The sequence below is a fragment of the Papio anubis genome, chromosome X (genome assembly GCF_008728515.1).
Source record: "Papio anubis isolate 15944 chromosome X, Panubis1.0, whole genome shotgun sequence".
In the NCBI taxonomy this organism is placed as follows: domain Eukaryota; kingdom Metazoa; phylum Chordata; class Mammalia; order Primates; family Cercopithecidae; genus Papio; species Papio anubis.
Window position 1 is genome coordinate 95848098 of NC_044996.1, and position 107703 is coordinate 95955800.

The 107703-nt window shown below is 40.5% G+C and overlaps 1 protein-coding gene across 4 annotated transcripts; it reads right to left on the bottom strand.

Moving 5' to 3' along the window:
* Positions 1–650: 650 nt before the first annotated feature.
* Positions 651–79463, bottom strand: PAGE4 (PAGE family member 4). Of its 4 annotated transcripts, none has more exons than XM_003917711.4 (5): positions 77027–79463; positions 4407–4514; positions 3826–3913; positions 2265–2390; positions 651–775 (listed from the first exon to the last, which is right to left on the bottom strand). In XM_003917711.4, exons 1-5 carry the CDS (start codon positions 77105–77107, stop codon positions 759–761), a joined length of 420 nt encoding a protein of 139 aa, XP_003917760.1. In that variant the 5' UTR covers positions 77108–79463; the 3' UTR covers positions 651–758. The 4 variants fall into 4 exon arrangements, with proteins under 4 accessions (XP_003917760.1, XP_003917759.1, XP_009195863.2 ...); XM_003917710.5 differs by lacking the exon at positions 77027–79463 and adding an exon at positions 5609–6118; XM_009197599.3 differs by lacking the exon at positions 77027–79463 and adding an exon at positions 5101–5375.
* Positions 79464–107703: the final 28240 nt, after the last annotated feature.

Here is a 107703-nt window from a genome sequence, read left to right on the forward strand (position 1 = left end):
GTAAGCATAGTAAGTACTCTTAGAAAACTAAGAATTTTTTTTGAAAAGTCCTTAATCTAATACAGGTTAAGTATACCATCCCTGAAGTGCTGTTTCAGATTTTGGAATACTTGCATCATACTTACTGGTTAAACATCCATAATCTGAAAATCTGAAATCTGAAATGAGCACTTCCTTTAAGCATCACAGAGGCACTCAAAAAGTTTCAGATTTTGGAGGACTTCGTATTAGGTATACTCAACCTGTAGAAGGACTCTACATATATTTTTAAAACCTATCATAGTGAAACGTTGAAAGTTTTCCTCTTGACATCAGGAATATAACCAGAATTCACATCATCATCACTTCTAATCAACATTGTACTGGAGGGGTCTGGCCAGTGTCATAAGGACAAGAAATGAAAGTATAAAGCCTCAAAAGGAAAAAACAGAATTATCATTATTTACATGTGGTATGATTGTGTATGGAGAAAATCCAAAAGGATGTAGGGATAAACCAACAGAATAAGCAAGTTTAGCAACGTTGCCCAACACAAAATCAGTATACAAAAATATATACCAGCTCTAAACAGAACACAAGGATTTTTTAAAGATACCATTTACAATAGTTATCAATTTTCTAGGAATAAATTTTACAAAAGACACGCATGACTTCTTCAGAGAAAATTCAAACTTTATTGAGAGAATTTTCAAATTGTCAGTCACATTTTCAATGTGACATCAGCCATGTGTGTAGCTTCAGCTTGTCTTCTTTTTAACTTATGGTTGCCCATCTCCTAAAATACAAACATAACATTTGAGTTCATTACTTAGCAGAACTTTACTGAGATGATATTAAAAGCACACAAACAACACTAGTTTTGGTTTTTTAAGATGAAATGAAAACCAGAACCCTAACCACTGCATAGACTTCTATGCTAATGTACATTTTCAGGCATATGTGTACTAATTCTTGAAATTCATCACTCTAGTGGTATGAGGAAACAAAGACTTCTCAAGCCAGAACAGATTAAATGCTATGAGCCCATTTAAAGATAATTTTAAGTGGAGGGCAAAAACAGCCACTGATTTCAGTTTTGTTTTGTTTTGATTTTTTAATCAAACAAAAACTCCAGGAAGCAAAAAACAAGCAAGCAAACACAGTGTCACTCAAATGTATTGACTAAAAACACTCTACTAATTATATATTAGCTAAGGAATTGTTTAGCTGACTAAAGAGAGGTCAAAGAATGCCATTCCATTTGGTTTGTCTCTTTTGTGCAAAAGTGCAAAAATAATTCATTGATCTAGTTAAATCTTTATGTGGACTCTTTATACCAGAGTGGCCATTTGTCTACCTGTTAACCTGATGTATTCCTTTCCCTCTCAAAAGTGTCCTGATTTAGATGATAAAAATTATATGGTTGGAGGCCAGATATGCCTGTTAAAAAAAAAAATATGCTTGCTGGAGAACAGATGGATTACACACTGAGTATATATGTTTGTTTAGATGGTAAATCAGTATTGAGATATGCTGGACTTAATGATGAATTGTATGTACAAATATTCAGTGGATGAAAATATTCATTGGTCTGAAAAAGAAGTTGATTCTTTCAGGAAAATTTAATATCATTTATAGTACCAGAGAAAGCAATTTACAATCTATTTCTTCGTAAGTGAAAGTTAGTGTGTCTTTGAGGTGCCATTATTATTTATTACCTGTAAATTTAACTTGTGAAAATAAAGGTCATGTTTTCAATGAAAAAAAAAAAAAATATGTAGTCTTACTGGTTTATTTAAGCTACTACCATATAGATGACATTAAAATGTGAGGGAAAATGCTACTGTTTCTCAGTCTAGCTCGCAATTTGTAAAAAAACAACAAACCAACTTGGAAAATTCAAAACATACAGATCTATCTTACTTGTTAGTGCCTAAAAGTGATTTGTGATAAACAATTCTGGCAAAATTTTTTTTAAAGCAACAGTGTCATTTAGATACCCAATTGCCCCTGGGGTATGTTAAGTAATATATATGCTTTTTAAAGTGTTTGATCACTTGCCTTGAGTTTTGGAAGATTTCTACTCCAAAGTAATAATACTTTCATATTTTATAATTCAACAACATGGCTTTGACCTAATTCATTTTTTCCCTGACACTGTCTTTGAATCAAGTATTTGGTGTCTGAACTACCTTTCAAATAATATTTGTATGTGAGACTTGTTATTAAAGTATATTATAGAAAAAGAGTAACCCCATGACTTCCATTCTGAATGAATAACGTACCTGCTTCTTTAGTCTTAGCACGCTCCGGATTAGGTGGAGTCTTCTCTTTTACATCAGAGCCATCTCCACGCTCATTCCCAGTGTTTTCCAGATCCATTTCCTGGCAATCACCTTCCACTTTACGTTCTCATATAAATAAAAAAATTATTGATATAAGTAAGCAGTAAACTATAAATTAATGTTATTAAATAAAGCTCTGTAGGCTTGTATTCTAACAAATGTGAGGCATGAGTGCAATGGGCGTTGGAATTTTCTGCTAGAAAATGGGGAAGAACATTATCTCTACTAGGAAGTTTTTTTTTCCTACGACTGTTTAAGACAACTTAGTTGTCACTTTCACGATCTGCATATACTTCTGTTACTGTAAATCACTCATTAGAGCAGTATTTATTTACATGAATTTCCCTGATTAGATTGCAAGCTCAAGGAAGAAATCATTCTCTCATTTATATCCTCAGTACTTAGTACATTTCCCGGCACCTAGTAAGCCCCAGTAAATGAATGAAAAAACATTAACATAAGACAAACCCAAATTAAAGAACATTTTACAAAACAACTGGTTTGGATTCTAGTTGTCAATGTCATGATAAGCAAAGAAAGACTGAGGAACACTTCCAGATTAAAGAAGACCAGAGAGATATGACAACTAAATACAATGAGTAGTCTTGGATTAGATCCTGGATCAGGAAAAAAATCCTATAAAGGACATTCCTAGGCCAACTGACAAAACTGCAATAGACTATATGTTAGATGTTTTCTCAAGGCCAATTTTCCTGAATTTGATAATTGTTCTGAGGTTATTTAAGTGATTATTCATATTTTTAGCAGATACATACTGAATTACTTACAGAGTAAATAGTTGTGGTATTTGAAACTTACTCTCAAGTGGTTCAGCAATAAAATATTAATATGGCAAAAACGGGGAGATAAGTGGCAAAATGTTACAGCAATTGGTGAATCAAGGTGAAGAATAAACAGAAGTTCACTGTACTTAGATAACTTTTCCTTACATTTTAAATCCTTTCTAAGTAAAAAGTTAAAAAATGAATATATGACAAATAGATAATGGTTCAGAAAGACAAAAGTATTGAAGACTTTTAACGGTAACTAAAAGGATTTCACATTTTTATTTCTCTGAATTATGACATTTTCTAAAAATTGCTGTGTAAGAGCTAACCATAACATATCTAGGTTTGCTCAAACTTTTAATGCAATGACGTATGCCCAGAAAAATAATATCCCAATAAAACCAAGTTTAACTCATGAAACAGTTTACAATTTTTTCTAAATTTAATGTAGTTTCCTTTTGTTTGCTAATATAGAGTTTGGCAAGGATTGTATTTTCCAAGTATGCCAAAGAACTCTTAAGATATAAGATAAGTAAAATGCCGAAGAGAAAATTTATCACAAGAAGGACTACGGCAGCTGAAAACTACATTATTCCCTTACGAAGGATTACCTTACAGGTTTCCAGCCAATTTTTAGGGGATGGTTTATTTATTCCTGTTACTAGTATAACATCATACATGAAATACAAAATGCTCCTCCATGCCCTTCTCACCTTCAATCGGAGGTGTTCTTTCTCTCTCTCGTCCAGGTTCAATATCCTGATTGTCAGTTGGTGGTTCCTCTTGCTGAGATTCACCGGGCTTTTGAGACATGGGGGGAGAGTAGATGCAAATCGAATATTGTTATTAACACTATGGCAATAGGAGTCACAAATATACATACTATGTGAAGATAGCTAGTCACAAATAAATCTGAAGAGGTTTTTCCTAGCCTCTCTATAAGCATTCTTAAGAAAAGTTATTCTTCATATATAGAAAATACTTTAAGGAGTTACCTGCAAGGACCGATAATTCTGGAACCCATCTTCATCTTCTTTGGGCTGTATTATTTATTAATAAGCATGATAGGAAAGTCATAAGGACTATTTCCAGACTCCTAACAACATACATATGCAGACAATATCAGAAAATAGGTCTCCTTGCTCAATATCTCATTAATGTGCTTTAGTTTGCAACTATTTTCAGCAGGGAAGTCCTTTATATAACAGATCTATATTGGTTCAACAATGTTTTCGATTTTCTTTCAGAAAAATACATTTCTGCCAATGGAAATAAGATACTGAAAGGTACTCACAGCCACGAATGCAAACACATCGGGAGCCTCCTGACCATCTCCTCTTCCTCTGGATCTTGATCTCACTCGTGCACTCATCGCTCCAACTAGAAGATCGTGAACTGAAGACTGCAATAAAAAGGAGTAATTATACCCGACTCTTTCCATGGCCATCTGCTGATTGTAATTTTTTTTTTAATTTTGTGAGATTTCCATAATAGGTCCTGAGTTAATAATAACTACGCCTGGTTTCCAATCACATCAAATAAATCTATCTGCAAACTGCTTTGTTTCTTCCACAGCCAACTTGGCAGAGAAGTGATCTTCAAGTCCTAGATCAAAACATGGGGTCTTTCCTAAAGAGACTTAATTTCATAACTGAATTCCATTACGAAGAGATTTTTTAATATTCAGCCACCCCAGGTCCCCTCCTCCCCAGGTCCCCACTGTCCTCTGTCGGCAGTTTCAAGCTCCTCTGGGACTCAAAGATACCTCAAAAAGTACCCCCAAGTTTCACTCCATCTGATCCCTCTCCCCTCCGTGGCCCAACTTCCTCCCTCGCCGCAGCCCTGCCACAACCACAAGGTCATGGCGGTGCCACCGCCTGTGGGGCCCTTCCTTCACTGAGGCCACGGACTGTGCTGCCCGACCCGCCTGAAGCCCACCAGCTCCTCCTCACACTTAAACTCCCAGGAGGAACGATCGGTGGACCCACCCATTGAGTCTCAATCTCAGGTGAAAGAGTCCCGACAACTGGAATGCAAACAACACCCTCACAGCTCCGCGGCAGTTCACCTCGTGGGTGAAGGGGCTGATGGGAAGACCCCCAGTGAATATGCACACTGAGGCGGGCGCTGTCAAGCGCGGGCCGTCCCACCCTTTCCCTGGTCCCCACTGAGGACTCCGGCATCCGTCCTCTATGGGCAGTTTCATATGCCTCCAGGACTCAGATAGTGTCCCGCTCCAAAACTCACACCATCTTGGCTGACCCTCCTCCCCTTCATGGCCCTCCTTCCTCCCCTGTCCCTGCCCCGCCGCATAGCTGCCTGCTAGGAGAAGGATGAAGACCTCAAGGCCCTTCCTTCTCTGAGGTCAGGGACCACAGTGCCCGACCCACCAGAAGCCCACCGGCTCACTCATTCACACCTGTTCGCACTTACACTTGACTGGAGTCAGCAGAGAGCCTGGCGAAGAATGAAGAAGGGAAGAGAAGTGGCACCTACCTGCTTCTGCCTCCTTGTTTAGACCTCAGCACTGTCAATCCCACCAGCCAATCCCAAACATGGGGGGTGTCACGTGGGTTGTCTTTCCAGCCTTCTCCCGCCTCCTAGAGGCTCTGTGCCACCTGGAGGAAGGGCCTGCTCGGTGCTGGGAAGGGCTTGTCTCTGGCTTCTGGCCCCTCTTGCAAAATGTTCTGTCCTGGATCTAGGAATGTTCCCAGCTCTGCATTTCACCTGCAAATTTCCCCTTTAATTTTTTCTCAGTGCTGCTGCCTCAGTGGCCCTCAAGAGGGTATTCAGTCTTCCCAGAGATGTGTGAAAGCTTAGGTTCTCAGAGAGTACAAAGCCATTTTAAGCATGATAGGAATCCAGAAAAAAATGTAAAGAAGAAGGATGATAAACCCACATACATAAATAAGCCTAAACATTTGCACAAAAATCCGGGCCAGGTGCAGCAGCTCATGCCTGTAATCCTAGCACTTTGGGATGCTGAGGCGGGTGGATTGCTTGAGCCCAGGAGTTCGAGACCATCCTGGGCAACATGGCAAGACCCTGCCTCTACAAAAAATACAAAAATTAGCTGGGCATGGTGGTGCCCACCTGCAGTCCCAGCGACTTGAGAGGCTGAGGTGGGAGGATAGCTTGAGCCCAGGAGGTTGGGGTTGCAGTGAGCCAAGATCACACCACTACACTCCAGCTTGGGCTACAGAGCAAGATCCTGTCTCAAAAAATAAAAAATCCTGTGACCCAGCATTTCCACTTCTAGGACTTTAATGTTAAGGAAACTGTCTTGAATGTTGACAAATATTCTTTGCTTGGCCAAACTTTTAAGTCAGGCTTCTGAAACTTCTCCTAGAACCATCTGTGCATTTCCTTGTAAAACCCAGTTTTAGCAAAGAGCCCTGCTAAGTTAATGTGGCATGAACCCTCCATCCTCAATATCTAATCATACTTGCTATCTCATGGGGTTCTTCATCTTCCACCATCCCCCAGGTGATGTCTGATTTCCCTTGGCCTGTCTTCAGCAAGAATCCTGCTAGGTGGGTTTAGCCAGAATCCCCCTTACCCCTGATGTTTCCTCTTAGTAATTTTCCACCCACAGACCATCATACTGCTCCTTTGCTATACATTCCCACTGGCCTGTGCTGTATTCAGTATTGAGCCCAATCTCTCTCCCCTACTGCAAGATCCCATTGCAATGGTCCCTATACCCATCACCACGGTCCTAAATAAGGTTTTCCTTACTGTGCTTTAACAACTACCACTGAATTTTTTTTTTCTTTAATCATGTGAACAAAAATTTGGATACATGGGACTTCCAAAACAGCTTAATTTATAATAGCATGGTCGTGGACTTGCTATATAAGTAAACTATGGCACACTTGAAAATGAAATATGAGTGACTACCAAAACCCATGCTGAATAATATTTCCTGTAATAGTGGTGTGGTGCCGTTCACTTTAAGTCATTAACTTGAAACATCTGGTTATGTAGCACTGTGTATGTACAACATGATCTCAAAAGAAAAGAGAGGTTCAATAGAGCTACCACAACACCAGCCTTCCTCTCAGACAGTAAGTGTGCTTTGTTCTTGTGCAACCAGCATGTTCTGGGACTCCAAAGATATATGGTTCTCCGAGGGGAACCCAGCAGATAAAATGCAGTGCTAGAGGACATAGGTCTCCTGCACCTGGTGCACGTCAAAGAGCTTCACCATTGCCTAGGTGGTCTGATCCTCTGCTGTCAGAGAAGGTGTGGGGGGTTGGGGGTAGGAGGACAGAAGCCCACTGTTACTGCTTTGGGCAAAAGTTAGATGGGTGCCTGCAGGACAGAAAGGAGCTTGCCCTGCACATCCCTGTCCACCCCCTCCCGCCCCCGCTAAGCCCCCGGGGGAAAAATATCCTTTCTGTCCTTGCATGCCTGGACCTGGACAATTCTCGGACTCTGCAGGTTACCCTTAAAGAAGTGCACATTCTTTGAGAGTTAGAAAGATCCCCCATGGCAGAAGTAGAATTGCCAGATCTCCCTCTCCTTTTCTCCCTCTCTCCTACAGATAAGATGTAGAGTCAATACAGAGCCAAGTGTGAAGAATATATAATTCTTCCTTGATCTCGCCAATCAGAGACAATCACTTTTTATATCTAAGCAGGAGCTGCTCCTACTACTCAGATCTTTATGTGGATTAAACAAAGATTTATTGAGAGACTGAGATCTCACACTCTGCAATCAGCATAAACTGTGGGCTCTAGTCTCAGCCTCCTGTTTCTCCTCAGGTAAAGTGCTTTCACTAGCTCTTAGGTGTTTCCTGTTATCACCTGGAAAGGCTATCTGCAGTCTGCTGCCTCCCTGACCTTGGTGCCTGACAGTTGGCAGCTGCTGTGTTCTCTGCATAGGATCAAGTTTCTCTAGGATGCTGTGAAGGAGTGAGAGGACAGGTAAGGCCTTTTCTGTGTGAGAGCTTAGATCTGAACTGAAAAGGAAATCCTTGAGCACCATGAGCCTTCCCAGAGAACCTCATCCTCAGGCAACATTAGTGCGAAGCAAGCACTCTGATCAAGGATATGTAGGTGATCCCAAGCCCCTGTTTGTATCATTGTGGTGATTATAGATGTCACTTTCATTGTATTCATTTTCTGTCACAGGTGATATCTGCTCCTTACAAATAATCCAATCACTAAAAATTGACTAATCCTACTGTTTTCTGCTATTTGATGGAAGAAAACACCACACTACTATTTGAATTTGCACTTTTGATAAATAATATGTTTGAACATTGTTATTCAAGTAATTCATGCTCATAAACAATCCACAAAATCAGAAAGAGGAGAATTAAGAAACAACTCTGGAGTTCCAGCATTCATTAAAAACCTCTCTTCTATTTGTCATTTTAGCGCATGTGTTTTCATATATTTATCATTTTAGATGATCATTCATGCTGCAGCAAACATCCTCATGGATCATTTTCTGTCCACTTCCTTAAACATTTCCTCATGAAAAAAAAATCCTACATGAAGAAATAAGGGCTCAAGAGTATGTACAACTTGTCTAATGTAACACCCTCTGGCAAGGTATGCCTGGAATTAAATCTGTATCTTTCCGATTCTGGTTTAAGCCTGAATCATAAACATAAACATGTATGTTTCTTCACCTTGTGCTACCCCATGGATCCAGTAGTTCCTTTGAATCCCTCAGCTCAAGGAGAAGCTTAGCAACCCCATGAGCACCATCCATGAGAGGTGATGTGGTATAGGTGCCCACATGTGCAGAATGCAGGACTGGCAGAAGAAACATCATGTGCTAAGTCTTGGAAGCATGCTTGCAGACTGCAGAGGCCACTGGAGCTGAAGACTGAGGCTGTGGGTCAGAGGAGGATCTTTCCTCTGGTGTCCTTTTACCTACTGTATGCCACAATAAGTGCATGAATATAAATATTATGAATATAAATATTTTGTGAGATGATTTTTCTAAACACTGACTGGTAAACATGAAGGCAATTTTCATGATTGCAAAGGAGAGTTCCCGGAAATCTTGACATGGGTTGACAAAGTATGTTATTTTAAACTGTTACTCCAACTACCTGTGAACTCCTTCAAATACTACTCATGCCCATTCAGTTGCTGCACACATTCTCACATCTATTCAGATAGCTATAACTTAGCGTCAGCATTTCCGAGTAGTTCACCTGAAGCAAGTGGAGAGGAAGGAAGATTCTGTCCTTGAGAGTTCCACCATCAGAAGGAGAAGCCCTTGTTTCCCATTCTCCTTATATAGAAACCTCCAGGTTCACCTTTCTGTGCCAACTGAGCCCCATTTTATAGTTGTGCTTGTCACTTCAGTCTTCACTGATGGTGTGCAGGCCTCTCACTTGTGCTAGAAAGCTCATCTGGCTTTGGACTTCTTTCTCTTGGGCAAGCCTTCTCTTACGCACGTATCCCCTCATAGGTAATTAGTGAGGGTTCGTTGGTCACGCTGGCCTTCGCTGGTTGTTATGTCTCTACCCGGATACCTTTCCCAAAAATCAGTTGTTTGTATAGGTGTGAGTTTGTTTCTGTACTCTCTGTGCTGTGCTAACCTACTTGTTTATCTTTAGGCCAATGTCACACTACTGTGATACAGTTTTGTAGCAACTCTTGAAATCCTACTTTGACTAATCTTGGTCCTTTGCATTTCCATATGAATTATAGAATCAGCTTGTCAATTTCTACCCCCTAAAAAAACCTTCAGTAATTTTGATTGAGAATGCACCAAATTTATAGATCAATTTGGGGAGAATTGACATCTTAACAATATCGAGTCTTCAGACCCGTGAACAAGATATATCTCTTCATTTATGTAGGTCTTTTTTTCTTTTTTTTTTTTTTGTGTGTGTGTTTTTCAATTATGCAGGTCTTAATTTCTCTCAGAAATATTTTGTAGTTTTCAATGTACAGATTTTTCATATCTTTTTTCAAGTTTATCCCTTGTTTTTCATGTTTTATGATATTGTAAATGGTATTGTTTTTATGTCAATTTTATTGTTTGTTGCTAGTGGACATAAACACAACTTATTCTTTATATCGAGCTTGTATCATGCAATTTTGCTAAACTCACTTGTTGGTTTTAGTAGCTTTTCATTGTTGTAATTAGATTCTATCATGTTTCCTATGTAAACAATTGTGTTATTTGTGAATAGACGATTTTACTTCATTCCTAATCTGCACGCATTTTACTTACGTTTGTTCCCTGACTACACTACCTAGAACCTCCATTACAAGGTTGAATACAAGTGGGAAAAGTGGAAATCTCTGTCTTGTTCCTGATCATAGGGCAAAAGTTTTCAACATTCTGCATCTATTAAAATAATTATATTTTTTTCTTTTTTAGCTATTAATATGGTGAATTTTATTGATTCATTTTCAAGTATTAAAACAGCCTGCATTCCTGAAATAAATTCCATTCAGTCATGATGTATTATTCTTTTAATGTATTGGTGGATTTAATTTGTTCAAATATTGTTTAGAATTTTTGCATGTATATTTATCATGGATATTGATTTATACTTTCCTTTTCTATTAATATATTTGTCCAATTTTGGAGTCAAGAAATTCTGGCCTCATAGAATAAGCAGGAAAGTATTCTTTCCTCCTCAATATTTTGGAAGATTTTGCATAGAATAGGTATTATTTCTTCCTTAATTATTTGGTAGAATTCTTCAGTGGTGCCATCTAGGCTTCGAGTTTTCTTCATGGGAACATTTTTAGCTATGATTTTAATTTCTTTAAAGGGTTATTCAGATAAAGGGTATTCAGGTTATCTATTTCCTCCTGAGTGAGCCTTGGTGGTTTATGTCTTTCAGATTATTGTCTATTGTATCCTTGCTGATTTTCTGCCAACATGTTCTATCAATTATTGAGAAAGAAATACTGTAATCTCAGACTGTAATTGTAGATTTGTGTATTTCTCGTCATGTATTTTGTGACTCTGTTATTAGATGCATAAATATTTGGGGTTCTTAGGATTGTCACTAACATAAATGTAAGAATCCTTAACAAAATATTAGCAAATTGAATCTAACAATAAGAATAATACAGCACAACCATAGGAAGTTTATTCCAGGAATGCAATATGAATTCAATATTCAATAATCAATCAATTTAATCTTTGATATTAACAGTCTAAAGAAGAAAATCATATGATAATATCAATTGATGCAGAAGCATTTGACAAAATACAGCATCCATTCATGATAAAAACTCTCAGTGAAGTAGAACTAGAAGGAAATTTTCTCAATTTGTAAAGAGATCTGCAAAAAACCGACAGCTAACATTGTATTTGATGGTGAAAGACTGAATGCTTTCCTCCAAAGATCAGAAACAAGACAAAGATTTCTATTCTAACCACATCTGTTCAACATCATGCTGGGAGTCTTAGCCAGCATAATCAGGCAAGAAAAAAGAAATATAAGGCATTCAGATTGGAAAGGAAGAAGTAAAAATTACCCTATTTGCAGACAACATAATTGACCACATAGAAAATTCCAAGAAATCTACCAAAAAAAAAAAAAAACCCTTCTTAGAACCAACAAGTAACTTTACCAAGGCAGCAATATACAAGGTCATCACACAAAAATCAATTGGATTTCTATACATTAACAACATACAGTTGGGGCCAGGCATGGTGGCTCAAGTCTGTAATCCCAGCACTTTAGGCGGCTGAGGCAGGCAAATCACTTGAGGCCAGGAGTCCAAGACCAGCCTGGCCAACATGGTGAAACGCCCATCTCCACTAAAAATACAAAAATTAGCCAGGTATGGTGGTGCGCACCTGTAGTTCTAGCTTCTTCGAAGGCTGAGGCAGGAGAATTGCTTGAACCCAGGAAGCGGAGGTTGCAATGAGCCGAGATAGTGCCACACTGCACCCCAGTCTGGGTGACAAAGTGAGCCTCTGTCTCAAAAAAGCAAACAAATAAAAACAACATACAGTTTGAAACTGAAATTAAGAAAACATTTACAGTCAAAACATTGATGTGCCTAGATATAAATCTCACAAAATATGTACAGGATCTGTGTGCTGAAAACTATAAGACACTGATCAAAAAAGTCAAAGAGGACCTAAGTAAGTGGAAATACATGCTATGTTCATGATTTGAAAACCCAACATAGTAAAGACAAATTGATATATAGATTTAACACAATACTAATCAAAATCCTAGGAGGACTTCTTGTACATATAAGACAGGCTGATTCAAAAATTTATAAGGAAAAGCAAATGAATTAGAATGGCTAATGCAATTTTGAAGAAGAGGAAGAAAGTTGGAGGAATCTTACTAACTGGTTTTGAAGCATGCTTGCCCGTAATTTTTAGACTGCCCCTCAATTTGAGTTTAATAGAGTCTCATGATTGGACTAAGATAATGGATTTTGGGGAAGAATACTGTTGGGGTAAAGTACCCTTCTCATCACATCATATCAGAGGGTATATGATATAAACATGAATTCTTACTGGTGACATTAACCTTCATCACTTGATTTAGATGATGTATGTCAAGTTTCTCCACTATAAAATTACTATTTTCCCCCTTTCATATTCTATTCATTAGAAGTGTATCACTAAGTCTAGCTCACACCCAAAGGGAAGAGAGTTAAGCTCCACCTCCTGGGGGGAAGAATATAAAAAAATTTGTGGATATATGTTAAAATCTCTACAGTAACTAATGCATATTTGAGGGGGAATACTTTGAGGCAATACAAGTAACCTTTTTCTTCTTAAAGTATAGGCGTCTAATTTTAGTATTAATCCATGGACCTTACCTAGAGCAATTATCACTGTGCTGTTCTAATAATGATTTTCTATTTCATTCATTCCTTCTACATTTATTGTTTGGAATTATTCCATAAGAAAGATCTGTCCCTTTTCCATTTATTTACTTATTAAATTGCTCATTTATATCAGTATGGACTCATGGATTCCTTTTTATTTTTTAAGTTCTATTCCAATACACTTGCCATGTGTTTTGTGACTCAAATTGTTCTAGCTCAGATATTGGGACCTCTTTCAGATTGGTTGTTACACACTTTTGATATCACATTCATCTTTTTTGTTTTTGTTTTTTAGCTTTTGTTTACTTCCTGGCACTGCATGATAAGCCAAGTTCACCTGCTCTAGAATCAACCTTTTCTCCAAGTTTCTGGCTTCCTTGTATTAAGAAATGGTATTTAGAAACTAAGATCTGTACACTGAACAATATGATTTTTTAAATTATTATAAAGTAACAGTAATCAAGGCACATCGATCAATCAAAAAGAAAAGGATCCAGAGATTGGCCTACACAGGTATGGCCAGTTGGTTTTTGACAAAGGTGCCAAAGCAGTTCTACAGATAAAGGATAGTATCTTCAGTAAATGGTATGAGGAAAATTGGATGGTCATATGCAATGAAAATTAACCACTATTAAACCTCACACCATATATAAAAGTTAACACAAAATGGGTCATATATCTAAATATAAAATGTAAAACTATAAAACTTTTCAAGAAAGTTTTATAAAAAGAGACTTTGAGTTTATCAATGAATTCTTAGACATGACACCAAAAGCACAATTCATGAAAGAAAAAAATTGATAAATCAGACTTCATAAAAATTTGATACTTTTGCTTTGTGCTCTTAAAACTGTTAATAGAATTAAAAGAAAAGCTTCTCTAAATGCAATGTGATATCCTGGAACATTAAAAGGGTATTAGTGGAAAAATTAATGAAATCCAAATAAAGTTTATCATTTAGTTAGTAGTATATTGCCAATGTTAACCTCTCAGTTTTGACAAATGTACTGTGGTTATATTAGATGTTAACATTAGGTGAATCTGAGTGAAAAGTATATGAGAAGTTTCTGTATTAGCTTTGCAACTGTTCTATAAATCATTTCAAAATAAAAATGGGTATTAAACAAAAAAAAATGTAGCCAAACCTAATAATAAAACAATTAGAGCTACTGCACTTGAAGCCAGAGAGGAGCAGTCAGAGGCTCATCATCTCTATCCCCGCACTCCCAATTTCTTAGGTAGCCTCTGGGAATCCTCTACAGCACCAGTCCTCAACCTCTTTGGCACCAGGGACCAGTTTCGTGAAAGATAATTTTTCCACAGTCTGGGGAGTAGGGAGAGATGGTTTCGAGATGAAACTGTTCCACCTCAGATCATCATGTGTTAGCTATATTCTTACAAGGAGTGCACACAACCTAGATCCCTTGCATGCATAGTTCACAATAGGGTTTGCTCTCCTATGAGAATCTAATGCCACCAGTGATGTGACAGGAGGTGGAGCTCAGGTGGTAATGCTGGCTTGCCCACCACTCACCTCCTGCTGTCCAGCCCGGTTCCTAACAGGCCACAGGCCTGTACTGGCTCATGGCCTGGGGGCTGGGGACCCCTGCTCTATAGAACCCCTGGGTTCCTTGAAGTATGATTCCTAAACCATCCAACTTAATCATTAATAAGACTCTAAGATAGAAATAGAAGCCAAACCTAGGCCTGAAGAATAAAAATTTATTAGTTTCTCTTGATCATTAAGGTTTTTCTATCATAGAACATCATTAAGTTGAATTGATATAATCTTTTCTTTACAAGATCAAGCCTTTTGCTGCCCAGCATTTTGACCTTAGAACTTCAAATCACTTGATTCATTGTTCAAGGTATCTTTAAAATGTCAAAGCTAGGGTAATTGCTTCTGATTATGCAAGAGTAGGGAGGATTAGGCTATAATTTGAGGACATATGTGTATGATAAAATTCTACCTATGTTTAAATTTTCATGAGGCCTCTTCAATGTCCTTAAAACAATAAAATACTAACTTTAAAAAAAGACAACTATAGACTGGGAGAAAATGTTTGTGAATCATCTATCTGACTAAAGCCTTATATTCATAAAATTTAAAGAACTCTCTAAACTCAATAACAAAAAAACACACAACCCAATTTGTAAGTTGGAAAATGTCATGATCACTAAACCAAAGAGAACATACAGATGGAAAATTAGCATAGCAAAAGATGCACAACATCACTGGCCATTTGGGAAATGAAAATTAAAACTGCAAAAGATACCATTACTCATTTACTTGACTCACTGAAACAAAAGTTACTGACAATACCAAGTATGGGTAAGGATGTAGAACTACTAGATCTCTCATATGTTAATGACATGAGTGCAAAATTGTACAGCCACTCTGAAAAACAGTTTGGCAATTTTCTATAAACTTAAATATATACATACCATATGACCCAAGAGTTCAGAGACGGAGCACTGAAAAAATTCTGCTCCTATCCCACCCAAGAAAAAAGCTGGTTAAACTGTAAATTAATGACTTTTCTTTTTTTTTTTTTCTTTTTCTTTTTTTTTTTTTTTTTTTTTTTTTTTTTTTTTTTCTTTTTTTCTTTTTATTTTTTTTTTTTTTGAGACGGAGTGTTGCTCTGTCACCCAGTCTAGGGTGCAACACCTCCCAGGTTCAAGTGATTCTCCTGCCTCGGCCTCCTGAGTAACTGGGATTACAGGCGCCCACCACCACACCTGCCTTTTTTTTTTTTTTAAGTAGAGACAGGGTTTCACCATGTTGGCCGGACTGGTCTCGAACTCCCGACCTCAAGTGATCCACCCGCCTCGGCCTCCCAAAGTGCTGGGATTACAGCTGTGAGCCACTGCACCTGGCTGACTTTTCTTTGACCCATCAGAGGACCAAGGTCATAGGGTAAATGCTATACCAAAATCTGGAGAGAGACAGGCACCTACAGGAAGACACAGGACTCTGTGCCTTATGCTTACAAGGGGCAGAAACCAGTGTGTAGATTAAACAATAAATTTTGATGAAGTCCTGGGAACCTAGTGTGAGCTAGCATGAGAATGTGAAGCTCCCAGAAGACTTATTCATGTGAGGTTACCCTCTTGTAGGCTTTTCACCTAGGGCTACCACTAGGCTCACACAGAGAATCCAGAGAAAGTTCCCCCATGGCGCTGGCAAGCACAACAGCTGCTGCCAAACTCTACATTGATGCATTTCTCCTATCTCCCTTACAGAAATAAAGGCTTAAGCTGCAGGCACTGGTCACACTATAGCAACTAAAGAAGATGGGTCTGGGGCAGAGTTTCAATGGTGACTTCCATATTTTCTCCCAACTGCTGTGGGGTTGCACCAGTGACCTCAGGCAATAGGTTTTCTTCAGCCTGTGAATTAAGGCTTTTGTTTTATGTGGGGCATTGAGAGATTGGGCAGAGTGGGGTTTCAACAACGACGTCTGTCACCCTTCCTTAGTCTTCTCAGGATTCTCCCAACCTTCCCTGTTAGTACCTCCTGGAGTTGCTAGAGGGAAAGCCTGCAAGCAAGTGCAAAACTACCACGTCTGCAGCCTCCAGGACCTCACACTCTCACACTAGCCCACACTCAGCCCTTAGCAAGTTATTTGGAAGTTTCTACCCTAATTTCCTTGCTGACGTATATGGCATTCAGAGGCATCTGTCTCAGATAATCAAACGCTCAGGTGCTGTGTCTCCCTATAGGGTTTGTCTTTCTAGATCTCAGGTTAGTTGTTTTCCCAGAAAACTTATTTCCTTGATGATTTCAAGAAAAGTATTTAATTTGAAGTTCGCCCAGCATTTTTCTTGTTGTGAGGATGGAAGTGATACCCTTTCCAGCCGTCTGTATCTCTACACTGAAACCAGCCATCTTTTTACTTTTATCCGACCTATATCACTGTATTTGTAGACAGCATATAGTTAGGTCATGGTTTGTAATTCATTTTGACAATTTCTTTTAATTGGTGTATTTAGATCATTTAAATTTATTATTGATATATTTTTATTTAGACCTACCATTTTATAATTTGTTTTCTGTTTGTTCTGTCAGGTTTTCACTCCTCTGTTTTACCTTTCCTCCCTTGTTTTGGGTTATTTAAAACTTCCAGCATTACATTTTAATATATCTGTCGTGTTTTTTACTATATCCTTACATACACAGTCGTCCCTCAGTATTCGTGGAGGATTGGTTCCAGGACCCTTGTAGATACCAAAATTCATAGATGCTCAAATCCCCTATATAAAATAGCATAGTATTTGCATACAACCTACACACATTTTCCTGTATACTTTAAATCATCTCTAGCTTACTTGTAATACCTGATACAATGTAAATGCTATGTAACTACTTGTTATACTGTATTGCTTTTATTTGTATTATTTTTATCATTTTTAACTGTTTTTTTTCTGAATATTTTTTATCCTCAGTTGGTAGAACTCGAGAATGCAGAACCTGCAAATATGGAGGGTCAACTGTAGTTTTTTTAGTAGTTACTCTAGGAATGACTGCTGCCAAGCTCCACCCTGGTGCATATCTTCTATCTCCCTTACAGAGAGGGAGACATATACTTAACTCTCCACATTCTACTTAGACTCAATGTTTTGTAATTTTAATTGGAATGTAGAAACCTTGCCACTTTATAGGCCTCTTAACCATCCCTTCTTCAAGGGATGGCTAGTTGTGTTATGTATTACATCTGCATACATTGAAAACCCCATCAGACAATGTTACACATTTTACTTTTTTAAGCACAAAACATATTTTAAAGAATTCAGGAGAAGAATCATCTATTATATTTACCCAAATATTTACCATTTGTGAATCCCTAGGTTTGAATCTGAGTTATGCAGGATGAGCGTTGAGACTATGAGGCCTCTGAATACTTTATCTGTGTTTAGAGTGTGAGGTCTCTGAAATCTTGAGAGTCTCTATTCTGAGATTTGATTCTGAATGTTTTGGAGGTCTGTATTCAGGGTGTGAATTCTCCGAACTCTTTAAGGTCTGTGACTCAAGGTTTGGACTCTGAGCTGTAGTATTTGGTGATCTGTGTTCACAAGTGTGAGGTCTCTGAAGTCTTTGAGGACTGGTGTTGTAAGGTTTTAATCTACAGTCATTGTGGGTCTATGTTCATGATGTGAGGCCTCTCAAATCTTTTGGTATCTTTGTTTTTGTTTTTGTTTTTGTTTTGAGACGGAGTCTCGCACTGTCGCCCAGGCTGGAGTGCAGTGGCGCCATCCTAGTAGCTGGGACTACAGGCACCCACCACCACGCCCGGCTAACTTTTTGTATTTTTAGTAGAGACTGGGTTTCACCGTGTTAGCAAGTATGGTCTCAATCTCCTGACCTTGTGATCCACCGGCCTCGGCCTCCCAAAGTGCTGGGATTCTGAGGTATTTGGGGGTCTCTGTTCAGATTGAAATGTCTCTGCAATCTATGGGGGTTTGTTTCCAAAAGTTTGTTTCACATATTTGGAGGTCTGAATTCATGGTGCGAGGTCTCTGTACTTTCAAAGGATCTGTTTCCCAAAGCCTGAGTTATCTAGGGGTCCACATTCAGAGTTTGAAAGGCTTTGAAATTTTCAGTTTCTGTTCCAAGATTTTAGTCTTAGGGATTAGGAAGCCTGGGTTCAAGACACATGGTCTTTGAACTTTTGGAGGGTCTAAGTCCACATTTGGATCTCAGGTATAATATTTGGGTCTGTCTGTGTTCAAGAAGTGAGGTCTGTGGATTCTTTCAAGGTCTTTGTTCCAAGTTTTTTACCTGAGGTGTTTGGAAATCCATGCTTAGGGTGTGAGGTCACTGATATCTATAAGGGAGTATGTTCCACATTTTGAGTCTGAGATACTTAGGTGTGTGTACTTTTGTTCTCTGAAATCTTTCAGGGTCAGTACAAAAGTCTAAGGTAACTGGTGGTTCTGTGTTCAGAGTGTAAGGTCTCTGAAATTTTTCAGTATTTGCATTGTAAAGTTTGAATTGGAGGTAACTGGGGGTCTGTGACCAACATGCGAAGTCTTTGAAATTTTAGGCTTTGTTCCCAAATTTTGGACATAGTTTTGCTCTGCATTCAAAGAATTAGGTCCTTGAAATCTTTTAAGATCTGGGTTCCAAGTTTTTTGTCTAAGTTGTTTAGACATTTCTGTTCAGGGTGTGATGTCTGTGATCTCTTCGAGAATCTGCATTTAAAGGTTTGAATCTGGGATATTTGGGGGTCTGTGTTTGCAGAGAAAGGTCTCTGAAAGTTTTTAGGGTCTGTGTTGTAAGGTGTGAATATAAGGTACTTGGGGGTCTCTGGCAGATAAAGGTTTAAATCTGAGATATTTGGAAGTCTGGGTTCAGGGAGAGGAGTCTGAAATTTTTAGTCTCTCAAGTTTGAGTGTGAGGCATTTGGAGTTCTGTGTTATGTGTGCATGTTCTCTGAATTCTTTGAGGCCTGTGTCCCTAGGTTTGAATCTGAGGTACGTGGGGATCAGTGTTCAGGGTGTGAGGCCTCTGAATAGTTTCTGAGTCTATGTTCAGAGCATAAGTTCTCTAAATTATTTGAGGGTCTGTGTTCCAAGGTTTGAATCAGGGGTTCTGAGGGGTCTGTGAACAGGGAGTGAGAGGTGTCCGAAGTTTGTTTTTTGTTTGTTTGTTTGTTTATTATGTTTTCTTATTTTGTTTCATTTTGTTTTTTGAGACAGGGTGTTGCTCTGTAGGCCAGGCTGAAGTGCAGTGGTATGATCATGGCTCACTGCAGCCTCAGACTCTCAGGCTCAAGCAATCCTCCCTCCTCAGCCCCCAGAGTAGCTGGGACTACAGGCATGCACAACCATGCCCAGCTAATGCTTTTTTTTCTGTAGAGACAGGGTCTCACTATGTTGCCTGGTCTGGTCTCGAACTCCTGGACTCCAGCGATCCTCCTACCCTTGCCTCCTAAAGTGCTGGGATGAGCCACCATGCCCGGCCTGATGTCCAAACTCATTAACTGTCTGTGCTCCATTGTTTCAGCCTGAAATATTTTGGGGTCTGTGATCTGAGTATGAGGTCTCTCAATGCTCTAAGGGTATTAGTACCGAGATTTGCCTGTGTTCTATGAGGGTGTGAGTTCTGGGTTGGAGATTCTGACGTGCTTTGATTATGTGTATTCCCAGATCTCTTTCTCACATAACAAGGGATCTGGATTGTATGTTAGGTCTCTGAAATCATTGAGTGTCTGTACTTCAAGTTTTTAGCCTAAATTGTTTGGAAGTCAGCAACCAGAGTGTGAAGTCTCGAATACTTTGAGGGTTTTTTTTTTTTCCAAGTGTGGAGTTTGTGGTATTAGGAGATTTGTGTTGAGGGTGTGAAGTCTCTGAAATCTTATAGTGTCTGTGTTCCAAAGTTTCAGTCAAAGATACAGTATTGGTCAGTGTTTAGGCTGTAAGATATCTATAATTTTAGGGGTTCTGTTTTCCAAGTACTAATCCTGAGATATTTGGGAGTCTGAGTTCAGCATATGAGGCCTGACTTGTTGAAGTACTTTTTAAAAATAAGATTGAGTCTGAGGTACTGGAGTCCGGGTTTAAAATGTAAGGCCTTTGAACTCTATGAGGGTTTGCGTACTAAGGGTAGAGATTGATGTATTTGCAGATAGTTGTTCAGGGTGTGAGTTCTCTTTGAAGGTCTGTGTTTGAAGTCTGAAGCTCAGGCATTTGGGATCAGTATTTAGATTGTAAGTACTCAGAACTCTTAGTATCTGTGCTTTCATGTTTTCTCTATCTGCATTCCAAGACTGAATCTGAGGGATTTGGGGGTTCCGCATTCAGTGTTTGAAGGCTATGATTATCATTGAGGGTTTATCTTTCATTGTTTGAGTTTGAGGCATTTCAGGATTGGAGTTTGGAATGAGAGGTCTCTGAAGTCGTCGAGGACCTATGTTTCAAGTTTTTTCCTACGGTATTTAGGGCAAATGTTCAAGATACAAAGTCTTTGAACTCTGAGCATTTGTGACCTGTTTTCTCCTGCATTAATCTAACTTCAGGGAGTGAGGTTCTTGATTTTTTTTTTTTTTTTTTTTTTGAGCCTCCATGTCCCAGAGTTTGAATCTGAGGTGTTTGGGACTGTATGTTTAGGGTGTGATAGTCTCTGAACTCTTTGAGGGTCTGTGTCCTGAAGTTTTAGTTGATGTATTTAGGGATCTATGTTTAGGGTATGAGGGCTCTGAAATCACTGAGGGTCTTTGGTACAAATTCTGAATCTGAGCTCCTGGGGGTCTTTATTCAGGGTGTGAGGGTTCTTACTCTTTGAAGTTGATGGGTCGGGATTGTGGGAGACCAGAATATGCCTCCCCCAAATAAGAAGGATTGTTGAGCTGAAGACAATTAAGAGAAAATAGGCACAGGAGAGCTTTCTGCCCTCCCTCTATTTGCCTAAAAACTGGACATAATCTACAATAACAAAGGTATCCTGCTCCCCTCGCTACAACCAGGAAGAGTGAAGGTTAACAACTGAAGACAGCTTTAGACTTTCATCAGCCTGGAGATGGTTCCAGAGGAATTTATATTGGCAAGTTTTGCTAACTCACCTTTATCTGCCATTTGTTTGTCTTTCCCCAACTTGCTGCCTATAGAGACTCAAGATCCTTTTCCTTTGTCTTGTGACTTCTCTAAAAAGTTACTCTTCTTTGTTAATAAGGCTATATAAGCTGTAATTCAAAGCCATCTCTTTAAGAACTACTAATTCTCTGGGTGTTCCCCATGTACATATGAAATATACCTGTTAAAAAACCTTCCATTTGTTTTTTCTCTTGTTAATCTGTCTTTTATAACAGGGGTCCATTCCAACTAAGAACCTATTGGGGGTTATATTACTACTCCCCCACGGGATCTTAGGTATTTGGTGGTACATAATTAGGGTATGAGGTATCTGGTTCTTTGAAGGTTTTATATATATATATACACACACACACACACACATATTTATTTAATAATAACAAGTTTTAATATACAATATCTTAAATATTTAATATATAATGTCTTAAATATATATCTTAAATATATAAAATATTAAATATTTAATACATAATATATTAAATAAATATAATATACTAAATGTATAATATAAAATAAATATAATATACTAATATTTAATATATTAAATATTAATATATTATATATTAAATAAATATATAATATATAATTATATTAAATAAGTATTTATATTTTTTATATTTGTATATAATTATATACTATATAATTGAGTTTGAGTTATATGCACATCTGCATTTGGAGTGTGAGATCTCTGAGGTCTATGAGGGTCTATGTCCTAAATAATGAATTTGAGGTATTTGCACATATGTGTTTAGAGTTTTAGTTCTGTGACATCTTTGAGGGTGTATGTTCCAAGACTTGAGACTAAGGCATTTTATATCTGTTTTCTGAGTGTAAGCACTCACAAATATTTTAGGGCCTGTGTTTTAATGTTTATATGACGTACTTGGGTTATTTTTAAAAGGCATAAATTCTCTGAACTCATTGAAAGTCTGTGGTCCAAAGTTGCTGTTGAGATGTCTGGAATCTCCTTCAGGATATGTGATATCTGAAATCTTTCAGGTGTTGTGTCATGAGGTTTGAGTCTCATTTGTCTGTAAGCTAGTGTCCTGGGTTGAGGCCTATGAATTCATTGAGGTGAGAGTCTAGGTTCCAAATATTGAATCACTAGTATTCAATTCTCAGGTTATGATGTTTTCATTCAATATTTAGGTGATGTTGTCATTCAATATTTAGGTGATGAGGCAGAACACTCTCATGGTATGTATTCCAAGTTTGGAGTGTGAAGTGTTTGGAGTCTCTTTTCAAGGTTGAAGGTATCTGACCTCTTTGAGGATTTGTTTCCTAAGTTTGCTTCTGGGATTTTTGTTTTTGTTGTTGTTGTTGTCTAAGTTCATTGTGTGAGGTCTCTGAACTTTAGAGAATCAGTGTTCCAAGATTTATGTGTGTTTGTGATGTAGTAAGAAGTATATATTTGTTCTCCACCCCTCCCCAAACCATTGGAATCTCCAAAGTGATAAGTGTCTTTTGCATGCTAATGGATTGATTGGTGGCTATGGGCTCCTAGCTAGCCTCAGGATGGGGGCTGGTTACCAGGCGCAATGATTAGAGAGTTGGAACTTTCAGTCCCACCACTGACCTTGGAGGAGAGAAGGGCTAAAAGTTGAGTGATCCTGTCCAACAAGCATATGAAAAAATGTTCAACATCAGCTAATCATTAGAGAAATGCAAATCAAAACCACAATGAGATACCATCTCACACCATCAGAATGGGTATTATTAAAAAGTCAAAAAATAACAGCTGAGGTTGCAGAAAAAAGGGAATGCTTATACACTGCTGCTGTATATGTAAATTAGTTCAGCCATTGTGGAAAGCAGTTTGGCAATTTCTCAAAGAACTCAAAGCAGAATTACCATTCGACCCAGCAATCCCATTTTGGGGCATATACCTAAAGGAATATAAATCCTTCAGCTATAAAGACACATGCACATGTATGCTCACTGCAGCAGTAGTCACAATAACAAAGACATGGAATCAACCTGAATGTCTATCAATGGTAGACTGGATAAAGAAAAAAGTGGTGCATATACCCATGGAATACTACACAACCATTAAAAAGAATAAGATCATGTTCTTTGCAGCAACGTGGATGGAGTGGGAAGCCATTATTCTAAGTTAATTAACACAGGAGCAGAAAACCAAACACTGGCATGTTATCACTTATAAGTGGGAGCTAAACATTGAGTACATGTGGACACAAAGAAGAGAACAACAGACACCCAGGCCTACTTGTGGGTGGAGGATGGGAGGAGGGTGAGGATCAAAAAACTACTTATTGAGTACTATGCTTATTACTTGACTGGTAAAATAATCTGTACACCAAACCCCCATGACATGCAATTTACCTATATAACACACCTGTGCATGTACTCCTGAACCTAAAATAAAAGGTGAAAATAAATGATTTGGGTTGTAATCAAAGGAACATGAGTGTAAATCTGGCTGGGTGTGGTGGCTCATGCCTGTAATCTCAGCATTTTGGGAGGCCGAGTTAGGTGGATCACTTGAGGTCAGGAGTTCAAGACCAGCCTGGCCAACACGGTGAGACCCCATCTCTACTAAATATACAAAAATTAGCCGGGTGTGGTGGTAGCACCTGTAATTCCAGCTACTCAGGAGGCAAACGCAGGAGAATCGCTTGAACCTGAGAGGTGGAGATTGCAGTGAGCCGAGATCATGCCACCACACTCCAGCCTGGGCAACAGAGTGAGATTCTGTCTCAAAAAAAAAAGAAAGAAAGAAAGAAAAAAAAGGAACATAAGTGTGTAAATCTGTACAAAGATAAATATTTTCCAAATGAAATTCCAATAAAAAGTTTTTTTAAAAGATTAAGTGATTTAACTGGTGAAGCCTCCATAGAAACACAAAAGGACAGGGTTTGGAGAGCTTCAGGGTTGCTGAACTCATGCAGGTGTCTAAAGGTTGGTGCACCAGGAGAGGGCATAGAAGCTCCATGACCCTTCCCACTTACATTGCCCTATACATCTCTTCATCTCTCCATCTCTATACTTTGTAATATCCTTTATAATAAACCAATAAATGTAAGAAAGCATTTCTCTGGATTTTGTCAGCCATTCTAGCAAATGATTGAACCCAAGGAGGTGGAAACCGATTTATATCAGTCAGAACTACTGAAGGCCTGGACTTGCAATTGGATCCTGAAATGGAGGGCAGTCTTGTGGGACCGAGCCCTTAACCTATGGGATCTGATTCTAACTCCAGGTAGATAGTGTCAGAATTGAGTTAAATTGTAGGATACTCAGCTGGAGTCTACTGGAGAACTGATGTGTGCAAAAATTCCCATATATCTGGTATCAGAAGTGAAGTATTGAGTGTTGTGAGAGTATAATGGGAGAAAAAAGTTTGTTTTTCCTATATTCGGTGGTATTGGTGTTTATGTTCTGGGTGTAAATCATTAAATCTTTGAAGACCTCTGTTCCAACTTGAGAATCGAAGTGTTTCATTCCTCTGAGCAGGGAATGAAAGGTCTCTGAACTAATTGTCTTCCAGCGTTTAAATCTGAATCATTTGGGGATCTCCATTCAAAGTGTGAGATCTTTTTGACAGTATTTTTTTCATAGGATTGAGTCTGAGGTATTAGTCGTTTTGTGTTTAGCGTGTGAAGTCTTTGAATTCTGGGAGCCTGTGACATAAAATTCTAAGTTTCTGTATTGTGGGCCTTTTTGTAGGGTTTTGGTCTCTGAAGTCATTGAGGGTCTTTGTTACAAGGTTTGAGTCTGAGGTGTTTGGGTCCGAACTCTTTTAAGGTTTTCGTCCTAAGTTTTGTTCTGAGGTTCTAATGTCTCTCTTCAGGGTGTGAGATCTCAGAAACTCAGTACTCTTGGAGATTCTGTGTTCCAAGATTTGAGTTTGTGGTATTTGGGGATTTATATTTAGGATGTGAAGGCACTGACTTCTTTGAGGGCCTGTGTTCCAGAATTCAAATCTGAGATATTTGTAGGACTGTATTCACAGAGTGGCACCTGGGGATCTCTTTTCAGGGTATGACCTCTCAAATCTTTGAGGTTCTCTCCCAAGATTTGAGTCTGAGGTGACTTGTTTTCAGGGTATAAAGTGTCTGAATTTTTTAAAGGTCTGTATCACAAGGTTTAATTCTGAGCTATTTGGGGAGTTTTAAGGGAGTAAGATTTCTGAACTTATACAGGCCTCTTCCAAGATTTGGTATTAGAAACTGAGTTTAAGGTGTGAAGTCTCTGAACTTTTAAATGTCCTATGCCCCAAAGGTTGAGTATTAGCTATTTGGGGGTTCATATTCAGGATGTGAGGGTCTTAAAATCTTTGCAATTCTGGGTGTTTTTGTTTTTTGTTTTTTGTTTTTTACATTTTAGTCTTAGGTGCTTGGGAGTCTGTGTTCAAGGTGTGTGAGATCTCCAGACTTTTTCAGGGTCTATGTGCCAAATTTTGAGACTTAAGTATTTGGCATACTCTGGTTAGGATGTGAGTTCTCTGAACTTTCTGAGGGTCTGTGTACCAAGACTTGAGTCTCAGGTGTTGGGCAGTCTGTGTTCAAGAGATGAAGTCTCTGAAACTCTTTTGAGGGTCTGTTTTTCAAGTTTTTGATCTCAGGTATAGGTGGTCTGTGCTCAGAATGTGAAGCCCCTGAATTCTTTGTGGATACATATCCACGTGGTTTGAATCTGAGGCTTTAGAGATCTGAGTCCAGGATGTGTTGTCTCTGAACTTTTGAGGGTCTGTGTACCAAGTTTTAAGTCTTAAGTATTTGGAGTACTCTGGCCAGAGTTTGTGGTCTCCGATTTTTTGAGGGTCTGTGTTGAAGATTTCCATATGTAATGTTTAGGGCATCTGCGTTTAAGGTCCCAGAAAATTTTTGAGTGTCTGTTTTCTAAGATCTGAATGTCAGATATTTGTTGCCTGTGTTCAGGTTGGGAGCTCTCTGAATTCTTTGAGGGCATGTATCCTAAGCTTTGGAGCTGAGATTTCGGGGATCTGTGTTCATGGTGTAAGGCCCCGGAACTCTTTGGCATTGTGCTTCAAGGTTTGAGTCTGAGGTAATTAGTGGCCTGTGTTCATAAAGTGAGGTTTATGAACTTATTTAGAGTCCTTTTAAAGATTTGAGTCTGAGATATTCAGGGACTGTGTTCAGGGTGTTAGTGTCTGAAATTTCAGTGAGTCTGTATCCCATGTTTGAGTCTGAGGTATTTGTTGAGTCTGCTTTCAGGATATTAGGTCTCGGTCTCTGAAATCTTCGAGAGTCTGTGTTCCAAAATTTTAGTCTGAGGTATTTAGGAGTCTATGTTCAGGTTAGAAGGTCTCTGAAATCTGTGGGGGTCTGCATCTCAAGGCTTGACTCTGAGATATTTAGGTGTCTGCTCAAGGTGTGAGGTCTCAGAATTCTTTGAACATCTTTGTCATGTCCCAAGGTTTTAATTCTGTGTAACTCAGGGTCTGAGTTAATGGCTTGTGGAATCTGAACTCTTTGAAGGTCTGTCACAAGGTGTGAGTCTGAGATGTTTGATGATGTGCTTTCAGTGCATAAGGTCTCTGAACTCTCTCAGAAACTACGTAAAAAGATTTGATTCTGAGGTGTTGGGGGGTCTGTGTTGATGTGAGGTCTCTTAAGTCTTTGGGGGTTCTGTTTTCCAAAGATGTCCTGATTCTGAGGTAATCACGGGTCTGTTTTTAGGGAATGAGGTTTCTGAACTCATTTAGAGCGCTTTCCAAGGTTTGAATATGAGGCATTTTAAGACTCTGTTCAGGGTGAAGTCTCTGAACATTTAGAAGGTTTATATCCCAAGATTTGAGTCTGAGGTGTCTGGGGTTTGTATTCAGGTTGTGTGGTCTCTGAAGTCTTTGAGATTCTGTGTTCTAAGGTTTGGGTACGAGGGACTTGAGTGTCTGTATTCAGTGTGCAAGGTATCTGAACTCTTTCATGATCTTTGTCCCAAGTTTGGGTCTAAGATCTTTGGAGTCTTAAGTTTAGTGTGTGAGGTATATTTGAGTGTCTGTGTCCCGAGTTTTTACTCTGAGATATTTGGGGAGTTCATATCAGGGTATGAGGCCTCCTAACACACTGAGTGTCTATGTTTTAAGGTAGAGACTTTGGTGTTTGTTGATTTGTGTTCAAAGTGTGATGTCTTTGAAATCTTTAAGGGCCTTTATTCCAAGGTTAAGTGTGAGGTTTTGGGGTCTGTGTCCAGGGTATGAGGTCTTTGAATTATTTGGGGTTCTGTATTCCAAGATTTAAATCTGAGGTAACTGAATGAAGTACCATTTCCTATTGGTAGGTCCTATAAATGAATAGCCAAGTAGTAGAGGGAATTTTTAAAAATCATAAGCACATTTCCAAAATGATGTCTGTAAATTTAAATGCTCTAAATAAATCTTGATTTTGCTTGCTATAGATTTCCATTATATTTTCAGAGAGAAAAGAAATGTTTGTCCTGAAGATAGCATAATGGTTGTTTTTAAAATGCAGCACATAATTGACAGGAAAAGTATTTCTCAGAAAAATATACTGTTTATAGTAATACAGGTATGTCCTCCATTAGCGGTTGTTTTAGAGGAAGAACTCTTGTGTACATCATATTTTTCTAAACCAAATAATATTCCAACTCTAAGCACATTAAAAATCAGGACTGTGTTTAAAGAACACCTCAAATGCCACATCCTGTACAAAACTCCCTTAGTCTTGTAGATGCTAAAATGTTACCTAAAACCTTTCTGGAAATCCAGCCCACTCACCACGCTTACCTCTTACTCACCCATCTTCACTCCTATGGCATTATTATAACATGAATCTTTTTGTGAGATTTAGTTTCACACTATCTGTTGTGCCTCTTCCCACTGAGGGCAAAGACTATATCTTCTTCTCTCAGTATTTCTGTTCCCTACCACAATGCCTGACCCATAGTGGGTGGTAGATATTTCTGCCGTTATGTTTTTATACATTATTTTATTTATTTGTTTGTTTGTTTATTATTTTTTGGAGACGGAATCTCGCTCTGTCTCCCAGGCTGGAGTGCAGTGGCGTGATCCTCGGCTCACTGCAACCTCTGCCTCCCAGGTTCAAGCAATTCTCCTGCCTCAGCCTCCCTAGTAGCTGGAACTACAGGCGCATGCCGCCACGCCTGGCTAATTTTTTGTATTTTAGTAGAGACAGGGTTTCACCGTGTTGCCCAGGCTGTTCTTGAACTCCTGAGCTCAGGCAATCTGCCTGCCTTGGACTCTCAAAGTGCTAGGATTACAGGCGTGAGCTACCGTGCCTGGACCCATTACTTTAATAAGACATCATGCCTTTAATTCTCTCCATCTCAAGGTGACCTGCATTGTCACTCACAGTGTTGAATTGCTTTCAAGTGTTCCTATAAGGACCCGTGGTGGACATTAATTAACTACCCAGATCCCCCTTCAATGAAGGGCTTATTACCTCAGTTGCTCGGTGTGCTATTATCAGACAGCTGTCGGCCCCTTCAAGGACTGTCTCAACTGTAGGCAGATGCCTCACTCAAGACCACATTCCTTCCCTGGGTGGCCCCCATTTAATGACTTATCAACATAGGGGTATAAAGGCACAGTCATCTAGACCCAACTCAGAATAACTGATGGGCCATTCAAGAGCTTCCCAAGGAGTTGACCATGCAGAAATTTGGTCTGAATCAAAGTTTGACTTCTTTCCCCGCTTGACGTATTTATGTAGTCAAATTTGTTGGCTGAAAGTTGTTTGCTAGTTTTGTTTTTTTTTATTATTATCCTTTGAATGTCTGCAGGGTCTCTGGTGAAAATCTCATGTGTGCTTCTAATATTAGTGATTTGTTTCCTCTCTTTAGTTTTCTTTTTTAGTTTAATTAGAGATTTGTCAAGTTGTGTTGATATTTTCAAAGATCTGCTTTGGATTTGTCAATTTTCTCTATTATCTGTTTCCTATAATGTTGAGTCCTATTATTATCATTATTTTTCCCTCCTTCTTGTTACCAAGGGTTAACTTTATACTTCTTTGTTTAGCTTCTTAAGGGGAAACCTTAGATAATTGATTCTATGTATTTCTTTTCTAATATTATTATTTAAAGCTATAAATTTCCCTCTAAGCATCTCTGTAGTTCAATCCCCTAAATTTTGATCTGTTCTACTTTATCATTCGGCTCAAAATATTTTCTAATTTCCCTTGTGATTTCATTTTTGACCCATGAATCTTTTAAAAGTATGTTGTTTAATTTTCAGATATTTGGAGATTTCCAACATATCATACTACAATTGATTTCTAATGTAATGCAACTGTAACCATAGAATGTACTCTGTATGACCTTGACCCTTTAAAATGTATTGAGGTATGTTTTAAGGTTCAGCCTCTGATCTATTGTGGTGAAATGTATCATGTGCTCTTGAAAAGACTTTATATTCTGTAATTGTTGCATGAAGTATTCTATAGATGTCAATTAGGTCAAGGTGCTTGATAGTGATCTTCAAACCTTCTATGTCTTCTACAATTTTTTTGGTCTCGTTATTCTATCAAGTAAGAAGGGTTGTTAAAATCTCCTATTACAGTTCTGTCGATTTTTACTTTATGTGCATTGAGACTCTGTCATTAGGTGCATACCATTTATAATTGCTACATATTTCTAAGAAACTGTCATCTTTATGATTATGACATTTCCCTTTCATTTGTGATAATACTGTCAAGTTTATTTTGTCTGATTTATAAAACCCACTCCAGCCTTCTCATATTTTTTCCTGTGTATAGTATAATTTTTCTATCCACTTATTTTTGAAATTTTCTGTCTATTTAAAGTATGTCTTTTGTGTGTAGCATTTAGTAGACCCTGGCTTTTCATTTACTCTATGTATCTCTGCATTTTAATTGAATTGTTTATACTATTAACATTTAATGTAATAGTTGGCAGGGTTGTATTTTGGCTCTGAGGTTATTGGGAAGGGACTTGTTCTGTTTATTCCTTCAGGCTTTTATTTGCTTATTTATCTGTTGTTTTCCCCCATTTCCTGCCTTCTTTTGAATTATTTGAATATATTTGGTCTTCCTTTTAATTTATCTGTTGTCTTTTTCATCTCGTTATTAGAATTATAATATACACATCTAACCTTTCACAGTGTCTAGTTTGAATTTATATCATACCACTTGATGTACTTGCTTTGGGTGTAATTTGCTATTATTTATCTAGTTTCTTAAGATGAAAGCTAAGGTCATTGCTTTGCAAATTTTGCTCTTTTTTCCTTTTTTTGTTTGTTTTCTTTTCCATTTCTTAATTGACAACATTTTTATATATTTATGGCATACAACATGATGTTTTGATAACTGTATACATTATGGAATAGCTAAATCAAGATAATTAATACATATATTACCTCACATACTTATCAATCTTTGTGATGAGAATTCTTAAAATCTACTCTCTTAGAAATTTTCAAATATACAATACATTGTTATTAACTATAGTCTATAACTTTCTTAGCTATGAATTTCTTCTTTTCTAATATGAGAGTTTGATGTAATAAATATTCCTTCAAGTATGCCTTTAATGGCACCCCACAAATCTTGATATACAGTACTTTCATTTCCATCTAGCTCAAATACTTTTTAATTTCCCTTTGATCCGTGGGTTACATAGAGTTATTTAGTTTCAAAACGTTTGAAGATTTTCCAGAGATCTTTATGTTATTGATCCTTAATTTCAATGGAGTCAGAAAATAGACTTTGCATGACTTGAATCCTTTTAAACTTATTGCAATCTATTATATAGCTTAGAATATCTTGGTGCATGTTCCATAGGCACTTGAAATGAGAATGTATTCTGCATTTGTTGTGTGATGTGTTCTATAAATACCAATAGGTCAACTTGATTGAGAGTCTTGTTCAAATCTTCTATATGCTCACTGATTTTCTGTCTGCTTTTTCTATCAATTATTGAAAGAGGTATTGAAACCTTTAACCGAAATTGGAGATTACCTATTTATGTATGTGATTCTGCTAGTCTAGGGAAGGGTGATTCTGGCTTCTATTACTCCATCTTGGCCAGAAGCAGAAGTCTACCACTTCATGTGAAATGTAGAAACATTGCAAACATACTATTCCCTTTAATCCACTCCCAGGGACCTGTATGTTACAGTGGCCAGATATATTACATCTACATCTATAAAAACCCTCATCAGACAATGTTATAACTTTTTGTTTAAACAAACATATATATTTTAACAAACTTCAGAGGGAAAATTATATTTACCTAGTTATTTACTATTTCTGTTGCTCTTCCATCATTACCAAATACCTACATTTCCTTCTCATATCATTTCCCTTTAGCTTGAAGAACTTCCTTTAGTATTTCTTAATAGAGTAGGACTGTTTATTCTTTCATCTGAGTGTGTCTTTATTTTACCTTCATTTCTGAATAATATTTTCACTTGAAATAGATCTCTGGGTTGACCATTCTTTTCTTTCAGGACTTCAAAGATGGCATTCCACTATCTTCTGGCTTTCATGATTTCTGATAAGAAATCTGCAGCCATTTGAATTGTACCTTTCTATGGAATGTGCCATTTTCTCTGGCAACTTTCAAGACAGGTTTTCTTCATCTTTGCTTTTCAGCACTTTGATTATGATGCGTCTGAGCGTATGGTGGTCTTTCACCAAATTTGGGGAATTTTCAGCCATCATATCTTTAAATGTCTTTTATATTACAATCTCTTTTTTCTCTCCTTCTCGAACTCCAATTGCACTAATGTGAAAACTTTTGCTATTGTCCTATTGGTTTCTGAGGATCTGTCCATTTAAAAACTAATGTCTCTGATCTAACAGTTATATAATTTCTATTGATCTAGGTTCAAGTCCACTGACTCTTTCCTCTATTATTTTCTCCATTATTCTTTTTTTTTTTTTTTGGACAAAATCTCGCCCTGTCACCAGGCTGGAGTGCAATGGCATGATCTCGGCTCACTGCAACCTCTGTCTCCCAGGTTCAAGCAGTTCTCCTGCCTCGGCCTTCCAAGTAGCTGGGCTTACAGGCGCGTGCCACCACACCCAGCTAATTTTTTGTATCTTTAGTAGAGATGGGGTTTCACCATGTTGGCCAGGCTGATCTCAAACTCCTGACCTCATGATCTACCTGTCTCGGGCTCCCAAAGTGCTGGGATTACAGGCGTGAGCCACCACGCCTGGCCTCCGTTATTCTATTTTAACCCATACCGTGAAATTTTTGAGATACTTTATTTTTCAGTGCTAACATTTTCATGTAATTCTTCATTAAAATTTCTATTTCTCTGCTGAGAATTCCTACACTTTCATTAAATTCAAGTATATTTTCCTTTACCTCATGGAACACAGTTAAAATAGCTACTTTCAAGTCTTTTTCTGAAATTTCCAACAACTAGGTCATCTTGGGGATGGCATTAGTCTTTTCCCTTGAGAACTGGAAGCATTTTGCAGGTTTTTTTCCCAGTAGTTTTGTCGTTTTTTGTTTTTGATTATTGTTACTATTTTATTTTATATGTGTATAGTATGCAATATGATGTTTTGATGTGCTTTTACATAGCTAAATAGTTACTATAGTCAAGCAAATTTTGATTGGTGCCTTGGGCATTATATATAGTATGTTCTGTAGATTCTGGGTCCTTTGAAGAATGTTGATATTTTAGTCTTAGCAGGAAATCAACCCAGTTAGAGTCATAACTGAACTTCTATCTCTTCCCCTATGAGCGGTGGTTCTAATCTCAGTTCAACTCTCTAAGCTTTTGCTACTTTGGTTTGTGTCTATTCTGTACATGTATAGTTCAGATGTTAGTCTTAAACTAGAGAAGGCAGTTCAAATCACAGCTCAGTTCCCTCAGTCTTTGCTACACTGGTCTTGGCCTGTTCTACACATGCATAGCTCAGGGGCTAGGCTAAGACTTGCACAGGATTCATATGGATCCCTATTCCTGTTTCCTCTGGCCAAAGGATAGTGTTTCTCTCAGAGTATTAGTCACCTGCACTACCTGGACTGGGGTCAACATCATGAAATAAAAAATGAAGACATCCAGTAATATAATCCCAATAGCTTCTGTAAATTTTGCCTCACCTCCACAATCCAACTGCTTTAGCTTACTTTTCAGAATCCTCAAGTAATTGCTTTTATATTTTGTCCAGAGTTTTGAGTTGTAGTCAACCAGAGAGACAGGCTATAATGGACTTCTGCTGCAATAGTAAACCAGATCTCCCCAAGTTAGTTGTTTTTAGAAATGGAAATTTGAGCCAAGTTTTTTTGCCAGAACTTTGACTAATTCGACTTGTCAATTGTAATCATTTCATTTTAAAAGGACATTAAAATAGTCATATTTAACCCAGGTTTTACAAACACATTCAGCCAATTTAACATAAACATAACAAAACTCCAATTTAACATAAACACCTCCATACAGGGACTGTGCACTGATGGAACAAGGTTAAGATATTAGCACCGACTCCAAAGATGACAAAGTATAGTGGGGGACCCTAAAAAACTCACAGACAACTTACAACCAAGTAAAATAAAAGGTAATACAGAGAGTAACCCAGAGGTGTAAGGGAGTGGAAGGGTACAGAGAACACACTGCATCAAATACCTTATCCTTAGTAAGATCCTGAATACTCCCTTTCTATACCTCAGAATAGGAGCTAGTACCATCTGTGACTTGCATTAAGCCCTCATCATCCTCTTCACATGGGGTCACAGTCATCATCACCTTCACGTTTTCTTTTCATTGCATTTGTGGACTCAGTGGCTTCAACTAACTTGTGATGGAATCACACAGTGGGTGATAACAGTGTTTCTGGCCAAGTTATCAAAGGATGAAACATAACACCTTGTCCTGAAGGTGGGATAGGATCTGCTCACAGGAAATTCATAGGTCAATTAGGAACCACAAAGTTCCTCCATCCTGCCTTCCTCATACCAAAGCTGATTGCCTGACCCTGGGTACAATCGCATAGCCTAGATACAGAGAGGAGGAATGGTAAAAAGAAATAGCACTAGAGGACACTGAGCATATGGCCACAGCAAACCGAAAACCGGTGTTTTCATGAAGCTGGGTAGAAGCAGCTTGGAGGAGGAGATGGAGACTTAAGACACTCAAGACAGAATAACCTTTGTGTCCATCAAGGGCTGTCATAGATCCACTGCCAAGGTGAAGTGGCCCTTGTATGTCTTCCCCAGCACCAAACCCAACACACACAATAATTTATCTTGAAATGGGTGGCCCCTACTCATTGGAACTTCCCAAAGTGGGCTGTTCCATCACCGCTCCTGGGAGAGGCCTATTCCATCCCTCACTCCTCATCCCCACCCCTGCCTACTCCCTGCCTACCTTTATGTGCTCTAGAGATGAATCCCCAGAGGGGCTGAAGCCAAAGGACTAGATTCAGACCCCAAAGAGTTCATAGACCTGACACCCCGGGACTAAAAACCTGAAGCAGCAGAGGGACTTCACACTGTGGAAAGAGACCCCCATAGGCCTCACACTATGGATACAGATCTATAAGTAACACAGAGCCCAAATCCTAGAAGGACACAGACCCCTATGCAACTCATAGACTTCACACCCAGAATTGACAACTCTGAACAGCAAAGAGTCTTCACACTCTGGCACAGATCCTCAAACAGCTTGCTAACATCACACCTTGGGTCGCACATACTCAGATAGATCAGAGACCTCACATCAGGGACAAACACACCCTTAGAGTTAAGTCATTTTACACTGAGGATCTAGACCCCTAAATATCTATAGACTTCACTACTTTGGGAATGGATGTCAGAAAAGTTGAGTGACCTCCAAGCCTAGGCAAAGACCCTTAACTAGGTCAGAGACTTAAAGCCCTGTATACAGAACCCCAAAGACCTTAGAGAGCCCACACCTTGGACCACTTCTTCCAAGCAACTTATACAACTCACACTCTTGACAGACATGTGAACAGCTCAGAGAGCTCATATCCTGTAAACAGAACACCAAAGAACTCAAAAACCTCATGCCCTTGGAACAGACCTCCAAAAGGCTCACAAGACTCACATGCTAAACAGACTCACCAAAAGTTCAGATACCTCACATTCTGGGGCACAGAACCCTTCCTCAAAGAGCCATAGAAAACACGTACTGGAAAATAGACCATCAAACTCTTCAGAAAGCTGATAATATACTCTTATAGCTTTGATTCCCAAACCCTCTACAGTGTAGAGTCTACACAATCCCTGCAAACAGCTCAAGGAATCCGCACCCTGAACACAGACTCCCTAGAAGCCACAGAACTCATACGATAAGAATCAGACCACCAAACAGTAAGTAGATCTTACATCCTAGACCACAGAGTTGTATAAAGAACAAAAAACTCACGCCCTGAGAGAAAGGCCCCCAAGGAGCTCAAGACTTCACCCACAGTCAGACCACAGATTCAGACAACTAAAGAATTCAGAGACCTTACACCCTGCACACAAACTCCCAAACAGTTCAGCATCCTTACACTTTGGAACAAGGGGTGTTCTGAGACCTCACACCAAGAATCCAGACCCAGAAGACCTCAAACACCTTAAAATTTGGGACACAGATCCCCACAGAGCTTATAGATCTCACAGCCTGAACACAAACCTCCAAAAAGCTGAAAAATCTCATGCTAGGAAAGAAACAAACAGTTCAGACATCTAATATCCAGTGCAAAGACCTAAAAACAGATTTACAGACCTCTGAACCTGAACGCAGATCCCCATACAGGTGAAAGACCTTGAACATTGGGAAACAGACCCACAATTAACTTAGAAACCTCACACCTTGGACCACTTTGTCAAAGTCTTCAGACAACTCACGTCATGGTCAGAGAGCCCCCTCAAAAACCTCAAAAACAGCTTAAAACCTCACCTTCTGGGACGCAGACACCAAAAGAGATCATGGACTTTACACCATGGGCACAGACCCCCATTCTGTCCACAGACCTTCAAAACTCCGGGTAGTTCACTCTCTGAACAACGAACTCCAAAGCTAAATGGTCTTCTACCTGGCACATAGACACACAATTAGCCAACGACCTCATAAACTGAACACAGACCCATAAGCAGAACAAATACCTCATAACCTAGCCAAAGAATCCCAAAATCTAAGAGACCTCTCACTGTGAAACACAGTGTTCCAAAGAGTTTAAAAACTTCAAAGCCGGGAACACAGATTCAAAAAAATGTTCAGAGACCTCACACTTTAAACACAGATCCTAAAATAGCTCCAAGAGCTCATACCTTAGGGAGTCCACAACAGTGCCTAGTCCACACACCCTGGAACCAGACTCGCAAACAGGAACATGTCATCGACGCTGGTTTAGAGAATCCCAAACAGCTCAGAAACTTCACACCCTGTAACTGACCAAACAGCATAAAGACTTCACTCTCTGCACGAAGACACCAAAAGAACTCAGCAACCTCTCACACTAAACACAAATTCACAGACACTCAGAGATCTCAAACCAGACAGAGACCTCGGCACAAATCACAGACCTCACACCCTGAACGCAAAGCCCTAAACAGTTCAGCATCCTTACACCCTGGAACAAGGACATACACCCCTCTCACCTCAGTTATCAGGGACAAAACATGAGAGCATAGGCCCTAGTACTCAGACTGAAATCTTGAAACACTGTTTTGTTTTGTTTTGTTTTGCTTTTTGTTTTTTGTTTTTTGTTTTTGAGGGTGTCTCACTCTGTCACCTAGGCTGGAGTGTGGTGGCGTGATCTTGGCTCACTGCAGCCTCTGTCTCCCGGGTTCAAGTGATTCTCCTGCCTCAGTCTCCCGAGTAGCTGGGACTACCAATGCATGTCACCATGCCTGGCTAATGTTTTTGTTTGTTTGTTTGTTTGTTTGTTTTGGTTTTTTTGTTTTTGTTTTTGTATTTTTAGTAGAGACTAGGTTTCACTGTGCTGGCCAGGCTGGTCTCGAACTCCTGACCTCGTGATCTGCCCACTTCGGCCTCCCAAAGTGCTGAGATTACAGATGTGAGCCACCGCGCCTGGCCGAAACACTGCTCTTGAAGAATTAAGAGATTCTCAGCTTTGGAACATAGACCCTCAGTGAGTTAAGAGACTTCACACCCTGAACACAGACTCTGAACGAGTTCAGAGAAGACGTACTCTCTCAAACAATTCAGAGACCTCACACTTTCAACACGGACGACCAAACACTTCCAACTCAAAACCTTGGAATGCAGACCCTCAAAGACTTCAAGATTCACCCCGTGAACAGAGACACACAAATACCTTAGATTTGGGACTCAGACCCTCAAAGAATTCACAGGCCTCACACCCTGAGCACAGACCCACGAATTAAAATTACTCAAATATTGAGATGCAGACCTTCCAAAAGTTCACAGACATTAAACTTTGAACATACAGCCCAAGTACATCACACTCATACCTTGGGACACACCTTCAAAGAGTTCAGAAGCTTCACACTCTGAACACATATCCCCAGATACTTCAGACTCAAACATTAACTGAGATTCCCCAGAGTTCACAGACCTAACATTCTGAAAAAAGATCCAAAACATGTTCAGAAACCTCACACTTTAAACACAGATCCTAAAATAGCTCCAAGACTCTCATACCTTAGAGAGTCCACAACAGTGCCCAGTCCACACACCCTGGAACCAGACCCACAAACAGGAACAGGTCATCGACGCTGGTTTAGAGAATCCCAAACAGCTCAGAAACTTCACACCCTGGGACTGAGGTTCAGAGACCTCATGCTCTGAATACAGGTTTCAAAAACACCTAAAACTCAAACCTAAACAGCACAAACATATACCATGGGACACAAAGGCTCAATAATAAAGAAACCTCATACCCTGAATGAAAATTCCCAAATATATCAGACTTAAACGTTAAAGTACAACCCTGCAAAGATTTTAAAGGCCTCACAAACTGAACACAGACACCCCCCGCTGCCCCGGCCACCAAGTACCTAGATGCAGCCTTGGAACACAAACCCTCAATGCATGCAGAGACCTCACACCCTAAGCACAGACCACAAATACCACTGACCCAAAAGTGGGAAAGAGACCTTTTAAAAACCACAGACTTCACACCCTGAATTCAGACAACACATAATTTATGCTAAAACTCTGTAACAAAGACCTATAAAAATTCAGATACCCTTAACATTCTGAAACTGACCCCCACAAACTTCAGACTCAAACACTGAAACACAGAACCTCAATGAATTTAAACAAAACACATCTTCCTTATGAACACCCAAATATTTTAGACACAAAAATTGGAACAGATACCAATTGGTAAAACTTGAGACTCAGACTCTCAAAGAGATCAGGGACCTCAAATCTTAAAAAAAAAAAAGGCCCCCAAAATACCTTAGACTCAATTCTTGGGACACAAACTACCAAAGAGTTCAGAGACCTTAAACCCTGAACACAGACCTCCAAATACCTCAGACTAAGACATTAAGATACAGACTCTCTAGAAAATTCAGAGGCCTTACACCTTAAACATTGACCAAAAAATTGATACAAAAAGCCTTGATCACACCTAAAAGTTCAAGGACCTCACACCCAAGTACACACCCCAAATATGTCAGAGTCAAAACTTAAAACACAGACCCGCAATAGTTTCGTGAACTCATCTCATGAGCAGACACAGAAATTCCTCAGATTCATACCTTGGAACTCAGACTTTCAAAACTCAAACTCTGAACACAGGTCACCAAATAGCTCTGACTCATATCTTGGACACAAAACGCCAATGAGCTCAGACACCTCACAACCTGAACATAGGCCCACATACCTCAGACTCAAATATTGAGACACTGGCCCTCTAAAAAGTTCACAGATCTCACACTCTGAACACAGACCCAAACAAATCAGACTCAAACCTTGAAACATACCCTCAAGGGGTAAAGAGACCTCATGCCGAGTACGCAGACTCCCGTTTACCTTGGTCTTAGGTGTTGAGAAACAAACCTTCAGAGAATTCAAATGTCAAACATTGTGAAAACACACCACAAAAATCACTGACCCAAACTTGAAACAGAGACCCTTAAAAATTATGGACTTCACACCCTAAAATTAGACCCCCAAATAATTGACCCTAAAAATTTGGGTTAAAGGTCCTCTGAAAATTGAGAGACCTCACACCCTGAACACTGACACTCAGATTTAAACCCTGTGACACAACAGTCAATGAGCTCAAATACGACACACCCCTTTTATATGTGTTTTATATCTAAAACATTAAGATATAGACTCTCTAGAAAGTTCACAGACCTCACACCCTGAACACTGACCCAAAAATTGGCACACAAAGCCTCCGTCACACTCTAAAAGTCTGCAGGCCTCACACCCTGAGCAATGATCCCCAGATAGCTCAGGTTGAAAGTTCAGGAAACAGACCCTCAAAGAGTTCAAGGACCGCACTCCCTGAATACAGATCCCCACACCTCAGACTCATGCATCAGATTCTTCAGCGTTCAAAGTCCTAACACTATGAAGAGACCCTCAAATACCATAGACTGATACCCTGGGACACAGATCCCCAATAGTTCAGAAATTGTATACCCTGAATATAGATCCCCAAAATGTGTCAGACTCAAGCATTCAAATATGAACCCTCAAAGATAAGAGAAAACAGTCTGACCATTGACCTTCCAACACCTCAGACTTAAACCTTCTAACTCATACTCTCAAAGATTTCAGAGTCCTTGCACTCTGAATATGAACCTGCAAATACCTCAGACTCAAATATTAAGACACAGACATAATAAAAATTGAGAGACCTGACACCCTAAATATTGACCCCCAGACATATTGGTTTCAAGCCATGGGGTACAGAGTTGAATGAGTACATAGACCACACCACTCTGCACATACATTCTTATACTTCAGACTCAAACGTTAAAATCAAGATCCTCCAAGAGTTCGGGGAACTAACATATTAAACACAGACTCCCAAATACTCCAAACTCATCCTTTGGGACACAGATCCTCAATAGTTCAGAGGATCCTCGGTGCCTCAGACTCAAACATCAGACTCTCATAAATTTGGGAGGCCTCTTGACTAGAATACTGACCCCCGAGTCCTCAGACTCAAACCTTGCAAAAATAGACCCTCAAGGAGTTCAGAGACATCATACCCTGAGCAAAGACCACAAATACCACCAACCCAAACTTGGGACAGTGATTTTAAAAAAATTACTCAGCTCAAACTCCAACTCAGACCTTAACTAATTCACACTAAAGCTTTAGAACAAAGACCCTCTAAAATTCAGAGACCCCACACCCTGAACATTCACCTCAGATGCCTCACAATATGGTTTGGTTCTGTGTTCCCACCCAAATCTCATCTTGTAGCTCCCATAATTCCAACATGTTGTGGGAGGAACCTGGTGGGAGATGGTTGAATCATGGGGGCGGGTCTTTCCCATGCTGTTCTTTTGATGGTGAGTGAGTCTCACGAGATCTGATGGTTTTTAAAATGGGAGTTTCCTTGACAAGCTCTCCTTCTCTGCCTGACGCCATTCATGTAAGATGTGACTTGCTCCTCCTTGCCTTCCGCCATGATTGTGAGGCCTCTGCAGCCATGTGGAACTGTAACTCTATTAAACTTCTTTTTCTTCCCAGTCTCAGGTATGTCTTTATCAGCAGTGTGAAAACCACGAATACACCTCAGATTTAATGCCTTCAAACACAACATACCTTAAACATGGACTCCCAGACACAATGAGCTGAAAAATTGGAACAAAGACCCTCAAATAGTAGAGACACCAAATCCTGAACGCAGATCCCCAGAAACGTCAGACTCAAATCTTGGGACAGAGACTTTAAACATTCAGAGACTTCAAAAATTCAGAGACTTCCTGCCCTGAATACAGACTCCAAATAACTCAAAATAAAAGCATGGTACAGAGACACTCTAAAAGTTCAGAGATCTCACACCCGGACTACAGACCCCCAAATACCTCAGAACCAAGTATTTGGATACAGAAACTCCAAAGGTTCAGATACCTCATACCCTGTACACTGCTACTAAATGACTGACTCATAAAATCTTGGTAATTTCCTAAAGTTCCAGAGACCTCACACTTGAATATGAGCCTCCAAATGTATCAGACTTAAACATTAAAACACCGACCTTCAATGTTTCCAGAGACATCACACAGTTAGATATTGACCCCCGAATACCTGATTCCAACATTGGGACACAGATCCTCAGAGAGTTTAGAGGCCTCACACCCTGAACACAGTCCTCCAAAAGCTTAGACAAAAAAAAATTCAGACACACACCCTCAAAGAGTTCAGAGACTTTATATCCTGAACAGAGACACCCACATATCTCAGACTCAAACCTTGGATTGCAAACTCAAATGATTCTTGAGAACTTACAACCTGATCAAAGATCCCAAAATGCCTTAAACTGAAACCTTGCAACACAGACCTTCCATAAATTCAGACCTGATACTCTGAACATAAACCTCCAAATACTTCAAACTCAAAACTTGCAATACAGACCCTTAAAGATCATGTATCACACACCCTGAATTCAGGCCCCAAATACCTCAACCCAAACTTAGAACTCTACTGGACACATGCCCAAACATCTCAGACTCTATCCCTGGGACACACACCTTCTACAAATTCAGGGACTTCACATCCTAAGTAGAGGCCCAAATAACTCACACTAAAACCTTAGGACAAAGACCTTCTAAAAGCTCAGAGACCACACAGCCTGAAAACAGGCCCCGAAATACCTCCAATCCAAACCTTGTCAGCAACCCTCTACAAGTTCAGAGACTTCACACTCTGAAAAAGACACCCAACCTTCCCATATTCAAACCCCAAGAAACACACTCAGAGATTTCAGAAACCACACACCCTGAACACTTACCTCAGACCTTAGGCCACAGATCATTCAAGCATTTAAAACCCCAAATCCTGAACTCGGACCCCAAATACAAGAGACTAAAACCTTGGGAAACATGTCTTCAAAGATTTCAGAGGCCTTCTACCCTAAACAGACTGAAAGTACTTCAGACTTACACCTTGGAACCCATACCCTTAATTAATTCAGAGACCTCACACCTGGAATACAAAACCCCAAATACCACAGATTCAAACAACTTGAAACACAGACCCTCAAAAAGTTTAGAGACTTCATAGCCCCAACACAGACTTTGAAATACTTCAGACTCATACCTTGGAACACAGAACTCCAAAGAGTTCAGAGGCCTCATCCCTGAGCACCAACCGCCAAACAACAGACAGACATTAAATATGAAACAATCAACTTAGAGACCTCACACTCTGAGATGAGGACCCTCAAACTGCTGAAACAATTCACAACTTGGACAGGGACCCCCAAATTGCTCAGAGATCTTATACTCTGGACAAAGATGGCCACACAGCTGAGAGATCTTATATCATAAACAGAGATGTCCAAATGGCTCAGGAGATTGACTTTCTCAAGCACAGGTACTCAAAGTGTGCAGAAACATCACATTCTGAATGCAGACTCCCCAGGTACCTCAGAGACATGACAGCCTGAGAACAGACACAGAAACAGCTCAGAGACCTGCAGACAGCCACATCTTAGACACAGACCCAAAACTATATACATCAAGAATGCAAATTCCCAAACAGCCAGAGACCTCACACCCTGCAAAACAGCCAACCAGTTCAGGACCCTCATAAAACAAAGAGTCCAAATAGCTAATAGATCTTACGCTTTGGCACAGATCCCTAAACAGCTCAGAGAAGTCACACTCTGAGTTCAGAAACCCCAGAGTCCAGAGACCTCAAATTCTGCACCGATTACACCAAATAGCTGGAAGACCTCAAATACAGGATTCAGACCCCTAAATATACAGACACCTCATGCTGTGAACACAGACCTACCAAGAGCCCAGAGACACTGTGATACAAACTCCCCGGGAACACAGATCTCACACCCTGGGCTGCAGACCCCCAAGCAGCACAGAAACATTACATCCATGGATACAGACACTCAAAGAACTCAGACCTTACATGCTAGAAAAAAAAATCCCAACCTGTTTTAAAATCTCACACCCTGAAAAAGTATCCCCCCAAATCTCAGAGACCTCGTCCACTGGTTAAAAATAAAATCCCCAAACAACTCAAAGACCTCATATCCTAGACACAGAACCCCCCACCTGCAAAGAGCTCAGAGACCTCATATTGCAAACAGAGACTCCCATAAAGCTCAAAGCCTTCACACCCTGGACACAGAGCCACAAACAGGTCCCACCTCACATCCTGAGACACAGATCTCCCAATGTACCAGATAACTCATATCCTGGACAAAGATTCCCCAAACAGCTCAGGGACCTCATCCCTGGGATACAGACCCTGCCACAGAATTCAAAGACCTCATATAGGACACAGACCCCATAACATCTTACACACTACAAACTCTGCACGGAGAAGCTTGAGCAGTTCAGAGAGCTTATGTTCTGAAGAAAAACGGCAAAGAACTCAGGGACCTCATGCCCGTGACATCTCCCAACTTCCTAGAACAGTGCCCAGCACACAACAGGCACTCATTAGGTGTTTGTTGAATGAATGACTCCCTTGATGCAGCAATGACAGTTCTAAGAATGTGTCCTAAAAAAAACTTACGTGTGCACAGAGCCATGTGCACAAGAATGAGAGGATCAACATGTTTTATTAATGTGTAATATTATGATTATTGTCATTGTTATGCATCGATATGTTTTTCTTTCCCATGGGAGGGAAACCTCATTCCCCTTGGAGTAGGCCCCATCTGTCTTATCCTTTTTTTTTTTTTTTTTTTTTTTTACTTTAAGTTCCAGGATACATGTGCAGAACGTGCACATTTTTTACATAGGTATATGTGTGCCATGGGGTGGTTTGCTGCACTTATCAACCCATCACCTAGGTTTTAAGCCCCACGTGCGTTAGCTATTTGTCCTAATACTCTCCCTCCTCTCCTGCCACCACAGGCCCCAGTGTGTGTTGTTCCCCACCCTGTGGCCATGTGTCATTGTTCAACTCCCACTTACAAATGAGAACATGCGGTGTTTGGTTTTCTGTTCCTGTGTTAGTTTGCTGAGGATGATGGCTTCCAGCTTCATCCGTGTCCCTGCAAAGGACATGACCTCATTCCTTTTAGTGGCTGCATAGTATTCCATGGTACCACATTTTCTTTAATACCATTCAGGACATAGGCATGGGCAAATATTTTATGATGAAATTGCCAAAAGCAATTACAAAACAAAAGCTAAAATTGGCAGACGGAATCTAATTAAACTAAAGAGCTTCTGCACAGCAAAAAGAAACTATCATCAGAGCGAACAGGCAACCTACAGAATGGGAGAAAATTTTTGCAATCTAATCATCTGACAAAGGGCTAATATCCAGAACCTACGAAGAACTCAAACAAATTTACAAGAAAAAAACAAACAACTGCATCAAAAAGTGGGCAAAGGATATGAACAGACACTTCTCTAAAGAAGACATTTATGCAACCAACAGACATATGAAAAAATGCTCATCATCACTGGCCATCAGAGAAATGCAAATCAAAACCACAATGAGATACCATCTCACACCAGTTAGAATGGCGAGCATTAAAAAGTCAGGAAACAACAGGTGCTGGAGAGGATGTGGAGAAATAGGAACACTTTTACACTGTTGGTGGGACTGTAAACTAGTTCAACCATTGTGGAAGACAGTGTGGCGATTCCTCAAGGATCTAGAACTAGAAATACCATTTGACCCAGCCATCCCATTACTGGGTATATACCCAAAGGATTATAAATCATGTTGCTATAAAGACACATGCACATGTATATTTACTGCAGCACTATTCACAACAGCAAAGACTTGGAACCAACCCAAAAGTCCATCAATGATAGACTGGATTAAGAAAATATGGCACATGGAATAGTATGCAGCCATAAAAAAAGGATGAGTTCATGTCCTTTGTAGGGACATGGATGCAGCTGGAAACCATCATTCTCAGCAAACTGTTGCAAGAACAGAAAACCAAACACTGCATGTTCTCACTCATAGGTGGGAATTGAACAATAAGAATGCTTGGACACAGGAAGGGGAACATCACACACCGGGGCCTGTTGTGGGGTTGGGGGAGGGGGGAGGGATAACATTAGGAGATAAACCTAATGTAAATGACAAGTTAATGGGTGCAGTACACCAACATGGTACATGTATACATATGTAACAAACCTACACGTTGTGCACATGTACCCTAGAACATAAAGTATAATAATAAAAAAGAAGACATTTTTGCAGCCAACAAACATGAAAAAAAGCTCAACATCACTGATCATTAGAAAACTGCAAATGAAAACCACAATGAGATACCATCTCATGCCAGTCAGAATGGCAATTATTAAAAAGTCAAGAAACGGCCAGGTGCAGTGGCTCATGCCTGTAATCCCAGCACTTTGGGAGAATGAGGTGGGTGGATCACCTGAGGTCAAAAGTTCGAAACCAGCCTGGTCAACATGATGAAACCCCATCTCTACTAAAAATACAAAAATTAGCCAGGCATGGTGGCAGGAGCCCATAATCCCACTTACTCGGGAGGCTGAAGCAGGAGAATCGCTTGAACCCGGGAGGTGGAGGTTGCAGTGAGCCAAGATTACGCCACTGCACTCCAGCCTGGGCAACAAGAGTGAAATTCTGTTTCAAAAAAATAAAAATAAATAAATACATAGTCAAGAAACAACAGACACTGGCGAGGCTGTGAAGAAATAGGAATTCTTTTACATTGTTGGTGGAAATGTAAATAAGTTCAACCATTGTGGAAGACAGTGTGGTGATTCCTCAAGGATCTAGAACCAGAAATGCCATTTGACCCAGCAATCCCATTACTAGGTATATACCCAAAGGAATATAAATCATTCTATTACAAAGTTACATGCACACATATTTTTATTGCAGCAATATTCACAATAGCAAAGGCATGGAACCAACCCAAATGACCATCAATGATAGACTAGGTCCCATCTGTCTATCTCTGGCCCCAGTGTGAGGCTGCGGTGTGAGGACAGGGCATTCACCACAAAGGTCTGGGGAAGGAAGAAGGGAAATGCACATCTTCTTCCCTCCCAGGTTCCCATTTAGGTCAGAAACACCCAATCCTGTAGCCCCCTAGAAAATGGTATACCTGGGATGCTGATGTGGTGGCCTTGCCTACTCATCGGCCTCAGTGACAGAGGAAACTGAAGAGGGTACAGGTCCCCTGAGGAGGATACGATGGGACAGTTTGCCTCTCGAGGGGTCAGGCCAGGAACAGACCAGGCATACATGGAAACCCACACTCTGCACATTTTCAAAAAGCCAACTGCAAAGTTAGAGAGAACAGTCCACACAAACCCATCCTTACTACTGACACCAATTATAAATGCAGGGGGAGTTCTCAAAACCACCCTCAGTTTTGATAATTTGCTAAAAGGACTTACAAAACTCACTGAAAGCTGTTATATACATAGCTACATAGTTCATTACAAGGAATGGATACAGGTTAAAATTTAAATAAGCTAAGGGAAGAGACAAACAGGGCAGGGTCCAGGCGGGAGGCAAACACAGACCTTCCAGTTGGCCCCTTCCCACAGAGTTAGGACAACATTACTCTGCTGGCATTGATATGCATGTAGTGTTGCCAACCAGGGAAGCTCACCCAAGCCTTGGTGTCCAGAGTCTTTACTGGGGCTCCATCATGTAGGGACAGTTACTGCCCACATGGCTGATCTCAGTTTCCAGCCCGCAGGAGGTAAAGCTTCATGACTCAAAGCCCCCATCCTACACACCATTGTTGGTGTGGCTCAGAGTCCCTGCTATACATCACATAGTTACCATCTGGCTGGACCAAGTTCCCTATCCTAAATCACATTGTTGGTGTGGCTCAAAGCCCCTACCCTAAATCACATTGCTTCAATCTGGCTGGCCCAGGGCCCCTAAGCAAATAAAGACACTCCTATCAGGCATGACACCTTACAGATTACCAACTGGAATCTGAGGGCAAAGGACAGACCTCTCTTTAAGGTTAAATTTGCAGGTTAAATTCTTTACTATGTGACTTTATACACACATGGGGGGACATCATGGAGAGTTGTTAATAGTGGAGAATCACTAATATTCATTAATAGTTTACTGAGTGTCACTGATCCAAACACTTCACGTTAACCAACTCCTTAAATCCATAAACAACCCTATGAGGGTAGATCTGTTAATATCCAATTTCGAAGACAAGGATACTGAGGTATAGGGAAGTTCATTAAATTCTCCAGATTCCACAGGTGCTTGGTGGGGGAAGCATGAATCACCCACTGCATGTTGTGACCCTGGGGGTCCTACCCTTAAACAGCCTCTATTCCACTTTGGGTAATAGTACCAGGTTTTCAGAAATGGTGCCCACATGCCCATACTTACATATGATGTCTCCAGCATGCACATTGGACATGCATAGTAGTAATGTATGAATAATAGCAACATGAATAATAGTAATCTCAAAGTAGAAACAGCTGTTTAACCTCCTCACTGACAGAATCCAGAGAGCTTCCCTCACCCTCCTCCTCACTGGACACCCCCTTCCCCGATCACCAGGGAAGAACAGCCAAGCCTTTTAAGCACAGCATTCAAGACTCAAGACTGGCCTGGTTTTCTGGTTATTTTGATTACTCTTCTACATTCATTCACTCATTCAGTAAACTAATATTTATTGAGGACCTACTACATGCCAAGCACTGTACTAGGACCTGGGAGACAGCAATAAACGAAACAAAATTTCTGCTTCCACAGGGCTTGTATTGTAGAAGAGGGGTCTGCAAACTTTCTTTCTGTGAAGGACCAAATAACAAATAGTTTAAGCTATGAGGACCACACTGTCTCTTTCACAACCACTCAACTCTGCTGTTGTAGTATGAAAGCCACCATACACAATACACAAAGGGATGGGTGTGGCTGTATTCTAATAAAACTTTATTTACAAAATCAGGCAGTGGGGCCAGGCGTGGTGGTTCACATCTATAATCCCAGCACTTTGGGAGGCCGAGGCGGGCAGATCACTTGAGGTCAGGAGTTCGAGACCAGCCTGGCCAACATGACGAAACCCTGTCCTTACTAAAAATACAAAAATTAGCTGGGCATGGCAGCGCACACCTGTAATCCCAGCTACTCAGGTGGCTGAGGCACGAGAATCGCTCAAACCCAGGAGGCAGAGGTTGCAATGAGCCAACATCATGCCACTGCACTCCAGCCTGGGTGACAGAGTGAGACTCCGTCTCAAAAAAAAAAAAAGCATTAAATTAACATATAATAAATATATGTCAGGTGGTGATAAGTTCTATGGAGAGAAATTAAATGGGGTGAGGAAGCAGAGACTGATTGTGATGCTCAACATTTTCCAAATGTGTCAGAGAAGACCTCACCATGAAGAAGATATGGAAGAGAGAGACCCAGAGGAGATGAGGGAGTCAGCCACGCGGCTCTCTGGGGATAAAGTGTCCCAGGCAGGGGAAGCATCCGGGATACAAACCCTAAGGTCAGAGTGTGATTCTCTGTCATCATTTCTCTCTGCTCTGTGCTCAAATGACCCCTGGCAGTGAGGTTTTTCCCACTCACCCTAAATATAATCCCTCTACCACCAGAATAGTCCTTCCCCTGACCCTGCCTTATTTTTACATATAGCACTTGCTACACTGTGATCTGCTATATATTTACTGATCAACTTATGAGGTTAGGGACTTTGTTGGTTTTGTTCTCTGTTGTATCCCTAGCACTTAGAGCAGCACCTGGGCACATAACAGATACTCGGAAAATTCCTATTGAAGGATGGCTGGGAGCCAGAGCTTTACATGTGTATTAGTCCGTTTCACACTACTATAAAGAACTTCCCTGAGACTGGGTAATTTATAAAGGAAAGATATTTAATTGACTCACAGTTCTGCATGGTTGGGGAGGCCTCAGGAAACTTACAATCATGGCGGAAGGGCGCCTTCTTCCCAAGGTAGCAGGAGGGAGAAGTGAGAATACAGGAAAAAAACTGCCATTTTAAAAACCATCAGATCTCATGAGAATTCTCTCAGTATCACAAGAACAGCATGGGGGAAACTGCCTCCATGATCTAATCTCTTCCCTCCCTCGACACATGAGGATCATAAGTCAAGATGAGATTTGGGTGGGGACACAGAGCCAAACCGTGTCACAACACATGGCAAAGATGCACAGATATCCTCCAAGATGGGCATTTGAATGAGACTCACAGAGGACAGGTGACTTGCCCAAGGTCACTGCTATGGTTTGAGTATTTGTCCCCACTAAAATTCATGTAAAAGTTTAATCCCCAATGTGGTAATGTCACGAGGTGGGGCCTTTGAGAGGTGATTGGGTCATGAGGGCTCTGCTGTCATGAATGGATTAATGAGTTAATGGAGTAATGGGTTACCACGGGAGTGGGACTGGTGGCCCTATAAGAAGTAGAAGAGAGATCTGAACTAGCACACTCAGCCCCATTGCCATGTGATATCCTGCATCACCAGGGGACTCTGACAGAGTCCCCACCAGAAAGACCATCTTCACCAGATGTGCCCCTGCAACCTTGAACTTAGCCTCCAGAACTGTAATAAATAAATTCCTTTTCTTTATAAATTACCCAGTTTCAGGTATTCTGTTATAAGCAACAAAAAAATGGACTAAGACAGTCACACAACCAGGAGTTGAGGACTCCAGGCTCTAAAATGAGGTTTGCAGGCTCTGAAGCCCACATGTCCTGGATTATTTGAGATATCTCAGTAAAGCTTGAGGGGAGATGGACCCAAATATCTGAGGACAAGATGAACAGAGGAACAGATGCTACAAGACTCAGAAGAAATTCCCTGCAATGAGATCATCACGAAGCACCCATGGCAGCCATGTGACGCTCCCCACAACCCCAAGGGAGGCTGTGAAGGAAGTAGCCACCTAAACATCATGATGTTGTAGATGAGTTCACAAAAAAACCATATCACACACAATTTTCCCAGTCATTTTGGATGGAGACTAGAGTGGCATGTCAGGGGAGGGTTCATATCTGGAACGTGGTCTTTGATGAAGTCTCTCAGAAAGACCTCATGGAGAGACAAACGAACTCTGGGTGAGATGAAGTTGGTGAGTTTGTATCCATCAAGTGGCTTCTGTAGAGGCTTTCACAATACACATTATAAAGAGTTATAAACCATTAAAACTGTTATAAACATTATAAACCACACACACACACACACAAAAGGGTAATGGTAATAGTAATAGCAATAGTAGAGATACATTATAATACCTAGAATAGTAGAGATACATTAAAATATGGAGCATTTCCTTTATGCCAGATTCTATGTAAGAGCTTTTTTATTTTTATTTTTTTTTTTTTTTGAGAGTCTCTCACTGTCGCCCAGGCTGGAGTGCAGTGGTGCGATCTCGGCTCACTGCAAGCTCCACCTACCAGGTTCACACCATTTTCCTGCCTCAGCCTCCCAAGTAGCTGGGACTACAGGCGCCTGCCACCATGCCTGGCTAATTTTTTGTGTTTTTAGTAGAGACGGGGTTTCACCATGTTAGCTAGGATGGTCTCGATCTCCTGACTTTGTGATCCGCCCACCTCAGCCTCCCAAAGTGCTAGGATTACAGGCGAGAGCCACCACACCCGGCCCTCTATTTAAGAGCTTTATACTTTCCATGTGGTAACTCATTCAATCCCTTTCTAACAGGACCCTATATATCTTTCAATGTTACATTTAAGAAGCACTTTCTTCATGAAATCTGCCCTGACCATTGAACCTGAAAGTGGCCTCTTCTTCCTCTGAAAGTCTGTGATGTTCCATGTGTACGCCTTGGAAATTCTGGGTATGTCTTCATCTTGGTTATTTGTTTGCATGGGCTTGCTTGCCTTCAAGATTACAAAAAGATTTTTTCCAAGATCGTGTCTCTTACATCACTTTAACGTTCACTAAGTTAGCATGGTGCCAAATATGCTTGAAAGAGTCTAGGCTTAGGGACCTTAAGAGCATTTGGCTGCTCCCCACATCTCAGTTCCCTTTTTCTGTCAAATGAAGAGAATAATAATACCACCCTGATAGAGCTTTTGTAAAGAATAAATGAGATAATGTATATTAAATGTTTCATGTAGTGCCTGGCATATAATTAACACTCAATGAATATTAGCCATTATTTAATTATTTTTGCTATGGATTGTATATTCAAAATGATGAATAAATGGAAATAGTAGTACACATCAATAGACAAAAAAGCTTGAGTTCCTACTATCCACCAGAAACTTGCCAGAATCCCCCCTATGACAGGCCAGGCATAATTATCATGATGTTATAGTTATGGCTCAACAAAATTACATTCACCTAGTAAATGGTGTATGACTCCCACAGCCTGTATTTTCCACATCCATACACTAGATAATTTATGCCTTGGCCTGACCTCAGAGAGACCAAGAGCTTTTTCTTTTATTTCTTTTTTCTTTTTTTTTTTTTCTCTTTTCTTTTATTTCTTTTTCTTTTTTTTTTTTTTTTTTTTAAACAGAGTCTCACTCTGTTGCCCAGGCTAGAGTGCAGTGGCACCATCTCAGCTCACTGCAACCTCCTCCTCCTGGGTTCAAGCCATTCTCCTGCCTCAGCCTCCCGAGTTTACAGGCGCATGCCACCATGCCTGGCTAATTTTTGTATTTAGTAGAGACGGGATTTCACCATGTTGGCCAGTCTGATCTCGAACTCCTGACCTTAAGTAATCTGCCCACCTTGGCCTCCCAAAGTGCTGGGATTACAGGCATGAGCCACCGCACCTGGCCCCAAGAGTTTTTTCAACATACACCTAGGGAAGCCACTGCCTCACCCCACCCTGTCTACCTTGTGTGTTAGAATGAGTGTATTGCATTCCAGAGAAACGGCCATGTTTACTTAGAATCCCACCACATCAGTTTACATTTAAGAATACTCCAGGGTATTTGTCAAAAACATAGATTCCTGGCATTATCCTAGTTCTCAGGAAGAACCTAAGAATCAACTTCTGTAATAAATATCCCAGGTGATTTAATGCAAACTGACCACAAACCACTCAGTGAAATGAGTAAGTGATTGGGTTATATTTAGGTAATTCTCTACCACAGCTTGTAAAGGACCAAGAATTCCTAAAAGTGAGGCCAAATTCAGATTCAGTAAATTTAGAGTGGGACCTCAGAATTTGCATCTTTAATAAGCTCCTATCTGACACTAAGATCATACTTTGAGGTGCTAGAATAAAGCATTGTGCCCAAGATTCCTGGGTCAAGATTCTGGGGTTGTATTAGGGATCAGCTGGAAAGAATGCTGTAACAGACTTGCCATGTTCTCCAAGGGAATAGCCACGGAGGCTGCTGGCAGGAATGTCAGATGTTGGCCATTCCGCATCCCTCTACAAGCATGCCACTTTACTCAGGACATATGAATCACTTCATCATAATGCAGAGTGTAATCTCTCCCATGCAAAGATAAAACAACTGACTCCCCTTCCTCCATCAGAACAAACCATGTTCTATCTTATCCATGGACAAATGAAGATTGTCTCACACAACTATGTCCCCTTCTTTTAGCCAATAGCAATGAGTACTGGGAGCAGTTGGCAAAGTTTGGAGGTACCACAATGGCTGACAGGTGATGAATCTATGACTTGGATTATGAACCAGATGTGCTTAAGAGTTGGAGCTGAATATTTGAAACCATGTGGAGAATTGGACTGGAAGTGGGGACATACTGGATAGAGTGGAAAAAGAACCAGATTTCACAAAGTGAAGGAAAACTTTATTTTCACCATTTTGTTCAGAAGAAGAAGGAGGAGGTGGGGAGGGGGAGAGGGAAAGGGAGGCAGAGGAGGAAGAGGAAGAGGAGGAGAAGGAGGAGGAGGAAAGTAGCACATATTTGTTGTAAAAGAAGGAGGAGGTGGTGGAATAAGACTAAAGGAGAAGGAGGAGGAGGAGAAGGAGAAAGAAAGAGGAGAAGAAGAAGAAGAAGAGGAAGAAAAAGAAGGAGAAGAAGAAGAAATTTGTTGTAAAAGAAGGAGGAGGTGGTGGAATAAGATTAATTAAAAAGTCATCTAGGGCCAGGCACGGTGGCTCACTCCTGTAATCCCAGCACTTTGGGAGGCCGAGGTGATGGGACCACTTAAGGTCAGGAGTTCGACACCAGCCTGGCCAACATGGTGAAACCTTGTGTCTACTAAAAATACAAAAAATAGCCAGGCATGGTGGTGGGCACCTGTAATCCCAGCTACTCAGGAGGCTGAGGCACAAGAATCACTTGAATCCGGGAGGCAGACGTTGCCAGAGGTTGCAATGAGCTGAGATCATGCCACTGCACTCCAGCCTGGGCGACAGAATGAGACTCTGTCTTAAAAAAAAAAAAAAAAAAAAAAAACCACCTCATCTAGGAGAGTGGAATACTATGGCAGAATAGAAGCCCCCACCATTCATCTCTCCCCCCGACAGGAATGCCAAAATTTAACAACAATCTGAACACAGAAAATTACCTTCACAAGAACCAAAAATCAGGTGAGCAATCACAGTACCTGGGTTTAACTTCATATTGCTGAAAGAGGCATTGAAGAGGGTAGGACGGACAGTCTTGAGTCTCTGACACCACCTCTCTTCCATCCCCCAGCAGCAGTCATGCTGTGTGAAGACAGAATCTGTGAACTTGCAGGAGGGAGAGCGCAGCAACTGGGGGACTTTACATTGAACTCAGTGCCACTCTGTCACAGTGGAGAGCAAAGCCATGCTGGGCTCAGCCAGCACCCATGAATGGAGGGAGCATTTGGGCCAGTCCTAGCCAGAGGGGAATCGTCCATCTCAGGGGTCAAGACATTAGTTTCTTGGCAAGTCTCACTGTGGTGGGTCAAAGCGCTCTGGGGTTCTAGGTAGACTTGAAAGGCAGTCTAGGATACAAGGACTGCAACTTCTAGACTACTCCCAGTGCTAGGCTGGATTTAGCGCCAGTGGACTAGGGTGACATATGACCTAGAGAAACACCAGCCAGGGCAGCTAAGGGAGTGCTTGTGCCATCTCTCTTCCAACTGCAGGAAGTGCAGCTCACAGCGACAAAAAATGACTCCCTCCTTTGGCTTAAGGAGAGGAGAGCAAAGGATAAAGAGGACTTTGTCTTACCTCTTAGGTATCAGCTCAGCCACAGTAGGAGAGGGCACCAGGCAGAGTTGTGAGACCCCCCATTCTAGGCCTTAGCTTCCAGATGACATTTCTAGACCGACCTTGGGCCAGAAGGGAACCCGCTGCCTTGAAGAGAAGGACCCAGTTCTGGCAGGATTCATCACCTGGTGTCTAGAGAGCCTTTGGGCCCTGAATAACCAGCAGCAACACCCAGGTAGTACACAATGGGCCTTGGATGAGACTCTGAGACATGCTGCCTTCTGGTGTGACCCAGTATATTCATAGTTGTGGTGGCTATGGTGAAAGACTTCTACTTGAGAAAAGCAGAGGGAAAAGTGAAGGGGACTTTGTCTTGCCTCTTAGGTAGCAGCTCAGCCACATTGGGGTAGAGCAACAAGCAGGCTCTTGGGGTCCCAGAATCCAGGCCTAGGCTCTTGGACAGCATTTCTAGATCTTGCCCTGGGCCAAAGGGGAGCCCACTGCCCTGAAAGTAAGTCTCAGACCTTGCAGAATTCACCACAAGCTGTCTGAAGAGCCCTTGGCCCCTGGGCTTTAGGTGCACATCAGCAAGGCCTGGCAGAAACCCCCGTGGGCTAATGGTGTCTCCAGATATTGACCTGGGCCAGAGGGGAGCCCACTGCCCTGAAAAGTAAGTCTCAGGCCTGGCAGAATTCACTACAAGCTGACTGAAAAGCCCTTGGCCCTTGGGCTTTAGGTGCACATCAGCATGGCCTGGCAGAAACTCCTGCGGGCTAATGGTGTTGGTAGCCACAGGGAGAGGCTCCTCTACCTGTGAAAGGAGGAAGGAAGAGTGGGAATGACTTTGTATTGTGGTTTAAATGCCAGCTTAGCCACAGTAGAAGAGAACATCAAGTAAATTTCTAATATTATTGACTCTAATCCTTGACTCTCAGATAGCATATCTGGGCCCACCCAGGGCCAGGGGCAACTCACCACCCTGAAAGGAAGAACACAAAACTTGACTGGCTTCACCACCTGCTGATCATAGAGCCCTAGGGCCTTGAGTAAACATAGGTGGTAGTCAAGTAGTGGTTACAGCAAGCCTTAGGCAAGACCCAGCGCTGTGCTGGCTTCAGAACCGACCCAGTGAAGTCCCAGTGGTGGTGGCCACAGGGGAGCTTACATCACCACACCCCCAGTACCAGGTGGCTCAGCACAAAAAGAGAGACTCCATTTGTTTGGGAGAAAGTAAGGAAAAAGAACAAGTAACTCTGCCTGGTAATCCACGGAATTATTCTGGATTTTACCTATGACCACCAAAGTGGTGCCTCTATGGGTCTGACAAACCCACAGTGTTATTGGGCTTGGGGTCCAAGTCCCTTTGAAAACCTGGAAAGCCTTCCCAAGAAGGATGGGTACAAATAAGCCCTTATTGTGAAGACTACAACAAATATCTCCCTCTTCAATACCCAGACACTGACAAACTTCAACAAGCATCAAGACCACAAAGGAAAACATGACGTCACCAAGTGAACTAAATAAGGTGCTAGGGACCAATCCTGGAGAAACAGAAATATGTGATCTTTCAGACAGAGAATTCAAAATAGCTGTTTTGTGGAAATTCAAAGAAATTCAAGATAACACAGAAGGAATTCAGAATTCTATCAGATAAATTGAACAAAGAGATTGAAATAATTAAAAACAATCAAGTAGAAATTCTAGAGTTGAAAAATGCAACTGATATACTGAAGAATGCATCAGGGTCTCTTAACAGCAGAATTGATAAAGCAGAAGAAAGAATTAGTGAGCTTGAAGGTAGAAGATAGTCTATTTCAAAATACACAGTCAGAGGAGACAAAAGAAAAAAGAATTAAAAGAATGAATCACACCTAAGAGATCTAGAAAACAGCTTCAAGAGGGCAAATCTAACAGTTACTGTCCTTAAGGAGGAGATAGAGAAAGAGATGGGGTAGAAAGTATATTCAAAGGGATATCAGAGAACTTCCCAAACCTAGAGAAAGATATCAGCATTCAAGTACAAGAAGGTTATAAAACACCAGGCAGATTTAACCCAAAGAAGACTACCTCAAGGCATTTACTAATCAAACTCCCAAAGGTCAAGGATAAAAAAGGGATCTAAAAGCAGGAGGAGAAAAGAAACAAATAATATACAGTAGAGCTCCAATACATCTGGCAGCAGACTTTTCAGTGGAAATCTTACAGGCCAGGAGAGAATGGCATAACATATTTAAAGTGCTGAAGGAAAAAAAATTTTATCCTAGAACAGTATATCCAGCAAGAATATTCTTCAAGTATGAAAGAAAAATAAAGACCTTCCCAGACAAAAAAAGCTGAGGAATTTCATCAACATCAGACCTGTACCTACCAGAAATGCTTGGGAGTTCTTTAATCTGAAAGAAAATGATGTTACTTGAACAAGAAGAAATCATCTGAAGGTACAGAACTCACTGGTAATAGTAAACATACAGAAAAACATAGAATATTATAACTCTGTAATTGTAATGCATAAACTGCTCTTACTGTGAGTAGAAGGACTAAATGAACCAATCAAAAATAATAACTACAACAACTTTTCAAGACATCGACAGGACAGTAAGACATAAGAGAAACAACAAAAAGTTTTAAAAGCAGGAGAAAAAAACTTAAGTGTAGAGTTTTTATTACTTTTGTTTTTGCATGTTTGTTTCTTTGTTTATGCAATCAGTGTTAAGTTGTCATCCATTTAAAATAACGGGTCAACACATCTACAGACATCTGATCTTTGATAAACCTGACAAAAACAAGAAATGGGGAAAGGATTCCCTATTTAATAAATGGTGCTGGGAAAATTGGCTAGCCATAAGTAGAAAGCTGAAACTGGATCCTTTCCTTACTCCTTATACGAAAATTAATTCAAGATGGATTAGAGACTTAAATGTTAGACCTAAAACCATAAAAACCCTAAAAGAAAACCTAGGAAATACCATTCAGGACATAGGCATGGGTAAGGACTTCATGTCTAAAACACCAAAAGCAACGGCAACAAAAGCCAAAATTGACAAATGGGATCTAATTAAACTAAAGAGCTTCTACACAGCAAAAGAAACTACCATCAGAGTGAACAGGCAACCTACAGAATGGGAGAACATTTTTGCAATCTACTCATCTGACAAAGGGTTAATATCCAGAGCCTATAAAGAACTCAATCAAATTTAGAAGAAAAAAAACAAACAACCCCATCAAAAAGTGGGCAAAGCATATGAACAGACACTTCTCTAAAGAAGACATTCATATAGCCAACAGGCACATGAAAAAATGCTCATCATCACTCCCCATCAGTGAAATGCAAATCAAAACCACAATGAGATACCATCTCACACCAGTTACAATGGCAATCATTAAAAAAATCAGGAAACAACAGGTGCTGGAGAGGATGTGGGGAAATAGGAACACTTTTGCACTGTTGGTGGGACTGTAAACTAGTTCAGCCATTGTAAGAGAAAACAGTGTGATTCCTCAGGATCTAGAACTAGAAATATCATTCGACCCAGCCTTACATTACTGAGGGATATACCCAAAAGGATTATAAGTTATGCTGCTATAAGACACATGCACATATGTTTTATTAGAGGCACTATTCTAATAGCAAAGACTTGGAATCAACCCAAATGTCCATCAGTGACAGACTGGATTAAGAAAATGTGGCATGGCGGGTACGTGGCGCTCACGCCTGTAATCCCAGCACTTTGGGGAGGCGAGGGCAGAGGCGGATCATGGGGTCAGGAGATCCAGACCACCCTGGCTAACAGACAGAGCACCATCTCTACTAATACAAAAAAATTAAGCTGGGCGTGTGTGGTAGCCTATAGTCCCAGCTACCGAGCTAAGGCAGGAGAATGCGTGAACCCAGGGCCCCGGAGCTTGCAGTGGTGAGCGAATTGCGCCACACACTCCAGTCTGGGTATTTAGGCAGGACTCTCCATCCCCTAAAAAAACAAAACAAAAGAAAATGTGGCACATATACACCATGGAATACTATGCAGCCATAAAAAAGGATGAGTTCGTGTCCTTTGTAGGGACATGGATGCAGCTGGAAACCTTCCTTCTCAGCAAACTATCGCAAGAACAGAAAACCAAATACCGCATGTTCTCACTCATAGGTGGGAATTGAACAATGAGATCACTTGGACACAAGAAGGGGAACATCACATACCGGGTCTTATTGTAGGGAGGGAGGAGGGGGGAGGGATAGCATTAGGAGATATACCTAATGTAAATGATGCGTTAATGGGTGCAGCACACCAACATGGCTCATGTATACATATGTAACAAACCTGCACGTTGTGCACATGTACCCTAGAACTTAAAGTATAATAATAAATTAATTAAGTAAGTAAGTAATTAAAAATAAAATAAAATAATGTGTTATAACATAGTATTTGCAAGCTTCATGGTAACCTCAAATAAGAAAACATACAATGGATACAAAAAAAGCAAGAAATTAAATCATACCACCAGAAAAAATCACCTTCATTAAAAGAAAGATAAGAAGGAAAGAAGAAAGAGAAGACCACAAAATAACTAGTAAATAAATAACAAAAATCAGTAGCACTTATAAATGCCAACAGTGAACAATCTGAAAAAGACATGAAGAAAGTAATCCCATTCACAATAGCCACAAATAAAGTTAAATATCGAGAAATTAACTTAATCAAAGAAGTTAAAGATCTCTACAATGAAAACTATAAAACACTGATGAAAGAAATTGAATAGGACATCACAAAATGTAAAGATATTCCATGTTCATGGATTGGAGGAATAAACATTGTTAAAATGTCCATACTACCCAAAGCAATCTACAGATTTAATGCAATCCCTGTCAAAATACCAATGACATTCTTAACAGAAATAGAAAAAACAGCCCTAAAATTTATATAGAACCACAAAAGACCCAGAATAGCCAAAGTTATCCTAAGCAAAAAGAACAAAATTGGAGGAATCATATTACCTGACTTCAAATTATACTACAGAGCTATAGTAACTAAAACACTATAGTACTGGCATAGAAACAGATGCGTAGCCCAATAGAACAGCATACAGAACCCAGAAACAAATCCACACACTTACAACTAACTAATTTTTGACAAAGGTGCCAAGAACATACATTGAGGAAAAGACAGTCTTCAATAAATGGTGCTGGGACAACTGGATATCCATAGGCAGAAGGATAAACTAGACCCGTGTCTCTCACCATATACAAAAATCAAATCAAAATAGATTAAAGATTTAAATCTAAGACCTCAAACTATAAAACTACTACAAGAAAACACTGGGGAAAATCTCCAGGACATTGGTCTGGGCACAGATTTCTTGAGTAATACCCCACAGGCACAGGCAACCAAAGCAAAAATAGACAAATGGGATCACATCAAGTTAAGCTTCTGCAGAGCAAAGGAAACAATCAACAAAGTGAAGAGACAACCCATAGAATGGGGGAAAATATTTGCAAACTACCCATCTGACAGGGGATTAATAACCAGAATATATAAGGTTCTCAAACAAGTCTATAGGAAAAAATATACTAATCCAATCAAAAAATGCCAAAAGATTTGAACAGTCATTTCTCAAAAGAAGACACAAATGGCAAGGAGGTGTATGAAAAGGTGCTCAACATCATTGGTCATCAGAGAACTGCAAATGAAAACTACAATGAAATATCGTCTCACCCCAGTTAAAATGGCTGATAGCCAAAAGACAATAACAAATGCTGGCAAGGTCGTGGAGAAAAGGGAACCTTTGTACACTGTTGGTGGGATTATAAACTAGTACAACCACCATGGAGCACAGTTTAGATGTTCCTGGAAAAAACAAAAATAGAGCTACCATATGATCCAGCAATCCTACTGCTGGGTATATACCTCAAACAAAGGAAATCAGTAAGTCAAAAAGATATCAGCATTCCTATGTTTGTTGCAGCACTGTTCACAGTAGCCAAAATTTGGAACCAACTTAAATGTCCATCAACAGATGAATGGATAAAGAAAATGTAGTACTACCCCAAATTATAAAAACCCTAGAAGAAAATCTAGGCAATGCTGTTGAGGACATAAACACAGGCAAAGACTTCATGACAAAAACATCAAACGCAATTGCAACAAAAGCAAACATTGACAAATGGGATCTAATTAAACTAAAGAGCTTCTGCATAGGAAAAGAAACTACATCAAAGTGAACAGACAGCCTACGGAATGGAAGAAAATTTTTGCAACCTATCTATCTGACAAAGGTCTAATATCCAGAATCTATGAGGAACTTAAACAAATTTATAAGAAAAAACCAACCCCATTAAAAAGTGGACAAAAGATATGAACAGCCACTTCTCAAAAGAAGACATTTATGTGTCCAACAAACATATGAAAAAAAGCTCAACATCACTGATCATTAGAGAAATACAAATCAAAACCACAATGAGATACCATCTCACACCAGTCAGAATGGCGATTATTAAAAAGTCAAGAAATCACAGATACTGGCGAGGCTGTGGAGAAGTAAGAATGCTTTTACACTGTTGGTGGGAATATAAATTAGTTCAACCATTTTGAAAGACAGTGTGGTGATTTCTCAAAGACCTAGAACCAGAAATACCATTTGACCCAGCAATTTCATTACTGGGTATATACCCAAAGGAATAGAAATCATTCTACTATTATAATCTTTATCATATTACAATATTATAAAGATACGTGCATGCATATGTTCATTGCAGCACTATTCACAATAGCAAAGACATGGAATCAACCCAAATGCCCATCAATGATAGACTGGATTATAAAAATGTACCATAGTGGTACATATACACCATGGAATACTATGCAGCCATAAAAAGGAATGAGATCATGTCCTTTGCAGGGACATGGGTGGAGCTGGAAGCCATTTTCCTCAGCAAACTAACACAGGAACAGAAAACCAAAAGTTGCGTGTTCTCACTTATAAGTGGGAGCTAAACAATGAGAACGCATGGGCACGGAGAGGAACAATACACACTAGGGCCTGTAGGGGGATGGGGAAAGGGAGAGCATCAAGAAAAATAGCTAAAGCATGCTGGACTTAATACCTAGGTGATGGATTTATAGGTGCAGCAAACCACCATGGCACATGTTTACCAATGTAACAAACCTGCACATCCTGCACATATATCCCAAAATTTAAAATTTAATTTAACTTAATTTTAAAAAGAAAAGAAAATGTAGTACTTATACACAGTGGAGTACTATTTAGCCATGAAAAAGAATGAGATCCTGCCATTTGCAACAACATGGATGGAACTGGAGGTCATTATGTTAAGTGAAATAAGCCAGGCACAGAAAGACAAACATCACATGTTCTCACTTATTTGTGGGATCTAAAAATCAAAACAATTGAACTCAAGGACATAGAGAATAGGAAGATGGTTACCAGAGGCTGGGAAGGGTAGTGGGGGGTTGAGGGAAAAATAAGGATGGTTAATGGGTACCAAAAAAACTAGTTAGAAAGAGTAAGACCTAGTATTTGATAGCACAACAGAGTGACTATAGTCAAAATAATTTAATTGTATATTTTAAAATATCTAAAAGAGTATAACTGGATTGTTTGCAACACAAAGGACAAATGCTTGAGAGAATGGATAGCCAATTTTCTACACATTGCATGCCTATGTGTAAAATATCTCTTGTACCCCATAAATATATACACCTATTATATACCCACAAGAATTAAAAAGTAAAAAACACACAGAACAGAAATTTTTAAAACTCATCTATAGTTCTACATGTAATTCTGTTCATATTTTAGAATGAAATCCTTATGAGTACATCCTTGTGCATCTGTATTTTCTTTGAAGTGAAACTCCTAAGTTAAAGGGCTATAGTTTCCATAATAACTATTTGTACTCAGTTAACTGTCTGTGTCCTTAGCCCATTTTTCTGTTCTTTATCTTCTTTTTTAATGAGGATGTATTATATATTAACTATCTTTTCAAATAAGTCCCTTTTTTATTCATCTAGAATTTATTTTGGTATAAAGTATGAAATGCAATCTTAAAATATTGCATTTATTATTTTTCTTCTAAACAGTGAAACTGTTTTCCCCTCAGCATTTATTAAATAATGAAAACTCCTACTTTAAAAACATTACATTGTTTAATCCTCATAATTCTATGAGGTAGGTACTCTTAGTAGCTCAACTTTACAGATAAGAAAATGGAGGCGTAGAGAGGGTGAATAGTTTGGTAAGGAGTGGAGCCAGACTTTGTTTTAGAAGCTGTCAATAAAACATGTTCATATTAAATCAATGTTGAGAAGATCACTTTATTCTATCCTTCAATCAATTGATTTCCATAAATGAGCTGAGCATTCTGTCTCCAAAGTCCCTACTTCCCTAAGGACAGCAATGCCAGCAGGCTGATACCGCATGGCTCCTCTTCTCTGAGAAGACATTTAAAATGTCAAATATATAATTTATCCAAAAAAATGTGAGAAGGAGGAAACTGAATTTTCTATCTTTCTCTGTATTTTACTTTTTCAACTAAAAACTCGTAAATCATATGAAGGAAAAACAAAGCAGAAAAAAAGTAAAAACTTGTAAATGATGATATTCAATGCTACATTATTAAAAACAAAATCAAACAATTGCATCTGTGGAAACAGAAGGGGTACAGTTCAAATCTTTTAGAGTCTGCCAAGAAGACCTCTCTGACTCCTTCCATACTGTCCTCATTCTATTATCCTTTCTTCCTAGGGATTTATTTTTGTATTATCTCAAACTTTTCTCAGCACTACTGCCCTGATCTAAAATTTTCAGTGATTCCTTTTGGCAATGAGATAATGTCCACACATCTTTAATTGTCCTTCAAGGCCATTCACGATGTAGCCCCAACCTGCCTTTCAATCAGATTCTGCATCCTTCTTCAGGAGCAGGACCTATGCCGTATGTTACTTTTTCTAAGAGGTGTCTTTTTGTATTCTTCTGTGTTTAATACAAAAAAGAGACCAAGAGAATTTTAGAACTCTGACCTTAAGGCTTATCTAGCCAAACCTGGACATTTTAAGGAAGAAACTGGCGCCAGACAGTGTAACTTGCTCCAGATCATATAACAAGATAGAGGTCACAATGCAGACCCCTACTTTTACATAATAACTATTTGTATTGGCTGGATGTCCTGGAAGATTAATTTTTTTAAGACTAAACAATAACTATTTGTACTTGGTGAACTGTCTGTGTCCTTAGTCCATTTTTCTATTTTTTATCTTCTCTTTTAATGAAGATGTATTATATATTATCTTTGAAGAGCTTTGGTTTTTCTTCTCTTAGATCAGCCACCTCCTGAGCATTAAACTGTGTTTGGCAAATACTTGTTGGATGTGTTGTATAATTTGAGTGTATTTAATGCATTCTGTTGACTTGGCAGGAGTTGCATTTTTGTTGTGAATGAGTGAAATGAGCCACATGCGCATCGGTTGAGCAATTCCACAATTCCAAGGCAGTAAAAACACGACAGAAGACTTGCTGGAGAAATCTGTGTATCATGGAGTCAGCTGTCCATTAACCATTAGAAGCCATGGGGAGGAAGGGACTCAGCAGGAGGGCTGGTGCATTTCAGCCCCACAGAGCTTGTGCCCTCAGTCCCCATTACGAATGAGCTAAAGCCTTGTATGGTAAGGTCTGTCAGCAAAGGTTTCGCATTTTCACTGCCTGGTCCTGGTTATTATTAGACCACATTAGAATTCCCAATCATTAGAATTTGAGGAGACTTGAGAGATTCTTCTTTTTTAGGTGAGGAAACGAAGGCCCAACAATATAGGAACTGGTATATGGGATTCCTTCATGGAAAAAAAAATCACCAAGAAACCCCATGAATTACCTCAGCAGTGTTTTTTGTTTGTTTCATTTTGTTTTGTTTTTGTTTTAGAGACAAGGTCTCGGTCTGTCACCCAGGATGGGGTATAGTGGTATGATCATAGCTCACTGCAGTCTCAAACTCCCAGGCTCAAGCAATCCTCCCACCTCAGCCTCCCAAGTAGCTGGGACCACAGGAACATGCCACCAAACCTGGCTAATTTTTAATTTTTTTATTTTTTTATTTTTTTTTTTAGAGATAGGGTCTCACCACGTTGACCAGGCTGATCTCAAACTCCTGAGCTCAAGCAATCCTCCTGCCTTGGCCTCCCAAAGTATTGGGATTACAGGCATGAACTATCATGACCGGCCTCAGTAGTGGTTTTTAAACTGTGTCCTACAGGAGTGTTCTGGGCCCCCTTCAGGTCTATTGCCTACAGCTAGAGAGATTCTGTGTGGCTAGGGCTGTATCTTCCCACCCTCCCATTTCCATATCAACCAGAGCAGCAGCTGGAGGTTCACAACTAGATTTCATAAGGCAAAAAATCAAGACTCTGCATATAAAAACCATTATCTTGGTGTAGGGCAAGGAACTCAGGTACTAGAAGATTAAGGGGAAACTCCACATCTCTCTCCCAGTCTCCTGTGGTCTATTATGTTGGGGGACCCCATATACACACACACAAATTTACAGCCCACTCATCTTACAGACATGGAATACCTTGGTTAGGGTGGGAGATGGAGAGGAATTATATCTTGTTGTTTTTAGTCTCCATGTCAATACTTCAACTTCCAGATGGGTTTGTTCATTTCTAAAGCAGTCATCTTATGATCTCAATGGTGTTGCCAGTACTAAAGGCAATTCTGGAACACCTCTTTTTGAAACTGCCTTCAAATTGCAAAGCATAATTTTTCCAAATATTTACAACTGCAGCAAAGGTATGTCTTTTGAGTGTGAATTTTCATTTCAGGAACCATTCAGTTATGTTTGGAGTCACACGTGGTAAATAAGGTAGGGAACCCAAGGGTCAGATACAATGTGGCTCCTAAACAGGCTGTCATTGAAAGCAATGGCTGACTTCTTTGTGTATTTCTGAAAAAAAAAAAAAAACCCTAAAAAGGAACACTAGGAAGGCTTTATGATCTGGCTACAGCTTCTGAAAATAAAGGGAGCCTCTTCATCAGACCAGCTTTAAAGATTAGCACTTGATACACATGAAAAACATCTTAGCATAAGGGAAAGAGCAACTCATTTGAAGCTCAAGAAACCTGAGCTGGAATCCCATCTCCATCACTTTTCATCTGCAGGAGATTAGCTTAACATGTCTGAAAACTTGGTGTCCTCACCTGTAAATTGTTTTCAGTAATTCTCACCTTGCAGGATTGCTAGGAAAAATGGACATACTGTGTGTAAAGCATCCAGCTTGGTTATTGGTCATAGCATACATTCAATAAATGGTCAATTTATTTTACCATTACTGTTATGGTTAAGTCTCTCTAAAACTACCTGTAGTTTGCAGTGATAGGTTTTTTGTTTGTGTGTGTGTGTGTGTGTGTTTTTACAGTAACTAACCTTAGAGACAACAGTTATGTTTTTATTAGACTCATGCCTCCATGAAAGCAGAGGCTTTTGGCAAATATGTGAGATGTAAAAAAGCAAAGTGGATTTCTTGACAATTCCCTTCTCCCCTCCCTTTTTTATCTGCTTCTCCTTCTCCATAACTTTGCATACCATTTAGTTTCTTAATGATTAGCATGTGCTCCATTTAGAATGAGCTTCTTTGTTTTTCAGGTGAGACTACAGCCAGAACTTATCTGCTTTGCCCAAGACCACACACCCAAGTTTGATGATCCTAAATGCATCATCAATGTTGTCTAATTTCAAATAAGGGATCTTGCCATTTTACCACCCACTCACTGCCTTTCCTACCAAGGTATTTCAGGGAACTAACATTCGCTGAGTGTCTACTTTGTACACTTAACCAAAGCCGTTCCATTCTCACACCCACAACCCTAAAAATGTAGGTATGATCACTATTCTCACTCTACAAAGGAAAAGGCTGACATTCAGAAAAAGCAAGCAATTTGCCCAAGGACACACAGTGGCCATGTTAGATGATATATTTGTCCAAACAGAAAAGCCTTCAGAGTCACAGGAATCAAAATATGAAGGTGGGATAACATCTATTCCCCCATCCCCACCAATGACTGCCCAGCTTGGGTTCCTGCCAAGAACGCCCCCCCTTTCAGTCTTTTTCCAGAACCAGATCTCAAGTCATACCTGGAGGGGAAAGAGCCACTGAATAATATGGGGACCCCTATGTTAGTCAGCTAAGTCTAAAGCCTGAACTCTTTTAGAGAGGGTTTGTTCCCCTAAGTTACTCTGTGACATCAGGACCAGATACTCCATCCCCAGCATCCAGATGCCTGATGTCAGAGGCACCAACATTTTGAAGAAGCACAAAATGATCAAGGATTAGGTGCACCACTCTGATTGTTTGGCCTTTGGCCCGCTCTTCATTAAAACAAGAGTTTGGACTAGAATTTCCTCCAGCTCTAACATAGAAAAAATAATGCCGCAATATGTAGGATGTCAGGAGATAGGGACTCTGAAATCAGACAGGTCTATTTAGGAAACTTTACTTTGCTATCTTCTGGCCTTATGATTTAAGTGGAGGGACTTATTTTACAAGCCTCAGTTTCCTCCTCTGTATAAGAGAGATTACGTGAACCACTAGGCACATAGCAATGGCTAGCACATAAAAAGCACTTTAAAAATGTTAACCAATGTACTTTTTCCATTAAAATTTAAGGAACACTCAAGGATACATTTACTCCAAAAAGTCTCTCCTGCTGCCTCAATATAGCAGAATTTTCCTTTCCTATCTGATTTCTAGTTTCACTAGTGGACCACAGTGCTTTGGTGCTGCCCCTGAGAGGCACAGAATAAATGTCACACTTGCCTGGCAATGACTGTCCCACTGGAAACAGCTGATCCCACTGCACATCTCAGTTAGATTAAGTTTCTGTAAACACTACTCCCCTCACCTGGGCATGGTGGCTCATGCCTGTAATCCCAACATTTTGGGAAGCCAAGGTAGGGGAGTCACTTGAGCCCAGGAGTTCAAGGACAGCCTAAGCAACACAGTGAGACCCTGTCGCTACAAAAAAAAAAATAGGAAAAATTAGCTGGGCATGGTGGCATGCACCTACAGTCCCAGCTACTTGGGAGACTGAGCCCTGGGTAGGTCAAGATTGCAGTGAGCTGTGATCGCACCACTACACTCCAGCAAGGCTACAGAGTGATAGCCTGTCTCAAAAACAAACAAGAAAAAAAAAAACCACAGTGGTCCCCTCATGGCACTCTTGCTTCAAATCTTTCAACCTTTTCTGTTTGGTTTTTGGAGGCTTCCACTGTCTGGCTTTTTCCTCTCTCTAATCCTGTCAATTGTGAAAGATCCAGCTCAATTTCTACCCTTCTTTAAGGCCTTTCCAAACTTTTGTTGGACTTGTCTATGAATGCAGGAGGATGCAGTAGGACAGAGAAAATTAACTTATCCCTTTCTTAAATTTAGCCCCAAGACGGCTCCACTAACTTAAACCTACTTCAGTCTTATCATGAGAAATTTCTATTTCATTCTAATCATGACAGACCATTATACAAACTCAAATTGAGGGACTGCCTACAAAACACCTGACCACTAAAATGTCAAGGTCATGGAAAACAAGAAAAGACCGAGGAGCTGTCACAGACTGGAGACATGACATGACTAAAACGACAAATACCATGTGGACAACATCTTCCTGCAAACTGGATCTTCAATGGAAAAACTGATGAAATCTGAATAACTTTTATGGTTTGGTTAATAATATTGTATCGAGATTAATGCCTTACTTTTGATAAATATTTTCTGGTTATATAAGATAAGGTTTTTTTCTAGACCTTCTCTTCCCTGCCAGCTTCTACATTCCTCTGAGAGCTCAACAGTGACTCTTAGAGGCCTGTAGCCGCAATAACAGCAAATCAGTTCCACTGCAGATCTGAAAGATCATGCCAGCCAGTTTAGAAGGTGACCTCAGCAAGTTTCTCCAGAATTCATTGAAACAAACTATTTTGGCAGGCACTATTTTTAGAAAAGTAGTATCCATTTCTCTACCATCTTTATAGAGCGATGTAATGATGAATCACCAGCTTCAGGATTGATTGCACTCTGCTCCATATCCTATTCAGTATAAGACGTACTGCTTTTGGGCCAGGTGCAATGTCTCACACCTGTAATCCCAGCACTTTGGGAGTCTGAGGTGGAGGATCACTTAAGACCAGGAGTTCAACACCAGCCTGAGCAACATAGCAAGACGTCATCTCTACAAAAAAAAATTAATTTAAAAAATTATCCAGGCATGGTGGCACATGTCTGTAGTCCCAGCTACTTGGGAAGCTGTGGCTGCAGTGAGCTATGATCACAGCACTATACTCCAGCCTGAGTGTCTTAGTGAAACCCTGTCTCTAAAACAATTATTAAATAAAATGTAAAACACCTGCGTTTGTACAATATATAAATAAAAGAGATCTTGGACTGGTCTGTGGAGACAGCTAATTGTACTGCAGGGTATTTCGGTCCTGTTCTGTGGGCCTTCACTGTCTCCTCTCCCCGTCAGGCTACCCTAGGTCCTTCAGAGGGAGAAGGGAGCACATCAACCAGGTGACTTTGAGGAGGAATAGCAGCTGGGGACAGTCTGGTCCTCAAAGCATCCTCACAAATCACCAGAGCACACATAAGTCCTTTACATCAGGGGTCCCCAATTCCTGGGGCCCCAGACCAGTAGTTCTTGGCCTGTTAGGGACCAGGCTGCACAGCAGGAGGTGAGCAGCGGACAAGCAAGCATTACCGCCTGAGCTCCGCCTCCTGTCAGATCAGTGGAGGCATTCGATTTTCACAGGAGCACGAACGCTACTGTGACCTGTGCATGTGAGGGATCTAGGTTGCCTGCTCCTTATGAGAATCTAACTAATGCCTGATGAGCTGAGGTGGAACAGTTTCATCCCCAAACCATCCTTCATCCCCAAACCATCCTCCATCCTTGCCCCATACATGGAAAAACTGTCTTCCACAAAACCCGTCCCCGGTGTAAAAAAGATTGAGGACCCACTGCTGTACATCACTCTCTGGGTTTTTCTGAGATGATGTCATCATCATCATCATCATCATCATCGTCATCAGTGTTCTTGGTAGTGACTAGGGTCCACCCTGCAGCGGGCCTATTTTTGCCCAGGAAAGCCAGTGACAAAGCAGCACTGAGGGCCGAAAGTCTATGATACGACAAGCACCAGCTGTCATCTGTGAGGCATCCTGATATGTTTGTGTGTCACTGAAATTCAGGGGTCACTGGAGCCAAGGCTTCAGTGGGTAAAATGACCAGAGCGCAATGATCCCAGTACGTTCTCTCATTGATGCCCATGGATATCACATGCATTCCTGCGCTGTGCCACACTCCTCCCTCAGACTTGGTAAATTTATTTGTCTCTAAAAAGAAGGGCTGAATACTCAGTCTTGAGGATCACTTCCAGATCTAACGTTCTAGGACTCAACTCATTGAAATATTTATTTTCTGTTACATAAAATCCTCCAATGCCATCAAAGAATACTCATCACCACCGCATGGTGCAAATATCAGCTTTATCAATCAGGCATAATCCTTTCTTTGCAAAACAGTTCATTCCCCCAGAACTCACAGGCCACACCTTGAAGAGCTTAACACTGGGAGAAAGTATCAACTTAAGTCAACAGCATAAATGGCTCTCTGTGCAACAAACCGTTGGGCAACCCCAAAACCTCCTCTTGTGGAAGCAAATATGAGCTGTCATCCTCGGGTGCCCATCCAGAGAAGGGCAGCTGATGCTATTCAATGGGCCCCAGATGGAAATGTGCCTGAGCTGCAGACTTTGGGGGAATACTTGAATAAGGTCAGTGAATTTTTGTCCTTCCCCTCATAGAAAGCTCGACTTGCTTTGTCATGTTTCCATATGTAAGCAAAGCCAGATGAAGAAATGCAGACGCTCCACGATACAAGCTCTGTAACCTACACATCCAAATTGAGTAAAACCAAAGACTGCAGCTGGGGCCTCCAGGAAGCTGCAGGAAGAAGTAAGCAAGCAGGACCTCAGCAGGCAAATTTGCTGGGGTCAGGAGCACAGGCTTGAGATGGGGCATCCCCAGCCCCCACCCCACTAAGATACACCAAGTCCAGGAGATCTTAGGGCTGTGTTTCTCAGCACCACGTGGTTGACTCAACTCCTTTGCCCTGGCTGTAATGCCACCACATTAGTAGCCCACATCCATGTGACACTGAGGCAGAGAGATGGAAGGTAAAGGGTGTGGGATTTGGATACAGACAGACCTGGATGTGCATTTTAACTCTGCCATGTATGCGCTGCTGCTCTTTATGCAAGTTACTGAACAGCTCTGTGCCTCGGTCTCCTCATTAAAATGAAGATGATAGTTCTACTCTGCCACAGGGTTATTGGGAGGATTAAAGATAAGGCACACAAAGCTCTCAATAACAGTGCGTAGGACATAGTAGTCATAGCAACCAATAAATGGTAGCTGTTTTTCTCTGTTCTGTGTGAAAAAAGCTGGACACAAAAGGTCACATATTGTATGATTTCATTTATATGAAATGTCCAGAACAGATAAATCCATAGAGACAGAAAGTAGATTAGTGGTTGCCAAGGCCTGCGGGGAGGAAGGAGTGGAGGGTGACTGCTAATGGATACAGGGTTTCTTTTAGGGGTGATGAAAATGTTCTAAAATTAGACAGTGGTGATGGTTGTGCAACATAGTGGACATACAAAAATCACTGAATTGTACAAAGTATACAGTTGTAAATTTTATGGCGATGTGTATTATTTCTTAATCAAATAATAATTAAAATGATTAGCAAGATAAGATATATGGTATGTGAATTATGTCTTAACTAGGTTTTTTTTTAAATACATGACCTACACCTCAATTTGTGAATATGAATAGAAATAAATATTTCTAAAATGTGGATAACAGTAGTACCTGACTCACAGACTTTTTGTGAAAATTTAATCAGTTGATTTTTAAAAAATATTTAGACTAATGCTGACACACTATAAAAGCTCAGTAAATGTCAGCTATAATTGTTACTGTTATTGCCATTGTCATGATCATCATCATTTTCATCACAGGGAACATAGTTTAATAGTCAAGATCAATGGAGTTTCAGTTAAACAGACCTGGTTTAAAATCTGACTTCATACCTGGCAGTATATATTATAATAGTTAATGATGTAGCTACTGGATTCAGACTATCTTCATCAAAATCCTCACTCCACCATTTACCATTTGATTTTAGGCAAGTCTTCATCTTCAACCCCTCTGTGCCTCAGTTTCTTCATTTGTAAAATGGGGGTGATAATAGTTCATACTTAATGTCATGCCACGAAAATCAAATGATGTATCCATTAGGATGCTGATATGATTTGGCTCTGTGTCCCCACCCAAATCTCATATTGAATTGTAATTCTCAATATTAGGGGAGGGACCTCGTAGGAGGTGATTAGATAATGGGGGCGGATTTCCCCCTTGCTGTTCTCTTGATAGTAAGTTCTCATGAGATCTGATGGTTTAAAAGCGTGTAGTCCTTCCCTCTTCACTCTCTCCTCTTCCTGCTCTGCCATGTGAAGAAGGTGCTTGCTTCTCCTTCACCTTCTGCCATGATTGTAAGCTTCCTGAGGCCTTCCCAGCCATGCTTCCTGTCCAACCTGTGGAACTGTGAGTTCATTAAACCTCTTTTCTTCATAAATTACCCAGTCTCAGGTAGTTCTTTATAGAAGTGTGAGAACAGACTGACACAGATGCTTTTGGCTTCAGGTTTCAGAAACCTGGCTCATTTTGTCTGAAACCAAATAGGAAGAAAAAGAAGGCATAAAAAAGAGAAAATAATTAATTGAGAAAACACAATACAATCAAGAAGGGAAGCAGAAAGAAAAAGAAAGGAGAGAGAAAGACAGAGAGGGGTTTAGAGAGGTTTATTTTCAGTAGCCATTAGTTTTGGGATGCTTCCCAGAGACTTCTCTGCCCAAATTTTCTTCCTGGGTTTTCAAGATTATTCTTCTTATGTTTTTAGTGTAAACTGCTTCAAACTCTTTAGGTAATAGGCAGGCACTAAATAAAACAATACTACCTTGACTTATAGGCTTGTCATTATCTCTGCTCTCTAGGAGTATAAATCTCATGGAAAAGACTGTGCAAAATTATTATTTTTTTATTATTATTATTATTATTATTATTATTATTTGTTTGAGACAGAGTTTCGCTTTTGTTGCCCAGGCTGGAGTGCAATAGCGTGATCTCGGCTCACTGCAACCTCCACTTCCTGGGTTCAAGTGATTCTCCTGCTTCAGCCTACCAAGTAGCTAGAACTATAGGCATGCGCCACCATACCCAGCTAATTTGTATTTTTAGTAGAGAAGGGGTTTCGCCATTTTGCATAGGCTGGTCTCAAACTCCTGCTTCAGCCTCCCAAGTAGCTGGGATTACAGGCGCCCACCACCACACCCAGCTAATTTTTTTTGTATTTTTAGTAGAGACAAGGTTTCATCATGTTGGCCAGGCTGGTCTCAAACTCCTGACCTCAGGTGAGCCACCCGCCTCAGCCTCCCAAAGTGTTGGGATTACAGGCATGAGCCACCACAGCTGGCACAAAATATTTTAACAATGTAACATTTCTGCCCAGTCAATGGGATCATTTGGAAAGGTATTTTGCTTCTTTTTTTTTTTTGTAAGCAACAGGGTCTTGCTCTGTCACCCAAGCTAGAGCACAGTGGTACGATCATAGCTCACTGCAGCCTCAACCTCTTGGGCTCAAGGAATTCTCCCACCTTGGCCTCCCAAGTAACTGGGAGTACAGGCACATGCCACCAAGCCCAGCTAATTTTTCTATTTTTTTTAGAGATGGGATCTCACTATGCTGTCCAGGCTGGTCTCAAATGCTTGGCCTCAAGTCCTCCTCCCATCTTGGCCTCCCAGAGTGCTGGGATTACAGGTGTGAGCCACCTCATCCAGCATAGAATGGATTTTTGAATAGGCCAATATGTGTGGACATATGCCCTAAAAGGGTTGGTTTCATTGAAGTAACACAGCAGGAAGCCAGAAACCAAAGCCTTGAATCAGAGATGAGATTCCATCTCTGGGCCTTTCGTAACCATGCATGGCTTCAAATTCCCCATCCTCTAAGTATGAAATAACATCTTATCACCCTACTATTATCATTCTACGATTATAGAATGAAAGATTGGATAGGTCTTTAGGAAAGATGAACTTATTTTCCAGATATGCAGACAGGGACCCTGAAACTCAGTGACGGCAGCAGACCAGCTGGGTTCCAACAGGGTTGAACCTACTTTCTAGCCTTGTGTTCTACTGTGATATAATACAGACTGATGAATTTGTTTCTCTTTGTCTCTTTCTGACCATCACAGCAACTGATATCTACACAAGAGAAGAATATACATGCTGAAAGAACAGGATCACCTGGAGATATGTACCAATTCTGTGTCCCAGTGAGAAATTTACAAATATCTGTATAGTTCTTAATGTAGAGATTGGTCCTTATCTAACAACGGAAGTTCAAGTTTCTAACTGCTTTCCTTTTGGCCTGATTTGATAAGGATCAGATTAGCAAATCAGAGTAAAGGTGAGATGGGGATGTAAATAATTCATTGGCCTCTGACATTTCTAAGCAAGAAAGCCAAGGACTTCTACCAAGCCTGGAGACTGTTTCTCTTAAGATGCCAGGAGGAAGTGCTAGTCCAGGCTCCAAGAAACACTGACCCATGTGCCATTTTGAAAACCCCATCAGATCTACACGATCACAGTAAGAGAAGAACGTTTATTTCTATCCCCTATTGGCCACTGCCTGGTTTCCATTCAACCTAGAAAGAGGTTAAAATATATATACATAGGCTATGCTGTGATCTCACTGCATTGAGTATGATAGCTTTCACAGGAGTCTTTACCTCATTAAGATGGGTCGGGTAAGGATTTAAATTAGGCCATCTTTCCTCTCTATCACACATTCATTTCAACACTGTAATGAGTATTTCATAAAGGTTTTATAATTCTCAGTGGTATGGTGAATAGCCTTTCGCCTTTAAATCAAATGACAGAAAAAAAATGTTTCTTCAGGCGGAAAAAATGAAGATTCTATTTCTGTTCCTAGATTTAGTTATTAGTCACCTGGTTTCACATTAAACTTTGATGATAAATTATTCAATAGCCATGATATCAGAAGTTCTGCTGGCCAGAACAAATTGCCAGTAACTACCCGCATGACTAAGAGAAAGCACTACCTCTAATTTCCCCTTTCTTTTGCCCAGGAGATTGTGGTTGCGATCTCCCAGTCCTTCTGGCTCCAATACCTGCCTGCCTGCCTTTTTTTCTTCCTTCCTTCCTAACCAAATTCTATCTTCCCTAATAAGAATACACTAGTATTCCATTAGGAGAGCCAGACAGAGAGACAGAGAGATAGAAAGAGAAAGAGAGAGAGAAAGGTTACCAGATTAAAGTTTTTATCAGATGGTATCTCCCAAGCAACCTAAAGTGTTTAGTCTGTCAGTCCCTTCCTCACATCTCCAAAGGGCCAGGAGGGAAGGAAGCCCTTCGTAGAGCATATTGTGGAACTGGGCCAGCCCAATGCACTTTTAATTCCTCAGGAATAGCATCACTGTCCCCGTTGTTTCCCTGGGAGGTCATTCTACTGCCTATAGCTTCCACTCTACTATGGAAATAATTGTTTCTCCACCAAATTCATAAGTTGAAACCCTAATCTCCAATGTGACTGTATTTGGAGACAGGGTTTACAAGGAGGTAACTAAGGTTAAATGAAGTCATACAGTTATTTCACCTTAATTAAATCAGGGTGGGTCCTTAAAAGAAGAGATAACAGAGCTCTTCTTCTTGCTCTTCTTCTCTTTTTCTTTTTCCTTTATTTTTCTTTCTTTTCTATTTTTTTGTTTCTTTTACTTCTCTGCTCACAAAAAGGAGACTATGTGAGAACACAGCAAGAAAGCAGCCATCTGTGAGCCAAGAATGGAGCCCTCACCAGAAACCAAATCAGCCAGCACCTTGATCTTGGACTTCCAGCCTCCAGAACATGAGAGAATAAATGTCTATTGTTTAAGCCACCTAGTCTGTGATATTTTGTTATGGAAGCCTGAGCAAACTAAGACACACTTCAGTTCCTTTCTGCCCATTTCCTTCTTTGTAGTGCCTTCTTAGTACCTGCAAATTACTCTTTGGAGACTTACAGTCTTGAAGCAGAGGCACATTCCCACTTCTCCTAAACAGCAGCTTCCCTGAGCTGCACATATTAAATTATTTTAAGCTCACCTCATTTTTTCAGATTTTTAAGGCTCTTCTCCATACTTTGCTCAATTTCAACTGGTACATTACTTAGTATGGATGACAAATTTCAACCCCATAAGCCATCTTGCATCAACAACTACAAGACACAAAAACTCAAACACTCACTGTATCCTCCAGTATGAGTGCATGTGCACATATGTGCACACACGCTGGTTTGTTATATATGTTTTGTGAGTGCCTTAGTCTGTTTTCTGCTGCTATAACAGAATACTACAGAATAGGTAATTTATAAAAAATAAAAGTTTATTTTGCTTATGGTTCCAAAGGCTGGGAAGTCCAAGAGCCTGGTGCTAGCATCTGGTGAAGGCCTTCATGCTTTGTTATCCCACAGCAGAAGGCAGAGGTGAAAACCAGTGCTCAAGGCAGAGAGAGGCACCAGGGGCTGAACTCACTTTATAACAACCCACTGTCATGATAACTAACCTGCTTCCATGATAATGACATTAATCTAGTCATGAGGGCAGAGCCAATCACCTCTTATCAAGTCCCAACTCCCAACACTCCTGCATTGGGAATTAAGTTTCCAACACATGAATTTTGAGGGGGACACATTCAAACCATAACAAGGGGTAAAGGTAAAACATTATGGCCATTTAGGTTTCCTTGATTCTACCCAAGTAGAAATACAAAGAGAAGCCTGAGTTCCACTTCCCCTATCTCATCCAAATATTTCTCTTCAATGAGATGTTGGAAACCCATCCAGGGATTGGTTAAAGATGGCAAAATACATAAGAAATCAACTTCCTGCGTATTTCCAATGGCGAATTTGTTCCATTAAAAGGCATTAAATGGGAGCATGTACAGGATGAGTATTTCTCAGAGTCCTGTGTGAGAAAGCAAGCTGGGGATTCTGCTCATGTTTCCTGCATTTGGACAGAGTCCACGCTGGTAAGCTCCTCTGCAAGAGATGAACAGAATCCAGTGTTATCTAAATGTCAGAGGGGATCATTCTAGAGAGTAGCCCCTTAAACTGTCTAAGGAGAGGAGGTTAAATTCACTGTCAAAACTTCCAGACATTCCACTCCCTCTTCCTCAAAGGAAACCTCAGAGCTGAGGTACCAAAGTGACGTCAAACAAACAGAAAGTCATAAATGTTACCTGCCTCTGTAGCACTGCAGTTGGTGCATAGACAATGAGCCACAATAACACTGACGGCAGCCCAGCTCTCTCCTTGTTCATTTTGGCTGCAGGCCCTCATAGGCATAAATCGCTGTTACGTAGGTCCACTGTGCATTTTAGCAATTTTAGGTGTTAGATATTTCAAATGATTTTATTCCAGTGACAAGGGGTGGGGTAAGCAACTGCCTACGGAACGGAGGTTGTGAAGAAGCGGCCACTTCAGGTTCCCCCTGGTGCACACACACCCAGAGCCCTGTAGGCGGAGACACAGAGCTGTCCATCTGAGCAAGCGGGACTTTGTTCTTATTTGTCTTCCCCACAAAATATGTACACTTAACATTGCAACTTTTCCTTTCCATTTGCATCTGTGAATCCTAGGGAGAAATCATAAATATCTGCATGTATCTATCTACCTATACATTTAAATACGTGAAAGTTGGCAGTGGCTTTCTTTTTTCCATTTCAATTGATAGGCACAATGCATAAAAAGGAAATCAGTGTTGATCTTATTTTATCAAAGCAATTTCAAGAAATCTTTTAGTCAAAGATGAAAATAATCAGCTATTTCTTAGCACTGTGTTAATTGGTAATTCATGTTCCTGCGGAAATACAATGACCACACCTGCCATTGTGCTTTGGGCCAGACCTTGCTTGGAGAACATTTAAAGGACGGTGTGTTTATTCTACCTGCATATGAGGAGGTGCACAGATGCCCTCATGTAACACATCACAGTCAGAAACTCTATCATATGCAACCTGGGCATGGGATGAGACCATGCATGTACAGGTGCCAGCTCTGCCTGGAGCTGGGTAGAGAGACCAGATGGCTGCTGGGAGGGTTCCTGCTTCTCCTGATGCTCTGGACACACCAGATGGGAAAGTACTAGCAAATACGCATGCTGTTTTCTCTGGACATGTTGATGCCTGAATAAATGTCCTCCTTTTAAGCAGCGTACTAGTTTCCTGTGGCTACCGTAACAAATTACCACAAGCTTGGTAGATTAAAACAACCAAAATTTATTTTCTCATAGCTCTGGGGGCCAGAAGTCAAAAATCAAGGTGTCAGCAGGGCCATGCTCCCTCTGAAATCTCTAGGAGAGAATCCCTCCTTGCCCCATTCAGCTTACGGTGGCCCCAGACATTCCTTGGTTTCTGGCAACCTAACTCTAGTCTCTGCCTCTGTCTTCACAGCCTTCTCTACTGGGTCTCTGCATCCCAATCTTCCCTCTCCTTTCTCTCATACAGACATCAATCATTAGATTTAGGGCCCACTCTCAATCCAGAATAAACTCATCTTCACTTAATTATCTCTGCAAAGACCCTGTGTCCACATAAAGTGACTTTCATAGGTACTGGGGGCCAGAACTTGGACATATATTTTTGGGGGACACAATTAAACCCACTACAGGCAGCATATCCAAGATGCCTTGTGGCACACTGACTTGTTACAAATTGCAGCCATCCCCAAATCATTTTCCTTTTCTTTTCTTCATACCCCAGGAACTAGAACTACAAATAGAAGCTTCAGTGAAAACATGGCATGCTCACAGGTTTTGACCTGGAAGCAGGGAGGAAAGGCATTTATAAGACCCTACAATCTGGACATTATGCTAGCCTGGAAACTCCACACTTGTTCTCTTCCAATCCTGTAAAACAAGGATTGCCGTCACCAGACTGCAGATGAGGTTACTGTGGCTCACAGTAACCCACCCAAGGTCTCCCAGCAATCTCTGGGCAGGCCCAGGTTTGGACACTGTGTCTATCTGACTACACAGCCTCATGCACTGTGTGTATGAGGATGTAGGGACAGAGTCAGAATAGATGGCTGCAATGTGGCAGCATTTGGAGAGCTCTTGGGAGGGCCCAGACCATTCCCCCACTAAGCTGCCTTACCTGCTTGTTAGTGCCTGTTTTTCCTTCACAGGCAACAGCCCCTTCCATTTTATAAATACACATAAGGGCGTAACCCAGAGAGGAGTAGTACCTTCTCTGAAATACATACCAAAGGTAGACCAGCTCATTTTCAGAGGCAGATTTGATCAGAAGAAGAAAACATAGAAGACAGCAAGGGCTGCTAGCAGACCCCCTGAGAAAGAGGTTGAAGGCATCTAAAGACAGAACATTGTGCAGTCCATTATCTTAGCTCCAGCGGCTATAACAAATTTTCAGAGACTGGGTGGCTTAAATAACAAACATTTATTTCTCAGTTCTGGAAGACCAAGATCTAAGTGCCAACTTATTTGGTTACTAGTGAGGGCTCTCTTCCTGGTTTGCAGATGGTCATCTTCTTTTATCCTCATATGGTGCAGAGAGGAAGCCAGCTCTCTCGTGTCTGTTATTTTTCTTTTTGAGAATATGCTATTTTAAAATTTTTATGGGTACATAATAGTTGTACATATTTATGGAATACATGTGTTACAAGTGTATAATGTGTAATGATCAAATCAGTGTAATTGGGATATTCATTGCCTTAAACATTTATCATTTATTTGTGTTGAGAACATTCCAAATCCACTTCTCTAATTATTTTGAAGTGTATGATAAATTACTGTTAACTATAGTTGCTCTATCGTGCTACCAGATCACTAGATCTTATTCCTACTAGCTAACTGTATTTTTGTATCCATTTTTTATATGGGCACTTACCCCATCATGAGGGCTCCATTGTCGTGACCTAATTACCTCCCAAAGGCCCCACCTCCTAATACCATCACATTGGGGATTAGGGTTTCAACATATAAATTCTGGAGAGACACAAACATTCCATCCATTACGGTAAGTATGCCTGGAGCAGTCAGCTTGCTCTGTCTGATCAATTCTGTGTGGGTATCCGACAGCGAGGTGATTCTGGATCAATCAGGCACCTCTATTTGTCTCAGGTTCCTATCTATAACACAAAGTGAGAATAAACATTTCCACCTGTCGAGGATCCCGAACGGCTTCCCTGGAACTGCTTGATGCTGGATTGGGCAATGTTTTACATGGAAACAAACACAGGTCACATACTTTGATCCAGTAGACAAATTGAAGTTAGGCCATCAAAATAAAACCAGAAGAGAACCTTTTGAAAAAGAAATTAAATTAATAAATATTTTCTCTAAATAGAAAAGTAATGAGCAGGGTGTATAGAGAAAACCATGCCAATTCTATGAAATAAGTTAATATATTCTTTAGACAGAACCAGGAAATCAGAGAAATATAAAGTCCCAGCACAAAAACGTGCAAGATAATTTGATAAACCATTCCCTGACAATAAAGTAACTACACTTAGAACAGCAAGAAGAAATCTAAGGTAATGGAGCAAAAGCAAACAGGCTAAAATAAAGCAAGAGGGATTGTGGTGAGATATATGGAAGAACTTCCAGACCGTTATAGGAATGAGGACTAAGCTCCGTTTTTGTTTTTGTTTTAATCTTGCCCAAATTCCTTTCTAAGGGGTCTGGTGAGTCATGCTCTACAAACCATAAATTCTCATCAGAAGGGTTTTGTTTAACCCTGTATATCATGGCTTACTTCTCAATCTGACTCTGACATAACAAGGGAAAAAATCAAAATGTTTTACCCCAAAATATATTTCCTTGGCATACCTTGGAATTGCCCTGCAAAGTCTCTTGTAGGAAAAATCCGCCTTCTATAGAGAATCCCTTTCCCCCTTTGTTTTCCTTCCTTCCTTTCCAGATCCAGGAGATTATCAACCAAGAGTCAAGCACCCTTTTAAGTCTGGTAAGAAACATTTTACAACTTGCTCTCTCTGAAGTCTACTATCTGAGAGCTTCCTCTGCACAATAAAACTTGGTCTCCACAATCCTTTACCTTACCCTGAACGTTTCCTTCGATCCCAGGTCTTCAGATAAACTCAACCAATTGTCAACCAGAAAATGTTTCAATTTACCTATAGACTGGAAGCCTTCCCCATTTTGTGTTGTCCTGCCTTTCTGAATGAAACCAATGTATTTCTTAAATGTATTTGATTGATGTCTCATACCTCCCTAAAATATATAAAACCAAGCTGTACCCTGACCACCTTGGGCACATGTTCTCAAGACCTTCTGAGGTCTGTGTCACGGGCCATGGTCACTCATATTTGGCTCAGAATAAATCTCTTACAATATTTTAAAGAGTTTGACTCTTTTCGTCAACAGGTATAAACTGTTGATCCAAGGAGGTATGGAGCCTATTACCCACAGATATTCAGAAAAATGATACATATTTCTATTTCGTTTCCTAACAGCACAATAGAGGGAGTTTTCTGATACTTGGAAACTTTTAAGAGAAAAAAAATTACCTTTTAGTATACATTTGATCCCCCCAAAAAGTGTTTTTCACAGTTTTATATAATAATGACTACTATTTTCCTAGTGTTACAGTAATAAGTATATATGATAATGATTATCATTCCACAGAAAGATGTACTAATATTTTTAGACCATCTCTTGGGTGCCACATACTTTTCACATATGAACACACATAACCACCTGTAAGGAATAAGGAGCCTGAGATGCAGTGCATTCGAGTAATCTTTCTATATCATGTGGCTAATCGGTGATATGACAGGAATTCAAAGCAAGTTTGGCTGATTTCAAAGACCAAATTCTTACCACTACACTGAACTGCCTGAAATGTACAAGGCTGACATTTACAGGTTATGCTCTCTCAAGCATTCTGTAAGCTGCTGGAAGGCAGAGGCTCTGTATTTGGCCTCTGTCTTTCTCACATCTGCCCCTCCTCATCTAATCAGCCAGCCGATCTTGTGTCTCCTCCTTCGAAATATGTTTTGAAGGCATTAATTTCTCTACCTCATCAACTCCATTGCCTTCCAGCCAGCCACCACTGTCCTTTATAAGAAGTATGAAGACCACTAACTAACTTGCTCTGCCTCCAGGCTTGCCTTTTCGTAGTCAACTTTTTGTAGCTAGAGACAGCTTTCTAAAATGCAAATCTGATCAGGTTGTGCTCTTCCCTACAACTCTTCAATGATTTCACATTGCCTCCTGCAATGGACTGCATGCTTGCGTTCCCTCAAGTTCCTATGTTGAAATCCTAAACCCGCATGTGATGGTATCAGGAGGTAGGGCCTTTGAGAGGTGATGAGAATGGTGCCCTCATGGATGGGATTAATGTCCTTATAAAAGGGACCCCAGAGAGCTCTCTCGTGCCCTTTCCACCATGTAAGGATGCAAAAAGAAGTCAGCAGTCTGCAAGAGGAAAAGGTCCTCACCAAAACCATGCTGACACCCTGATTTCAGATTTCCAGTCTCCAGAGCTGTAAGAAAAAAATATGTTGTTTAAAAGCCACCCACGCTATGATATTTTGTTATAACAGCCCAAGGTGACTAAGACACCTCCTAATGCTTTCTACACTCATAATACAGTTCCCAACTTTTGCTCTGCTGTCCTGCCAGGAAGGACATTGCCCACCAGCTTCACCAGGCTAACCCCTATCTGTTGTATGCAGTTCCCCTGGTTTCAGTTTAGATGCCACCTTCTCCTCCTCCTTGATTGCCCATGGTTGCACTTGAGACTCCTTCTGTATACTCCTATAGCACCCTGTGCAGGTCCCTTATAGTGCTCACCAAACTGTACCACATATACAGCTGTTGATTTGTTTCCTCCATGGCAGGACTAAAAGCTATTCAATAGCAGTGACCGTGACCTTTTCATAAACGACTTCCCAGCAATTCACAAGTCAAGTTCCCAATGACTGTATGAATGAAAAAAAAAATGTATGGTAAGGTCTGAACTCAAAATCAGTGCTTAATAACTGCTCCCTGGCTAAATAAATGCATAGGAGAGACTGTGTAGGACCTGCTCCAGATTAACTGACCTGCAACACAAAGGATTCTCTTCTCTCTAGGCACTCAAACTTGACTTCAGATAGCAGAGTGGAAGGCTTTACTAGGGCTTCCAGAAATGGAGGATGGGAAATGTCACTCCTTTGAAAGCAGGAAAAGAATGATCTGTGGTTGCTAGGTCGTTCTTCCTGTTCTTGTGTCTCAAACTGCTTTTCTTGAATAATTCAGGCTTTTGGTTAGTCACCATAAACAAATGTGACAACAGATTAATTTCGATTTGAGGTTATAAAACAAAGCAAGGGGTATTGGTACACAATGTCCACTTTGATGTCACAGCCCAGGGATAAGGAGGATAATTTAATTTGTTTTCTCTGGACGTTCAGCTCCCCCAAGGGAAGAAATATTCAACCTTAGGGCATCTTCTCCATCAGTTGTTTTTCTCTGGCTCTTCCTGTTCCCTGAGTGGAGAGGGGAGGTGAGCATTTGTCCTTTAAAGACTGTTAGATAATGTTGTTGGGAATGTGAGAGAGTTGGCAGAGAGGGACAGAGGACAAGCAGTGCTTTTAAAGGGAAAAAAACCATATGTTCCACTTTGATTTCATAATTGTCTCAGGATGTGTCTTTAAGAAAAGGAAAGAAATGGCAATTTATATGGTCATTTAGATACTGCAATTGCCTGTCTTTGTGTGTGTCAAGAGGTTCTGAGGAGGCAGAAGATGACTGAGCGTTCAGCATAGCTGTCCACATGCCCCCTCTCAAGAACCTTGTATGTTCATTGGTCTGATCCTGACCCTCAGTGGTTCCCTGTGTCGCGCTGCCTGACCTGCATTAGAAGCTCTGGGGCTTTAGAAATTAGGAAGGTGAATAGAACAGGAAGAAGAGAAGATCCAGCAATATGTGAGGGGGTAACTGCAAATACAACAGCAAAAGCATGAAGAGGAGAACAGATTTCCAGGAATTCGCAATGATTTAAAAAAATTGAAGTACTGTATACAAAATAAACAAAATGCTAGGTGATCAAGCTTATTTACTAAACTGAATGACTGAAGTGTTCTGAAGGTCTTGCTAGTTCTTCAAGTAACACAAACAAACCCATTGCCTCTTAGGCTAATTACGTGGAAAAATATTATTCTCTTAACAATGCATCCTTTTTTATTAAACAGCATATAAGCAGATTTTTATTTTAAAAAATTCCTTTCTGACAACCTTATTTTTTTCATTTTAAGCTATGTTTTATTGTCCTGCATATTTGTGCTTGAGAATTTTTACTACAACTACAACCACAGGCTTAGAGACAGAATTTTTTTTTCTAATTTTTTAATATATATTTTTAATTGACACATAATAATTGTACATATTTGTGCAGTACAACGTGAAATTTTGATACATGTATACGATGTATAATGATCAAATCAGGGTAATAGCATATTCATCACCCAAACTTTTATTATTTCTTCTTGTGGTAACATTCAAAAACATCTCTTTGCCGGGTGTGGTGACTCACGCCTGTAATCCCAGCACTTTGGGAGGCCAAGGTAGGTGGATCACGAGGTCAGGAGTTTGAGACCAGCCTGGCCAATATGGTGAAACCCCGTCTCTACTAAAAAACACAAAAATTAGCCAGGCGTGGTAGCTCATGCCTGTAGTCCCAGCTACTCGGGAGGCTGAGGCAGGAGAATCGCTTGAACTCGGGAGGCGGAGGTTGCAGTGAACCGAGATCACGCCACTGTACTCCAGTCTGGGTGACAGAGTGAGACTTCACAAAAAAAAAAAAAAAAAAAAAAAAAAAAAAAGTCTCTTCTAGCGATAAGGAAAAATACAGTATTTTACAATAGTCACCCTACAGGGCTATAGAACACTAGAACTTATTTCTCCTATCTAGCTATAATTTTGTATCCATTAACCAGCCTCTCCACAACCTCCCCTTACCCTTACCCTTCCCAGCCTCTAATACTCACAATTCTACTCTCTACTTCTACTTCTATTCTCAATCTCTCAATTCTACTCCTGTGAGCTAACTTTTTTAGCTCCCACATATGAGTGAGAACATGTGGTATTTACCTTTCTGTGCCTGACTTATTTTACTTAACATGATGTCCTCCAGGTTAATCCATGTTGCTGCATATGACAGGATTTCATTATTTTTTATGGCTGAATAGTATTCTATTGATTATATATATATACCACATTTTCTTTATCCATTCATTCATTGATGGACACTTAAGATGATTCCATATCTTAGCTATTGTGAATAGTGCTACAATGAACATGGAAGTGCAGATATCTCTTCAACATACTTATTTCATTTCCTATGGATATATACCCAGTAGTGGGATTGCTAGATCACATGGTAAGTCTATTTTTAGCTTTTTGAGGAACCTCCAAACTGTTCTTCATAGAAATTGTACTAATTTACATTCTCACCGACAGTGTATGAGGGTTCCCTTTTCTCCACATCTTTGCCAGTATTTGTTATTTTTTCTCTTTTTTGTAATAGCCATTCTAAGTGGGGTAAAGTGATATTTCATTGTGATTTTAATTTTCATTTCCCTGATGAATAGTAGGATTGAGCTTTTTTTCACATATATGTTGGCTATTTGTTCGTCTTCTTTTGAGAAATGTCTATTCAGATCCATGTAGATGTATGGATTTTCTAGGTTCCCTACTCTGTTCCATTGGTCTGTGTGTACATTTTTATGCCAATACTATGCTGTTTTGGTTACTATGGCTTTGTAGTATATTTTGAAGTCAGGTGGTGTGATGCCTCCAGCTTTGTACTTTTTGACCAAGCTTGCTTTAGCTATCTGAGGTCTTTGTGGTTCCATATACATTTTAGGATTGCTTTTTCTATTTCTGTGAAGAATGTCATTGGTATTTTAATAGAGATTGCATTGAATCTGTAGATGGCTTTGAGTAGTATAGTCATTTTAACAATATTTATTCTTCCAATCTATGAACATAGAATGTCTTTCCATTTTTTGTGTGTCTTCTTCAGTTTATTTAATTTATTTATTCATTCATTTATTTATTTGTTTGTTTATTTATTTTTGTTCCTCATGTCCAGTTGTGCTGGATTCCTTTTTTTTTTTTTTTTTTTTTTTTGTCAGTGTTTTACAGTTTACATTGTAGAGATCTTTAACCTCCTTGGTTAAAGTTATTCCTAGGCATTTTTTTTTTTTTTGTATCTATTGTAAATGGGATTGCTTTCTTGATTTCTTTTTCAGCTAGTTTGTTATTGGTGTACAGAAATGCTACTGATTTTTGTATGTTGGTTTTTTAATCCTGCAACTTTACTGAATTCATTCATCAGATCTAAGAGTCTTTTGGTGGAATCTTTAGTTTTTCAATATATAAGATCATGCTGTCTGCTAACAGAGACAATTTTATTTCCTCCTTTACACTTTGGATGCCTTTTTATTTCCTTCTCTTGCGTCATTGTTCTGGCTAGGGCTTCCTAAAGTACTATGCTGAATAAGAGTGGTAAAAGTGGGCATTCTTGTCCTGTCCCAGTTCTTAGAAAGAAAACTTTCAACTTTTCCACATTCAGTACAATGTTGGTTGTGGGGTATTGTGTTTAGGTACATTCCTTCTGTACTTAATTTATTGAAAGTTTAGGTGCATTCCTTCTGTACCGAATTTGTTGAGAATTTTTATCATGAATGGATGTTAAATCTTATCAGATGGTTTTTCTGCATGTATTGAGATGATATGGGTTTTGTCCTTTATTCTGTTCATGTTTATAGAATTACATATGTTAAACCATCCTGGCATCCCTGGAATAAATCCTACATGATCATGAGATATATATATATTTTTTTTTCTTTTTTTTGATGTGCTATTGGATTCAGTTTGCTAAGATTCTGTTAAGGATTTTTGCATCAATGTTAATCAGGGATATTGTCCTGTAGTTTTATTTTGTTGTTGTTGTTGTGTCCTTGTCTGGTTTTGGTATCAGGGTAATGCTAGCCTCAGAATAAGTTTGGAAGAATTCCCTAGTTTTTGATTTTTTGGAATAGTTTATGAAGAATTGGTGTTAATTCTTCTTCTTTTTTTTTTTTATCATACTTTAAGTTCTAGGCTACATGTGCACAACATGCAGGTTTGTTACATACGTATACTTGTGCCATGTTGGTGTGCTGCACCCATCAACTCGTCAGCACCCATCAACTTGTCATTTACATCAGGTATAACTCCCAATGCCATCCCTCTCCTCCCCGTCCCCATAATAGGCCCCGGTGTGTGATGTTCCCCTTCCCGAGTCCAAGTGATCTCATTGTTCAATTCCCACCTATGAGTGAGAATATGTGGTGTTTGGTTTGCTGTTCTTGCTATAGTTTGCTGAGAATGATGGTTTCCAGCTGCATCCATGTCCCTACAAAGGACACAAACTCATCCTTTTTTATGGCTGCATAGTATTCCAAGGTGTATATGTGCCACATTTTCTTAATCCAGTCTGTCACTGATGGACATTTGGGTTGATCCAAGTCTTTGCTATTGTGAATAGTGCCACAATAAACATACGTGTGCATGTGTCTTTATAGCAGCATGATTTATAATCCTTTGGGTTTATACCCAGTAATGGGATGGCTGGGTCATATGGTATTTCTAGTTCTAGATCCTTGAGGAATCGCCACACTGTTTTCCCCAATGGTTGAACCAGTTTACAATCCCACCAACAGTGTAAAAGTGTTCCTGTTTCTCCACATCCTCTCCAGCACCTGCTGTTTCCTGACTTTTTAATGATCACCATTCTAACTGGTGTGAGATGGTATCTCATTGTGGTTTTGATTTGCATTTCTCTGATGGCCAGTGATGATGAGCATTTTTTCATGTGCCTGTTGGCTGTATGAATGTCTTCTTTTGAGAAATGTCTATTCATATCCTTTGCCCACTTTTTGATGGGGTTGGTTTTTTTTTCTTGTACATTTGTTTGAGTTCTTTGTAGGTTCTGGATATTAGCCCTTTATCAGATGAGTAGATTGCAAAAATGTTCTCCCATTCTGTAGGTTGCCTGTTCACTCTGATGGTAGTTTCTTTTGCTGTGCAGAAGCTCTTTAGTTTCATTAGATCCCATTTGTCAGTTTTGGCTTTTGTTGCCATTACTTTTGGTGTTTTAGACATGAAGTCCTTGCCCATGCCTATGTCCTGAATGGTATTTCCTAGGTTTTCTTCTAGGGTTTTTATAGTTTTAGGTCTAACATTTAAGTCTCTGATCCATCTTGAGTTAATTTTCGTATAAGGAGTAAGGAAAGGATCCAGTTTCAGCTTTCTGCTTATGGCTAGCCAATTTTCCCAGCACCATTTATTAAATAGGGAATCCTTTCCCCATTTCTTGTTTTTGTCAGGTTTGTCAAAGATCAGATGGCTGTAGATGTATGATATTATTTCTGAGGGCTCTGTTCTGTTCCATTGGTCTATATCTCTGTTTTGGTACCAGTACTGTGCTGTTTTGGTTACGACAGCCTTGTAGTATAGTTTGAAGTCAGGTAGCGTGATGCCTCCAGCTTTGTTCTTTTGACTTAGGATTGTCTTGGCAATGCAGGCTCCTTTTTGGTTCCATATGAACTTTAAAGCAGTTTTTTCCAATTCTGTGAATAAAGTCATTGGTAGCCTGATGGGAATGGCATTGAATCTATAAATTACCTTGGGCAGTATGGCCATTTTCACGATATTGATTCTTCCTATCCATGAGCATGGTATGTTCTTCCATTTGTTTGTGTCCTCTTTTATTTCACTGAGCAGTGGTTTGTAGTTCTCCTTGAAGAGGTCCTTTACATCCCTTGTAAGTTGGATTCCTAGGTATTTTATTCTCTTTGAAGCCATTGTGAATGGAAGTTCATTCATGATTTGGCTCTCTGTCTGTCTGTTACTGGTGTATAAGAATGCTTGTGATTTTTGCACATTAATTTTGTATCCTGAGACTTTGCTGAAGTTGCTTATCAGCTTAAGGAGATTTTGGGCTGAGACAATGGGGTTTTCTAAATATACAATCATGTCATCTGCCAAGAGGGACAATTTGACTTCTTCTTTTCCTAACTGAATACCCTTGATTTCTTTCTCTTGCCTGATTGCCCTAGCCAGAACTTCCAACACTATGTTGAACAGGAGTGGTGAGAGAGGGCATCCCTGTCTTGTGCCAGTTTTCAAAGGGAATGCTTCTGGTTTTTGCCCATTCAGTATAACATTGGCTGCGGGTTTGTCATAAACAGCTCTTATTATTTTGAGATATGCTCCATCAATACCGAATTTATTGAGAGTTTTTAGCATGAAGGGCTGTTGAATTTTGTCAAAGGCCTTTTCTGCATCTATTGAGATAATCATGTGGTTTTTGTCTTTGGTTCTGTTTATATGCTGGATTATGTGTATTGATTTGCATATGTTGAACCAGCCTTGCATCCCAGGGATGAAGCCCACTTGATCATGGTGGATAAGCTTTTTGATGTGCTGCTGGATCTGGTTTGCCAGTATTTTATTGAGGATTTTTGCATCGATGTTCATCAGGGATATTGGTCTAAAATTCTCTTTTTTTGTGGTGTCTCTGCCAGGCTTTGGTATCAGGATGATGTTGGCCTCATAAAATGAGTTAGGGAGGATTCTCTCTTTTTCTATAGATTGGAATAGTTTCAGAAGGAATGGTACCAGCTCCTCCTTGTACCTCTGGTAGAATTCAGCTGTGAATCCATCTGGTCCTGGACTTTTTTTGGTTGGTAGGCTATTAATTATTGCCTCAATTTCAGAGCCTGCTATTGGTCTATTCAGGGATTCAACTTCTCCCTGGTTTAGTCTTGGGAGAGTGTAAGTGTCCAGGAAATTATCCATTTCTTCTAGGTTTTCTAGCTTATTTGCATAGAGGTGTTTATAGTATTCTCAGATGGTAGTTTGTATTTCTGTGGGGTCAGTGGTGATATCCCCTTTATCATTTTTTATTGTGTCTATTTGATTCTTCTCTCTTTTCTTCTTTGTTAGTCTTGCTAGCGGTCTATCAATTTTGTTGATCTTTTCAAAAAATCAACTCCTGGATTCATTGATTTTTTGGAGGGTTTTTTGTGTCTCTATCTCCTTCAGTTCTGCTCTGATCTTAGTTATTTCTTGCCTTCTGCAAGCTTTTGAATGCGTTTGCTCTTGCTTCTCTAATTCTTTTAATTGTGATGTTAGGGTGTCAATTTTAGATCTTTCCAGCTTTCTCTTGTGGGCATTTAGTGCTATAAATATCCCTCTACACACTGCTTTAAATGTGTCCCAGAGATTCTGGTATGTTGTATCTTTGTTCTCATTGGTTTCAAAGAACATCTTTATTTCTGCCTTCATTTCGTTATGTACCCAGTAGTCACTCAGGAGCAGGTTGTTCAGTTTCCATGTAGTTGAGCAGTTTTGATTGAGTTTCTTAGTCCTGAGTTCTAGTTTGATTGCACTGTGGTCTGAGAGACAGTTTGTTATAATTTGTGTTCTTTTACATTTGCTGAGGAGTGCTTTACTTCCAACTATGTGGTCAATTTTGGAATAAGTGCGATGTGGTGCTGAGAAGAATGTATATTCTGTTGATCTGGGGTGGAGAGTTCCGTAGATGTCTATTAGGTCCGCTTGGTGCAAAGTTGAGCTCAATTCCTGGATATCCTTGTTAACTTTCTATCTCATTGATCTGTCTAATGTTGACAGTGGGGTGTTGAAGTCTCCCATTATTATTGTATGGGAGTCTAAGTCTCTTTGTAAGTCTCTAAGGACTTGCTTTATGAATCTGGGTGCTCCTGTATTGGGTGCATATATATTTAGGATAGTTAGCTCTTCCTGTTGAATTGATCCCTTTACCATTATGTAATGGCCTTCTTTGTCTCTTTTGATCTTTGATGGTTTAAAGTCTGTTTTATCAGAGACTAGGATTGCAACCCCTGCTTTTTTTTGTTCTCCATTTGCTTGGTAGATCTTCCTCCATTCCTTTATTTTGAGCCTATATGTGTCTCTGCATGTGAGATGGGTCTCCTGAATACAGCAAACTGATGGGTCTTGACTCTTTATCCAATTTGCCAGTCTGTGTCTTTTAATTGGACCATTTAGTCCATTTACATTTAAGGTTAATATTGTTATGTGTGAACTTGATCCTGTCATTATGATGCTCATTTTGCTCATTAGTTGATGCAGTTTCTTCCTCGCATTGATGGTCTTTACATTTTGGCATGTTTTTGCAATGGCTGGTACCAGTTGTTGCTTTCCATGTTTAGTGCTTCCTTCAGGGTCTCTTGTAGGGCAGGCCTGGTGGTGACAAAATCTCTAAGCATTTGCTTGTCTGTAAAGGATTTTATTTCTCCTTCACTTATGAAACTTAGTTTGACTGGATATGAAATTCTGGATTGAAAATTCTTTTCTTTAAGAATATTGAATATTGGCCCCCACTCTCTTCTGGCTTGTAGAGTTTCTGCTGAGAGATCTGCTGTTAGTCTGATGGGCTTCCCTTTGTGGGTAACTCGACCTTTCTCTCTGGCTACCTTTAACATTTTTTCCTTCATTTCAACTTTAGTGAATCTGACAATTATGTGTCTTGGAGTTGCTCTTCTCGAGAAATATCTTTGTGGCGTTCTTTATATTTCCTGAATTTGAATGTTGGCCTGCCTTACTAGGTTGGGGAAGTTCTCCTGGATGATATCCTGCAGAGTGTTTTCCAACTTGGTTCCATTTTCCCCCTCACTTTCAGGCACACCAATCAGACATAGATTTGGTCTTTTCACATAATCCCATACTTCTTGGAGGCTTTGTTCATTACTTTTTCCTTTTTTTTCTCTAGACTTCTCTTCTCGCTTCATTTCATTCATTTGATCTTCAATTATTGATACTCTTTCTTCCAGTTGATCAAGTCGGTTACTGAAGCTTGTGCATTTGTCACGTATTTCTCGTGTCATGGTTTTCATCTCTTCATTTCTTTTTTTTGAGACTGAGTCTGGCTCTGTCGCCCAGGCTGGAGTGCAGTGGCGGGATCTCAGCTCACTGCAAGCTCCGCCTCCCGGGTTTACACCATTCTCCTGCCTCAGCCTCCCGAGTAGCTGGGACCACAGGCGCCCGCCACTTCGCCCGGCTAGTTTTTTGTATTTTTTAGTAGAGATGGGGTTTCACCGTGTTAGCCAGGATGGTCTCGATCTCCTGACCTCGTGATCCGCCCGTCTCGGCCTCCCAAAGTGCTGGGATTACAGGCTTGAGCCACCGCGCCCAGCCCTCGTGTCATGGTTTTTATCTCTGTCAGTTCATTTATGGCCTTTCTGCATTGATTATTCTAGTTATCCATTCTTCCATTCTTTTTCCAAGATTTTTAGTTTCTTTGTGCTGGGTATGTAGTTCCTCCTTTAGCTCTGAGAAGTTTGATTGACTGAAGCCTTCTTTTTTCAACTCGTCAAAGTCATTCTCCATCCAGCTTTGATCCGTTGCTGGTGATGAGCTGCGTTCCTTTGGAGGGGGAGATGTGCTCTGATTTTTTGAATTTCCAGCTTTTCTGCCCTGCTTTTTCCCCATTTTTGTGGCTTTGTCTGCTTTTGGTCTTTGATGCTGGTGACGTACTGATGGGGTTTTGGTGTGGGTGTCCTTTCTGTTTGTTAGTTTCCCTTCTAACCATCAGGACCCTCAGCCGTAGGTCTGTTGGAGATTGCTTGAGGTCCACTCCAGACCCTGTTTGCCTGGGTATCAGCAGCGGAGGCTGCAGAAGATAAAATATTGCTGAACAGCGAGTGCTGCTGTCTGATTCTTGCTCTGGAAGCTTCGTCTCAGGGGTGTACCCTGCCATGTGAGGTGTGAGGTGTCAGTCTGTACCTAGTGGGGGATGTCTCCCAGTTAGGCTACTCAGGGATCAGGGACCCACTTGAGCAGCCAGTCTGTCCATTCTCAGATCTCAACTTCCGTGCTGGGAGATCCACTGCTCTCTTCAAAGCTGTCAGATAGGCTCATTAACATCTGCAGAGGTTTCTGCTGCTTTTTGTTTAGCTAGGCCCTGTCCCCAGAAGTGGAGTCTACGGAGACAGGCAGGCCTCCTTGAACTGTGGTGGGCTCCACCCAGTTCGAGCTTCCAGGAGGCTTTGTTTACCTACTTAAGCCTCAGCAATGGCGGGTGCCCCTCCCCCAGCCTTGCTGCCACCTTGCAGTTGGATCTCAGACTGCTATGCTAGCAATGAGGGAGGCTCTGTGGGCATGGGACCCTCCCGGCCAGGTGTGGGATATAATCTTCTGGTGTGCCATTTGCTAAGACCCTTGGTAAAGCGCAGTATTAGGGTGGGAGTTACCCGATTTTCGAGGTGTTGTGTGTCTCAATTTCCCTTGGCTAGGAAAAGGGATTCTCTTCCCCTTTGCACTTTCCAGGTGAGGCGATGCCTCGCCCTGCTTCAGCTCTCGCTGGTCGGGCTGCACCAGCTGACCAGCACTGATTTTCCGGCACTCCCTAGTACCTCAATTGAAAATGCAGAAATCACCCGTCTTCTGTGTCGCTCGCGCTGGGAGCTGTTCCTATTTGGCCATCTTGCTCCGGGAACCCAGTGTTAATTCTTCTTTGAAAGTTTGGTAGAATTCAACGGTGAAGCCATCTAGTCCTGGGCCTTTCTTTGTTCGGAAACTTTTTATTACTGATTCAATTTCACTATTTGTTATTGGTCTGTTCAGATTTCCTATTTCTTCCTGGTTTAATCTTGGTAGGTTGAATGTGTCCAGAAATTTATCCATTTCCTCCACGTTTTCCAATTTGTTGGCGTAGAGTTAGTTGTTCATAATAGTCTCTAATGATCCTTTGTATTTCTGTGGTAGCAGTTGTAATGTCTCCCTTTTTGTTTCTGATTTTATTTATTTGGCTGTTCTTTCTTTTTTCCTTTGTTAGTCTAGCTAACGGTTTGTCAACTTAGTTTATCATTCAAAAGACCAACTTTTCATTTGTTGATCTTTTGTATTTTTTAGTCTCTATTTCATTTATTTCTGCTCTGATCTTTCTTTCTTTCTTTCTTTTTACAAATTTGGGTTTTGTTTGTTCTTGCTTTTCTAATTCCTTAAGGCACATAGTTAGGTTGTTTATTTGAAATTTTTCTGCTTTCTTTTCTTTTTTTATGTAATCTTGTTCCTTCTAAACTTCTGCTTTTTTTGATGTTGGTGTTCATTGCTATAAACTTCCCTCTTAGTGCTACTTTAGCTATATCCTATAGGTTTTGGTATATTGTGTTTCTATTCTCATTCATTTCAACACATTTTTTTTTTATTTTCTTTTAAATTTCTCCCATGACCTATTGGTCATTCATAAGCATGTTATTTAATTTCCTTGTATTTGTAAAGTTTCCAAAGTTCCTCTTGTGATTGATTTCTAGTTTTATTACATTCTAGTCAGAAAAAAATACTTGATATGATTTCGATTTTTTAACATGTTGAAGCTTGTTTTGCGGCCTCACATATGGTCTATCAAGGAGAATGTTCCAAGCGCTGATGAGAAGAATATGGGCTGGGTGTGGTGGCACATGCCTGTAATCCCAACACTTTGGGAGGCTGAGACGGGTGGATCACTTGAGGTCAGGAGTTTGAGACCAGCCTGGCCAACATGGCGAAACCCCATCTCTACTAAAAATACAAAAATTAACCAGGTGTGGTGGCATACTCCTGTAATCCCAGCTACTCAGGAGGCTGAGGCATGAGAATTGCTTGAACCAGGAAGTGGAGGTTGCAGTTAGCCAAGATCGTGCCACTGCACTCCAGCCTGGGAGACAGAACAAGACTCTGACTAAAGAGACAAAAAGAAAAAGAAAAAAGAAGAATGTGTATTCTGTCATTGTTTTATGAAATCTTCTATAAATGTCTGTTAATTCCATTTGATCAGTAGTGCAATTTAAATCTGATCTTTCTTTGTAATTTTCTGTCTAGATGATTCATCCACTGCTGAGAATGAGGTGTTAAAGCCCACAACCATTACAGTATTGGGTTCTATCCCAATATTTGCTTTATATGTCTGGGTGCTCAAGTGTTGGGTGCATATATATTTACAATTGTTACATCCCCTAACTAAATTGATTCTGTTATTATTATTTAGTGACCTTATTTGTCTCTCTTTACAGTTTTGACTTAAAGTCTATTTTATCTGATATAAATATAGCTACTGTTGCTCATTGTTGGTTTCTATTTTGTGGAATATACTGATGCATTCTTGAAGGAGAAAAATAAAAGTTGCCACTTTTGTTGGTCTCTTTACCTTTAATCTAGCTAAAGTAAAACATGGCAAAAACTGTGTATGAAGCACAGATAAAAGCAATGGTAATTATCTAAAAATTAAGATTGTATAGACAAGATTAAAATGATCAGATAGTGGCCACCTCTTCCTAACTTTGGAGTGAAAAGGGCTTTTGACATAGTAGGTATTTAGGATGAAGGAAGAGCCCAGCTTATGGAATGCTTTCCACTGAAGTAAAGCCTTAAGAATCTTTGTTAGCAGGTATAAACAAGGAAAAAAAATTAAAGCAGTTTTACACATTTATATTTTGCCTAATCAGTTAAATAAGTGCAGTTTACTTAATGACACAATGAGTGTCAGCCTTCAATTTGGTAGCATAATATTTTCAATGTCATCATCAACTCTCAGCTAGGTGGCAATGAGGAGTTAAGGGGATTATGAAAATGAAACATTCCCACATACTCTGAGGCATATTCATATCTGAAAACAGAAAGCATAGTCCTTAGGTCAACCCTGTGGAAAAAAAATTCTGGAAGGAGAAATAGGTGACCAGTCATGACAGTACAATTTGAGGCCTAACAGCCACCTGCTTAAGTATATCTTTCATTTGAGGCCATTGTGTTTGAAGTTCTAAACATCAAGCGTCACAGTCTTTCCACCCGTCTATGTCAAAGAGACTATTATTGATACAGAAAATAATTCCACAGGAAGATGATCAGTAACTTTTATCTAAAGCAAATGACTTGGGCCAGGTGCAGTGGCTCACACCTGTAATCCCAGCACTTTGGGAGGCCAACGGGGATGGATCGTTTGAGCGCAGGAGTTCCAGACCAGCCTGGACAACATGGTGAAACCCTGTATCTAATAAAAATGCAAAAATTAGCTGGGCATGGTGGCACGTGCCTGTACTCCCAGCTATTTGTGGGGCTAAGGTCAGAGGATCGATTGAGAACAGGAGGTTGATGCTGCAATGAGCCAAGATTGCACCACTGCACTCCAGCCTGGATGACAAAGCGAGACCCTGTCTCAAAATAAATAAAGAAATAGCAGCCAACAGGCACATGAAAAAATGCTCATCATCACTGGCCATCAGAGAAATGCAAATCAAAACCACAATGAGATACCATCTCACGCCAGTTAGGATGGCGATCATTAAAAAGTCAGGAAACAACAGGTGCTGGAGAGGATGTGGAGAAATAGGAACACTTTTACACTGTTGGTGGGATTGCAAACTAGTTCAACCATTGTGGAAGACAGTGTGGCAATTCCTCAAGGATCTAGAACTAGAAATACCATTTGACCCATCCATCCCATTACAGGATATATACCCAAAGGATTATAAATCATGCTGCTATAAAGACACATGCACATGTATGTTTAATGCAGCACTATTCACAATAGCAAAGACTTGGAACCAACCCAGATGTCCATCAGTGACAGACTGGATTAAGAAAACGTGGCACATATACACCATGGAATACTATGCAGCCATAAAAAAGGATGAGTTCATGTCCTTTGTAGGGACATGGATGCAGCTGAAAACTATCATTCTCAGCAAACTATCACAAGAACAGAAAATCAAACACCACATGTTCTCACTCATAGGTGGGAATTGAACAATGAGAACACTTGGACACAGGAAGGGGAACATCACACACTGGGGCCTGTTGTGGGGTGGGGGGAGGGGGGAGGGGGGAGGGATAGCATTAGGAGATATACCTAATGTAAATGACGAGTTAATGGGTGCAGCACACCAACATGGCACATGTATACATATGTAACAAACCTGCACATTGTGCACACGTACCCTGGAACTTAAAGTATAATAATAAATAAATAAATAAATAAAGCAAATGATTTGTAGTCAACTGCTTTTCACACTCGTTGGACATAGGGGAATCCAAAAATGACCTTAACTACAAAATCTGATTTTAGCACTGCTTGGTTAAACATTTTAAAATCCTACATATATTCTTTTTGATCCTTCCCAGAATGAGGGTTTCCACATTGCACAGCTCTAAGGAGTGTGATTCATGTCATAGTCTATGCGAATAGTGCAGTTCACAATAGGCATGGCCATATGCAGCAGCCCCTTCCAGACCTCTCAGGTGGAAGAATAATGCTGACCAACTTGCTATAACAATTTCAAAAGAGAACTGTTTGAACCAGTGCAGACGCAGGTGCCCCCTGGATAAGGGGGCTTGTCATATAACCAATAAATATGATGGGTAGCATTAATAGGCCCTCTGTCTCCAACCTTTAGGGATTTTAACAACATTTTTAATCTTCTTTGAGGTTTTCAAATCAATATTTCAAGAATAGTGATAACACTGCACTTAAAAAGTCAAATTAAAAATTACCACTGCCCCCAACCGATATTCTCAGTCAGGAATCGTGTGGTATTTCTTCCCGTAAAAGCTATTGAACAGCAAGCTGCTATTTTAATATCTCATTTGTGTATTGTGATCAAATTTCAAGTTGATTTCATATTTATTATTTAATTTGATACTCCCCAAAAGGGTAGATGTTGTTCACAGGAAGTAGATTAAATGTTGCCAGTCATGTATGATGGGATAAAACTGGAACCAAGGAGGCTGAGAGACTTGTCTGTGGTTCTACAGTCAGCTGAGATACAGCTCCAAGGTGACTCACATTTCTTCTCCCTACTCCAATGCATTTGCCTCTTCACAGCACTACCTTTAGGCCCTGCCAAATGTGGCATGCCAGTGAGATTTCAGTCCAATAGAAAAGTGGCTTACACATGTTTTAAAATTTCAAGCCACATGCCAAACTAATCCTGTGCTCTAGAAAGGAGAGGAACTACCACTCTTCTATTTCTTCCATCATGCAGTAAAGAATTAACTCAGAGGGTCTGAGTTGTGCAAACTCTGCAAGCTCCCGAGAAATGTTTGATTCTTTGACCCAGGCTCCGGGGACTTCTAAGCCCTTGGAATGTCCTGCCTATTGAGAGTGTCTTTGTTCATCTGAGAGGTCAGGTGAGATAGTTTCTGCTAACGGTGTGACTTATTGCCTTGGGCCATGTGATTCATTAGCTGGACATGGTGGTGCGTGCTGTACTCCCAGTCACTTGGGGGGCTGAGGTCGGAGGATCACTTGTGTATCAGTTTGAACTCTGGGGGCCGGAGATTAAGGTAGGATCAATCACATGGACATTCCATGCCTATATGACCAACCCCCAGTCAAAACCTTGGACACCAAGGCTCAAGTGAGCTTCACCAGTTAACATACACACATCATTGCTGGGAGAATGAAGTGCTGTTCATAAAATTTCATTGGGAGATCACAACAGGAAGCTGGCACCTGGTCTCTCCTGGGCTCTTCCCTATGCACCTTTTTCCATTGCTGATTTTAATCTATATCCTTTCAGTGTAATAAACAATAACCATGAGTACAATAGCTTTGCTTAGCTCTGTGAGTGCTTCTAGCAAATAATTAAACCTGAGGGTGGTATTGGGGACCCACAAACAAAACCATGATTGTGGTCAAGGTCACTTATAAAGCCAGACTGTTGTTTGCATGGCAAAAATTCAGATATTCATATACTCCTGCTCCCACTATCTGTCTAAATCTGGGAATCTAGGATGTGCCCTTCATCCGGGGTTCACACTGCAGAGCCTAGAGAATATCTGTATTCTCAGTGGGCCCCATTCTGTCCATGTCTCCCTGTCCCACCCACAAATCCTCTGTGGCCTTCCCAGGAGGCATCTCCTTCCAATCAATTAATTAGGGAACTGTTCCCTGTGGCAGCCTGGCCAGGATAAGGAATCAGTGTCACTATTAAGGAGCCAAGAAGCAAACACCCCATCACACCTATTATTTCAAATGAATGGTTCTATAAAAAAGGGCAGTAGTCTCCCTGCTTGGTGACCTACAGCTAAGGCTGGCCAGTAGACAGGCGATCTGCAGACTCATTAGCCCCTTTCTCATTAGCTGCAGCTGGGTAATCTATCTCATTAGCAGCCTGGGGCTTTGGGGGAATGTAACCCATTCCAAGGCCAGCCTTCCTCCTGGGGAGTTTAGATATTCTGTCTGTCTTCCCAGCCCCAGCATGTTAATATTAATCATCTGCCCCTCTTTATTGGCACCCAAATATTATCCTCGACAAGTGTTATTCCCATTTTGTTTTCCACCAAGTCACTGAGGTGTCACACCTGAGTATCCTGGCAAAAACCTGGTGCTGATCTTTCTCCAGTTTATTTTATGGTGCCCAGCCTGCCTGCCTCCTGGGCCTGGTCTCTTTTCACCTGAAGTAGTGAGTATTATTGGCCTGCTTTCCCATAGATTATGTCCTCAGAGGGTGCTCTGTCTGGAAGACCTTAGATGCAAATTGGCACATTTTCATCTAAAACTCCAGGGTCACCTGGATCAGAGTCTCTTCTCTTCTGCACTAGGCTACATGGTTATACAGAGAACCTCACAATGGTTGGTGCACAGCAAGAAGCAATATTGCAGACTGGAAAGAAGACAGACAAGGACTAAAATACAAAAAGCATCTTGAGATTTCTGCTTCACAACAATTCCATAAAGCTGGCATTTTTATCCTAATATTTTTACAAAAGCAAGCCCCAAGACCCAGAGAGGTTAAGTAACTTGTGCCATGCAGCACACATTATAAATGCCACAGCTAGGATTGGAGCCCAGTCTTCCCGTGATTGAATGCCAGGGTCTTTCTGGTGAAGTTCTCCATATAACCACGTGATCTAGTGCAAAGGAGAGGAGACTCTGGTCCAGGTGACCCCAGGGTTTCAGATTTCTCCCTCCTGCTGTGGCCCTTAAGAACTTTTCTAGGAAACTGCTGATCAGCTCCTCCTTTGCAGTCCTGCAGCAACGCTACTGTCGCTACTGTCGTGAAGATGTGTTTCAGGCTCACCTGGTACCATACTCGATTCCTCAACAGGTGAGGTCTTGCCTTATGCGTCTTGGTGTCTTCAGCTCCTGGTATTATTCCTGCACATTGTGGGTGCTCAATAATGGATCTGACTAATAATGCACTAACTTCAATCACACCTAGAATGCTCCAGAAGCAGGAGGAGTTGTAGTCGATGGCTCAAGGACATTGGGACTTTGCAGTTTCTGAGGTTCTCATCTCAGGTTGGCCCACTCTTTGTGAGCACCTTAATCTATTAGAGCTCTAGTCTTGTCATCTGTAAATTCTGATCTCAGAGTGGTGTTGTGAGTATTAAAAGAGGGACGAAGTCTTGTAAATCACCCAACACAATGTTCCGCACACAGGTGCTCCTTTTCTTCTCCCTTCCTCTTGAGTGCTAGTTTAGGGCATGCCCTTGGAAGGTGGAAATGCTTTATAAACCCAGCAACTCCAGGGATGCAGAGCTTCTCAGATCTCTGCTATTCTTTGGTTATAAGATGCTGATTTACTTATCAGTCTTAACAAACTAATAGACGCACCCAAAAGGTGCTCTAGTGAAACAAGCAAAGGAATAATGTGTTCTGTGAATGTGAGTTATGTCAACTGGCAATCTGGACAGCTCAGGTCCAACTACACACTTTGTTTTCCTCCTTCATGACAGAATGGTTTTTGGACTGAATCATCACAATAATTACCTTTGCTCCCCAGGTTCCCTCAAACACATCTTTCACATTATACAAAAAGGTATCATTTTAACCTCCTGGGGAAAAAAAAAAAAAAAAACAAACATGGAAAATCTCAGAGAGTACTACATAGTTCATCCATATCAAAGTTGAAAAACAGTCTGCAGCTCTCCAAACTTTCCATCCTCTCAACACATTTAAAAAATGTAGTAAGTGCTGCTTAAAAGCATCTGTGCTTTAAATAGAAATAAAAAGCTTTTCAGTTGTGCATTCTTTCCCTTTTGCGTTAAAAAAAAATGATGCTGATATAATAATGAGGTTATAACATGGTAAGAGTTTTTATGGTGCCCATTTCCCAAATGTCACCATGCTTGCATTTCTAACTTTTAGTGTTTTGCACTCAGGTAAAGCAGAAAAACAAAAAAGGTCAGAACCTTTATTTTTCATTGCCAAGTTAGAGTGATGCTATGGGGGCTCACAAATTCATGTATTTATTCTAGTGTTTCTCAGGCCTTTCCTTTGTGCAGATTGTTGTGCTCTCCCAGGCTCCAATCAGGGCAGACTTCCTGTAGGAGGTGGTAAAGTGAGGTTCCATGAGGGGGCTGGTACTGATGGGTTGAAGAAGCTAGGGAGAAAAATGGAAATTTGGACACCTGACTTGCCTAAGTCACAAGAGTTATTTTAGGAATTATGTGAAACAATGTGGAAGATGCTACTTTGAAAACAGTGGACAATGCAAATATATTATTATAATCCAATAAGGAAAGAGAAACAAGGCTGTGATCAGCATAAGGCTATAAATGATATGCACAAAATTTACAGATGAGACAGAAGTCTTCCATAAGACTATAGAGCAAAAAAATCACTCCACACCTTGGTGGAATGACCTGTCAGAGCAGGGGATATAGTGAGATCTTTTAACCTTTCAGGTCAGTATGTATTATTCCAGCACATCCATATTAGAAGCTATGATTTATTAAAGCATAAGTAGAGAGAGTGGAATTATCCCCCATTTTACACGTAGGAAAGTCTAGGTCTAAAAGGGTCAATTTGGTGACTTCCTCCAAGTCACAACGAAAGCCGGCCCCAAAAGTGGGAATCCACACAGCTTGGCAGTGGAGCTGGAATGTCTGTCAGCAATTATAAATTAAGGATTAAAAAGAATCCCTATTTGTGCATCTAGCCACTGATTTTGTGGAGAAGGATACTGAAATTAAATGGAAGTCTGCAAGTTATCTGTAGAGTCCAGTCAACAGTGCCTGAATGTCTCTCGCTCCATTCGAAGTGATAGAATTCCCAGCACGCCAAACTCTGTTCTAACCTGAGATGCTGATTGCTCTTGATGGGAGGGTGTTTCCTAATCCTAGAGTCTTGTTGAAGGAACTAGGCACTAGGGCTAGGACCCAGTAAATCTCAGATCCATTCTTACTTTGTGACTTCTGTGATCTGTGACTGAGAACAAATTCTTGAAATTACCTCTTGTGGGATCAACCCTCCCTTATGCAAAATGGGAAATAACGCCCACACCTAGTTAGCTCATCAAATCCTAGGGCTATAGTGAGAATGTCTCAGAATAATATGTTAACACAAATGATTAAAGAGCCATACAAATGCAAAGTATTTTCTTAAGGTTCTGCCTGGAGTCACTGTTTTAGGGCAGAATAACACATATGATAATCAGTCAAACAGAATTTCAAAACCAAAATCTAACAGGTGCCTAGAGATGATAAAGAAACATGACAGGGCTGGGCAGGGTGGCTCGCACCTGTAATCCCAGCACTTTGGGAGGCCGAGGCAGGTGGACTGCTTGAAGCCAGGAGTTTGAGACCAGCTTGGCCAACATGACAAAACCTTGTCTCTACTAAAAATACAAAAATTAGCTGGGTGTGGTGGCACACACCTGTGGTCCCAACTACACAGGAGGCTGAGGCAGGAGAATCTCTTGAACCCGGGAGGCAGAGCTTACAGTGAGCTGAGATCGTGCCACTGCACTCCAGCCTGAACGATAGAGCGAGATTCTGTCTCAAAAAAAAAAAAGAAAAGAGAAAAAAAGAAGAAACATGACAGGATCCCTCCACTGAAGGACAGGCATCAAACTGTAGAGAAGCGATGACTGAGCCCAGGTAAGCTCACCCACTGCAGAAACATCTCGTAATGAAGGCCGAACATTCAGGCGTCATCTGAGGAAATGCAGAATTTTAGAAGCAGGGAAAATGGTCAGCTAGGTTGGGGATAAGTGGGAAGCCAAGAAGTAAAGGAAAAGCCATTTCTGTTAGGAGATGGAGTGTCAATCCGCAGGAGCAAGGCTTTGTCTGGGTGCCTCCCTGCTGTGTCATGGAGCCCATGCTTCGTGGTTGCACCACAGATATTTTCTGGGCCACTGAACAGATGAAATATGGTATGAGCAAGGAAGGGGGTGAAACTGAACACACTGGGTTATCTTCCTGGCAAAAGAAGGAGATCCATGAGGCAGGCAAGTGGAGAACATGCTTGCAAAAGTAGGAAGGAGCTGAAGTTGATACTAAGCCTAGGAGCCCAAGCTCAGAGTATTTTGGAGCTACAAAGGGTCCTAGATACTAGCTAGTTTAAAGTTTCTTAATCTGGGGTGGATGGACTCCCAGGCAGGCAAAGAACTCTTAGATGAGCTTCTGGGAATCCATGAGTTACTCTGAACTATCACTCCCTCTAGCAACTTTAGTGCATGAGAAATCATTTATTTCACAGTATTGTTGCATTTGAAGGAAACTTCATAATTTAATAATTATACATAGTCTTTCATCATAATGTGTTTTATATGTATCCATTTTTTCTCTACTTCAGATTTTAAACACTTCTGTCTCTGCTTCTCTTGTACGCCTGGCAGTCTCACCAGATTGTAGGTGGTTAAGAATGACTTTGTGAACAAGCAATACTGAATCTCTACAATAATAAATACCATTATAAAATGCTGATTATTTCGTGGCAGTGTTCTCTTCTGCTATGCGGTTGAGCATCTATATTTAGTGTTCTAATATAAACTCGAGTTGCTGCTAAGAAGCCTTACTGTTCTGAATGCAGAATCGACAAACCCTGCCTCAGGCCTTCCCAAAACTCTAGTGACCACTAAGATGTTCAGCCTAGAGAATACTTCTATGCCTGCCGGCTGTTTGGGTAGAAGTATAAGGCTTCAATCTGGAGGATTTCAATCAAGAACTTCAGTTACCATTTCCCCCTTACCTCCAATGAGAAGCTGTATTAGTCAGCATTCTTCAGAGAAACAGAATCAATCAGATGTATATAAATATATAGAAAGAGATTTACTGTGAGAAATTGGCTCACGCAATTATGGAGGCTAAGAAGTCCCATGATCTGCCATCTTCAAGGTGGAGGCTCAAGAAAGTTGGTGTAATTCAGTCTAAACCCAAAGGCCTGAGAAGCAGGAGGGCAGGAGAAGATGGATGTCCCAGTTCAAGCAGAGAGCAAATTATCTCTTCCTCTACCTTTTTGTTTTATTCAGGCCATTAATAGATTGGATGATGCCTGCCCACAGTGGGGAGGACATTTTTCTTTACTTAGTCCGCAATTCAAATGCAAATCTCTTCCAGAAACACCTTCACAGACACACCTAGTGTCTTAGTCTGTTTTTGCTGCTATAACATAATACTACAGACTGGATCTTTTAGAAAGGACAGAAATGTATCGGCTCACAGTTCTGACGTTTGAGAAATCCAAGATCAAAGGTGCCGGTAGGTTTGGTTGTCTAGTGAGAGTTGCATCCTCTGGAGGGGAGGGATGCCGTGTCCTCACATGGTGGAAGGGGGAAGGGCAAGTAGCTGAACACTGCATGAAGCTCTTTTATGAGGACCTCAACCCCATTCATGAGGGAGGAACCATCATGACCTAGTCACCTCTTAATACTATCACATGGCTAACACCTGAATTTTGGAGAGGACACATTTAAACCATGGCACCCAGAAATAATGTTTTATCAGCTATCTGAGCACCTCTTAACCCAGTCTAGTTGACACATAAAAGTAATCAACACGAAAGTTATGAAAATAGTCAATACCAACATTGCAGGCAAAGATGGAGTCATTTCCATCAGAATAAGGGGAAGCAGTGGTAATGTGTGCTGGCAGCATGCTCTGGGCACAAAAGTTTGTGACCCTCACCTGTGGGGAAGGAATAAGTAAAAACATGATCACAGCACAACTGTTAGAAAAGTCAACACAGAAATAAAGGCCTTCAACTACCTCTGAAAATCGTTTTAACTTTATCAATTACAAAACTGCCTTGTGACAAATATCTCTCAGCAAGAGTCAACGGGCAATATTAGAAACTTCTAATGAATCTTTTTATTTCTCATCTAATCACCAGCAAATTTTTAATCTTTTTTTTTTTTTTTTTTTTTTTTTTGAGACAGGGTCTCACTCCTGTCACCCAGGCTGGAGTGTACTGGTGCAATCACAGCTCACTGCAGCCTTGAGTTCCCAGGCTCAGGTGATTCCCCAACCTCAGCCTCCCAAGGAGCTGGGATTACAGGCATGTGCCACCACACCCAGCTAATTTTTTGTATTTTTAGTAGAGACAGAGCTTTACCATGTTACCCAAGCTGGTCTCAAACTCCTAGACTCAAGTGATCCTCCTGCCTTAGCCTCTCAAAGTGCTAGGATTACAGGCATGAGCCACCATGCCCAGCCAGCAATTTTTAAAATGTATGTTTTAATTCATACAGTCAGAAACATCTTCAACTGCAGAATTTACTAGGAGAGACCCCTGTGAATAGAAATGCTCACAGGCTTTTTATAACTCACAGAAATGCATAATCTTTTCAACATCCTTACTGAGATCTGTTTGTTTCATTGCAGGGATGATAAACACTGTGGCCTCAGGATCAAGTAAATGATCTCAACAACACTGATGGGAATATACCTAAAAGAAGACAAAGGGAAACCCTGGCCAGCTCTCTGACAGGGTTTGCTTGCCTTAAAAATTACGGAGCAGCTGAGGTGGGAAAGAGCTGTATTTTGGTGAAAGTAGCTTAGGATCTCAACGGTTTTTGTATATCATCTGGGAACATTAATATAAAAATTAAAAACACCAGAATTTGGGGAAGTAAAAATTCATAAAGTAACTGTGACTTAGTCCATTTTGTGCTGCTATAACAAAATATCTGAGACTGGATAATTTATAAAGACAACATTTTATTTTTTCATAGTTCCAGAGGCTGAGAAGTCTAAGATAAAGGTGCTGGTATCTGGTGTCTGGTGAGGGCCTGGCCTCTCTGATTCCGAGATGGCATGTTTAATGCTGCATCCTTCGGAGGGGAGAATTGCTGTTTCTCACATGGCAGAAGAGCAAGAGAGAGAAAACCAACTCCTGCAAGCTCCTGTTTTTATAGCAGCATTAATCCATTCATGAGGATGGTGCCCTCATGACCTAAACACTGCCAGTCAGGTCTCACATCTCAATACTGTTGTAGTGAGGATTAAGTTTCCAACACATGCCCCGGCGCGATATCTCATGCCTGTTATCCCAGCACTTTGGGAAGCCGAGGCAGGTGGATCACGAGGTCAAGAATTCAAGACCAGGCCGGGCGCGGTGGCTCACGCCTGTAATCCCAGCACTTTGGGAGGCTGAGACGGGCAGATCACGAGGTCAAGAGATCGAGACTATCCTGGCTAACCCGGTGAAACCCCATCTCTACTAAAAATACAAAAAAATTAGCCGGGCGTAGTGGCGGGCGCCTGTAGTCCCAGCTACTCGGGAGGCTGAGGCAGGAGAATGGCCTGAACCCGGGAGGCGGAGCTTGCAGTGAGCCGAGATTGCGCCACCGCACTCCAGCCTGGGCGACTGAGCAAGACTCCATCTCAGAAAAAAAGAAAAAAAAAAAAAAAGAATTCAAGACCATCCTAGCCAACATGGTGAAACCCCGTCTCTACTAAAAATACAAGAAACAACTGGGTGTGGTGGCGCATGCCTGTAGTCCCAGCTACTCAAGAGGCTGAGGCAGGAGAGTCATTTGAACCTGGGAGGTGGAGGTTTCAGTGAGCCAAGATTGCGCCACTGCATTCCAGCCTGGTGACAGAGCAAGACTCCGTCTCACACACACACACACAAAAGTTTCCAACACATGAGTTTTGGAGGGCATAAAAGCATTCAAACTATAGCAGACTGAGACTCTTGTTGAAGCTGGGACCTATAGGCTTTGGGCTGTACTATCATTGAGTAGCTAAAGGTGTTATGCCCAGACCATTTGTTCCCCGAAGAAGACCACCAGAGTCCTGAGTCAAAGCCAAGCGGCAAGGATCTTTACTGCAAGTTCGAACTTGGTCCCTCCATTCCACAGCATACAGGAGGGCCCTGAACAATGCGAGTGCTTGCCTTTTATAGCCCGAGGTAGATAGGATAGCAAAGTTACAGAGGAACAAAGGAATTCTTTTGGTTACAGCATTACAATTGGTTTACATTTACATTTAGTAGTAGTTTTTTTGTGTGTGTTTTTTTTTATTGGTTCCCACGCTTTCAGTAAAACTACAAACGGCTGTGTCCTTATCGGAAATTTTCCAGGTGGTGTTTGTACTGGGCTTCAGGAAATTGAGAGATATGTGTTTGTACTGGGCCTGTTTGTGTTGAGAGATATATGGTGGGATGTGTTTGTACTGGGCCTGTTTGTGTTGAGCCCGGGGCTGAGGAATGTGCCTGATTTCTTTTCATTCCCCCCTTTTCATAGGTACTTCTAGAGCCAATCTTGGGTCTTATAAGTCTGATTCTGTTTCAGCATTTACAGGTTGGTATTGGGCTCTGAGGACCATGAGCTGTACGATGTCAAATCTCTCCCTGACAAATTGTAAAATTCTGTTAACAACACAAGGTCCTACGGTAAGCAGAAATAGTAGACTTAGCAGGGGTCCAAGGAAGGGGGATAACAGGGAAAACACAGAGGAATTCCACCATTGGTCTGCAGCTGAAGCAAACTGCCGTGTTTTTACTTCTGCGCTTAACTTGCATAACTGTTGGACCCCGTCCTCTACAAGCCCTGATTCATTTATGTAGAAACAACAGTCTTCTTTTAGAAACATACATGTACCACCTTTTTCAGCAGTGAGTAGGTCTAGGGCCCTCCGGTTCTGCAAGGTTACCTG

What these genes read in the sequence shown, in the direction of transcription:
- PAGE4 (XM_009197599.3), bottom strand. Translation starts at nt 5,295, where the DNA reads ATGCCGGAGTCCTCAGTGGGGACCAGGGAAAGGGTGGGACGGCCCGCG. An exon ending in CTGAGATTGAGACTCAATGG is followed by an intron (nt 4,515 to 5,100) that starts GTGGGTCCACCG and finishes TTTTTATTGCAG; the next exon opens with TCTTCAGTTCACGATCTTCT. An exon ending in ATGTGTTTGCATTCGTGGCT is followed by an intron (nt 3,914 to 4,406) that starts GTGAGTACCTTT and finishes ATGTCTCAAAAG; the next exon opens with CCCGGTGAATCTCAGCAAGA.